Source organism: Heptranchias perlo, chromosome 9 (assembly GCF_035084215.1).
Source record: "Heptranchias perlo isolate sHepPer1 chromosome 9, sHepPer1.hap1, whole genome shotgun sequence".
In the NCBI taxonomy this organism is placed as follows: Eukaryota; Metazoa; Chordata; class Chondrichthyes; order Hexanchiformes; family Hexanchidae; genus Heptranchias; species Heptranchias perlo.
In genome coordinates, this window is record NC_090333.1 from 67,249,215 (window position 1) to 67,393,393 (window position 144,179).

A 144,179-nucleotide genomic window follows, 5' to 3' on the forward strand; every position below is an offset into this window, starting at 1 on the left:
TCTCAAGGGCAATTTGGGATGGGCAATAAATGCTGGCTTTGCCAGCGACACCCACACCACATCCCATGAACGAATAAAAAAAAAGACACAAAACTCTGGAATGTAGTAAACAATGTGGAGGATAGTAACAGACTTCAGGAGGACATAGACAGACTAATGAAATGGGCAGACACACGGCAGATGAAATTTAACGCAGAGAAGTGTGAAGTGATACATTTTGGTAGGAAGAATGAGGAGAAGCAATATAAACTAAATGGTACAATTTTGAAGAGGGTACAGGAACAAAGAGATCTGGGGTGTGTGTACACAAATCTTTGAAGGTGACAGGACAAGTTGAGAAGGCTGTTAAAAAAGTATACGGGATCCTGGGCTTTGTTAATAGAGGCAAAGAGTACAAAAGCAAGAAAGTTATGCTAAACCTTTATAAAATACTGGTTAGGCCTCAGCTGGAGTATTGTGTTCAATTCTGGGCACCACACTTTAGGAAGGATGTCAAGGCCATAGAGAGGGTCCAAAAGAGATTTACTAGAATGGTGCCAGGGATGAGAGACTTCAGTTATGTGGAGAGACTAGAGCAGCTGGGGTTGTTCTCCTTAGAACAGAGAAGAGGATAAGAGATTTGAGAGGTGTTCAAAATCATGAACAGTTTTGATAGAATAAGTGAGAACTGTTTCCAGTGGTAGAAGGGTCAGTAACCAGAGGACACAGATTTAATGTGAATGGCAAAAGAATCAAAGACAACATGAGGAAGCATTTTTTTTAAATGCAGAGAGTTGTTGTGATCTGGAATGCACTGCCTGAAAGGGTGTTAGAAACAGCTTCAATAGTCGTTTTAAAAAGAGGAATTGGATAAATACTTGAAGGGGAAAAATTTACAGGGCTATGGGATAAGAGCAGGGGAGTGGGATTGATTGCTCTTTGAAAGAGTCGGCAAAGGCACGATGGGTCCCTTCTCTGCTGTAACATACCATGATACTACTATAACAACAATTTGGTTCAACTATGAATTGTAAAGTGGAGTCAAATTCATTTTTTTGTTTTGCTGTTACTGCACTCAAAAAAATCAGTCAAGACTTGTAAGCTTAAAGCTTTTATTCTTTCCAGATATCAGCTGCATTACACAATTTAATCATCCATTTCACGGGCCAACACTTCAAAGAACATTGCTCCAGACCAAACATGGTTTTGCTGAAGTTGTACATTTAACCAAATCCAATTTAACCATAAGAAATAACACTTGTAGTTCAAAACTTGTTTTAATATTTCACTGTCTTCAGCATATTGCCATTTTCTGAACAACAATTCAAACAAACCACCCTCAAGCAGCAACTGGTTTACCTGACTTCTGATTTTGTTTCCCAAAAATGGCAGTTTTATATCACGTAAATATTTCAACAATTTTACACACCATCCTTTCTATATCTTGCCATCCAAGAAGCATTTCACTTATTGCTAGGTACAAAAGAAGTTCAAACTGCCTCTTTAGCTGTGAAAAGTACAAATTATACCACCACATTTAGCAGACAGATATTTGGTGTTCAATACTACACTGCAGTTGTATCATGAGAATTTGCTTGCTTGAGGTGGAGGTCCCAGGAATCCTCCAGCCTGCTTGGTAGCTGCACGGGAAGGAGCCAGACCCAGTAGTTTCTGAATATTCTATGAGAAGCAGAAAGAAAAGGAACAAGCCAAGAATATTGCTTGAAAGTAAGTCCAGTTAAAAAGGTCAAACAAATTTGAGCAGTGACATCAGGAACATCTTTTCATCAGAAACAGACAACATAAACTTAATATAAATGCACAGAAAAAGATTAAAACACTTGAGTAAGATTGCAGCACTGTTGACTTTAACACATTCCGTTGGATGTAGATTTTTTTTTAAATTGTTTACATTCTGTACTTAAGGGCTGTAACAAAAGTTTCTACTAACTAAAAGTCTGTAAATTAACTGGTATTAAGTTAAGAACATTAATGTATTTTGGTAAAGAAAAAAATTGCTAAATTCAGTGTGAGCTGCAACACAAGGAAAATCTTTTTCTTAATATAATCATTGAGAAAGGCTGATTTGAGCTAATGAATATCAAAAAGTGGAAAACTTTGGCATCCAAGAAAAAGTGCGAAGTAAAGATTTCTGCATCAAGGAACACCAATCACAACTCCACCCACACAAAATAGTTTCCTAAACACACAAAATACAAAGGAACTCTTGGCAGGATTTATGCGTCTTCCTTCCCTTCCAAGGTGGTGAGGAAAGAGCACTCCTGTGACCTCAAGATTTAAAAAAAGTAAAAATACAACTCAACAAACCAAGTCATTCGTACAACCAAGCACACACAAACCAATTTCACTCAATAAAATTAATATAAAGCAAACTTTAAAAAAGCCTCTTTCACTCTAGAGTGTTGTTAATTATTTTCAGTTTGAAATTGAAAATACAGAAAATTCACTAAGGTATAAAGTCCAGCACCAGCTACTCGAGTGAAACTGTTGAAGTATGAGAGATAGAGGTGAATCAGGGAGATATATCATGAAGTGACATTTAACTTCTAAACCCATTTTAAGTTTGTTTAAAACAGACATTCTAAACTCACAGACACATTTTACTAGTTAACTTGCAATATGCCCACCATTTATGCAAAACCGTGCATGTAACAGTTTGCACAGGAGTGTACCGAGCACTAGCGTGACAAAATTTAATTTGTGTTGATTTGAAATGAATGAAGTTGGACAACCTAAGCACTTCAATCCATATCACAATGTATGCTACTACTTCCTTTTCATTTAGATTTTTATAAGCAGAAGTTAATTATTGTCAGCAAGGGTTCTCAAACTTTGAGTCAGCTAAAGAAATATTGGCCTTTGCCCCATATAAAGTTGTACGTTTAGAGATTAATAGTAGGTTTGGTTTTATTTTCATGCCACATCTGTGCTGGCAGTCTGGTGCTGTGTATAAATATTCTGTTTAACATCCACATCTCTTTCCACTCCACTCCTGTATACAACAATGTATTCAATTTATTAAGTGGAGAGGTATGCTTACCTGTCGAATAGACATTGTACATAAAATGTACAAGAAAATGAAAGAACAGTCAGTGTAATCTTCTCCAAGAAGGTTGCGATGGGATAGTCCCTGGATGTACGACAAAGGGACAAATGGGAGCTTTGCTACCACTCGGCCATCAAATCTGGAAGGAGAAAATAACTGCAAATTACACAAGACAATAAATAGTGCAATATAATTCATGGTTGGAATGTGAAAGTTACCACACATGGAGTGAACAGGAAATCAGAAGATCCTATTGTACTGTGTCAGTTTAATTGTCCGTTTTTGAAAAGCACCTCATAGCAGGATATTTATTTTTACGTACATAACTCTAAAAGCAAAACAATGGAAAAGAAGCGAATAATGAGGGCCTTGTTTAATTAAGGGAGTTCAGATAACCTCTTAGACCAAGAGACCAAAGCAAGTGGTTTGTGAGCTTTTAAACCCAGAGATGAACATTGTTTCCTTATTATTCATTCTCTATCATCTACATTATTATGGTCTTAATTAAATGAAAACAAGTGAAATTACATCAAAAACAAAGTGGCTAGAGAATAAAAACACATGATTAAGAAGATACAAGGGAATTATTTTGCTGCTCGAGAGCAGAATACTAAGTGAATAAAAGATTTTATAAAAACATTAAGACATCGAAAAACAAAGAAACCTAGTATACCAGTGGTACTGAACAAAAATCTGAGAACGGAGGTGGATGAGCAAAACAAATTCCCGTATCTTCTCCACCAAAGTTTTTTTTCCAAAAAGTATTTTTAAAAAATGTTTGAAAGTTGTACTATTTGAATGGTGGTAGCATTTCAACCACTGATGTGTGGGAAAAAATTATGCTCTAGCTCTTAAACAGCGCCATTGAACACACTGCAACAATGTTCAAAGAATAGTCATTGAATATGTTATAAAATCAAACTGGGAACAGGCAATAAAATAAAATTCAAAGACTGGCAGTCATAATTAACAATTCCTCAGTCACTTGTCCTGAAGCACTTACTACTGAGAATCTGTGTAACACTGCAGCTTTTCACCACAAGTGAGTGGCCATTGCTTCCCTATGTAATGTCATTTAGAGATAATAATCCATAGGAATGCTCTGTGAGTGAAATCATTAAAAAGTCACAGAGCTTTACCTGACAAAGACAAATAATTCATCTATTGATCTCCAAAAAAATCTAGAGATAGAGATAGTGATAGTCTTAGAGAACATTACATAGTAAAGCAATGTTGCAAAGTTAACATCATACGGCTCAGAATAAAAGAGGATTAGCTTTGAACCAGCTCCCCCCTGATGGCTGTTGGTAAAGGTACTGCTTGTCGTGGAACTGAGCTGTACAGACCAGGACAATCCCATTTCTTAATCCCAGTTTATATCGAGTTAATTGATCTCAGTTGAAACTTAACGCCTCTGGGCTCAGAGAATGGAGGGGAAAAAAAAATTCGGGGTTTCTAGTGATGGCTATCCAGTGATCACTACTGGAAATTGCATGTGTCTGGTTGAGCAAGGACAGCAAGCCCAGCTGTGATGACTCCCATGATAAAATAATCAACACTAATGAAACCGTACTCCAGCAAGAATCAGCACTCTCAAGAGATGAGTGATGATACTAACCAAGTTTTTCGGTTGTGAAGTGCTTTGTGACTTCCTAAAGACATGAAAAACACTCCATAAATTTCAGATTCTTTCTTTACTTATACTATTGCCAACTGCTCTTATTCCCTGCCCATTATAAAAATCAGAATACAGGAGTGGTGGAAGGAGGATGGTGCAGAAACGGTGGGAAGGGAAGAGTGAAGGTCACTGGTGTGCAGCACATCAAATTGCCCTCTGCTGTACAGCAGAGACTAACTTTGAAAACAGCAGGGAATGGCGTTTTGAATTAAGGAAGAGATAACACTATGCCTATGAAGATGGATTCTGAATACCTTACATTAAGATAGGATAAGTATCTAGGATTGTAAAAGCTTCTATAGGAATGTAAAAAGGAAAAGACTGGTGAAAGTAAATGTGGGTCCCTTACAGACGGAGACGGAGAATTTATAATGGGAAATAAGGAAATGGCAGAGAAATTAAACAACTACTTTGGGGGTGATTTTAAACTCCAAGAATGGGTGGGCTGGGGGCGGGTGGGAGTTGAAAATAGTTGTTTTTTTGGGTGGCAACCGCAACATTTTCGGATTTTGCATTCCCAGTGGGAAGCCTATACTTTTACGCGCCGACGTTAAACCCGGAAATAAAGCCGGGTTGCGGTTGCGGCCCAAAAAACAACTATTTTCAACTCCCACCCGCCCCCAACCCACCCGTTCTTGGGGTTTAAAATCACCTCCTTTGTGTCCGTCTTCACAGAAGACGACACAAAAACCTCCCAGAAATACTAGAGAACCAAGGGTCTGGCGAGAATGAGGAACTGAAAGAAATTATTAGTAAAAAAAATAGTACTAGAGAAATTAATGGGACTGAAAGTCAATAAATCCCAAGGACCTGATGATCTACATTGCAGGGATTTGAAAGAGGTGGCTATAGAGTTAGAGGATGCTTGGTTGTCATCTTCCAAAATTCTATAGATTCTGGAACGGTTCCTGCAGATTGGAGGGTAGCAAATGTAACCCCACTATTTAAGAAAGGAGGGAGAGAGAAATCAGGGAACTACAGACCTGTTGGCCTAACATCAGTAGTGGGGAAAATGCTAGAATCTATTATAAAGGATGTGATAACAGGACACTTAGAAAATAATAATAGGATTTGGCAGAGTCAACATGGATTTATGAAAGGGAAACCATGTTTGACAAACCTATTGAGTTCTTCAAGGATGTAACTAGTAGAATAGATAAGGGGGAACCCAGTGGATGTGGTGTATTTGGATTTTCAGAAGGCTTTCGATAAGGTCCCACACAGGAGGTTGGTGAACAAAGTTAGAGCACATCAAATTGGGGGTAATATACTTGCATGGATTGAGAATTGGTTAACAGACAGAAATCAGAATAGGAATAAACAGTTCTTTTTCAGGTTGGCAGACTGTGACTATTGGGGTATCGCAGGGATCGGTGCTTGGGCCCCAGCTATTCACAATTTATATCAATGATTTGGATGAGGGGACCAAATGTAATATTTCCAAGTTTGCTGATGACACAAAACCAGGTGGGAATGTGAGTTGTGAGGAGGATGCAAAGAGGCTTCAAGGGGATATAGATAGGCTAAGTGAGTGGGCAAGACCATGGCAGATGGAATATAATGTGGAAAAATTTGAAGTTATCCACTTGGGGAGGAAAAACAGAAATGCAGAGTATTTTTTAAACGGTGAGAGATTGGAAAATGTTGATGTTCAAAGGGACCTCGGTGTCCTTGTACATGAGTCACTGAAAGCTAACAGCAGGTGCAGCAAGCAATTAGGAAGGCAAATGGTATTTGTTGGCCTTTATTACAAGAGGATGTGAGTACAGGAGTAAAGATGTCTTACTGCAATTATATAGGGCCTTGGTGAGACCGCACCTGGAGTAGCGTGTACAATTTTGGTCTCCTTACCCAAGGATAGAGGGAGTGCAATGAAGGTTCACCAGACTGATTCCTGGGATGGCGAGACTGACGTATGAGGAGAGATTGAGTAGACTAGGCCTGTATTCTCTAGAGTTTAGAAGAATGAGAGGTGATCTCATTGAAACATACAAAATTCGTACAGGGCTCGACAGGGTAGATGCAAGGAGGATGTTTCCCCTGGCTGGGGAGTCTAGAACCAGGGGGCACAGTCTCAGAATAAAGGGTAGGCCATTTAGGACTGAGATGAAGAGAAATTTCTTCACTCAGAAGGTGGTGAATCTTTGGAATTCTCTACCCGAGAGCTGTGGAGGCTCAGTCATTGAGTACATTCAAAACAGAGATTGATGGGTTTCTAGATATTAAAGGCATCAAGGGATATGGGGATAATGCAGGAAAATGGTATTGAGGTAGAAGATCAGCCATGATCTTGTTGAATGACAGAGCAGGCTCAAGGGGGCGGATGGCCTAGTCCTGCTCCTATTTCTTATGTTCTTAAACACCCAATAGATTCGATGGGAATCCAGTCTCAAACTTTCAACACTTTCTAAATATTTAATCTCAAATATATTGGAACCAAATCTTCTGTGGGCTTTAAATATATCATGGGCTCTTTCTTCTACATACATAGGCACATTGCTGCTTTGCAAGTATTTCCCACATGGCTTTCCTACTCAATTATTTTCTTGAAAATATAAGATTTTATCCTTGTGCTATATGGGCTCAAACTGTTTATGATTAGACATCACAACTACTTTAAAAATGCTTAAAAAGGAAGTTTTCAATCACATCCAACAGGATGTTAGTGGATCATTTGTATGGACAGGCATACGTAACAATAGCAGACTAGCTTATTTGCATTAACCTGCTATTATTAAAGACTATGGGGACTGACAGAATTTTTTTTTAAAATCTACCGTTTTCCACTTCTGGCTTACTAAAAACGCTGCAGTTAAAGTAGACCAGAAGTATTCAAGCCCCGTCTTTTGTGAACCACTTAAGTGTACACTGTGGAGCCTCACAACCACACAATTTGCACATATCTCTAGTTACAGATACCAATAAATCTTGATGTTCTGATTTAGGATTTATATACCAGTGAGGCAACAGCACTCAGAGCTGCCCTTTTCAAACCTCCAGACCAACAAAATTCAACCAGGATATGGCAGCAAGAAATGAAGATAAGCACCAATTGAATGGAGTTGATTGAGCTTCCCAAGGCACAAAGAGCACGTTTTGCCAACAATTCAAAAGCGTGGACACCCCTGCGGCACAGGAATGAGTTTCAATGGGCCAAATGTCCTTTTCTTCTAATGGACTCGAGATAAGATTAATGGAGTTGGTACTACAGCACCTTCGTGTCTCAACATACTTTACCACCACGAGATACCATGGTGTGCATCCTCAATTTGATCTCTGACCTAGCAGAAGATGAGAAAGAGAGAATATCTAAGGGAGAGTCACTGTGGGCCAATCTTGCACACCTCCTCATAGCTAGCTCAAGAGCCACAATGCCATGCATTTTGGAACAGGTAATCTGCTCAGTCTCCACAGAAGGATGGTTCATTGTGCAGGAGGACCTAAACACAGAGAAGAATTTTTTTTTAAAAATCTGCATGTGTCAATTTGAAACTTAAGCTGCTTTTATATTAATCGGATACCACCAGCTTCCACTGTGCAGGTCTCATGCAGCTAGCGGCAACTGAAAATTTACCTAACAGATTTGCGAAGGCCGGCAGCTGACAATACTTTTTTTTAAAACTGGGTCTTCACAACTACCAGTGGTCTTTGGTGCTCTGGTAAAAGTGCTGATCCATATTGAGTGTTCATGATCTCATAAAACATTGGCTGCAGAAGAAATCAGTGGGTGTTTTATGTGGCATGAATCCACTTGTTGCTAATGTCATATCACCAGTATTTCATGCATGAACTGTAGCCAAACAGTCTCATCTGGTCTACCTGTGCACAGAATGTTAGGATTAGGTTTGCAGCCGGTATGCATTGCATATGTTTTAAAGAGGACATGGATTTAAGATAATTGGCAAAAGAACCAGGGAGGAGATGAGGAGAAATATTTTTTTATGCAGCAAGTTGTTATGATCTAAAATGCACTGCCTGAAAGGATGGTGGAAGTCAATTCAGTAGTAACTTTCAAAAGGGACTTGAAAAGAAAAAAATTCAGGGCTATGGGGAAAGGGCAGGGGAGTGGAACTAATTGGATAGCTCTTTCAAAGAGCTGGCACAGGCACGATAAGTCAAATGGCCTCCTTCTGTGCTGTATGATTCTAAATGTGGAAAAGAAGAGCACGTAACTCACTGTACCATGTTCCCACATTCTTTGATCATGAAAAGTAAGCTAATATCAATTGGAATTAACACCACTGTGTGTTCTAGGTTTAGGTCACTAGATTCGATTGAACTCAAAAGGCGCACAACAATTACCAAACAATCCCCCTCAAAGGCTGCTTGTTCAATAGAGAGCCATGTTTGGTGGCACAGTAAGTAGTGTAGATGGGAGCATAAAATTACAAAGAGACATTGATAGATTAACGGAGTGGGCAAAACTGTGGCACATGGATTTCAATGCAGGTAAGTGTGAGGTCATCCATTTTTAAATGGTGAAAAGCTAGGAACAGTGGAGGTCCAAAGAGGTTTAGGGGTCCATGTGCACAAATCACTAAAATATAGTAGTCAGGTACAAAAAATAATCAAAAAGGCTAATGGAATGTTAGCCTTTATAACTGGAGGGCTAGAAAATAAAGGGAATTTTTGCTACAGCTATACAAAGCCCTGGTTAGACCACATCTGGAGTACTGTGTACAGTTCTGGGCATTGCACCTTAGAAAGGATATATTGGCCTTGGAAGGAGTGCAGCGCAGATTCACCAGAATGTTATCAGGGCTCCAAGGGTTAAATTATGAGGAGAGATTTCATAAACTAGTCCCTGGAATATAAAAGGTTACGGGCTGATTTGATTGAGGTTTTAGGATTTTAAAAGGAACTGATAGGGTAGATAGCGAGAAACTTTTTCCACTGGCGGGGGAGTCTAGGACAAGGAGACATAATCTTAAAATCAGAGCCAGGCCATTCAAGAGAGAAGTTAGGAAACACTTCTTCGCACAAAGGGTGGTGGAAGTGTGGAACTCCCACCCACAAAAAAAAACAGTAGATGGTATCTCAATTAATAACTTTAAATCAGAGATTGATAGATTTTTGCTAGCCAAGGGTATTAAAGGATATGGAGCCAAAGTGGGCGGATGGAGTTAGGATACAGATCAACCATGATCTCATTTAATGGTGGAACAGGCTCAAGTGTAATCCCACTATTCAAGAAAGGAGGGAGAGAAAAAAACAGGGAACTACAGGCTAATTAGCCTGACATCAGTCGTTGGGAAAATGCTGGAATCCATTATTAAGGAAGTGGTAATAGGGCACTTAGAAAATCATTATATGATTAGGCAAAGTGAACACGGTTTTAGTTTTTTTTTTAAATGTATTCGTTCATGGAATGTGGGCATTGCTGGCGAGGCCAGCATTTATTGCCCATCCCTAATTGCCCTTGAGAAGGTGGTGAGCCGCCTTCTTGAACCGCTGCAGTCCGTGTGGTGAATGTTCTCCTACAGTGGTGTTAGGAAGGGAGTTCCAGGATTTTGACCCAGCGACGATGAAGGAACGGCGATGTATTTCCAAGTCGGGATGGTGTGTGACTTGGAGGGGAACGTGCAGGTGGTGCTGTTGCCATGTGCCTGCTGCCCTTGTCCTTGTCCTTTTAGGTGGTAGAGGTCGTGGGTTTGGGAGGTGCTGTCGAAGAAGCCTTGGCGAGTTGCTGCAGTGCATCCTGTGGATGGTACACACTGCAGCCACAGTGCGCCGGTGGTGAAGGGAGTGAATGTTTAGGGTATGGATGGGGTGCCAATCAAGCGGGCTGCTTTGTCCTGGATGGTGTCGAGCTTCTTGAGTGTTGTTGGAGCTGCACTCATCCAGGCAAGTGGAGAGTATTCCACTTATGCCTTGTGGACGGTGGAAAGGCTTTGGGGAGTCAGGAGGTGAGCCACTTGCAGCAGAATACCCAGCCTCTGACCTGCTGTTGTAGCCACAGTATTTATGTGGCTGGTCCAGTTAAATTTCTGGTCAATGGTGACGCCCAGGATGTTGATGGTGGGGGATTTGGCGATGGTATTGCCGTTGAATGTCAAGGGGAGGTGGTTAGACTCTCTCTTGTTGGAGATGGTCATTGCCTGGCACTTGTCTGGCGCGAATGCTACTTGCCACTTATCAGCCCAAGCCTGGATGTTGTCCAGGTCTTGCTGCATGCGGGCACGGACTGCTTCATTATCTGAGGGGTTGCGAATGGAACTGAATACTGTGCAATCATCAGCGAACATCCCCATTTCTGACCTTAGGATGGAGGGAAGGTCACTGATGAAGCAGCTGACGAGGTTGGGCCTCGGACACTGCCCTGAGGAACTCCTGCAGCAATGTCCTAGGGCTGAGACGATTGGCCTCCAACAACCACTGCCATCTTCCTTTGTGCTAGGTATGACTCCAGCCACTGGAGAGTTTTCCCCGATTCCCATTGACTTCAATTTTACTACGGCTCCTTGGTGCCACACTCGGTCAAATGCTGCCTTGATGTCAAGGGCAGTCACTCTCACCTCACCTCTGGAATTCAGCTCTTTTGTCCATGTTTACAGGGCTTTGGAGAGAACTCACCTGGAGTACTGCGTTTTGGTCTCCTTATCTAAGGAAGAATATACTTGCCTTAGGAGGTGGTGCAACAAAGGTTCACTAGATTAATTCCTGGGTTGAGATGGTTGTCCTATGACGAGAGGTTGAGTAGAACGGGCCTATACTGTCGGGAGTTTAGATGAATTAGAGGTGATCTCATTGAAACATAAGATTCTGAGAGGGCTTGACGAGGTAGAGGCTGAGAGGTTGTTTCCCCTGGCTGGAGAGTCTAGAATTAGAGGGCATAGTCACAGGGAAAGGGGTGAGCCAATTAAGACTGAGTTGAGGAGGCATTTCTTCACTCAGAGGGTTGTGAATCTTTGGAATTCTCTTCCCCAAAGGGCTGTGGATGCTGAGTCATTGAGTATATTCAGGGCTGAGATAGATAAATTTTTGGACTCTAAGGGAATCAAAGGATATGGGGATCGGGCAGGAAAACGGAGTTGAGGTTGAAGATCAGACACGATCTGATTGAATGGCGGAGCAGGTTCAAGGGGCTGTATGGCCTACTCCTGCTCCTATTTCTATTTCTTGTGTTCTTATGTTCAAGGGGCTGAATGGCCTACTCCTGCTCCTATTTCTTGTGTTCTTATGTTCAAGGGGCTGAATGGCCTACTCCTGCTCCTATTTCTTGTGTTCTTATGTTCAAGGGGCTGAATGGCCTACTCCTGCTCCTATTTCTTGTGTTCTTATGTTCAAGGGGCTGAATGGCCTACTCCTGCTCCTATTTCTTGTGTTCTTATGTTCAAGGGGCTGAATGGCCTACTCCTGCTCCTATTTCTTGTGTTCTTATGTTCAAGGGGCTGAAAGGCCTACTCATGCTCCTATTTCTTGTGTTCTTATGTTCAAGGAGCTGAATGGCCTACTCCTAGTCTGGCATGTTCAAGGTGTCAGAGGATTTGACCGGATGTTTTGATACAATTTTCTCACCAACTAATTTCCACTTCTATAACCAGTATTTCTTGAGTCATTTCCCAATTGCAAAATACTTGCTTTGCAACAGAAATCACACAGCTGCTCCGTATATAGATCAATAAAAGTTACGGTTCAAAGACACCTGGCGCAACAGATATTTTCCATAACACTGTTGACACAAGGGTTCTGCAGCACCTGTGTGATCAAATGCAACAACCATTTCATATGGATCAGAACTTTATTCCCCAAATTTCCCCAATTCATTTATTGCAGAATTAAATCATACAAGAGGTCATATAAAATTTTATAGAGATCTATTGATAAATGCAAGTATCTAACTAGTAGTTTCATCAGCAGCTCCATGCCCCAAATATTAGTACAACCAACCCCAGGTTTGCCAGTCACCAGATCTTAAGATGTACATTTTGTGGGTTGGGGAAACAAAGAGCAGAGAATGAAAGTAACATCTGCCATATGCATTAATTAGCATAGTATAGTGGCCAGGATATTTGACTGATTGGCATAGAAGGGATTTTTGGTATTAAGCTACAATATGTTTGATACAAAGTCAAATCCAGGATTCTAAGGATTAATTCCCAAGCATATTTTTTCTTATTTCTTGAAAGAGAAAAAAGGCTGGAGCCACCAGGATACAAGGTATGCGAACATACGAAAAAAGGGCAGGAAAAGACCAGCTGGTTCATCAAGCCTGACATGGTGTAACCTACGTACACCATCAAACCCAAACCTCCCTCCTTCCATTTATACAATCTCCTGTGAGATGCAATGCAAACGACTAGCTGCAAACATGTCGCTGAGATGTGACTAAACAGCAGAGACTGAGCTGTTTCTATACATCAATTATACTGTATTTATATTACTGAACCACTTCAAGTAGCTGTTTGGAAGTCATTTGAAAAATTACCATTGCAGTGTTTGAAAGTTACATATTTGCAACTTCTATTCTGATTGCTTGACCTGGCCATGTGGCTGGGGACGGTCCATGCAGACCTGTAGTTGGGAAACTGCATCACTGGGCTTTACCAGCAGGCTGAACATTCAGGAAAAAGAAAATGGCAGCAGACGTTGGCTACTCTGAAGGTACCATGGAACCTCTTGTTACCTCCAGAGATAGCAGTACTGTCTCATACAGCTAATAGCGCGGAAGTCAGCAGCAACAACATAACAAAAAAGGCAAAAGTACCATTAATCTATTTAATTCAAGTTTTTTAATGGAGGAATGAGTTAATTGGACTAAATGGCCTCCCTTATCTGCAAACACCTTTGTAAATATCATATCTTATACTCTCATCCAATTTATAGAATTAATGCTAAAAGTATATGATTGATATCTTGCTGCACAGACTACAGAAGTCAACTTTGCAAAGAAAGTATTAATACTGATAAAAGATTAAAATGAAAATTGAGTTCTATTGTAACGTTCTGCAATACCTAGGCTGCAGTTATGGAAAATACTCAGTCACTTATTTGGGTTGCCTCCCAAGAATCCAAGTTTCAGTATTCATACACAGATTTGAAGAAAAATCCTGTACATAATTACAAATGATAAAAACTCATGAAAGCAGGATATTGAATTAGGTGTACTCACATGGAATTAAACATGCCCATCAAAGCAGTGAAGCAGAATCCAATAGCAAACATAGACTTCATTCGCACCTACACAAGGAGTATGAAAATTATTAGCAAACAAATAATTTCTAAGGAACAACTATATATTGCTCATATTTGGAGATAGGTTCCATGTTGGACAGAGAATGGAGTACAAGAGTGAATGGGAACTTTTCTAGACACACTATGCCTGAAATAGTAATATGCTTTTATACGGAGGATGCTGCATTTTAAAATATTTAAACTGCAATTTTACTACTGTCTGAAGAATAACGCCAGAAAATACAACTCCGCTGACTTTCATTTCCCTCAATGACTCATACTATATTTGTAAATATTTGTAATGTGGAAGTAACCAAGTAAAATGTACAACTATCGGAGTTCCGCTGAATGATTTTTCCCTAACGGAAACTGTAGCATTTTTGTTGAATCAGGATTCTCAAAACGTACCGTGAAAACAAGTTTTGCTTACCATCGAGAGGTCCCGATTATTATTTTTCAGTTTTTCCTCTTGTCTCTCTGAAAATAATGTTCATAAAGTCAAGTTTACCCCTTATAATGGTGCAAATGTTTTTTTTGCCCCTCCCCAAATTCAATCACTCTGTATCCTGGTTTCTAATACTCACCTTCACAAATCCACATCTGCAAGGAGGGAAGCCAAATTGGCTGTGGAGATTTCAAAAATAGTGCTATTCCACAGCAAAACACTGCACACATATACAAATATACAACTGGGCAAGATATGGTGTCAGTTTTCAATGTTTAAGACATCCATTTGAGAAGAAACTAACCATGCAACACGCAAATGTTATCAAAAACACTACTTGCTACAATGTGATAGGAGTCAAGTGATATGCTGCATGTTGAGTACAAGTTACTGAAAGAGGGCATCTACCAAAAGGGTCATTAGTGCAGCAGTAACTTACAAGCATATATTTATTACAGCCTTATCAGCAGTATGTTAAAATTGTACGCCCCAATTAGTAGGGACAGCAAAATTGGTAACATTAAAAATTTTTAAATAAATGCAACCCTTAATGGCTGATGCAATTCTGTGCTCTCTAAGTCAGTTGTTTTTCAAGATTACAGGCTAGACAGCTAATCACTGGAAAATATCCTATTATAATAACAATAATTATAAGTCAACAGTGAGCTATCTGTATTTTATATGACAGTTGTTAAATAACTACAGTTAAAATGAAATCCATCTTCTCTTTCTCAATTTCAAAGTGGAGGTGTGGAGACAAATTGAACAAGGGAACAAGTCAGGTTGTTTAATCTGCAAATTAGTCAGCTTTGACTTCAGTATTTTACTTGCTCAAAACATCAACAGCTCCTGGATAAACAGACTGTTTGCAAACACATGCTTGTAAATCATTCTAGGTTCTGTAATGATCATTTGCATCATCCACATACAACTTTGGACCTTGCAGGTCTATAAAAGACTTTCATCCAAGAGTCGCGTCACTTACCAAGAACTTGTTATTTTAACCCCTTGCAGGTAGATTCCATTTTGTTGTAAATATTATACTTGTAGTACCTTTAAATGTCTTACTTCTTCAATGTATTATTCTATTTGGAAAGGTGTATTAATTTTAGCCTATAAATACTGGTCTGACAGTATGAGGTTCATTGCCTTTGGAAAGGCAGGAGGATGTGAAGAGTAGTCACAGGGTCTCTGGTTGCCGACATTACAATAAAAGAGTAGCTGTTAATCCTGGGCACACTTTGTTCCAGCATGGCAGGTATACATGTGCAGGTTTCGGTTCATGAGAGATTTCGCCTGTATATGGAAACTGCCTTTTTGCTGGGAACACAAGGCAGAAGTGTAGGGATAAAGCCCAAACAGTTCATCTTCCCTTCCTTTTCTGCTTGGCACCCACATGAATTTAAAAAGGTCAATCCCCCATTTGACTTGAAATTGGCTCTCAAAAAAAGAGAGACTCTGGAACCAACCTAGTCAATGAATACTGCAGTTCAACCCGGTTGTGTCATCGAAGCCACCAGGTCAAACTGTGAGACTATTCTCCACGCAGCCTCAAGATCCTATACGATAACTTGTCAGCAGCTGAGTTCCACTAAAATAAGTCACATTCTTCCTCTCCCCAATTTTTTTTTTAAAAACTTAATTGGTCTAGTACAACAGAATCAATTATGAGCAGTGCACAGAGAAAAACAAAATATTCCCTAGTTTGTTGTGATGTAGGGTATGATTAACAAACCATGGGTGGCATTAACATAAGAATTGATAGAAGAGCCTGGAATAGCACATCATAAATTTAGCAGTGAAAATGCACAACATTTGGTATATTGCAAAACATGAATAAGCACTTTCAAATAAGATCACGAACAAAGCCTTTTTCTGGCCTCTGCCTATATATTTAGTCACAGGAAACTATAGCAGAAGACATTTGTCTTAAACGAGAGACTGGGAGGAAAAGGGAAAAGTACTAGGGTTGAAGCTTTTTAAAAACACAATTTTTCTTCAAACATTGTATCTGACTCCAAGCTGTGCCCCTTGTGATCAAGTAGTCCAAGTCATATTATGGGTAGCCCAGGGTAACAATCATCCTATTTAGCAGTAATACTACACACTGGATCTTAAGTAGGAATCCCAATAGGTCGCAGAAAATACCACACTCAAATACAACTTGCATTTACATAGCACCTTTAATGCAGAAAAACATCTCAGGGGGCTTTACAAAGCTAAAGGAGGAGATATTAGGATGGGTGACCAAAAGCTTGATCAAAGAGGTGGGTTTTAAGGAGGGTCTTAAAGGAGGAGAGGGAGATGCAGAAATGGAGGAGTTTCAGGAGATAATTCCAGAGCATGATGCCTAGACTGCTGAAGGTATGGCTGTCAATGGTGGGGTGAAGGTGGATGGCGGGGAAGAGAATGCACAAGAAGTTAGAGTCAGCAAAACAGCAAAGGCAGCTGAATGGATGGTCTTAATCTTAGTGACAGAGAAGTCCATGAGCTCCTCACACAGCATATTGAAGGTGAGGGGTTTAAGGATATGGTTGCTAGTGCAGAAAAGCAGCCAGGGGTTATCTTTGCTCTCTGGGATGATTCTGAAGTAGTGGGCGGTTTTGGCAGAGGAGAGTGAGGCCCGATAGTGCTTGCTGTGGTGCAGCCAGATCTGGTGATAGACAGTTAAACCAGATGTGCACCAGGTATGCTCAAATCTGCATCGCTTTGACTTGAGGGAACAAAGATGGAGGACATGCCAAGGGCACTGACTGAGATGGGAAAAAATAAAGGTTTTACTGGGGATTGGTACAGCCTAAAAGTACCAATCAAACTTATTTACAGTTAAGCAATTTACTGAAACAGAGATATTAAGCAAATACTATACAGCACAATACTTGCACAAGCAATCCAGAAACAGTCCATATTCTGCTAATTTACCCTTTTATCAAGCTTCTGACTTTCTTTCGGCAAGATAAGCAGTCAAGCAAAATACTCTTCCAATTAAGCATTACATTAAATCTACAGCACAGAAACACACTATACAAGAGCCTCCTCCCACTCTTATTAATTCCCACCTTGCCCCCATATCACTCTATTCCATTCTCTTTCATGTATGCATTAAGCCGTCCCTTAAATACATCAATGCTATCTCCTGATAGTTGCATCTTCTCAATTCTGGTAACATTGTTTATCTTGTAAATCTTGCGGCACTTTCTCCAATGCTTCATTATCTTTTTTTCCCCCCAATTATTTCTTCAATTCCCACACAATGCTTTGATAATAACTCCCTTCTACTGAATTGCAGTCAAGACTCTCAGGGACTCTGCCTACTGCAGAACTTTTGTTTTCATTTCATATTTTCCTTTGTTCTTCTTTGGAGGTATTGTCTTTAGCAGCCAGCTTCAATGAGATTGTAGACCACTCACAACTGACAAGACAGTGGAGCAATGAGTTGAAACATTAATCCCAGAAAATCAAACAATAAGCTACACTTTGAGCAACAGGTCCATACTTCAAAAGCAACTCCATTTGGGAAACTGCTATGATGCTAGTTCTGCATAATACAAAAATTAGCATTTTAAAACTCACTGCTCCGATCACCTTGGATCAAAGAAAGTCTTTATCTCAACTAATTCTTCAGAAAACAAAACTGCCCATTCTCACACACACTAAAGCCATAGCCACCATTTTGGGATGTAGTAAAGCATTAATTTTGACCGAGTCCTTTACAAAGCACAAAACTGTGACAGTGCCAAATTTCTGCATTGTTACAGGAGGAAGAAGGAAAGAATGGGGGAGGTGAAGGAGGCCAAATCTGGCAGATAAAAGCCAGACCAAAATGAGCAAGGCTCAAGTATTTGTTACTCCCCCCATTTCAAACTGCAATGCTCATGTGACGCTACAACTTGAATATCTGTCTTATAAACAGCTAAATGGTAAGTTTGTTGAGATATTAAAACCCAGCTGATGAGTGGTCTGCTCCTTCTTGGTTTCATGTGAAAGGCACTACTTGCACATATTACAGAAAAATGCTCTTGAAGCGAATAATTACACCATGATATACTCTGCTGATCATTACCTATTTTTTTCTTTTGTTGCCTCCCTGCAGATTCTGTAATGGCCTCTTTCTTTTTTTCTACTGTTGGAAAAGAGAACAGTGAGAAATCATAATTAGTCAAAGATGAATCAAATGGCCACTAAATTATTTAGCCATCCATCCCTGTTAAGATCAGACCTTCCCTCTGTCACAATGTTAGGAGTGAAGTTGTTCACTAACTATACCTCTGTGTTCAGTTCCATTCATAACTCCTCTGATAATGAAGCAGTCCATGTCAGCCTACAGCAGGATAATATCCAGGCTGGTTTGGCAAGTGGCAGGTAATATTCACATCACGTAAGTGCCAGGGCATTATAATCTCAAACAGAAAGCCTAGCTATCTCCGCATGACTTTCAACAGCACCGCCATCATCAACACCCTCACCAACATCTTGGGGGTCACCACTGACCAGAAACTGAACTAGACCCACCATATCAACAGTGTGCCTACAAGAGCAGGGCAGAGACTGAAAACTCTGACGAGTGGCTAACCTCCTCACTCCTCAAAGCCTCTCCATCACCTACAAGGCTCAAGTCATAGCCTGGATGGGTGCAGCTGCAACACCAATCAAGAATTTCAACACCATCCAGGATACAGCAGTTAGCTTGATCAGTGCCCCTGCCAGTGGATACAATATCCATCCCCTCCATCACCAGCGCACTGTGGTTGCAGTATGTATAATCTGCAGAATGCATTGCAGCGACTCACCAAGGTTACTTCAACAACACCTCCTGACCCTGTGACCATTACCAAAAACATGGACTGGAGCAGCAATGTTGTGGGAACACCGTTAACTCCAAGTTCCTCTCCAAGTCACAAGCCTTCCTGACTTAGAAATAGATCACCGCTCCTTCATCGTGGCTGGATCAACATCCTGGAATTCCCTACCTAACACCACTGTGGGAGCTTAATCAGCATAAGGACTGCATCAGTTCAAGAAGACCCACCACCACCATCTCAGAGCAACTGGGGATGAACCATGAATGCGGGCTTGCCAGCATTGTCCACATCCCAAGAATATTTTTTTAAATAACTCATTGGCTGAGGTAAGAGTAGTGATGCCTCCTCCACTTGACAATTTTACAGATTCAAGTAGCTAACGAGTGCTAGATGTTCAGCCAGAAGTAACTGGGGTAATCGGGAAATTGCGCCCAAAATGCGCTCGAAATTGCGCTGGTTAGGTTGCAGTTCAAGTTTCCGATAAAATTCATTTGCATAATCACAAACGTAAATCTTCCAATGAATCAGGGCAATTGGACAATAGAAAATAATCCTTTCTTTTTTTCCCCATTAAAAAGTATTCCTTGATGTATTAAAGAGAAGTACATAGACCTGGTGCAATTTTATTAATACCGCTGAAAATGGGTTTATCACCAAAATTAAGCATTTTTAATAAGAATGTCCACTCCTCCACTTGTGAGCAACCGGATTTAAAATCACTGAAAATTACTTTAAAAAATACGGAACAATTTATTACTTTCTTTGGTGTACACTAGGCAGTTTCTTAGAAAATTAAAACATTTTTGATATGAAAAAACTTTTAAAACATACCTACTAGTGCCTGTGCGCCTAAGAAATTGAGCGCAATTTGAAGAGCCTTCCCTAATCGGCACAATTGGCAGAATCTCACAATGTCGACCTGGGGGCGGGGCCGGTTTTGTGGGTGGGGCCTGATTGGGGCAAATTGACTCTTAAACCAGTGTAAAAGATCGCAGGAAACATGAACGCAAGTCGTTTTGGACGGAACTCACTTACTTTTAAAATTCCCAGATCTTTTGCGCTGGTTCAGCTGACTGCGCTGGAATCTGGGCGCAAAACTAGCGGAAACTCTACCCCCCCTATGAATTGCAGAACTATTCACTGCACAGAAACATAAGTTACTTTTGCCACTTGAGTTTCACACAGCAGGCCATAAGCAGTGCTGCTACCAGTAAAATGTCAGAAATATGACAAACCTGTGACAAGAGTGGAGGAAGGGGACTGGGAAGGAGTAGTCACATTTCATCTTACAGAAGATAAACACTGGTTACATAAATGCAAGTGTAGGATTTACTTGCTCATATCAGCAATTCCATAAGCATTGGGTTCAAAATCCTCAACCATGCTATCATGGGTGGTACAGAGCAGTGATTATCCACAAAGAGTTTCAGCAGAAAAAGTCCAAGAGCAAGTTGTATATGCCGTGAGGCACAGGAACAGATGAATACATAATTTAAGAAACTTAACAAAAAAAATGTTTAGAACAAAAATTTATAGGAAAATAGATCTTGCGGACAATATTTACAAATGTTTCAATCCTATCCAGATGATTTCTAGACCACCTTAATGCATTTCCCAGTTTAGTACTTACACTTCTTACTCTGTTTTTCTACTTCTGCCTTTAGTCGTTTGTATTTGTCAGTTCTGTACACCAGTACCCATGTGATACCTGAAGATACAAAATATTAAGTTTAATTTTTCCTTCTTTACATAGTCCTTCCAAGACAATTTAAAACACAAAAACGTCCAAGTATTATTAAATTGGAGGGGCAAGAATACATAACTAATTTAGTTGTCTGAGATAATATGTAAAATCATAGAACTTTGCAATACTGGAAGAGGCTATTTGGTCAAATTTGGTTCTCTGAAAGAGCTGTCTCAAGACTAAGAGAATAGCTCTTTTAGAGTTCCAACTCAGGAACAATGGGCTGATTGCCCCCCTTTCGCTATATCCTTCTAAATTCTACCTCTGTAATAGAAAACTCCTAGAATATACAACCCATGTTGTACAGCCTCTCCTTTGTGACAGAATATCCCCAGCTGCCCCACAAACTCAGAAACCTCTGAACTCCAGCACCAGTAGTCAAAAACATTTCCTGCACATGTGCTCATCTAGATACATGAAGCATCTAGGACCTCCCACATCACACAGGTATCCCACATCATTGGCTTTGGCTATCTTCCCCCTCCCATATTCAATGGAACTATTTTCTCTTAAAAGTTTAAATTTAAGCACAACAATTTAGCGATTTAACCACTCATTTAATTTCAAGCCAACTGCACTTCATAGATGAATTCCCATTACGGTTAAACTCCACACTCTATTGGTCTCTCGCTGCTCAAGATTAATCTCTAACCAATGTATACTCATATCTTACATAATAGTCCAACTGCCATTGGAAAAAAGTCAGTCAGAGAAATCCACCCCACTTGTATAATCACTTAACTCAATTTCAGCTCAAATAAGCCACATGCTTTCTTTTTTAAAAGTCATGTTTGAAATAGTAGATCCACATTGTAGCACTTCAAAAGATGGCAATTTATGTCCGTTTCTTTCGCAATTGAGGGACAAAAAGATTGATTCAGTAATACTAATTTTAAGTTTTATATCCTGGATATTCAGCTCTAATGCTATTCTTACTGAAAAATAAATAATGGCCCCTCTGTCATCTTTACAGAAACCATATCAGGGTTAACAGGGTCTTAATCTTTCACCAAAGTCTCCACACTTTCCAAAGTACACCAGTCTACAGTCATATAAACTCTGTTGTGCATCACATTTGCACAGGTATGAATAACAAAAAAAAATCACTAACATTACTCTGGAAACTGAACCAACAAGCAACTGGTTAGTCACTAGTTTGAGTGCATTTCAAAATCCACAATGGTGATACAGCTCTCGGGACCCTTGCTGATTTCCTCACCACAGTTATCAAGCCAGCAGCAACCGGTTGTCAATGTAATTCTGCACCAGGGGATTTTTTTAAAATTTATTCGTTCATGGGATGTGGGCGTCGCTGGCGAGGCCGGCATTTATTGCCCATCCCTAATTGCCCTTGAGAAGGTGGTGGTGAGCCGCCTTCGCAGTCCGTGTGGTGACGGTTCTCCCACAGTGCTGTTAGGAAGGGAGTTCCAGGATTTTGACCCAGCGACGATGAAGGAACGGCAATATATTTCCAAGTCGGGATGGTGTGTGACTTGGAGGGGAACATGCAGGTGGTGTTGTTCCCATGTGCCTGCTGCTCTTGTCCTTCTAGGTGGTAGAGGTCGCGGGTTTGGGAGGTGCTGTCAAAGAAGCCTTGGCGAGTTGCTGCAGTGCATCCTGTGGATGGTACACACTGCAGCCACTGTGCGCCGGTGGTGAAGGGAGTGAATGTTTAGGGTGGTGGACGGGGTGCCAATCAAGCGGGCTGCTTTATCTTGGATGGTGTCGAACTTCTTGAGTGTTGTTGGAGCTGCACTCATCCAAGCAAGTGGAGAGTATTCCATCACACTCCTGACTTGTGCCTTGTAGATGGTGAAAAGGCTTTGGGGAGTCAGGAGGTGAGTCACTCACCGCAGAATACCCAGCCTCTGACCTGCTCTCGTAGCCACAGTATTTATATGGCTGGTCCAGTTAAGTTTCTGGTCAATGGTGACCCCCAGGATGTTGATGGTGGGGGATTCGGCGATGGAAATGCCGTTGAATGTCAAGGGGAGGTGGTTAGACTCTCTCTTGTTGGAGATGGTCATTGCCTGGCACTTATCTGGCGCGAATGTTACTTGCCACTTATCAGCCCAAGCCTGGATGTTGTCCAGGTCTAGCTGCATGCGGGCTCGGACTGCTTCATTATTTGAGGGGTTTCGACTGGAACTGAACACTGTGCAATCATCAGCGAACATCCCCATTTCTGACCTTATGATGGAGGGAAGGTTATTGATGAAGCAGCTGAAGATGGTTCACCCTAGGACACTGCCCTGAGGAACTCCTGCAGCAATGTCCTGGGGCTGAGATGATTGGCCTCCAACAACCACTACCATCTTCCTTTGTGCTAGGTATGACTCCAGCCCCTGGAGAGTTTTCCCCCTGATTCCCATTGACTTCAATTTTACTAGGGCTCCTTGGTGCCACACTCAGTCAAATGCTGCCTTGATGTCAAGGGCAGTCACTCTCACCTCACCTCTGGAATTCAGCTCTTTTGTCCATGTTTGGACCAAGGCTGTAATGAGGTCTGGAGCCGAGTGGTCCTGGCGGAACCCAAACTGAGCATCGGTGAGCAGGTTATTGGTGAGTAAGTGCCGCTTGATAGCACTGTCGATGTCACCTTCCATCACTTTGCTGATGATTGAGAGTAGACTGATGGGGCGATAATTGGCCGGATTGGATTTGTCCTGCTTTTTGTGGACAGGACATACCTGGGCAATTTTCCACATTGTCGGGTGGATGCCAGTGTTGTAGCTGTACTGGAACAGCTTGGCTAGAGGCGCAGCTAGTTCTGGAGCACAAGTCTTCAGCACTACAGCTGGGATGTTGTCGGGGCCCATAGCCTTTGCTGTATCCAGTGCACTCAGCCATTTCTTTATATCACGTGGAGTGAATCGAATTGGCTGAAGACTGGCTTCTGTGATGGTGGGGATATCGGGAGGAGGCCGAGATGGATCATCCCCTCGGCACTTCTGGCTGAAGATGGTTGCAAACGCTTCAGCCTCGTCTTTTGCACTCACGTGCTGGACTCCGCCATCATTGAGGATAGGGATGTTTGCAGAGCCTCCTCCTCCCGTTAGTTGTTTAATTGTCCACCACCATTCACGACTGGATGTGGCAGGACTGCAGAGCTTTGATCTGATCCATTGGTTGTGGAATCGGTTAGCTCTGTCTATAGCATGCTGCTTCCGCTGTTTAGCATGCATGTAGTCCTGAGTTGTAGCTTCACCAGGTTGGCATCTCATTTTTAGGTACGCCTGGTGCTGCTCCTGGCATGCTCTTCTACATTCCTCATTGAACCAGGGTTGATCCCCTGGCTTGTTGGTAATGGTAGAGTGAGGAATATGCCGGGCCAGGAGGTTACAGATTGTGCTGGAATACAATTCTGCTGCTGCTGATGGCCCACAGTGCCTCATGGATGCCCAGTTTTGAGCTGCGAGATCTGTTCTGAATCTATCCCATTTAGCACGGTGGTAGTGCCACACAACACGTTGGATGGTGTCCTCAGTGCGAAGACGGGACTTCGTCTCCATGAGGACTATGCGGTGGTCACTCCTACCAATACTGTCATGGACAGATGCATTTGCGGCAGGTAGATTGGTGAGGACGAGGTCAAGTAAGTTTTTCCCTCGTGTTGGTTCGCTCACCACCTGCCGCAGGCCCAGTCTGGCAGCTATGTCCTTCAGGACTCGGCCAGCTCGGTCAGTAGTGGTGCTACCGAGCCACTCTTGGTGATGGACATTGAAGTCCCCCACCCAGAGTATATTTTGTGGCCTTGCTACCCTCAGTGCTTCCTCCAAGTGGTGTTCAACGTGGAGGAGGACTGATTCATCAGCTGAGGGAGGACGGTAGGTGGTAATCAGCAGGAGGTTTCCTTGCCCATGTTTGACCTGATGCCATGAGATTTCATGGGGTCCAGAGTCAATGTTAAGGACTCCCAGGGCCACTCCCTCCTGACTGTATATCACTGTACCACCACCTCTGGTGGGTCTGTCCTGCCGGTGGGACAAGACATACCCCGGGATGGTGATGGAAGGGTCTGGGACGTTGGCTAAAAGGTATGATTCTGTGAATATGGCTGTGTCAGGCTGTTGCTTGACTAGTCTGTGGGACAGCTCTCCCAATTTTGGCACAAGTCCCCAGATGTTAGTGAGGAGGACTTTGCAGGGTCGACTGGGCTTGGTTTGCCGTTGTCGTGTCCGGTGCCTAGTGGTCCGATGCCGGGTGATCCGTCCGGTTTTATTCTTGTTATGACTTTTCTTAGCGAGATTTTACAACTGAGTGGCTTGCTAGGCCATTTCAGAGGGCAATTAAGAATCAACCACATTGCTGTGGGTCTGGAGTCACATATAGGCCAGACCGGGTAAGGACGGCAGGTTTCCTTCCGGCAGTGTAAGTACCCAGAAGTTCTGCAAAGTGTAACGTTATGAGTTGGGAGAACTGTCTAACTATGATTTGTCATGGAAACAAATCTATCTCAACATTAGAGAAAAATACCTCAATCTAGAACATAGGTTTACAAACTGGGGTTCGTGGACAATAGCCTATGAAGGAATCTCCAGGAGTTTTGACATCTTCAAATTTCTGTCTGTCAGTCATCAGATTTTGTGCTTGTCAACTTATTAGTACATTCTTTTGCTGTACACAAACATTTTCTGCAATTACAGCAGTATTTTCCTTTGGTAAGTCACTATTTTCAGAGTTCCCCAGAAAAGTTTATAAACTTGTGATCTAAAAGAAACCATTGAGTTTGAGTATGTTAGAAAAAGGGTTGAAGTTTTGGCAAAACAGATATTGATACCTCATACAGGCAACAATTGAAGGTAGAAAGCTAGGCTAGATGGAAGGTCTTTAGACTGATATTTAACTACCACCAGTCATGTTTTAAACATATTTGAGAAGGTTTTTAAAAAAAATTGAAATGTGGTGGAAGCATTTCACGCTAAAATGTTGCCAACCTGTTTCCATCTCAAAACAGTTTTGGGAATAAATTATGTTTTTTCAGTCCAAAATGGATTGTGCACTTTAGCTTTTCTTTCCTGATGTTCTTTCTTGTAGTCCTTTTTTCAGAGGCACCCAACCACAAACCTCTAGCACGTCTAAGAAAGGCTAATCAGAGTAATGCTTATTTACTACTCAGTGATGGTTAGTATTGTGGAACCTTTTGATTGGTCTTCCAGTACATTTGAGCTACTTAACTTTTAGCAACCCCACACCATTTTTAGTTTATGAGTAACAACATTCTCTTATACTGATATAGTACACCTAATCTACTTCAATACTTCAGAAACAATTCACTCTAACCATTTATGTTGCTACAGATCTTTAAAGCTTGTTACTGTGTTTTTTTTAGGAATAATTCTTGTACTTTATATGGATGTTTTCTCCTCCTCCAAGTGCCAACTCAGAATGGGGTACAGCTCCATCGGTATCCTCCCTCCCTGTTCCTCTGCAATCTCCACCCAAGTGCCCAATCTTCAAGCACAAGTCTGGACAGCAAGTATTAGGCTGTTTAACTATGGGACATCACAACTCAACCTATTCCTCTCCTTTGAGATACTCTCCAAACAATACTAATCACTTAGTCACTAGTACAATTTCACTTCTCCACACAGTGCCATTTATCACCAGTCCCCTAGGACAGGCAGCTATCTGCATATAACAGTGACATTTGGCTTAGTAGGACCTCTGAATCAGAAGGTCATGGGTTCACATCCCACCCAAGGGATTTGAACACTTAATCTAGGCTGACAGTTCAGGGTCATATTGAAAGAGTGCTGCACTTTCTCACCTTTTGGATGAGACCCTCAACCGAGCTGCCATCTGTCCTCTCAGGTGGACATAAATGATCCCGTGACACTATTTCGAAGGGCAGGGGAGTTCGCCCCGATGTTCCGGCCAATATTTATCCCTCAACCAAATTCACTGAAACAGATTGTCTGGTCATTATCACATTGCTGTTTGTGGAACCTTGCTGTGCACAAATTGGCTGCCATGTTTCCTACATTACAGCGGTGATTACACTTGTACACTTGGCTGTAATGCGCTTTGGGACGTCCTGAAAGGCTCTATTTAAATGCAAGTCTTTCTTTACAAAGTGTATTAAATCCTTGGGGGGGGGGGGACGTTACCAGCTGGGTGTAACGCCATTAATACCGGGTAACATTCTTTATTTTGCCTATATTCACCCCTCTCCCAAAGGCTCCTGGGTGGGTCACAAATCCCGACAGGCTGCAGGACGCAGCAGGAGTGGGTGAGAGGCCGACAGGCCCAGCCAGTCCCTGACCCCCTGACAACGCACCACCGACAGGAAACACACTCACCTTCGGCTAACAGGGCGGTGCAGACCGAGATGAAGACGATCAGGATCGTGTCAGCGAACATGGTACTCATGATGATGGCGGCGGAGGGAGGTTTATAATTGTCCCGACAGAGTCGGGCTGGGTTCGGTCTGTCTCTGTCCCTAGCAACAGGCAAGGGGATCAGTGCGATGGCTGATGGGAGGAGAGCATTGAACACGATCCGTTTTAAATGTCTTTTTTCGTGTTCACTACTAAACCGTGAAACCCTTCAGCCATGTTATTAAAAGTATTTTTATGAGTGACGGCAGTCGCTTCATGCGAACGGGCAGCGATACAGCGCATGCGCATTGCTGGCAAACACAGTCTCGAACGGTGAAAAGAGGAAGGGAACTGGTCCCGCCCCCTTCTGCCGATTGGCTACTTGGGTAACCCCCCCCCACATTGGAACGTTCAGTTCAAGCTCTGTATGGTCAGCTGGGCTGTCAATCAGTGACAGCATGAGTTAACAATCTGTGGTCAAGGCTGCTTGACGGATTGCTCTGTTTATCTCCACTGTCTTTCTTCAGGATGTGGAGATGCCGGTGATGGACTGGGGTTGACAATTGTAAACAATTTTACAACACCAAGTTATAGTCCAGCAATTTTATTTTAAATTCACAAGCTTTCGGAGACTTCCTGAGGACATTTACCTGAGGAAGGAGGAAGTCTCCGAAAGCTTGTGAATTTAAAATAAAATTGCTGGACTATAACTTAGTCTTTCTTCAGGCCACACATCAACTGAAGAAAAAGCAGGCGACTTGTTTTTTGTTCCCCCCCCCCCCTCCACCCCATCAGTGCTTCAGTTGGATGTTTCCCCAAAATAATAGAGAATTGGGGGGAGGGGAGGGTCAAAGATTTTATATATAAAATTAAGAAACTTACATGAATAGGCAAGGCCCAGCGTGCAGGACACAAAGTTAAGAAGACTTTATGTGTAAGATTTTAAGAGAGGTGAGGAATTTTAGAGGTAATGGTTAGCAGGCACCAAGCTTGGGTTTTGAAAGTGTAGGTAATATGAGGGAGGGGACACTCAGCAAATTTGTCGGCATCTGTGGAGATAACAGATAAGTTAACATTTCTGGTGTAGTCCCTTTGTCAGATGCTCAGGTATAGTCCTTTGGACCAAAAGCTTGTCAAAGGATTGGGTTTTAAGGATGGTCTTAAAGGAGGAGAAATGGATTTAAGGTGGGAATTCTTGTGTGTGAGGCCTAGGTGCCTGAAGGCACAACTGCCAATGATGGGGTGAGGGGGGAGGGCAATGCATGAGGAGAGAGAGTTTGGGGAATTTTAGGTCTTGGGGAGATTACAGAGATAGGCAGGGGTGAGAGGGATTTAACTACAAGGATGAGGATTTTAAACTTGAAGAATTGGGGGACTGGGAGCCAATGTAGGTCAGTGAGGAGAGGGGAGATGGATGAGCAGAACTTGGTGTGGGGTAGGATACAGGAGTTTTGTATGAGAAGTTTATGGAGGGTGAAGTGTGGGAGGCTGGCCAGGAGAGCATTAGAGTAATCATATCTGGAGGTGATGAAGGCATGTTTAGGGTTTCAGCAGCAGATGGGCTGAGGTAAGTGTGGAGGCAGGCAATATTACATAGGTGGAAGTAGGTGGCCTTGCATAGTATAAAGGATGACTTTCAGGTAAGTTGGGGATCATTTCATCAGGCTTATTGAAATCTGTATCGAATCCTAGATTTAGCAATATTGGTACTATATTAAGGTATTAAGGGATATGGGCCAAAGGCAGGTATATGGAGTTAGAACACAGATCAGCCATGATCTTATCAAATGGCGGAGCAGGCACGAGGGACTGAATGGCCTACTCATGTTCCTATATTCCTATATTACACGAGGTAATAAACAGTAGGAGCCAAATCTTAGATTATCATGTATTTGTGACAAAATTTGACACTAAGCCACATAAGGAGATATTAGGGCAGGTGACCCACTTCACTTCACTGTGATGTCTATTTGCAAGCAAACAAAAATAGGTTACCCAATACTTTTTTGTGAAATTGGTGTCACTTTAACCTCAGTGGAAGTTTTCACTGAAATCAGCCCTTGTGCATAACTCTTTCCTAGTTTGGAAGGCAAAATGATATTGCCACAATATTTTGTTATCTCTAATTCACACCAAGCCTTACAATTTTTAAGTATGATGTGGAGATGCCGGTGATGGACTGGGGTTGACAATTGTAAACATTTACCTGAGGAAGGAGGAAGCCTCCGAAAGCTTGTGAATTTAAAATAAAATTGCTGGACTATAACTTGGTGTTGTAAAATTGTTTACAATTTTTAAGTAAACAGATTAGCCCAGGCTTTCCGATTGAGAGGGCATCTCTGGTATGGTGAGACTTCCACCCGCAAAGAGGATGCCCACCCTCTCCGACCTCAACTTTGGTGCATTTTGGTAGGGAGAATAAGGGCTTGGATAATAAGATTCTAAATGGGGTACAGGAGCAAAGGGGTCAAGGGGTATAGATACACAAATCACTAAAAGTAGCGACGCAGATTAATAAGGCCATAAAAAAGGCAAACCAAGCGCTGGGGTTCATTCCTAGAGGGATAGAATTGAAAAGCAGAGAAGTTATGTTAAACTTGAATAGAACCTTGGTTAGACCACACTTGGAGTATTGTGCACAGTTCTAGTCTCCATATTATAAAGAGGATATAGAGACATTGGAGAAGGTATAAAAAAGATTCACAAGGTTGATACCACAACTGAGAGGATATACTTGTCAGGAAAAGTTGAACAGGCTGGGACTCTTTTCTCTAGAAAAGAGAAGGCTGAGAGGCTGACCTGATAGAGGTTTTAAGATAATGATAGGGTTTGATAGGGTTGGAGTAGAGAAATTGTTTCTACTTGTGGGGGAGTCCAAAACTAGATGTCATAAATATAAGATAGTTACTAACAAATCTAATAGGGAATTCAGGAGAAACTTCTTTACCCAAAGAGTGGTAAGAATGTGGAACGTGTTACCACAAGGAGTAGTTGAGGGAAATAGTATAGATGCATTTAAGGGGAAGCTAGATAAACACATGAGGGAGGAAGGAATAGAAGGATATCCTGATAGGGGTAGATGAAGAAGAATTGGAGGAGGCTCATGTGGAGCATAAACGCCGGCATAGACCGGTTGGGCCGAATGGCCTGTTTCTGTGCTGTAGACACGATGTAACTTTCTGACCCTGGTCATCTGCATGCCTGGGGTGGCTTCTCAGCCTCCACCAGGGAGCCACATGGAATAGGGCCGGAAATTAACTGCAGGAGGTCTTGGAAGCCAACTGCAGAGGGAGGAAGAGACAGCCACCGAGCTGCTGAAATACTTTTTCTTTTGTTGAAAAATTTCGCCTGCCGCTGCTAGGGCCTGACCACGACAGTGTTCTGAGAGTTACTGCACAGACAACCTCTCCTGGAAAAAACCCTGAAGGCACCCTCAGCTGGCATTTGAAAGCTGCACCCCTGGGCCTAACAGGTGCGCTGGTGTCTAGCATTCAAGCAGGGCAAATGATGAAGGCCCTGTTTCCTTCATTTTGATTTCACTTGCATGCTCCCTCAGCTTTTGGAACTGCCTTCTAGAAAAGGGGAGAAGCAGATCCCCTGAGCACAAATCCGGCCCCATCCACTGGGGCCAAAATGTCTAGGTGGTGGGGTATTTGTTTAACTTGTTTATAAGGACTTTAACTTGTTATAACTTCAAAATTAATGGATTGAAATGGATTGAAATCGATTCGTCACAATATTATAACTGCTGTTCATTTATAGATAAATACAAAAAGGCAGTATATAGCCAGGAACCGAGATACCTTAAAAACTCATTTGCTCCTTTGTTTTATTCTGATGTTATACGAAGAGCAATTAATATTTACTTAACTTTATTTGGGAAAATACAAATAAACTACACAAAAAAAAAATCAATTTTATATAATTGAAGTTATAAACCATAGTTTAGGTTGCTTTAAAAAAACAAATGAAATGACTTTGCCTACTGTAGGTCCAGTTCCTACTGTTCCTGCTGACTCACAGCACAAAACTGCCTAAAATTTAGCACTAAATTGGCAATCCAACATTTAATCTTTCCTTTCAAATTCTCCTAACTGTGTACAGAGCGAGGCAAAGTGGGGTGGAAGGAAGGGGAGGGAAGGAAAGAACAAAAGGGAAGGTCGGTGAGAGGGCGGAGGGCACGAGTGATTAAATGACAAAAGGGATGATGGTGCAAGGCAAGAGAGGGTGGTAATGGGACAGATTAAGAAAAAAAGCTGGGTCTAGAGGAGCTGTAAATGGCAACAGCAGAACCATTACCAGCACCTGTTGTCTGAAAAAAATTGGAGCAGTAGTTATGATCTGAAGTTATTGAAATCAATGTTGAGTCCGGAAGGTTGTAAAATGCCTAATTGAAAGATGAGGTGCAGTTCCTCGAGCTTCCGTTGAGCTTCATTGGAACAGTGTAAGAGGCCGAGGACAGAGAGGTCAGAGTGGGAGTGGAACGGAGAATTAAAATGACAAGCGACCGGCAGGTCAGGGTCACGCTTGCGGACTGAACGGAGGTGTTCAGCAAAGTGATCACCCAGTCTGCATTTGGTGTCCCCAATGTAGAGGAGATCACATCGTGAGCAGCGAATACAGTATACTAAATTGAAAGAAGTACAAGTAAATCGCTGTTTAACCTGGAAAGTGTTTGGGGCCCTGGACGGTGGGAAGGGAGGAGGTGAAGGGGCAAGTGTTGCACCTCCTATGCTTGTAGGGGAAGGTGCCATGGGAAGGGAAGTGGGTGTGGGGGTGATGAAAGAGGTGTCGGGGAGGGAACGGTTACTTCGAAATGTTGAAAGGGGAGGGAAAGATGTGTTTGGTGGTGGCGGAAATGACGGAGGATGATCCTTTCAATATGAAGGCTGGTGGGGTGGAAGGTGAGGACAAAAGGGACCCTATCGTGATTCTGGAAAGAGAAATATATTTGCTAGCAAAGTCCATATGTTTGCTTTTGGCAAACTACTGGAACAATACTTTTGAAATTATTTAAAAACAACTTGTCAGCAAAATTAAGGAAATACAGTTTCTAGGGATCAGTGGGTTGATTGGAGAGAGTCTTTTTTTTCGCCAGTGTTTCTGAGCCAAGCACATCTGCAATCAATCTGATTTCAGGTCTCTGCTGATACTGCTTTGAGCTGATAAACAGGAGGTATGCAAAAGCAGTATTGAATAATTTTCCTTTCAATTTTCTCTCCTCGCTGCGGGTGATTAGTGTGTGCTCAGTGCCTCCCCACAGCAGTATTTCTGAGATTGAGAACTCAGTGGCGTGGAGTACGAAACTTGTGTCCCTTTTTCCTGTGGTGCCATGCAGTGATGTCATTGCACTACTGATTATGGACTTTCACATTCTATCAGCCATGACCTAATTGAATGGCAGAGCAGGCTCGAGAGGCTGAATGGCCTACTCCCGCTCCTAAGTAACAACTTCCTTAGCCACCCTGAATCACTGAACTCTCTTATAATATGGCATGGAAGACTGTGTTTTTGCCAGAGATAAGTATGTCTGCTGCTAAATGGTACTTCCAAAGAAAACTAAAGATCTGTTGTGTCTGCCTGCTATCAGGCCATCTCTTTAATAAATGTAAGCTTTTAACATATTAGCCAGAACTTTGGCTAAAAGTCATGGAGTGGTCTTCTCTACATTTGTCCAAAGAAATCATGTATTTTGCATAACCAGAGAGATTTTTGTCATCAGAAAGAATTAACAAAAATAGTCATTGATGCAGAAAAAAAAATTGATAAAATGAATCTTACTGTTTTTTGGTTGGTTCCAAAAATGGATACAAGCACTTTATAAGTAGACCTCAAGGTTGTGTTTTGAGATATGTGCTAGCCAATTGACTTGCTTTAAACAGAAGCGAAAGACAAAGTTGCCCTCTCTCCCTTCTATCTTTTTGATTACATAGTGCATAACCCCAAGGAGTTCAACTTACGCCACATTAATATGAACTGGTAGTAGATAGATATTCTACAAATATTTTAAAAATGAAATCTTTCCCCATATTTGGTCATGCAATGCTCTTCTTTTAGATTATAAGATTAAGTTGAAGAAAACCAGGCTGATTTCTTTCTTTTCCTTTTCAAATGGTTAATGTATGAAATCAAACATTTGTGAATCTTAGTAGTTCCACCTTTGTGAGATATAATTCCTGCAGGCCTAGGGACTTGTGCCACAGAGCGTTATCACACTGCCCTTTCACCTCTGCGGCACAGGAAATTCTAAAGTGGCAAAAGGCCATTTGCCAACCAACCTCAGTCAATCCAGAGTCCATATATGGCTGTTCTAACATGAATTCCCTTCCCCACTACCATTATTGATACTCTTTAAAGAACACTAAGTTCCCATGCCTTCTATGAAATAAGCTGCAGTAATCCTCAAAAATCCCTTCTCAGCAGGGAGCAGCCCAGCTTCTCTTTAAATGTGCCTTCTCTGTGTGTCTTTTCCACACATCTATCATATGGAGGAAAACGTTTTTTTCCGATCTCTAATCTTGCTCAAGGCTTGTGAATTTTGCAGTTGTTTTTTCTAATCCTGTGCTCATTGTGTAACTTACTGCAACTTGCTTATTTCAACCTTGTACGGAAATATACTAAGCCATCGCAACAATCCTTTCCTGGCCACCAGAATCTAGGCTGAATTGTCTTGGTCCCTCCTAGGCCAAACTCTATAGTTCCTCTGGCTCAGTGTTGGAATTTTGCCTCTGGTTCAAGTCCCACTCCGGACACCTGAGCACAAAATCTAGGCTGACATTTCAGTGCAGTACTGAGGGAGTGTCACACTGTCAGAGGTGCCATCTTTTGGGTGAGACGTTAAACCAAGGCCCCGTCTGCCCTCTCCGGTGGATGTAAAAGATTCCGTGGCACTATTTCGAAGAAGAGCAGGTGAGATCTCCTCAATGTCCTAGCCAAAATTTATCCAACCGACGTCGCTAAAAACAGATTATCTGGTCATTATCACATTGCTGTTAGTGGGACCTTGCTGTGTGCAAATTGGTTGCCACATTTTGTACATTACAACAGTGACTACACTTCAAAAGTACTTCATTGACTGTGGAACGCTCTGGGACGTCCTGAGGTTGTGAATCGCTCTATATAAATGCAAGTTTTTTTTTATATAGTGGAGAAATTTAATTTACTCAGTCTTCTTGAATATCATTAATACTTTTTCTCTTGTCAGCTTTCTCCCTCATCTCCTCTCCTGACTCTTTCCTGGAGTATGGTGTCAGGTGACCACTTGTGTTGTGCCTGTTTGGGCATTATTCAGATGTGAGCCTTGGCAAGGCCCGAGTTCAAAATCCATAATAGACTGATGAAGGAAAATGTATTCTCTCTGACAAGAATAAGAGCCCTATATAGAAAGACAACGCGGGCACTCAACCCAGTTCTAACATGGCACAAAATTGCCTGCAAATTAGCATTACATTTGGCAAAATCATTGGGACACCAAATGATAGGCTGAAGTGGAAAATTGTATATTGGGGTGCTTTCTGAGGTTTAGGTTATGGCACATTGTTGGAGAACAGCAGATATACCTGTGCGATATCTGATCTGCGATATGCTTGTGCTATACCTGATCTGCGATATGTTTGGGCTATACCTGATCTGCGATATGGTTGCACTGTACCTGATCTGTGAATGCCTGCGCTCATATGCCTATGTTATACCTGACCTGTCAATACAGGTGTCTAAAATAGAAAATCATTCTATTCCACAGCACTAACATCTCTTACCTGATGAACACAAAGAAAATCACCCAAATCAATGTAAATTTTAATAAAATCTTGTTGCGAAAAATGTTAGTTCACAAGGCATGATGTCCTTTTCACTATAAAAAGGACAGATAATAAGTATTTGAACTTTTCCCATATTTAAATAGTCTTTTATCAGTGCACCCTATGTGTAATTAATCCCTCCCCATATTTTCATGGAATTATTTTGGCTAAATTACATAGGACTCTGAGGTGTGGTAGTTCCACAATCCAAGGTGTGTCACCTTACATTTTAGAGTTCTCACTCAATGATTCTCCTTTTAAGCCGTGATGTGGGGATGCCCGGAGCGGAGAAACTACACCATGTTCTCCGCAGCCTTCAACATGTCATCGATGACGACGAACACCTCGCTAAGGCCATCCCCACGCCTCCACTACTCGCCTTCAAACAGCCACCCAACCTCAAACAGACCATCGTTCGCAGCAAATTACCCAGCTTTCAGGAGAACAGCGTCCACGACACCACACAACCCTGCCACGGCAACCTCTGCAAGACATGCCAGATCATCGACACGGATACCACCATCACACGAGAGGACACCACCCACCAGGTACATGGTTCATGCTCCTGTGACTCGGCCAACGTTGTCTACCTCATACGTTGCAGGAAAGGATGCCCCAGAGCATGGTACATTGGCGAGACCATGCAGACACTGCGACAACGGATGAACGGACACCGCGCAACAATCGCCAGACAGGAGGGTTCCCTCCCAGTCGGGGAACACTTTAGCAGTCAAGGAAATTCAGCCACTGATCTTCGGGTAAGCGTTCTCCAAGGCGGCCTTCGAGACACACGACAACGCAAAATCGTCGAGCAGAAGTTGATAGCCAAGTTCCGCACCCATGAGGACGGCCTCAACCGGGATCTTGGGTTCATGTCACGCTACACGTAACCCCACCAGAAAAAAGGGAAAAAAAAGTTATGTGTTTTAATATTCTCTCTCTCTCTCTCTGCCATTTGGGTCTCTTTCTTTCTGTCTGTATAATTGACACAATGTATATCCAGTGTACTGGGACGTGCTGTTCTCCGTGACTAGCCTGTTTGAACAACAACGACACCTTTTGATTGGTGTGATGCTGTCCCAGCCTAATATAAGATATGCGATTTGAGAACCTTTCACTCATTCACCTGACGAAGGGGATAATCTCCTAAAGCTTGTGATTTTAAAATAAAATTGTTGGACTATAACCTGGTGTTGTAAGATTCCTTACATTTCTCCTTTTAAGGAGGAGGCTCTGAATAGGTATACTTGGGATCTACAGAGCCCTTCATAATTTTAAAGACCACTATTAGGTCACTCCTTGGCCTTCTCTTTTCTAAAGAAAAGAGCCCCAGCCTGTACAATCTTTTCTGATGGTTATAACTTCTCAGTTCTGGTATCATTCTTATAAATCTTTTTTGCAATATCTCAGTCCCTCCACAGCTGTTTGTAATATGGAGACCAGAACTGTACACAGTACTCTAAGTGTGGTCTACCAAGGTTCTATACAAATTTAACATAACTTCCCTGCTTTTCAATTCTATCCATCTAGAAATGAACCCCAGTGCTTTGTTCGCATATTTTATAGCCTTGTTAACTTGCATTGCTACTTTTAATGATTTATGAATGTCTACGCCTAGATTTTTTAAAAGTGCAATATATCAGCTTTATTCTCAGTAATACATTACACACGTGCTTGCTGAAAAAAATCTGGTTTTCATTTTGAGTATCTCCCCACAGGGAGGTGCACCGTTCCCAGCGATACTGCAATACTGGGACGATGCATGGAGTGGACGGCACAAGCCCCTATTACGTCTCGCTGTTCCAAAGATCAATTTAATATATGGTTCCCAGATGGGGGATGTATCAGATATTAAACTGTTAAGAACAGATTTTTTAAAATTTCCAAATATACTTTATTCTATAAAATTTAAAAATTTACACAGTTCAAATAAAGGACACAAAATGCTGCAATGCAGTCCAGTGCAGATTGTATGTGCTATGATCTCATTATTACAATTATAAAACACCGTACATATTTTCTAATACATCCTGTGCAATACAAGGCGAGTTGGCTTTATACTGTGGCCTTTCCCCATAAAGCCTTTGCGTAGGTCGCACCTCACTTCAGTGTGTCCCGCAGCACGTAGTCCTGGACCTTGGAGTGTGCTGGTTGGCAAAACTCGGTCGTGGACAGCTCCTTCAGCTGGAAGACCAGCGGGTTTCGGGCAGACCAAAGGGCCTCCTTCAGCAAGTTGATGGTCTTCCAGCCACAGGTGATATCTGTCTCGGTGTGCGAACCGGGAAACAGCCCCTGTAGAGCAAAGCGTCCTGTGTTACCGAACTGTTGGGGATGAACTGGGAAAGATACCAACGCATCTCTCTCCACACCCTCTGCGCAAAAGGGGCAGCCCATCAGAAGGTGGATGACGGTCTCCTCCCTGCCGCAGCCTCGAGGGTAGCTCGTGGTGGCGCTGAGATTCCGTGCGTGTAGAAAGGACTGCACTGGGAGGGCCCTTCTCACCAACATCCAGGCTACATCCTGGTGCCTGTTGGTCAGTTCCGGGGGCGAGACGTTCTGCCAAATGGCATCAACAATCTGGTCGGGGAAATGCCCAATCGAATCGATCCTCTCCTTTCCTTGAAGGACTCTCAGGATATTTCATGTTGACCACTGTCTGACGGCTTTGTGGTCGAAGGTATTCCTCCTCAGGAACGTCTCCATCTGGGACAGGTGGTGAAGGGATGTCTTGCACCTGCACCTGCACCCCTTTGCTCCTCCACCCTATTCAGGCTCTTATTTTCCAAGGAGTATGTGGCCTCCTAATGCCTCCTACCAAAATGCACCACCCCACACTTATCTATATTGAAATTCATTTGCCAATTACACGTCCATTCTGAAAGTTTACTAACATCTTCTTGTATTTTGGCTTTGGTTTTTCTAAAGTTGTTTAATCGCCATAAAAATGATTTTCAAAGATTTTTTTACGACATATTACTTTAGATGCCATTGATTGGTTATTCCCAATAAAGTGAGCTATGGGTGGTTCTTTTCCAATGCTCAGCTATAGCTCCGCCCCTGACCCTGAGTATAAAGTTGAAATGCCTGTGCAATGCTACTGGGGATGGCGGTTTTCTCGAGTCACTGAGTTAAATGTAGGAGGGGGAGTGAGTCATCATCCAGTATTATAAATTCGGGTATTCTTCAGAAATGCTACAGGCAATCCAATCGAGTTAGCCCTTTCTCACTAGGACCAGCCAAAAAAACGGATTCGAAGAGAAGGGCTTCAGTATAATCGAGGGCTGTGCATCATGGCAGGAGACAGCGATCAGACGGTCCAGAACCACAAACCCCGCAAACCCTTTCTCATCGGGGTCGGAGGGGGCACCGCCAGTGGGAAAGTATGGCTTATGTATCCGAGTGATGTGTTTTAACATCGGTTTTTCTTTTAAAAAGCTGTCTGACTCGGATTCCTTTTCGCGTGTCAACGCGGCCGCACCGCACAGCGTGGTTACTCCGGGTTTCCAGCTGCTGCCTACACCGCTTTGTCCCGGACTCCCTGTCTGATTCGTAGCGGCATAGTGGAAAGGGAAGGAAGGAAGGAGGAAGGGGGGGGAGAGAGAGAGAGAGAGAGAGGAAAAGGGTGCACGGATGTAGATGCTCTCGACTAGTTGCGAGGATTCGTATCAGCTGGTGCAACAGAGTTGCAGTTATTTATATGGGGCATAGACACTAAAGGTGCTGTTTTTATTGTTGCGAAATGTATCCATCTAATTTGTGATCAGTGGTGGGTGCTTTAGAAATTCTCGAGTCGGAAGCGTGGAGGGGAAACTAGTCGAACCCTCTCCAGCCATTGTATCCGCATCCTTTGTCTTTACAACAGTATCAAATCACTTGATACTTTTTTTATTATTATTATCATTTCTAGTGATTTGCCCGGAGGCAGTGTCTTGAGGTGCAAGCGGGAGATGGGTCAGGTTTTAGTTTATTCTGTGTATTGTTTGGCACCGCTAAGTTATAAATTTACTGTGGGGGGGGGGCGGACTTGGAAGTGATGGGAAATCGCACTTGAACTTTTTATTGTTTCTAAGAATCTGAGACCTGTCTAATGCTTCAGACTCCTCCCCAAAACAGGTCACGTTTGTTCTTGCTGTCTGCGTGTCTCTCTCTCTCTCGATGATATATAAAAAAATATTTTGTGTGCTGTCAGCCGGCTGCTTGCTTCCCGCCATATGTTAAACTGCCATTCGGTTCGTGTGAGAATATCTCTTCCTCCCTCGCCCCCCGAGGTTAGTCACAGAACTCCTTTCCCTGAATTCCAAAGCAACAAAACACAAACTCCAGTATATTTAAATCGGATATTTTTAGAAACGCCTCCCAAGTCAAATAGCTACTCTTTTAATGGGAAGAGGAGTGTCCGGCCATTTTTTTCTGTTGGGGGAGGGAAGATATTTAATTTGCCAAGACGGCTTCACGTGTAAACTGAGCCAAATTATGCGTGTTAAACGTAATTTGAATTTTAACGGGGAGAAGGGCTTGCATATAAGAGACGATGCCCTGTAAACATTGGCATAACTGAAGGAATACGTTTACTTTTAATGCATTTGAGTGACTGGTATCCCCCTCGGTGTCTACTCACTTATGATTACATTATTTCGAGCTCTTAAATCATTAGATACCCACGTGTATGTAGGATTCCTACAATAGAAAGATATGGGGGGGGGAGGAATTTGACTTTGTTTACATTTTAGAACTTTCTGGACAGTCCATGCAAAAACTGCACTAGTACAGCCGTATATATGAAGAGAACTAGTTAGTTAGAATGTTTAATCTACCACGAGTTTGCTTTATCCTATTACCAATACGATGAAGGGAATCTCTACTGTACGGAACTGATTTTAAACGAGACATTTGGATTTCAGTTAAGTGAAAATGCCATGTTTATAATGTAGGCTGGTTTCCCCAGGTGAGGTGCAAACTTACAAGTAAAGAATTGCAAGGGCTATTGGCAGCAGCTCTCTTGATTGCTGCTGGTTTGCTTTAGCATCACTATGGTGATATGGAAAAAATATTCTGAAGCTGCATATAGCACTTCTGATTTTCAAACCCCAGCTAAAAAGACTTTTTTCCTTTTTTTAAATTGAATGCAAGGGAGGGTGGGGGAACTACATGCTGAAAATCAGAAATCAAAACAGAAAATGCTGGCCATACACAGCAGGCCAGTCAGCATCTGGGAACAGAAACGACAGGTTAACATTATATGCTGTATATTGCCAGCATTTTCAGGTTTCCTTTTTTGAATTGGCACTTTAAAAGTCATGCAATTTTGATAGTGGTGGGTGCTAAATCATGGTTTGCTCAACCCCCTATTTACTGTTAAAAATGGAATTAGTGCTTTAAATCCTGCAGTATTGCAGATTAATGATAGTACTCTTTGCTATTGCAGTGATATGTCTTTGTATCTCAGTTGCATGTATTGTGGATTTGATGCTATTAATTTCTGCTGGTTAAGTTTGAGATAAGTATCTTGGAGCCATGTGGAACAAGTAAAATAGTTTGTATATTGTACTGTGTATAGTCTAACACCAACTTTGCAGCACATCCCTGCCACTCATGCACACCAGTGCCTTGCCTAATGCTACACTGCATTGTGCTGATGAGTGCAGTCTCATTGTGCTGATGAGTGCATTCTATTGTGACGTAGTTTAGTTGAATAGCCAGTAGATGTTTGCTGCATAGGGTAATTCAGCCAGTTCAGCATCTTGTACTTTATTGATCTGTGGAATGTTCTGTCTACTGAGTGATAGTCTTGCCACTGGAGCTTTCAATTGCAAAAAAAATCACAGCTGAAGCTTGTCGAGGAAGATTGTAATAACATCCTTTCTTCCTCATTGGCTATCAGCTTGCATTGTGCCATGCATTGCATCCCTTAATTGATCATTCAATCACTTTATGCTACTATGGGGCTTTTGTATGACAGTCAGTGCAAGACGTAGTTCTGCTTTAGTACTTCAGCGTGCAAGTGTGGCAGAAACTGCCAAGTTGATGTCGCAGGGTAGATTCCACAACAACTGCATCAGCAGAAAAACAGTAGCACTTGAGCAGTTTTTAGAATGCGATTTGTGACTTTGTTTCTATATATTTTCCCCAATAGCTGAAGAACTACTTGGGAATATGAGTAGGCCATTCAACCCATAGACCCTGTTCTGCCGTTCAGTTAGATTGTGGCTGATCTATGTCTTAACTCCATTTACCCGCCTCAGTTCCGTAACCCTTAATACCCATGCCGAACAAAAAATCTCCATCTCTGTTTAGACATTTTCAATTGACTTAGCTTCAACAGCTTTTTGGGGGGGGGGGGTAGAGAAAGAGTGTTCCAGATTTCCACTACTTCCTCTACCCAACCATTTCTGCTACTTTGGCCTATGCAAGTGGGAAGAACCACTTGGCCAACTCGAGTGGCAAAAGCGCGGCAGTTTCTGCCTTCAGTGTTGAGGCCTTTTGTGTTTACTAGTGAGGTAGTGCTCTCTCTGGAGGTGCCTGTAGAAAATCACTTTGTTTGGCAGGACTCTTGATCCTCTGGAAGCAGTAACACTAGCTTGTTTACCAGTTGCAGCTATAGTTGTGTGTCTGTTAGTAGTAACGGTGGACTGAAGTAAATGTGCTATAAGCTGTCTTGATTGCTATCCCTACCAAAGCATGCGATTGAAAGAGGATATTCCAAGATTAAACCTTTTTATAACTATCTTTTTAAAAAAAAAAATCACAGTAACAGGCTGCAATCTTTCATGTTTCTGAATTGAGTTGCTAAATGAGTTTCCATCAGGCATAATCTCAGCATTTACAGGATTGTTGAAACTTGTAAATGCCAAGATGATGCCTGATGGAAAGAAAAATCAGCCACCTCCTGAGTTTAAAAAGTTTGTCTCAAGTAATTTGAGAAGGTTATTAGTGATTTCTTGGAATATATTAAACCTTTTGTGGAATGGCTTAAGCCTAAATAAATAGTACTGCAAAACTGTAACTGCAGTTCACTGAAAAACATCACAATTTTTTAATGCTGTGAACAGACCTCATGGTAAATTAAGCCATTGATGATAAATTTTTGAATGTGGGAGAAGGGAAGGGGCAGTGCAAAGGAGCATTAGTGAGCATTTTCCATGGAAATTCTGTCGATCAGCATTTATCACATCAATGGATCAGCAACATTTCAGTAACTAGGCCTGATGTTGATCCAGAGGATCTCCAATGGAACTACTTTTTTTATTTGTTCATGGGATGCGGGTGTCACTAACGAGGCTAGCATTTATTACCCATCCTGAATTGCCCTTGAGGAGGTGGTGGTGGTGAGCAGCCGCCTTGAACCGCTGCAGTCTGTGTGGTGAAGGTTCTCCCACAGTGCTGTTAGGAAGGGAGTTCCAGGATTTTGACCCAGCGCCGATGAAGGAATGGCGATATATTTCCAAGTCCGGATGATGTGTGACTTGGAGGGGAATGTGCGGGTGGTGGTGTTCCCATGTGCCTGCTGCCCTTGTCCTTTTTAGGTGGTAGAGGTCGTGGGTTTACATAAGAAATAGGAGCAGGAGCAGGAGTAGGCCAATCGGCCCCTCGAGCCTGCTCCGCCATTCAATAAGATCATGGCTGATCTGATCCTAACCTCAAATCTAAATTCATGTCCAATTTCCTGCCCGCTCCCCGTAACCCCTAATTCCCTTTACTTCTAGGAAACTGTCTATTTCTGTTTTAAATTTATTTAATGATGCAGCTTCCACAGCTTCCTGGGGCAGCAAATTCCACAGACCTACTACCCTCTGAGTGAAGAAGTTTCTCCTCATCTCAGTTTTGAAAGAGCAGCCCCTTATTCTAAGATTATGCCCCCTAGTTCTAGTTTCACCCATCCTTGGGAACATCCTTACCGCATCCACCCGATCAAGCCCCTTCACAATCTTATATGTTTCAATAAGATCGCCTCTCATTCTTCTGAACTCCAATGAGTAGAGTCCCAATCTACTCAACCTCTCCTCATACGTCCACCCCCTCATCCCCGGGATTAACCGAGTGAACCTTCTTTGTACTGCCTCGAGAGCAAGTATGTCTTTTCTTAAGTATGGACACCAAAACTGTATGCAGTATTCCAGGTGCAGTCTCACCAATACCTTGTATAACTGCAGCAATACCTCCCTGTTTTTATATTCTATCCCCCTAGCAATAAAAGCCAACATTCCGTTGGCCTTCTTGATCACCTGCATACTAACTTTTTGATTTTCTTGCACTAGGACCCCCAGATCCCTTTGTACTGCAGTACTTTCCAGTTTCTCGCCATTAAGATAATAACTTGCTCTCTGATTTTTCCTGCCACAGTGCATAACCTCACATTTTCCAATATTGTATTGCATCTGCCAAATCTCCGCCCACTCACCCAGCCTGTCTCTATCCCCTTGTAGGTTTTTTTATGTCCTCCTCACTCTACTTTCCCTCCCATCTTTGTATCATCTGCAAACTTTGATATGTTACACTCGGTCCCCTCCTCCAAATCATTAATATAGATTGTAAAGAGTTGGGGACCCAGCACCGACCCCTGCGGAACACCATTGGCTACAGGTTGCCAGTCCGAGAATGAACCATTTATCCCAACTCTCTGCTTCCTGTTAGATAACCAATCCTCCACCCATGCCAGAATATTACCCCCAATCCAGTGATTCTTTATCTTGAGCAATAATCTTTAATTGGGAGCTGCTGTCTTGTAGATGGTACACTCTGCAGTCGCAGTGTGCCGGTGGTGAAGGGAGATGAATGTTTTTAGGGTGGATGGGGTGCCAATCAAGCGGACTGCTTTGTCCTGGGTGGTGTTGGAACTGCACTCATCCAGGCAAGGCTTGCTGACATCAAGCACAGGCAACAACTTTCCCAAACCATTGGCTGAGCTACACTATGCAAACTTGCAGTCAAAGGCAGATCATTTTATCTGAACAGCCCATCCCGGACCTGACCTGCTACGGCATTGTCCTAGTTTTATTTCCTCTTTGTCTTTTACCTATCAAAGCTCTTAAATGGATGAAGCCTGCAGCATTGGTCCTCAAATTACCAGAAATAGGATCAATTTTTTTTTTCCATTGATCAGACATTTCCTAAGTGCACAAACTTTTCATCTTCCCTCTTTTTTTCCTCTTCCTTTCTCCCCCCCCCCCCCCCCCCCCCAAAACCCTTTCAAGTGATCTGGAACAAGTTATTAATTATGCTATTAGTGCACTAAGAATGCTTGCTTCTATCTAAAACCCTAGTCTAAAGATAAAATAATCTCATTGACCATTAAATTAGTTAGTTGGCTAGTGGCACAGGACCCAGAGAATGGTCCTGTGCCACTAGCCACCACAAGGAATAGTTGAGGTGAATAGCATAGATGCATTTAAGGGGAAGCTAGATAAACATGTGAGGGAGAAAGGAAAAGAAGGATATGCTGATAAGAGTTAGTTGAAGTAGGGAGGGAGGGAGGAGGCTTATGGGGAGCATAAACATTGGCATGGACCTGTTGGGCTGAATGGCCTGTTTCTGTGCTGTACATTCTATATCAAGAATACAGGAGAGGTGGTCGCACCGTGTTCTCGCCAACACCTGATTCAAATTCTCCATGCTCGAGCGAACTATAGTGACTGCGATGACTCTTTGGAACACTGAATTTGAATCTGCTGACTTCACAATATTCTAGAACAGAAATGGGTAATTTGGTCCCCAGGTCTGCAATGCTGTTTTCTTTGCATGAGCCAGCCAGTCAAATTGAAAAGCAACCAAACCAGTGGCTCTGTTGATTAACCTTTATTTTGTGTCCATGTAGGCAATTTGTGATGCCCATCTTCAGGGTGATGGTTTCAGTCCTACCACCTGCAGAACAAGGGCTGCAATGGTCCCGTGCATCAAGAACTGTTACTGCATTTCTGATAGCTTTTATTTGGTTTATTTGAACCACTGGAAGGATAGCAGCATAAATATAAAATCAGAAGATCATGCTGTAATTATGTGAAGTCCCCCCACAAGTGTTTTTTTAAATTCTTGTTTTGTACTCCTTCATCTCTAACTAGCCATGGACCTGTTTGGATTGCATTGCAGCAGCATAAGCCCTAAAATGTGCTGGATCCCAATTGCTATTTTGATGCAGTCTGTATCTTCAGGAGGTTTAGGTGGTTGTTTGTACAGTGGTGTATGATCAGGATGGATGCTTGGCAGAGTGTATAGGAGAAGTGCTACAATACTCTTCACATGGTACTTTTGAAATTACCATTGGCATGTGAAATAATGGCACTTGGCTTGTGATTTTTGTATAATATTCAGTAAATATTACACATTCCTGTTCTTGGTTCTTTTGGAAGAAACCCATTCCTTGCACTGAAGGTTGGCTGTCCATGGATGCAACAACTATATTGCAGGACCACATGTTCCAGCAGTGAAATTTGATGCTGAGGGAGTAAATAGTTGTTCACTTCGCTGAATAGGTTGACATCCTCTGATTGACCATGATTTGCTAGCCTTCCTTAATCTTTCTGCAGCAGTTGACTGCTCCACTGTCCCACTCCTCTGGGGCCAATATCTTAAACTGCCCTCACATGGTTCCGTTGCTACATCTCCAAATGCAGATAGCATGTAAGTAGCAATGTCTTCACATCTGCTTCCTGCACCCTTGCCTCTGTACTTCAACATTAGACTGGAACATGATTGTTTTTAGTACCTCAGTTTCTCTCATTACCATCTTCCCACACTCACCATGCTATTTTCAAGAGTATAAACTTAATCTTCAGGTGCTGTAATATTGGAGTTTATTTACTTTGGATTATAGGAAATCAGCATCTGTGCAACTAATGCACTGACTCCTTGCATTTATGCTGCTAAACTCAGCTCCCCTACCAGACTGCAGAATTCTGCTGTCAATAAGGCAGCCAGTTTTGGCAGTGTAAATGCAAGGAGCCAGTACATGGTTGCTGTTTCCTGCAATCTAAACTAATCTTAGTCTCCCTCTTGCTGGCTTTTTTTTCTTCCCCCCCCCCCCCCCCCCCCAAAAAAAAAGAAAAACATTTTGAACCAAACCTGTAAAACAAGAATCCTGAAATCTGGACTCTGTTGAAGCTGGAATTTAAAAATTCCAGTATCTCCAATAAGATTGTTCCTCAATTTTAAAAAAAAAAATTCCAGTATCATTCTGATGTATTCTGCAAAACCACCTCCCAATCCCAGTGCTGTAGAAACCACCCCATTTGCTGCAGGGGTCCTGCTTCTCATCACTGTCCAGTGATCTATGCTGGAGGTGGTCAGGGGGTTCAACTGTGATTCTTTTCTCACTCTGCCAAGGGCTTGATAACTCTCTGGTTCTACATGTTAATTGTATAATTATATCAAGGAGTGTTAACTGTATTCAGGTGGGTATCAATTGGGGATTTGCACATCTTTTTTTATAAGAGAGCTTATCTGGTGGTGTGTGTGCAAGTAAGGGGAATCTCTGAATAAAGGCTTGGCAACAACTAAAGACCAGGCTCTAATATTCTATCCTTTGCCACATGGCTATCTGATTTTAACATTGCACATGTACACTTGGGGATGGTGCTTGTAGAACTATAACTTGGCAAGTTTTCAATGCCTTCAGGATGGTAGGGGTATTCACTGATTCACCACTGACCTGTAACCATCTGTTAAATAAGTCACAATGTGCTTTCTAGGTACAATCTCCAGTTTGAAGGGATAACATTTATAACTATATACATTTGGCTGCCATTCATAGTTGGAACATTTTACATGCTCATCATTATGCTTTACTGAAATCCTAGTGATGAACAAACTGTTGCTTTTGCGTCTGATAACATCTGTGCTTGATTTTGTGAGAAACCCTTTCACATAATGCAACAGACATAACTTTGCAGCAGTAGTGCCCAGCTTTGTGGTATTGTTATGCCTACTGGTGATAATGGCTCCACACTGCCTCAGATATTTCCTAACTCTACAGAACGGGAGACAGTAATCCCAGTTTAATCTCATAGCTGAGCTATTGATTTTTGATTTCAATATCTTTGTACTTGTATGTTTTTAAGCTGAAGTGTGGAAAATGTTAAAGAATGTGGTTTGTTTATTTACCACCGCCGCAACATTCCATACAGTCTGCTTATTTTTCTACTTATCGTTTAAGGCAATTGTTTTGTTTTGGAGGGGGATAGGGTAGGCCTCTATGTTAGTGAAATAGCTAATAATATAGGAACTGCAGCCTCACTATTTACATGTTTCTCTTCTTTTCTGAGGTAGTCCTCAGTTTGTGCGAAAATAGTCCAGCTACTCGGTCAAAATGAGATCGACCATCACAAGCGTCAGGTGGTTATCGTGAGCCAAGATAGCTTTTACCAAGTCTTGACAGCCGAACAGAAAGGAAAAGCAATGAAGGGCCAGTTTAACTTCGATCACCCAGGTACTTGAATGAATGCAAAGGAGCCCTCAATGAAGAATTTATTTATTTGTTGCTGTATTCTTTATGGTTGTACAATTTTCCCCCACCACCTCCTAAATTCTTTGTTTATTTGCAGATGCCTTTGATAATGAATTAATATTGAATACCCTGAGGGATATCATTGAAGGCAAAACTGTTGAGATTCCTGTCTATGACTTTGTTTCCCATTCCAGGTAAATTACATTAATGGAGGTCATATTTGTCTTTAAATGTAGCTTGGCAGAATCCATTGGTGCAAATGAGGTGCACAACAGATGTGTTTAATTTATCTGGGGTGTTGAGCCAATGAATTTATAGAGCTGATGTATTCTTTGTACTTGCATTCTTCATCTTGGTTTCATAATTATCAACCTTGCCTAGTGAGCAGTTGAGCTTTGACAAACAGGATCAAAATTGAACAGAAAAAGATTGATCCCTGATGTGTGCTACATTGATTGATCTCAGCTGGGGTAACTGTAGGGGTGCTACATTTGGCTAAGAGAAGGAAAAGTCATGTAGCTTTCCTCCTTGTGATAGCTGGACTCTGCAGGTAGTGGGTGTGTAGATATCAGGTGAAGACAAGACCAGGCTTGGCTCTTTTGAGCACAGTTTCTGCCCCCCCCCCCCCCCCCCCCCCAATAGATTAGCCTGCTAATGTTGATGTTCACATGAATAGTGGCCACTTGTGAGGTACCAGAGTGGCAGGCATCCAAAGAGCTGTATCACAGCAAGAATCCCTTCCTATAAGGAGGAGAGGAAACTGGATGGGGAGGGAGAAATTTGTCTCTTGTGCAGTTTGCAATTAAATGTTGCTAGTCTGTTCCGATCCGATTTGAATGGTGCAAACTTGCATTTATATAGTGCCTTTCATGACCTCGGGATGTCCCATAGCTCTTTACACTTCAAATAGTACCTAATTGGTTGTAACTGCTATTCTAATGTAGGAAACACAGCAGACAATTTGCACTCAGCAAGCGCTCTCAAACAGCAATGAAGTAAGTGACCAGATCATCTGTTTATTAATAGTGTTGGTGAAGGGATAAATGTTGGCCAGGGGAACGTCCCTCCTCCTCTTTGAATACTGCCATGGGTTTACCTGAGATCTGACTGCTTAACGTTTCATCCGAAAGACTGTACCTCCGACAGTGCAGCAATGCCTTCTGCACTGGAGTGTCAGCTTAGATTATGGGTTCTGGTCTCTGGAGTAGGACTTGAACTCATAACTGTCTGACTCAGGTGAGTATGTTACCACTGAGGTGTGGTTCTACAAGGTAGTTCTAAATAAAGTAACAATTTCCTGCACAAGAGTTTTGATTTCCCTTTGTAACTTTTTTAATGGTAAATTTGTAAAGCAGTGCTCTGATATATGTAGCAGCTTTTCACATTATCAAAATGGGAGATAGTGACTCAGTAACTGGACAGACTATAGTGTCCCATGTAGCCACTTGGAAGCAATGAGATGTTTTATTGAAATGGATAGATCTAGAGATTTTAAGAGGAGGGGAAATATAGAAATTGAAGATTTTATAGGCTTACACATAGAGAGCATTTCATTAAATTAAGTGTAAAAAATCGCACAGATTTTTGCACTAAATAGCACAAATAACTTTGTTCCCATTTGTTGTGGACTGGCTTCCTCTGAATTCACATGATCTTGAATGCTGTATTTTTATGGACAATTACTTTGCTCCTAAGTTTTTAGTTAAGCAGTAGCACCCAGTTGTGTCCAGCTGGCACAATATAATCAGGCTGACCCAAATGATGGTTTGTTGACCAGAAGGAGGAGGAGAGGATCAGATTTGCTCCACTTAAATTCAAATGGAGCATAATGCTACATTGACAACTTTAATACCAGTTTTTAATACGTGGAAGCAATTTAAATACCATCCCAAAAATGAACTGAATCCAGGTTGTGAAATGCTCTGCAGCTTGGACAAGGCTAGAAAACTTCACTTACCAAAAATTCCATTCCCAGCAACTAGTTACTGTTCAGTTCTGAGCTGAAGAATGAACCCATTCATCAAGCATGCAAGAAACAACTGAGAACGTAACCTTTCGATTTTTTTTTTATAGGGGATTTTGCTGTTTTTTTTAAAAAAATCTTCCCCCAACTTCTCCTTTTTCCCAGCTGCATTTAGACTGCAGTAACTTATTCCAGCTCTTCCTTGTAGATTTGCTGCTTTTCTGAGATATATTAATGTATTCTGGTTACAAAGTGTGACTGGAAGATTTTTGAACTGTTAAAACAGAATCTTCCTAGAACTGAGTTCAGAACATCCTGAACTTGATTTTTAGTGTAGAATTTAGCAAAGACTTTTAACTTTAAAATTCAGTGGCAGTTTTTCAAGTAAAACATATAGGTCTGTATATTGTGTGCTGTAAATGTACCTTCTAAGCTTCAGGTAGTTGAGCTGAATCTGATTTTTTTTTTCTTTCATATATAATATAAACATTAATGCAGGGATCATTAGTGAGCCCAATTGATGAGACTGGTGCCATGCCTTTTCTGCTTGGTCGTCAGTACAGTTTCAGTTTATACTGATTACTTTCTCCCAACAAAAAGAAACTAGCACCCATGAGTATAAACATTTGGTGCAGAATGAACTACTCTGGGAGTGTTATGTGGCTGAGTTTTACAGCATAGAATGGAACTGTGTAAAATCTTCCCTGGGACACTCGTGATTTGGGGGGGGGGGGGGGGTTAGGTTTAAATGAGTATTTCATTACATAATGGAACTTTGTACTAAAAAAAAAGGCTGCAAACTTAATGAGAAGGATAGAATAGTTCTAGTTAGCACCCATATGGACTGTTCCTATTTTGTTATTTCTGTATGTTGCCTTTTCCAGAAAATCTGAGACTGTGACCGTTTATCCAGCTGATGTGGTGCTATTCGAAGGCATCTTAGCCTTTTACGTCCAGGAGATCCGGGAGATGTTTCAGATGAAGTTGTTTGTGGACACTGATGCAGACACTAGGCTGTCACGCAGAGGTACAGGGCAGGTAGCAACTATCGTTGTGATGTGGTGCTTTGTTTTTGTGCTGTCTGTGTAAATATGGCTTGTGGTTGCAGGTTTTGTCCTTGAGACTTCTCTGAGCACTTTTTTTTAATACTGTCAATAACACATCTTTAAATGCTGATTGGAAAATCTGCTTTTCATCATCTGAACTCCCAAAATATACTGTAACATTTCACCAGTTATTTGATAGATCTGATGATTCTTAAGAACAAAGAAGGTTCTTTGTATCCATGACATGAGCAAGCTACCATACTTAGGTTGTTAACATCTTGGCACCACTGACATTTAGAGCAATGTTTCCTTTTCAAAGGGGAAGGATCGCCTTTGAGTGAGGAGACATTTTTATTAGAATATTTCTTTCCTGAAGGTGGGTAATGCCTGTTTGGAAGCTCTTTCCCTTTCTTCACCCCCCACCCACCCAAGTATTTCAGAATGCTTTCCAAAAGGGTTGGATCTTCTGTCATTATTTTGCAGCTCTTTGATGGCAACTCCTGTAGGAAATGGTTTTCAGGCAAACACTTGACAGAGGTGCATTGTACTGAAAAAATAATAATTAATTCTTGGTGAGGACAATTACACCAACTGCTACCATGACTGAGAGTGACTAACTTAGTACAGTCTGGGGATCCAACCTGGGCTGATCTTAATGATCAGGGAGCCCAGCAATGTATTTTAGTTTTTATATTGAAATCACCTTTTTCTCTATCTTCAATGCAGTCAAACACCATAATGGTGCAGAATTTCCATTATTGCTAAATTAAATAACTCTGCTGTTGAGCTAAATTTATTACCCATTTTGAGCAAAATCCTGAAGATTGTTCTATTGTTTCACCCATCAAGAGCAGCACTGTGTCTCTCAGATCAATGAAAGGTGATGCCACCAGACATAAAGTGGGGCAGTGTACATGCTTCTCTCAATTAGGAGTCCTGAGTCTTGATTCAGATCTCCCCAGGAAGCATGTTTGCTGGTCTCTGCCTGGTTGTCTGGGAGGAAAATGGACCAAGCAAAGTCCATTCATGCACTGTTTAAAGTACTGCTGACTAGTATGTTGACACCTGGCAGTGTTCATGCGGTTGAACTTAAGGTGCCATTTTGACCAAGAAGCATGGCAGTGGGCAAGTTAGTATCTGTTGGTTTGCACAACTGAAATTTTGACACTTCTTGTACATGCATGTTCTTAAAACTGATAGGATTGTAAAATTTCAGTGAAATATTCAGAAATCTGTGTTCAGTGTGATCATGAGCTGTCCAGCAGTTTGACGTACTGAAAAGTTGCCATACCTATCAAAACTTCTTCATTGTTAAAAAGTCATTACTTTAACTGAGCTTGCTGAAAAGCTTGGCACTGGCTGCCATATAGTAGCTAAATGATCAATCAATGTTGGCATTTACAATGGTGAGATTTTGGAGGGTTGGCAGTTCAAAAATATACACCTGAAAAGAAAATAACATTGATAATGCTATGATTTGAGAGAAGGAAAGTCTGGGAAGAGAGAGCACAATTTTTTTCAAATTGCTCCTCCATATTGAAAATAACATACTTAAATCTGCTGTACCTACTGGCCCCAACCACAATGCATAATATGCAACAGTGTCCTGTTACTTGTTCCTGGGTGACACAGTGCATCGCCTCACACAGCAGGTGATGATCACCACCATCTCTTTTGGTGTGAAGAGGAAGTGTTAGGCCAGCATCTGTGCCTTCAGAATGTGGTGTGCCTGTCTCCTTTGCTCTGGCAACCCCCTAGCTTCCATTGCACTACCTGGAGAAAGCTATGTGCAGCTGTTGGTGATGCATCTTCTTGGCAGTACTGCCACCTGTCTGGACCCTGTACACTATGGATGGTTGCCGTGGGCCATCCTTTTTGCAAGACACCTCAGTGATGGCCCACTTGGACCCCGTGTTTAGTTTATTCACGAAGATGAGAATGTTTTCTTTACTGAATACAACAAAACTACTACAGACAAAACAACTACTGGGAGTATAATAAAGCATGAAGGACGCAAGATATGAGTGCATAGTGGATGTTGTGTATAACTGGATTCTGAGCTTTACAGTGTGGTTGCAAAGGACATGTAAGACATTCTGTTTCTTAAGCAGCCCTAGATGGTGATATCATCACATTGTAATAGACATGAGCTGTGATGATTTCAGCTTTTTTCACCTGATGCCCAGCCTGCACTCTTCAATTTTCTCTTTGTGGGGGGGGGGGGGGGGGGGTGGTTTCCATCTTTCTGACTACTTTTCGAACTATACTTGATTTGGCTTGTTTCTGTTCTAAGGAGAAGTACTTTTTTCAAATTCCATCACTGGAGTTTAAAAGTGGGGGATGGAGCAGGAAAACATTGCCTGATATCATTTTTGCAAGTTTTCTGGCACCAACACACCAAGTCATGCTATTTGCATAGATCAAGTGGCTCATTTGTATAAATACTATTTATTGGAAAGCTTAGATTGTGACTTGCACCTTGACTATCGCTAGGGGAACTGAAATACAGTGGTAACACGGCCGAGCTTTCAAAAGTATTTTTCCTGCTCCATCCCCCACCTTTTAAAAGCATGTTGTATTTTTAAGTGTAAGCATCCATAATTGAATACTTTTAGAAGGTGGGGAGGGACATGTAAGACATTCTGTTTCTTAAGCAGCCCTAGATGGTGATATCATCACATTGTAATAGACATGAGCTGTGATGATTTCAGCTTTTTTCACCTGATGCCCAGCCTGCACTCTTCAATTTTCTCTTGGGGGGGGGGGGGGGGGCTATGGTGGGTTTTTTTCTTTTGTCTCTACTCAGTGCTTCTTGGCGTGCACTCGCTGAGATTGGGTACTCCATTGTGTGCATACAGTGCCTGTGTCTTACTGTGGCACAGTGGGCTAGTGCTGCAGTACATTGTGCAACTAGTACATGCAGCCTTTTTTAAATGTATACAAATTTGATTTTTTTTGTAAATGACCATGCAGTGCAATTATCTATACTGTTGTCTGCAACTGCTTCATGCTGCCATTCACATTTTCAGAGGGTGAATATGATGATCAAGTAGGACATAGTTAAATAAAATTTAAGGAAAAATGACATTGCTGATTTTTTTTGATGAGTATTTCCAGAAATACTCACAATCTGTAATTCTGCAGTAAGAATGGCTTCTTGTTTCAGTATTAAGGGACATCAGTGAAAGACAACGTGACCTGGAACAAGTTTTAACACAGTACATAACATTTGTCAAGCCTGCTTTTGAAGAGTTCTGCCTCCCAGTAAGTATAATGGGACTGTCAATGTAACATTTCATTTTGATTCTAATGTATTTAATCAAAGTATAACTGTTTGAATTTGGCCTGCTTTGGTTTTAGGTTTTGTGGTGGGGGGGGGGAAGGAAAGAAGGTTGCTGTTTTAATTGTAAGTTTGCATGTAATGTGGAATAACGGGAATTGTGAGCCAGTTGAGATCAGCTTTGTGAATGGGGCCATTCTGCATTCCAGAGTCTAAGAACTCCATACACTGCAGAATATTGACTGCATTTATGAGGGAGTGAAATTATTTTAGGATTCCATTTCTGAGATATTCTGACTTGGTGGATAAGTAGACCAGGTGGTGTGGTGGTATTACAAACCATGTTTGATCCCTGACTTTTACTGCACTAAGCCAAGATAGTGGTTGTAGCACTACAATTGGCATCTGTGATAAAAGGGAGGGGGGGGTGGGGAAACCACTTGATCACTCCTTTCCCCCTCTGCGATGTTGCATGTGGCTATTGGGTGATAACAGGATTGAACTTGGGTGCTGGTTTTTGGGAGTAATTGATTTTCCCCCTTTTTTTGCCTTGTTGTCAATTGCTGGCCAGCATCTCACTTGTCCATGTTCACGGTTAAGTGGATTCATATCTCCTGTTCTCACAGTCCAGGGAATAAGCAGATCTTGTTTTTCTTCTACCAATATGGAGGTGCAGTACTGAGCTGTTTGTTTGAAGAGGAGGTACTGGGTTGAGCCATCTGTTCTTGGCTCAACTTTAAGGAGAGGAGGTGGAGTGCTGAGGGTGCCTCTAACTCTCTCTCTCTTTGCCTCTTCTCAATATGGAGGAATCCTGCTATTTGACCAGCTTATTGCCTTTACCACCTGGATCTTATTTAATTTCTGTTACCAAAGCTGCCCTGACAGGGCAAAGGGTGAGTGATATAATGAGCTTGCTAAGAGATGGTTGGGTTGTTGGCAGAATTAGCTTTTTAAAAATGATTTTAATGATTTCCTGTAGGAAATAATATAACCAATATACTAATAAGTAATAGAAAAAACTGGGCAATGGAGAATTTGCTGTGTTTTTTTTTGATGGCATGGCTCCCAGTCACCATAGCTTCCTAGAGTGTAGGAAATTTGAATCTGTTGACTATCGGAAGACAAACCCACCATTCTACTCAATGTTTTGTACATATCTGCTCTTATAAGTTTGGCTGCGATGGTCCTTGTGAATGAATAGCAGCATGAATTTGACTCATAATGTGGAAACATGATCCTCCAGACAGCAGAGCAGTGCTGTTCTAATCAGCCTACATTGATGACTAATATCAGTATCACCAGTGGATTGGTGCTGTAGACAATGAGTGGGCATCAGGCAAGTAGATTGGACTTTTTTTTTGGATGAGCTATTTTGATAAGGGATTTTTGGCCTAGCAAACCCTTTCCTTCCCAATGGTGGTTTGCATTGTTGTGTACTCCATTCAATTTGATCATCCACTCGAGATTAAATAAAACGTCCAAGAAAATAAGGATCTATAACTTTTTAACCCCCTAACACCTTTATGGTACTTTCACCAGCTTCCAGGACATCAGTTCAACATGATCCAATCTGAGATGCATTCATTGACTCTTCAATGGTTTGTGTACTGGAACAATCATGTTATATAGAGTATTTGACATCTGTTGCATATCGACTGCTGAGAAGGAGTCAAGAAGAAAATGTGTACTAACCCCTGTTTAATTTTGCACTTGTTTTCTGTTTTGCAGTCTTGGTCACAATTATTTAAGTATATTTATTTGAAAACTTGGCTCATATCCTGCCTTGATCCTTCGCCTCCCTTTTAAAACTGTCTTCCCAGGAATCTGAATCCTGCTTGCTATTTTTTTTTTCTGGACCCTGCTCCAAATGGATAAGAGTGCACAAAGTTACGCACAATATTGTAGACGTAGCTTCTGGCATTATCATGAATTATACAGGGTTAGAATAATCTGTTTTATCTTGTAATCTGATGCCCTTGAGCAAAGTCCAGTCCTTAAATAGCCCTGTTGATAGACTTGTATTGACTGTTCAGTTATCAGTCCAATCCTCATCCTTTCCAGAATTGATGGAAGCCCATTTATTATGTACACTTCCTGTCAAACCAATGTAAGTTGAAGTCTTAAACCATTTTCTTCACACTATTACTTGGCCACATAGTTGGTGCCATCAAGCAATTTTATAGTACTTTGGAAAGTTGCCACTATCACTCAGTATAAACATAGTACAATAGTATAAATAGGGAACCTTGCTGAACTCTGCTGTTTGCTGTTCCTGTTCCTAATTGGCTTTCCATTTATCCTGACAATCTATTTTATATTGACCATTTTCAAATCTGATAGCTAATGGCCATTAGTTTCAAAGAACTGTCTTTTTTTATAAACCCTCCCATGCAGAAATACTTTCTAAAATATTCTGTAAACTTTATCTGCATGCCTTAATCTACATGATAACCTACAGAAATCCTTTCGGATGGTAAATAAGGCATGACCTATTGCTTCGGGGGAAGAGGAGAGATACATGAAACATGCTGACGGCCTTTTATGGTCTCTGCTCTTTAAATGAATATTGTTTAGTATCCTTTTTAAAATTTTCATTTTTTTCCACTGTAGACATTGGGTTTTATTCTCTATATTCTTGAGTTAATGGGCCGGAAATTGCTTTTAAAATAAGTGAGCCTAACCGCTCACCGTTACTAGTGGTGAACTCAAAGAGCGAGTTCGTGACCGCACACGTGCAGTCGAACGCAGAAATCCAGAACTTGCTCTTCCTGGTTTGCCAGCGATGAGAGCTCTGCCGATTGACAGCTCGCTGGCTGGCTCTCCACTGAAATCAATGGAGGAGTGTGAACTTGCTGCTGGAATGTGGTAAGTACGCACTAAAACAGGATAAAAATGGTACGCTCAAATATATCCAGTCTAAACTAAGTTTTAACAGCATGGTAAATCTTAATGACTGCCAATCAACCTCTCTGGCACTGAAAATTAAATATGGAGTCTCATTCATTGCAATTTTAATGATTGGATATTTTATATATTTTTTTTAAAAACTTTTTTACTTTTTGTCTTTCAATTCAATATTTCTTGCCCTCTTTTGCTTTCTCTAACTTTTTTTACAATTTCACTTCAAGGTTTTGACTCTTCACAGCGTGTCAATAATGCTGCAATCTGGTTGAGGGGAGAGAGATCACCTCTCAGCCATAGTCCTTAGGTTCTTGGGGGTTAACATAACACGTATGAGCATGGGTCGCTGTCAGCAATTTCTGGCCCAGTATATTTCTTTGTCTAAATAGCGAGGTAAAATGTTATCTTTTAATGTAAACCTAGTTTTGGTAGCGTTTCAAAAATAAACTCAACCCATAGTTTTGCCTTTTTCCTTGGTTGTTTTTCTAGTTTTTTAAGTTCACCTGCCCTGTAGATTTTCTTTCCTGACCTTTCCTCCTTCTCTTTCTCCCCCCCCCCCCCCCCCAACCCTGCACTCAGACATTTTGGCTTCTTTCGGGGTAAAGTTCCATTTAGGGTTCAGTGTCATCTGTTGTCTCTCTGAAGCGGGTCTTGACAATAAGTGTTGGCAGACTATTCAACTGCAGGGGCATCACAGTTGTGTCCATTTCTGTTTATGCATGACATTTGCCAGTAGGGGTTGCTGGATAGGTATTAGGAATGCTGTATTTTACCCCCATTTTACTGCTACCCCAGCTGAGATCAGCCAGCCAGGCACTGACTTGAACCTTGGACCCACCTGTCTATAGCTCAGATACTTTGGATAACTTCCCTGAGCAGCTGCTCTGTGGTTCATTTAAGATGTCTGTTGGCAATAACCAGTCTCTAACTGGCTTCTTAGCCACACCTGTAGTCTGAAGTTTCTCCTTCATCTAGGCTATTTAACTTAAAAACATAGCTTTAAATTATTCCATTTTCAAAGCTGTTGTACATGATGCCTGGTAGATGTAGCAACACAGTTGGGTATGATATTGCATTTCAGCATTTTATGTCCTTGTCCAAGTTTATAATTTTCATCTTTAATTTAGTAGGCTTTTGAGCTGATAATTCCAGTAACTGGTCCTGGCTGAAGTCTCTTTAAATCCCCCCTTTTTTTTCTTGAACAGTCATAAGCAAGGATAAGATGTCTCAATTGATCGTATTCTCTAATACTTGTTTCTGTGCTGCCAACGCCCTTCCCCAATCAACTAGCATTCCAGTCATGAAAGAAAGGCTTATAGTGCCTTTCACAACCTCAGGACGTCCCAAAGCACTTTACAGCCAATTCAGTATTTTTGAAGTGGTCACTGTTGTGATGTGGGAAATGCAGCAGCCAATTTGCACACAATGTGATGACCAGATCATCTGTTAATGTTGATTTGAGGGATAAATATTGGCCAGGACACCAGGGAGAACACTCCTATTCTTTTGAAATAGTGCTTATGGAATTTTTTAAATATTTACCAGAGACTGTTTGTTTAACATTTCATCTGAAAGACTGCATCGCTGACGGTGCAGCACTCTCTCAGTACTGCACTAGGAGTGTCAGCCTAGATTATGTGCTCAAGTTCCTGGAGTGGGACTTGAGCCCACAATCTTCTGACTGAGGTGAGAGTGCTACCACTGAGCTATAGCTGACACCTTAAAAAGTGGGTTTAAACTTTACTATGTGGGGAAGGAACCCCCTGAAAAATCAAGCAGTTTCTGAAGATCCTGTAATCTAAAACACCCGGTCAGTGATCCAAAGTTAGAGCATGCAGTACTGCAGAAAATTCCACCTTACTGTCAATGGTAACATCATGCTTGGAATGTGAGTCTGTTGCATCACTGATGCATGAACAGAAATCTGGATTTCATGTAATGATTCTGCAAATTCCTTGCCATCCTCCATATGCCAGTGAACCCCAGTTTGAAAACTACTCCAGTACTGTGACCATTTTAGCACACCCCTGAGATTTTGGTTTAAATCCAAACTATTCTAAAAATAATGGTCTCCTCTCTGCCAGCTGTAAAGGTCCTAGTTGAAAAGTGATTTGACTGTCTCTCGGCAGTTCCAATATCCAAACTGATTACGTAGAATTTACAGCACAGAAACAGGCCATTTGGCCCAACCAGTCTATGCCTGTGTTTGATCCACATGAGCCTCCTCCCACTTTTTTTTTCTTTTCACCCTATCAACATATCCTTCTTTTCTCCCTTGTACTTATCTAGCTTCCCCTTAAATGCATCTATGCTAACTGTGTCTACCACTTTGTGGTAGCAAGTTCCATGTTCTCAATGGTTTTTCTCCTGAATTCCTTATTGGATTTATTAGTGACTATCTTATATTTATGGCCCTGAGTTTTAGACTAGCACTTCCCCCCCCCCCCCCCCCCCCCCCCATTCAAAACCCTTAATCTGATCTCCCCTCTTCTAGAGAAGAGCCCCAGCCTGTTCAATCTTTCCTGACAGTTGTACCCTCTCAGTTCTGATATCTTTTGTAAATCTTTTCTTGCACTTACTCCAATGCTTCTATATGCTTTCTGTAATATGGAGACCAGAACTGTGCACAATTTGTAATTCAACAGTAACCTTTTTCACAATCGTGATGCATATCTTACTGGCGTTTTACGCTGTAGGGTACTTTTACATTGACAGACGTGCAATATTTCTGCTGGTGGCTGCATGAATCCAGGAAGTATTGGAGACCCACATTTTTATTGGGTCCCATGTGCTGCTGTCAGATTAAGTGCCTCTTATACTTGTTTGGTAAACAGAGCTAGTTCATCTTGATCCATAGTCCTGCCCAATGTGGATCGTTATTTTCAAATCACTAAACTGTGTTGACTGTCTGTATTTTCACTTTAAAAAAAAAAAAAATCTGCAATTCATTTTTGCTCTGCCATGACATTCTAGCAGGGTTGCCCTTTGCTCATGCCAGCTGCAAAAAGTGAATGCGTGCCCAAGTGCTGTTCCAAGGGAGGGGAAAATGACTAACACTTTTTTAAAGAGCTAAGTGAGCTGGGGAGAGTGATGTATTGAGTTCGTGTCTCTGTTTGAATGCTGTTTTGTAGAAACTAATTAAATGTAAAACTGCCTACAGATTTTGTTTTCATAAATTTCTGGTCTTTGTAAACCTGCACTAAGTTCTGCTCAAATCCTGTATTTCCATTTTTAAAAAAAAAAACCCAAATTGCAGCTTTCACAAGACTAGAAGGTGCCTGATATCTAGAAAATGTCAAATTGGCAAAGAACAAAACTATTTACTAGCATGGTTCCTTCAGCTATTTTATGATTGAGAAACCTTTTGTGCTTTTAAAATTTATTGTACAAAATGCAAGCACAAAATATGGTCATAGATGCATTTAAGGAGATGTTAAGTACATGAAGACAGGAAAAGAAGGCTATGCTGATGGGTTAGATGAAAGAGGGTGGGAGGAGGCTCGTATGGAGCATAAACAGTGGCATAAACCTGTTAGACCAAATAGCCTGTTTCTGTGCTGTAAATTCTATCGAAAATGATGTAAAAGCTTGTTTTGAGTGCAGTGACAGTTATGATAGAAGTTATATTGTATTTAAAGATGTTTGAGACAAAGCACTACTATAAATGCAAGTATTACAACTCGAGCAATACGTGACAAGATTATTTAATGACTTTGAAATGAGCTTTAAAGGTGTTTTGTCGTGTCCATTTAAGTAAGCAGTATAATTAAGGAGTAAGCCGTCATTTAAGAATATCTATATTCTTAAGTAAATACAATACACTGGTTTCTACCATTCTATCATTTGATGAAACGTTGATTTTTATAGATCAAACTGCTTCACTAAAAAGCAACAGTCACACAAGATTCTTGTATTTGTCCAAAGCTCCATGTTAGTGCCATCTTGGGTTAATAACAAAGTGGTTCTCTCTGCCATTGGCCTTAACTAGTCTCCCTTTACTCTTGCATCATCTTTCATAGTGCATGCATGCCACATGTATAAATTTGAGGGTCCCCTCTATTTAATCTATTATGTTGTGATACCACCACCAAGTAAACATTTTTTTTCATGACAGACTAAAAAGTATGCAGACGTCATCATTCCAAGAGGAGCAGAAAACTTGGGTATGAAGCTTCTCATTGCTTTTAATGTGTATACAATCCATCTCTCTCCTTGCCACCAAGTAGCTGTTGTAGTTCACTGTTGGTTGAGACATAATTGTGCTGTTAACCTTTGTTTCCATGTATTGCCTGACATAATTCAGCATTAGCTTACCACCTGGACTAGAGGACTTTTTAAATCAAACTTGTGATGCTGTGTTTAATCATTGTAGGAGAACCATCTTGACTGACACTTACTACTATAGTCCATGACTTGAAGTATTGTATGTATTGAAACCAGGATAATAGGATGTCTCATTCCCAAATTCTTATTGTGTACTCAACTGGTACCCCAGGTGATCCCATTCATTGACTTTTAGGTTACACTAGAGGGCCACTTCATGTCCCCATAGGTTAAGGGGGCATGAAACAGCTATCATCACAGCAGCTCCACTGAGTGATCCATATCAGAAACCTGAAATGGCAGGTGGTCTTGAAGTTAAATTAACTAACATTCTTTTGGCAATTATATAGAATTGGATGGGGGAGGTAAAAAGATATATTTTAGTACCCTCCCTCCAATGTACAGAAAATCCTCTTAAATCTATGCTCTGAAGCTGGTGTGTGTGGTACATATACACTGTTATTGAGGATAACTTTACTTGTTTCAGTAGTATCTCATACCTGTATGGCATCACATCTATCTTGTCTTGGTTGAACTTAATGAGCTCTTCACAGGGCATCTACTTTGACTGGAACCGTGGGTGTTAGACAAGGCCAAATTTAACTACTATCAACTAACTTTAATTGAACATCTAATTTCAATATTGTTTATATCTTGGTTAGTGCCTGGAGTCTATATTTTACTTGAGTCCTGGATACTCCTGTGCAGTGCAGGTGGATTCTACAGCAATGATACAGCTGCATTTGTGAAAGTTGCAGCATTTCTGGCCTCTAGACCTTTTTAGCAGTGGAGTAAATCTGCAAGGCAGCAATACAAAAACTGCCTCAGTGGTGTGCACTGGTTGGTTGAATCCATAGCCCAGCTGCAGCCACAGAAATGGCAGCTGCCAGTTGCTCAAGTTGCTGCTTCCAGCACCATGGGAAACACCATTTCTTGATTTGGTTCCCTGGGCTGCTTCATTTTACCTTGCAGCAGTGCTGAGTTAAATGCAGTTGCAATTGATTTTGGCAAATGATTGACCTGATTTGACACTTCAACTAATTTGTGGTTTTAAAAAAACACAACTTATTCAATAAGGTAATTGGTGTAAAAAACTTGAGTTTAAATAATTTAAAGAATTGACATCTCATTCTCACCCTTCCCTCCCCATGTAATTGGGACCAGTGAGGTATGAGCAGGACGTTGAGACCCACCTAGACCAGGATAATGTTCAATTTGTATAGATTGAAGGCTTATGCTATGTCCCCAATTGCAGAACAACTCTTAACATTACACAATAGAGGAATGACTAAGCCATGTTAAGAGAATTAGTTTTTGAAACTTACAATTGGTAAAGCAGTTCAAAGTATAGTCATTGAAAGAGCTCAAATCACAGCAGCAGCTTAGACAATGTATGTCGGGGGGGCCCCCCAGCAAATATATCTCCTGATTTTTCAAAGGATAGTTTTGCCATCTGCATCATTGCCAAAAATGTTTTTTTTAAAAATACTGTAGGGTGATACAAATGTTCTACTCCGTCAACAAATAGAGAAATCTGATGCCCTTGTGACCCCCTGGCAAATTGGGACCCCAGTTTGAAAGCTATGAAATAGAAACTTTGCCTGAAGTCCATGTTTGAGAGGATACCCAGGCCCAATACACCTTTCTTGACTTGACTTCAACAGAAACTAAAATTGGGAGAGATGTATAATGAGTGTCCAATCCATTATCACCCATTTTGCACTATTGCCTAAAGTTTAAAACTACTCCCATAGTCATTTTGCAGCTGATGGTGATTGTGGCTACTTTCATACTGAACTACAGCTATGGGCAATTCCAGGTTATATTCACTTCCTTGTTTGAACTTATTCCCCATCCTTATTTCTGCAGCAGGGTGAGAATCTGAATTTATCAAGCCCTGCATGTAATCTTGGGCAGCTGCAGGCATGATGGTACAAACAGAGGGAGATGCACAAGAGGCTGGAGTCAGGAACAGAGTTAGAGGGTGTGGTAGCACTAGGGAAGGTTGCATTGATAAGGGCAAGTTAGGATGCAGGCAGCAGAGTTCGGGATGAGCTGAAGTTAAAATGTAGAGCATGGGAGGGTGGCCAAGAGACCATTGGAATAGCCCAATTTGGAGCTGACCTGCATGGATAAAGTTTCAGCAACAGATGGGTTAAGGTGGGGTGGAAATGGGTGATGTTGGAGGTGGAAGTAAGCATCCTTTGTGATAGAGGATATGAGGCCAGGAGCCCAGCTAAAAGTCAAATAGAACATCCAGGTTGCAAACGGTTAGGTTCCACCTGATACTAATCCAGTTTGACACTTCAATGCAGTACTGAGGGAGTGCTGCACTGTTGGAGGTGCCATCTGTTGATTGAGACGTTAAATCGAGGCCGATTTGCTGCCTTGGGTGTGTGTAAATTAGCTCATGGCATTTGAAGAGCAAGGGAGTATTCCTGGTGTCCTGGCCGAGATTTAGTCCTCAACCAACACCAAAAGAAAACCTGCCACTTTTGCTCTCATTGCAACAGTGACTACAATTTTAAAGTATTTAATTGGCTGTGAAGCATTTTGGAGACATCCTAGGGATATGAAAGGCATTATATAAATGCAAGCTGTTAGTCTTGACTGACTAACCATGAAGGAAAAAACAACCATTGAGAGCTGGTCACTACTGACTAGATCAAGTACCAGATGTGCAAATCATCATGTAAACACTAAAATTTACAGCCGCATCTTGGCTTTTTGGGTTAGTTGTCATCCAGGTCTGACTGATGTCAATGTAAGCTTACCAGCTTTTAGTTGGATGGGGGGGGGGGGGGTGGGGAAGAAGAGAATGCAGGTACAATCACAAGCAAATGGATTTTTCCCTTTTTCATGTGGAGAAAACATTTACTGCTTTACAGCACTTCCACCAATAGCAGCACTGACTTCAACAGTAGGGCTCTGATTTACTGAGGTGGTGCTGCTGTCTCTGGAGGTGGTACAACCCACCTCAACAGGCAGTTTATCACCATGCCCTCTTGCAGTAAATAAAAGCACTGCTTCTAAAGGCATCTTCTTTGTTTAGAGGTAATGTGTTTTACAAGTCAGTCGTTTTACAGACCACCTTCACCAGCCAGGAGGGAAGCTCAGGCAGCCAGGAAATAGTTACTAAATGCAACTTTCAGATAAGTACATGCACGTGAATTTGTAGATGTTCTTGTTGCTCTGCAATCCACACATAGCTGGGAGCCTTGTAATATTACAGACCCCTTCGAAGGGAGCAATCCTGCTGTAATCTGAAGCAAGCATAAACCTTAATGTGGTGACTGGGCTTTGCTGCTTCCCCCTCTTTTTGGCCCCTGGAACTGGTTAAGTTTCTTGACCAGCCAGAGAGTGCATATCCTTAGTCGTCATTTTTTAAGGGTGCTTAGTATGTGCAGTGATATTGAAGTATTAATTCACTTTGTTTAAAGAATTCTTCCTATTCTTCCTGCCAGTTGCCATAAACTTGATAGTGCAGCATATTCAAGACCTCCTCAATGGTGGGCCGAGCAAGCGCCAGAATGGTTGTTTAAATGGCTACAGTGCTTCACGCAAGAGAGACACTACGGATTCCAACAGCAGACCACACTGACCGAAGGCCGAGCAGTAGAAACTGGAGTTTAGCATTGACTTTACTATCTACTGACTGGGAAGGGGAAACCAGCCAAGGTCTTAACAGTTGTTTAAAGCAAAATTATGGCTTCACTTTTGCTGGTGACAAAGGAATTCTTTCTGAAGTATTTAACTTTGCCAAGCAAGTTTTTGTCTATTGCATTAACTTTAAAAGAAGTGACATCCTGCCTTTTGACCAGTAAGTTCTTATTAAATGTTTGTGCTCAAGCAGCTCTGTCTCTGTCAAAGAAATACAATCCAGCAATGGAAGACATTTGTGTTTAGCTTGGAAACATAAGCAATGAAGGCAAATCTTGTCCTATTGTGATAGTCCTTTTGTAGAATAGCTTTGATTTGAGAAATTGCAAACAAAGTGTTCACTGTTGCGGATATGATGCAGAAAACACAACTCTGGGTATTAATGCCTGTGCAGCAATATTTAAGAAACATACGGTTACCGTACTTTGCACCGAATGGCTTTTCATTCTAACCCATGATGTGCCAGTGGGCTGATTTTACATAAATTGTAGACTCTCTCCTGGGTAGTTTTGGAAGGGAGTGTTTGCAATTCACTGCTTTCCTAAGGGTGGTGGGAGTCATTGCCCTGGAATGCTTATGCCTGTAGATTGATCTTGCCTGAATGCAAAATGCATCTGCAGTGGCTGAGGAGGGGAGATGGAATTCTTCAGTGGGTTGGGATTGTACAGATCTCAACAGTTTGAAATGTTACACTAAAATAACACTTCTGAAAAATTGATATTGCTGTGGTTGGCTTGATTGACTAAAATGAGATTGTTTTGTGAAATGTCCAGGTCACCGCTGCTTTTATCAATCTTTCCATTCATTCTGAATAGGAAACTAAGCTAATAATAAAAAGATGGAATGGCTTATGTATTTCTAGCACTTCATCCACATCAATAAAGAGAAAAGATCACAGGATAATCGCAGATGAGGAAGATCATTCGACCCATCTTAATTCAGCTATCCAAAAAGACCCTGCAGTTCCCCCCCTTTTTTGCAATATCCAGTCTTTTTTTAAATGATTCTGGGATTTTTTTTGTCTCCACTAACTCTAGTAGTTCACTCTGTTCATTTTTTTGTGTAATGAATTTCCCCATATCTCTCATTTGCCTTTTTACTAGTTTGAACCTCCTCACTCTTGCCCTACTGTTTGATTTAATATTCCAGGTTTGCCTTTTCTCCATTCCTTTTAAATGTGATTACCTCTCCAACACCTTTTCAGGTTTCAGTAGGTTAATGTTTCGGGTGCAGATCTTCTCCTTGGAATTGGAAAATAAGTAAGCTCTTCTAATGGAACTGAACAAAGGAAGAGGAAAGATGGTTTGTTTCCCCCCCCCCCCCCCCCCTTCATTTCAGTTCCATTAAGAGCTCACTACTTCCAGTTCCTAGTTCTGATAGGTTGCACCCAAAAAACTTTCATTTACAGATGTTGATGGACTTTTCTGCATATTTCCAACATTTTCTATCAAGATTTGCAGTTTTTATTATTGTATAGTTTTTTAAGCTATCTGTTCATTTCAGCGTCCTGTCCTGTGCTCAAAATTAACTGACTGATCTTTGAACTTGGGAGTGCCTCAGGAATCAAACTGCAGTTTAATGAGTGCTGCTTCAATGCATTTTAAAACCAGATTGTGTGAAGTTCCAGGGCAAAGCAACGCTAACCTTTTTTTTGTTTGAGCTGTAGTTTCAATGCTAACAGACATATATTGGGCCTCTTTAGTGTCCAGTTTCCATATTTATTTTTGATGGAGCACAGAGTGCAGGAATTTAAGAGCTAACATATTAAATACCAGTAGTGCCAAGGCAAATAGAGTATTTTCAGGTTATTGAGTTGAAAAACAAATAGTAGCTGGATGAGAGCTGTAAATGTAACTAATGGTGGCTAAAGTAAGGCCTACACATGAAAAGTGGAGGCATTGTGAATGTCTGAATATCATCCATTATCTGTCTCCTATTTACAGGAAATATATTGATATCATGGGGTAATACCATTCATGTATTAGGTTAGGTGTGTTTCTCTAACCCCTCTGCTACTGGGAACCAATACAAACATATTTCTCAACTAAAATTGTGATTGGTTACTTTTTTTTGCCAACTTTTTTTTTTAATTGTGCATGCAGAGGCTTTTTTTGGGGGGGAGGGAAGATTTAGATGCTTACTAACACTTAAGTTTTGCATAGACTGCCTATGTCTGGTCCTAACTTTTAAAAAAAAAATACTTGAATTTGGCTTTGCTGTCTGAAAGACCAATGCCTACAAGATTATATTTTGACCAACTTCTGAAATGTTACATATCTTGCTGTGTACACTGTAAATGGGTTTTACTGGCTACCACTGAATTGGGGAGCTAAACTTGAAGTAGAAATACAATTCTTTGACCTACTGTTCTGTTTGACCACAGTGGTTCGTTCTTGCTTTGTAATGGTGCAGGGAACCTTTTTGTTGTTGGAAGACTTGATTTTCTTTTTTACTTTGTTTTCTCTACTCCTTTTTCAAGCACACCTCCTCCAATGCTATGTAATATATTGTATGTCAGTCCACTACTATAGAAAATCAGGGAACAAAGGGACTCTTGACTCGATATACCTGAATAAAATAAGAATTTTCCATTGAGTTGTGACATTTTGTAGTTTGTTTAATCTCAACAAAAATTAACTACTTCCTCCCTTTTAAGATGTGATCTATATTTTGGTCAGTTCAGTTTGCTTTGAAGAAGCACATCTATTTTGTAAAAAAAAAACTGGTGGTGGGGAGCAAAAAGAGGCATCACTCAAGTGTGTGTGTGTGTGTGTGTGTGTGTGTGTGTATATACAAGCCCTGCAATTTTTTCCATTCCTGTCTTGGAAAATAAATTTGAAAAACTTCACGCTACTAATATTTTTATGTACCCTGTCACTGCTTCCCCCTGCCCCCCTACATTCTAACTACCATAACACCATGATGGATAAATATTGTGAATACACACAGGTCATGGCCATATAAAAGTGTCCACGGGGAGAAGCCAGACTGGTTGGTAGGTAGAGTCCAATAGAATTACATCGAAGCTACAGCACAGAAACAGGCCACTTGAACCAAATGGTCCATGCTGGTGTTTATGCTCCACATGAGCCTCTCTCCCTAGAGATAGAACAAGTCCAGGGAAGTATAGACCAACTACCTTAGGTGGTAGGAAAGGAATCTTTACTCAAATTTATTATATTCTGTTTCTTAATAGAAAAATATCTAGGAATAGTCAACAGATTTCAGAAGGGCAAGTATGCTTAACCAATTTTGTTAAATTCTTTGAAGTCAGAAGACAAGGGTATTGTAGTAGATGTAATATATTGATTTTTCAAAAGGCCTTTGATAGTCTCGAGTCTACAGTGAGGTACCTAAGGTCAGATGAAGGAGGTTTGTGTGGATGTAACTTGATGTACTTCATCTAACCCGATCAGCATATCCTATTCCTTTCTCCCTCATGTGTTTATCTAGCTCCCCCTTAAATGCATCTATGCTATTCACCTCAATTACTCCTTGTGGTAGCAAGTTCCACATTCTAGCCATTCTGGTTAAAGAAGTTTCTCCTGAATTGCCTATTGGATTTATTAGTGACTACTTATGACCTAGTTCTCGTCTCCTGCAAGTGGAAACATCTTTGTCTACCCTTTCATAATCTTAACGGCCTCTGTCAGGAAACCATTGGTCTTCTAAAGAAGAGTCCCAGCTTGTTTAACACTTCCTGCTGGGTATAACCTCAGTTCTAGTATCATCCTAGTAGAACTTTTTTGCACCTACTCCAGTGCCTCCTATCCTTTCTATAATATGGAGACCAGAACTGTGCATGATACTCCAAGTGTGGTCTAACCAAGGTTCTATACAAGTTTAATATCTCTGCTTTTCAATTTTATCCCTCCAGAAATGAACCCCAGTGCTTGGTTTGCTTTTTTTTTATGGCCTTTTCACCTGTTACTACTTCTAGTGCTTTATGTATCTACCCCCAGATCCCTCTGCTCCTCTACTCTATTTACACTCTTATTTTCTAAGGTTTATGTGGCCTCCTTATTCTTTCTACCAAAATATACCACCTCACAAATCTATATTGAAATTCATTTGTCAATTACATACCTATTTTGCAAGTTTATTAATGCATTCTTGTATTTTGTCAGTCCTCAGTATTAACTATGCCCCCGATTTGTTGTCATCTGCAAAATTTGAAATTGTACTTTTGATTCCAGAGTCCAAATTGTTTATGTAAATGGTGATCAACAGTGGTCCTAGCATCAATCCTTGTGGAACACCCCTTCGTACCTTTTGCCAGTCTGAGTAACTACCTTTTTAACCCAGCTTTCTGTTTTGTAGCCTGCTTGCTATCCATTCTGCATGTGTCCCCTGACTCCACATGCTCTGACCTTAATCACAAGTCTACTATGCGGTACCTTTTCTAGCATACTCTACAAATCTGAGCTACTCATTTGCATCAAACCCATGAAATTGTTTATTACTAAGCTTTATGAAGTGTACAGTTCTACAGATATGATTTTCAGAGCTGAAGTAATTATTTGCACAAATGTTCCTTACAGCAATTGGCACATGTTCAAGTGTCATAGAAAACTTCTTTTATGTTATTGATCAAGCTTGCACAATAAGTCATGAGATCCTCATCCAGATTTTGCAAGCTTGATCAGTTTGGTCACCTCCAAGTGTGAGTAGAACTTTAACATTCAAAGGAATTTGAAACAAGCTGTTTGTCTACCAGTAAAGCAGCAATTCCTGACCAGACTATAGCAAAAGCAATCCATCTTTCAGTTTATACATTAGCAAGCACACACATGTTACATAAAGGTTTTCCTGCACTGTTGGGACCAGCCACTCAATATATGATTGTATAGCTTCAACGATTACATTGTAAAGTACACATAGCCATCATAAAGGCAAGGAAGGCCTGCATTCACCTCCGCAATCAGTACACTGCTGTCATATAATAGTTCCTTATGTGTGGAAAATCCTAAAGGCATTCTCCTATTTATTTTGGGAGTGGGCCTCAAAGAAAAATCAGATATGTTCTTTCCTTGGGTATCATTGGCTATCTAGGAGAGCTGCATTTGTTGTGTTCATTCTATATTAGTTAAGCATCAAATGTGTCAACAATGTAAGACATCGACTATCAATAGCAAATCTTCATAAAGGTCATTTTTGTGTTCTTCCTGAACTGCTGAATCAGCAGCATTACAAAAAATATTGTAACAACTGGCATAACTCTCAACCACTTTGGATTTCTGTTTCCTCTGTGAGGCATATGTCCTACTCATCATCCTCTTTCAGCAAACCTAGCTCAAAAGTGACACATCAACCACCACTGATTATGCAGACCTTCAAAGGTTTTGGCACGAGCGATCGATAGATTAGGTGAATGGGCAAAACTGTGGCAAATGGAATTCAATGTAGACAAGTGTGAGGTCATCCACTTTGGATCAAAGAAGGATAGAACAGGGTACTTTCTAAATGGTAAAGAGTTAAAAACAGTGGATGTCCAAAGGGACTTGGGGGTTCAGGTACATAGATCATTGAAGTGTCATGAACAGGTGCAGAAAATAATCAATAAGGCTAATGGAATGCTGGCCTTTATATCTAGAGGACTAGAGTACAAGGGGGCAGAAGTTATGCTGCAGCTATACAAAATCCTGGTTAGACCGCACCTGGAGTACTGTGAGCAGTTCTGGGCACTGCACCTTCGGAAGGACATATTGGCTTTGGAGGGAGTGCAGCGTAGGTTTACTAGGAGAGTTCACACAAATTGGGGTTGTATTCTCTAGAGTTTCGAAGGTTAAGGGGTGATCTGATCGAAGTTTATAAGATATTAAGGGGAACAGATAGGGTGGATAGAGAAACTATTTCTGCTGGTTGGGGATTCTAGGAGTAGGGGGCACAGTCTAAAAATTAGAGCCAGACCTATCAGGAGCGAGATTAGAAAACATTTCTACACACAAAGGGTGATAGAAGTTTGGAACTCTCTTCCGCAAACGGCAATTGATACTAGCTCAATTGCTAAATTTAAATCTGAGATAGCTTTTTGGCAACTAAAGGTATTAAGGGATATGGGCCAAAGGCAGGTATATGAAGTGAGATCACAGATCAGCCATGATCTTATCAAATGGCGGAGCAGGTACGAGGGCCTGAATGGCCTACTCCTGTTCCTATGTCATCCAAAGATTGTACCTCTTGCCCACAGCTGGATGAACATGAGCATTTGACTAGTAATATCACTATGACCCTATCATGAAGGGTTTAGATAAAGTAAATAAAGAAAAACTGTTCCCATTGGTGGAAGGATTGAGAACTAGAGGAGATAGATTTAAGATGATTGGTAAAAGAACCAAAGGTGACATGAGGAAAAACTTTTTTACGCAGCGAGTAGTTATGATCTGGAATGAGTTGCCTGAAGGGCAGTAGAAGCAGATTCAATTGTGGCTTTCAAAAAGGAATTGCATAAATACTTGAAGGGAAAAAATTTGCAGGGCTATAGGGAAAGAGCAGGGGAATGGGACTAACTGGATTGCTCTTACAAAGAGCCAGCACGGGCTCGATGGGCCGCATGGCTTCCTACTGTGCTGAAACAATTCTATGATTCTATGAACCTTTTGGAAACACTCCAAACATTGTGATTTGGAAAGTCTTAGTAGCAGTTGGAATGTGCTGAAGAGTCAGCAGCCTTTCTGTGAAATCACAGCGTCAAAGTTGTATGATGCTGCCGTTGAAGAAGTTGTCATCGTCGTTAGCTGGCGAGTACACATAGGAACAGGAGTAGGCCATTTAGCCCCTCGAGCCCCTTCTACCATTCAATGCGATCACGGTTGATCTGTGACCTAACTCCATATACCCACCTTAACCCCATATCCCTTAATATCGTTGCTTAACAAAAATCTATCAATCTCAGATTTAAAGTTATCAATTGAGCTAGCACCAACTGCCATTTGCGGAAAAGAGTACCAAACTTCTACCACCCTTTGCGTGTAGAAGTGTTTCCTAACTTCACTCCTGAAAGTCCTGGCTCTAATTTTTAGGCTATGTCCCCTGATCCTAGACTCCCCAAACAGCGGAAATAGTTTTTTTGTATCTACCCTATCAGTTCCCCTTAATATCTTGAAAACTTCGATCAAATCACCCCATAATCTTCTGAGATACCAATTCACAGCCTGCTGGATAAGCTTAAAACAACATACTGGTGAAATCAATAGCCTTTGTGCAGATACATTTTGGAATCACATACCTGCAACCAGTAGGAACATAATTGCATAGTTGTTTCGATATTGTGGTATGATGGAACTTCAGAATCATGACAAACTATTCCTAATTGTCAACCCTGCTTAACATGAGGAAAAATTATTATGCATGAGAGAATCATAAACACCTTACATCTAATTCATATGTCCAAACCTACTTCAGTCTTGAAAATAATGTCACAATTTGTAATATTTAACTCACTTCCAGCACCATACGTAAAGACAGCAATTTCAGGCATGGTGGGAGCATTAGACATCTACCAATCAGTCTACACATCGGAACAACTCGACATTTGCTCTCTATGTACAAAGCAACACATGAATTATACTCCTGCTTGATTCCCTGAGCCCTTTCAATGTATTCTCATTCAAAAAATCAAACCATGGTCATATGATTAGTAGTTTCATGTATAAACAGTTGCCTGAATTTTGGAGCAAAATTTCAATGTGATAAAGTCATCAAAGATAATCGTCATTTAGAAAGGCACGGATTTGTTATGGGAAGGTTGTGTCTGACTAATTTGATTGAATTTTTTGAGGAGGTAACAAGGAGGGTCGATGAGGGTAACACGTTTGATGTAGTCGACATGGATTTTAGCAAGGCTTTTGACAAGGTCCCACATGGCAGACTGATCAAAAAAATAAAGGCCCATGGGATCCAAGGGAAAGTGGCAAGTTGGATCCAAAATTGGCTCAGGGGCAGGAAGGTAGGGGTAGTGGTTGACGGGTGTTTTTGTGACTGGAAGGCTGTTTCCAGTGGTGTCCCACAGGGCTCAGTACTAGGTCCCTTGCATTTTGTGGTATAAATGATTTAGACTTAAATGTAGGGGGCGTGATTAAGAAGTTTGCAGATGTTACAAAAATTGGCCATGTGGTTGATAGTGAGGAGGAAAGCTGTAGACTGCAGGAAGATATCAATGGACTGGTCAAGTGGGCAGAAAAGTGGCAAATAGAATTCAATCCAGAGGAGTGTGAGGTAATGAATTTGGGGAGGACAAACAAGGCAAGGGAATATACAATAAATGGGAGGATACTGAGAGGTGTGAGGAACAGAGGGACCTTGGAGTGCATGTCCACAGATCCCTGAAGGTAGCAGGACAGGTAGATAAGGTGGTTAAGAAGGCATACTGGATACTTTCCTTTATTAGCTGGGGCATAGAATGTAAGAGCGAGGAGGTTATGCTAGAACTGTATAAAACACTAGTTAGGTCACCGCTTGAGTACTGCGTACAGTTCTGTTCATCACATTGCAGGAAAAACATGATTGCTCTAGAGAGCATACAGAGGATGTTGCCAGAACTGGAGAATTTTAGCTATGAGGAAAGATTGGATAGGCTGGGGTTGTTTTCTTTGGAACAGAGGAGGCTGAAGGGAGATTTAATTGGGGTGTATAAAATTATGAGGGGCCTAGATAGAGCAGATAGGAAGGACCTATTTCCCTTAGCAGAGAGGTCAAAAACCAGGGGGGATAGATTTAAAGTAACTGGCAGAAGGATTAGAGGGGAGCTGAAGGAGAATTTTTTTCACCTAAGGGATGGTGGGGGTCTGGAACTCATTGCCTGAAAGGGTGATAGAGGCAGAAACCCTCAACTCATTTAAAAAGTACTTGGAGATGCACTTGAAGTGCCGTAACCTACAAAGCAATGGACCATCCACAGGATGCACTGCAGCAACTCACCAAGGCTTCTTCAACAGCACCTCCCAAACCCGCGACCTCTACCACGAGAAGGACAAGGGCGGCAGGCACATGGGAACAACACAACCTGCACGTTCCCCTCCAAGTCACATACCATCCCGACTTGGAAATATATCGCCGTTCCTTCATCGTCGTTGGAACTCCCTTCCTAACAGCACTATGGGAGAACCTTCACCACACGCACTGCAGCGGTTCAAGAAGGCGGCTCACCACCATCTTCTCAAGGGCTATTAGGGATGGGCAATAAATGCTGGCCTCGCCAGCGATGCCCACATCCCATGAACGAATAAACAAAAAACCAAGTGCTGGAAAGTGGGATTGGGCTGGATAGCTCTTTTTCAGCCGGCACAGACACAATGGGCCGAATGGCCTCCTTCTGTGGTGTAAATTTCTATGATTCTATGAAAGGATCAATCTTGTGATATATTGAGCTATAATCTCCATGTCTTCCATTTTGCAATGTCTTATCCACCGCAATACCAAGTGAAGCAAATGCTAATCCCTAGTTGTAAACGTGTATGTTTTCAAAAGTCTTTTGACGTATTAGAATTACAGTCCAACAATTCATTAGGGAGTCTGGAGCAGGGCTAATAAAAGGCAAAACTACTTTACATCTGATGCAGCAAATACTGAACTCAGTAATGGAATAGTGCCAGCAATCCTTTTGTACTTCCACATTTTAGCGTGTATCATGTTTTGGAATCTTTTGAACATTTTTCCACAGTAATGTATTTTAAAGTATTGTGAATTCATGTAAGTTTAAAAAAAATGAGCTAGCTTTGATGTTGTTTCTCCATGGACCGCAGGTAATGGGCAGTCTGTTACCTGGTCTTGGTAATCAATAAATGACTAGCATCCATTGTATTGGAGTGTTGCTGGTCCTGGACATTTGGCAGAGGATCTGGCTGGCCTTCCCTATGAGAAGGCTGGAGTGCTAGATAGAATAGTCGGAAATATCTTGTTTAAGTCAAGTAAGATGACCCACTAATGTGGGCAAGTTTGGTGTGTTCTTCATTTTTTACTATTATGTGAGGATATGTTCTGTTTGAATTGAGTGAGTCAGATTCATCATCCATTTCAGATGACAAGGGGATACTGTTGTTACACCCTTTGGTTAGGTTATTGTATGAGTAGATACAGGGAAATGTAAGTCAACCCCCATTATGTGATTTAAAGCCCACTATTTAAAGGGCCAATGCAACAATGGATTTTGAAGGAGAAAGGAGTAAAAAGCAGAATGGAGGAACATAGAGGAAAGGCAGCACCCAGGTTCTCGGACGCCTCCCTTGAGATACTACCGGCTGCTGTGAGAAGCAGGAGGGAGTTGTTACACCCAGGTGACAGGAATAAGAAACCTGCTTCTGCCACCAAGAAGGCATGGATGGAGGTGACCGAACAGGTCGACAGCAGGAGCACGGTGCCCAGGTATTCGGTGCAGCGCAGGAAGCAATTTAATGACCTAACCAAGTCAGGAAAAGTGAGTACAGTTACTGATTCACCCACATCCTGTGGTGCACATCACCCCACCCTCCCTTACCCTGTTTTGCCAAGCCTACTCCATCACATCACTCCTCACACCCACTTAAGTCTCATTATCAACTTACCTTCACTTTCTGTGCACTTCCTCACCTCCCCATTTGTGAATCCACCACTCCCACTCCCCCCAATCCTGGTGCAATGTGATGAATCTGTCTGATACTCACCCTCTGATGCATCACTTTCATGGGCAGCCTCCCCCAAAGCAATGTATCGATCGGGTGAACACGCCACCCTCACTCACTCACACGTCTATTCTTTCTCCCCTTGCAGGCGAAGAGAGTGCAAAATGCAAGGAAGAGGAGTAGGACTGGAAGGGGGCCACCACAAATAGTGGCCCTGACAGAGGCGGAGGAGGAGATGTTGGAACTAAGCCAGATACAGGAATGCCTGGCCATCAGAGATGCCAAGACTGGCACCCCGCAAACATCTGGTAACAGAACTTTAAGATTCCTCACACACAAAATGAATTGATGTTATCAATGATTGACTTCTTGCACACCTCAGGATGCTCATTGCAACATCACCTCTTAATATTGCTCTATGTTCTCTTCCAGGGTCTTCAAGGATTGCTGAACAGGCTGATAACATGGACAAGGGTGATCCCTCAGAGGAGCTCCATGCCTCTGAGGGCGCAGCGTCACATCTTAGTGAGCCGTGCACCGGCGCAGATACTCACACCTCGGTGGGTACCATTAGAGTACTATTAGTTGGTTGTCACTGGTGTGTCACCACACACAAGTGAGCACGAGCAGACACTGGTGGTAGGGACAGCGGCAGAGAGTCCGTGTCGGTGGGCGCACTCCTTTCCAAGCTCTGCTCAGCTGGACACTGATGCTGAACCTCAGGGGCCATCCTTGAAAAGGAAAACGATCGAGGTACAGTCGCACCTTTGTGACGCACTGGAAGACTTGCCACGCCCAGTCTCCACATTAGCGGAGAGGATGGAGGAGTCCACCTCCAGCATTAGTGGACTGGTGGTGCAGGTAAGTGGGGGAATGTCTGCGATTGAGAGAATGGCAGCCTTAATGGCGCTTCAAGCACGGTTCTCAAATGAGTCCATTCAGGTCGTCACAATGGCTGTGCGGACTTAGGGTGGACAACATTCTGCCGCCTTAAACAGGCAGGCAGATACATTAGCAGTGACCTTACAAGGCATCATACATGTCCTCCAAGCTGTAGTCCAGCAGAGATGTGGCCCTGGTCCAGGAGAGGGATGATGGCAAAAGGAGACATGGAAGTGGGGACTCTACTCAAAGCGCTCCCACGTCTCACCCGTTGCCGCCCAATGCTGCCTCCTCTCCAGGTGGCCGAGTCGGCCCCTGCACAGGTGCAGGTGGAGCAGTCTTTGGCGGGGCCCTCACGGCCTCTAAAACCCAGAGATTATAGGCCAACAGCATCTCAGCAGTCAGGGCAGGGACTGAGCAACATGCCACTACTTCTGCTGAAGCCACAGGGGATGCACCTCGTAGAAGTAGTAGGAAGAGGAAGGCAAAGGATTTGTGATCACCAAGGGGATGCACAAGGGTGTCACATGATGCAATGTCATGTTTTTCATTTATAATTTTCTTTTCTTACCTGCACATTAAATGTTATAATTGTCACCACCACTGCCACCTCTTGACCATTCTTGAATCCCTATCGTGAAAGCGCCCTTTCATGTCCCTCATCATGAATGGCGAAACTTGTGCCACCCACTGGGCGCATTTACAATAGGTGTATGTGTGGTTGTAGGATTGTTTTGTGCTAACGGAGAGGGGGGTGGGAGGGGGTTGCTAGTATTGGTGTTGGTGGTGCTTGTTCCAGGTGGTCTGAGTACTTGACTATCTTCACTTTGCAGATCTCCTTATGAGAATCTATCAAATATGAGTGACTCCCTGGCATCCAGGGAATCACTCATATTTGATAGATTCTCATAAGCAGATCTGCCAGGTGACATGTTGCTCAGCTAATGAGTTGCCCATTGTCGTCGTCCTCCTCCTCCTCCTCCTCCTCATCCTTGTCTTCTTCAATGTTGATGGCAGGTGCGGATGCTTCATGAGCGCATGGGACGTCATCCAACTGTAACCCTCTCTGCTGAGTGATGTTGTGCAGGACGCAAAACATGATTATTATTCCACACACCCTCGCCGATGAGTACTGAAGGGCTCCCCCAGATCGATCCAGGCACCTGAAGTGCACCTTGAGCAATCCTATGGCTTGTTCACTGACACACCTGGTGGTAATGTGACTGTCGTTGTACTGCTGCTGTGCCTTACTGGTGGGGTTTCTCAGAGGTGTCATGAGCCACGTCTGCAGTGGGTTTCTCTTGTCTCCAAGGAGTCAGCCTTTAAGTCTGTTTTGTGCATGGAAGAGGGCCAGGATATTTCATTCGCACAAAATGAAGGAATCATGGCAGCTGCCAGGGAATCTGGCACACACCTGCAGAAACCTCTTCCAGTGGTCGCAAACCAGCTGTGCATTGATGGAGTGATAGCCCTTTTGGTTGATGAACAGTCCTGGCTCATGTGCAGGTCCTCGGATTGTTATGTGTGTGCAATCAATTGCGCTCTGTATCCGTGGGAAGTCAGCCAGAGAGTGGAAATCCACTGTCCTCTCAGTCTGGCTGATGTCGTTGATGGGGAAGTTGACATTGTGGGATGCCCTGGCAAACAATCCATCCGTCACCTGTCGTATACACTTATGTGCAGACAACTGAGAGATTCTGGTGATGTCATTGGTGGTGCCCTGGAAGGATCCTGAGGTGAAGAAATTGAGGGCAGTGGTGACTTTAACTGGGACGGGCAATGCGTGGTCACCAGGCCCAGCCGGGAGCAGCTCTGCATGAAGGAGCGTGCAGATGTCTGTGAACACCTGGCGACTCAACCTGAGCCTGCGTAGGGATTGCTCCTCAGAGAGGTCCAGGAAGGTCCAGCCTTTGCCTGTAAACCCTCTCACGTAGGTAGTGCCTCCTGCGACGTCGGCCCCTCCGTTGGCCCCCTCTCTGCTCCTCTGCAGGTCCTTGTGGTGCACTTCTGGTTTGTGGACCTGCAGCTCCCAGAACTGCACGCGGTGCCTGCCACGGATGGTGATGTGCCTCCTCCTCAGATGTACTGTGGAATAAATCCATTGTGCCCCCACCCCCCATCCTGATGGCATCAGTTTGAGGGAGTCCAAAATGTAGGTAAATATGTCTGAACACAAGAATTCTGAGTGTGAACAAAGAAATCTCAGTCTAAACACAATGAACTCCCAGTCATAGGTTTGACTGAGAGAACTGATTGCCCTGCTGCAAAAACAGACCTTTTCTTCATGTGTCAATCACTGGTTTAAAGGTCCAAATGGGTGCCAGCTGCAACTCGCCTCCATTTCCATGACGTCTTTCTGAGGCCATGGGAGACATGTTCAGGAAAAATTTAAATCGTTTATCTGGCTGAATACACAAAAATTTTAATCACCTTAACTGCTTCAGTGGCGTTAATTGGACCTTTAAATATCGGCCTGCCGGCTTTAAGTGCCGGTGGGACTTCCAGGTTTCAGAAGCCCACACGCACCCTGGTGCGTCTGGGTCAAACCCAGAAGTCGGCGGGTTGGAGCTGGGATTTGGTCCCACTCCTAAAACCAACAATTTTCACTGTGCACCCGGCCCCAACCCACCCGTTCTTCGGGGTTGAAATTTACCCCAATGTAACACCTGGTGAACACGTCCGTCTTGTTAAATTTCTACAGCTTCGTCTGTTCACGTGAATGCTATAGGCAGGATTGTCTAAGATACTGCTGCCGTTTTTGGTGCTGTAATTGAGTCTACATCATGTAACTGGGTTGGAAGTGAACATTCCTTTGACTGACAGAGCACTAACCTGCACCTCAGAACATGCACCAGGCATAGCTATTTTAGTTGGAACAGCAGAAAACCATACAATCTGCCTGTAACCAGAACGACCTTCATATGGGAAATACACTGTAACTGCACTGATCTCAGTGAACTCTACAAGTGTCTACGTTGATGCGTTCCTTCTGTTTGGGAAACAACTATTTCAACTTCTATATCTTTTTTCCAGAACAGACTGGACTTCTCAGTCAAAATACATTGGCAAGAGTGGCTATCCATTCTGCAAAGTAACAGTTTATGAGATAAAACTTTAGGAGCACTGAACAAAGCCTGGCATATATCACATAGAACACTGCAAATCAATCCTCACACATTTTAAGACAAAAAAAAAGATAAATCTTCATACCCATGGACAGTAGCGCACACACACACTAATAGATATACAATACCATATGCAATTGTTCACACACAGAAAAAACATGCATTAGCTTATGCAAAGTGTGAAATGATATGAGGCATGGTTCTCGGTGATTAGAAACTCTCATGAATGAAAGTAGGAGTGGGGCTGGGAGGTTTTTATATTCTTGTCAATGTGACAATCCAGGAACAGGGCATAAAACCCCCGAGCAGAGAGTAACAGGAGTGGGTCAAAGATCAGGAGGTATTTTCAGAGCCTAACCTGGGTGTGGATCTGGGTCAGGAGGGGGCCAAGTTGGTAATTGAACCAGGAGTTTTTTTTAAGCCAGGACCAGTACAGGGTAGAATCCAGAACCTAAATAATATGTTGACATAAGGTTTCCTCATTATGAATGTTAGCAGAAAAATATTATTCAAAAATTTTGACAACAACAACTTGCATTTTACAGGAGCGTTATCAGCCAAAATTTGATGCCAAGCCACTTAAAGAGATATTAGGACTGTTGAACAAAAGCTTGGTCAAAGAATAGGTTTTAAGGAGCGACTTAAAGGAGGCGAGAGAGGTGGAGAGGTTTAGGGGGGGAATTCTAGAGCTTAGGACCTAGGCAGCTGAAGGCTCGGCCGCCAGTGGTGGAGTAATGGAAATCAGGGATGCACAAGAGGCCATAATTGGAGGAGCACAGAGTTCTTGGAGGGTTATAGGGCTGGAGGAGGTTACAGAGATAGGGAGAGGCGAGGCCATGGAGGGATTTGAACACAAGGATGAGAATCTTAAAATTGAGGCGTTGCCGGACCGGGAGCCAATGTAGGTCAGCGAGCGCAGGGGGTGATAGATGAATGGGACTTGGTGCGAATCAGGATAAGGGCAGCAGAGGTTTGGACATAAGAAGTAAGGGCAATGTGAACAGGGAGAGTGCAGCAGGTACAAGACATTTAATGTGATAGATAGATAGATAGTGGACATTGCATTAACACGGTTTGACAGATTGGTGATGTTACTCCACTAAACTGCATTTCTCTGTGTACACCAGTTTTGCAGTATCATCCCAAGTGCTATGTCCCATTTAATGTGATCAGGTAACCAGAAGCCTGCTAAATGTATGTGAAGATATGTTGCTATAATGGCTTTAATCTAATCTGTCATATTGATCAAATCTTACTCCTCTTTCCAAAAATACTTTTATGTATAAGTTTGATGTTTATGTAAGGTTTTCTAACACTGTGCGTAAATTGAGGTGCACAGAATCTAGGAAAATGTTTCATTCAGAGTAATAAGGGGAAGGAGCTGGAACTTCCAATCATGTAAGACCTTAGCATGTCTGTCAGAAACATCCCAAAGTGCTTCATCTGCAATTAATTGCTTTAAAGAGTCACTGTTATGTCAGTGAATCTGGAAGCTATTTTGCATGTAGCAGTGACACCCATAAACAGCATTGAAATGATTGACCAATTTTTGGTGGTGTTGGCCAGGACACTGTGAAATAGTGTTACAGGGATCTTTAACATCCACCTGAACCCCACCCCCACAATTTCATTCTAATGCAGTGATAAGGGTTAACTAAGAGAGTATTCATACACTCAGGGAGTTTTGGCAATGACGTGAATGCGTTTCAATGAACCACAACTGGATTCCCCACAGAAGAAAAAAGTCCAAAATGCAGAAGTGGAGGATTTTTAAGCCAAAGAAAAGATTTTTTTTTTAAATTGATCCCTGTGATGGGAAAACAATGGAAGGTTGCATCAGAACTCAACCTTCTCTAATTTAGAGACCCTTTCAATTTCTCTTATTCTATCATGCAATGTTTTGTAAACAATTTTACAACACCAAGTTATAGTCCAGCAATTTTATTTTAAATTCACAAGCTTTCGGAGGCTACCTCCTTCCTCAGGTGAACCATGTGGAAATCGTTCCACATCGTTCACCTGAGGAAGGAGGTAGCCTCCGAAAGCTTGTGAATTTAAAATAAAATTGCTGGACTATAACTTGGTGTTGTAAAATCGTTTACAATTGTCAACCCCAGTCCATCACCGGCATCTCCACATCATGCAATGTTTTGGCAGAGCTTTGGCTAGTTGTACTCCCGCATGGACAAGCTACTTTTAGACCTGTTGGCTTTAAGCACACATGTGTGTCGACACATGACTACTGACATTTAACATCACCAGTTCATTGTGTTTTAAATCAAAATTACCACTGTGCATTGCTTTACAATACAAATTATCCTATTTAATATGTTTGAAATATAGTGAAAAGGAGTGTCCAGACACCTCTTGATAGATCAGTCAGTAAACACACTCTATAGTGTGGTAACGATCTTTTTTTATTCATTCATGGGATGCGGACATCGCTGGCAAAGCCAGCATTTATTGCCCATCCATAATTGCCCTTGAGAAGGTGGTGGTGAGACGCCTTCTTGAACCGCTGGATTCGGTGTGGTGAAGGTTCTCCCAGAGACATCTGTACACACCAGAGACATCACAGGTTCAGTTTCATGCTAAGTTTGCTGAACCGAGCCAGGGCAGTGGTGAAGGCACTACAATTGGCCTCATCTTCCTTTGGCAAGGGAATGCAAGGGCAAAGCAAAATCAGCCCGTTCTGGCTCCTGATTGCTCTATTGGCAACTCTCCCTTTCCCGCTGTAAGTGTCTATGTAGAGACCTCAGGTAAAGATTGCGGTCTATAGCGTGATGAGCCTCCACTGTCCAATAGCCTGCCAACACCTGCCATCCAGGCTTAGACAAGTAGAATTGCCTCTTGAGGCCACCACTACTGGGATGCATAGAAACTTACCCTAGAGTAAATTTCTGCCTTCGGGAGAGGAAGGAAATTTGGAGTAAAATAAGGCAATTCCTCTGTCAATACTGTAAAGGGGCAAAAGTGAACCCTGTAGTGTAAAGATTAGGGGTCAGATTTTCCTGTTCCAGTGCCTGCACATATTGGACTGTTTAGGCACAGCATACAGAAGATAATCGGGTGGGTTGTAGGGCTGGAGGAGGTTACAGAGATAGGAAAGGGCGAGGCCATGGAGGGATTTACATAAGGTCACTGCTTTCAACTATTCACAAAAAGGCATATGCCTCAGTAGAAAATGCCCTACTCTTGATGCAATCTGGAGGCCACACTGTTGACCTACTATTCCATGTGTCTGACTGAATGAATTCATAACCTGCGAACCGCTCAGCCAGTAGGGGGAAAGAAGCAGTATTTAACAATAGGGTGGGTGCGTGGTAGTGCTGCTCAAGATTTCAGCTTTTCACAAAAGTGTAGTGAGTACCCTGATCCACAGCACTAATTAAAAATGTGCAGTAATAAATAATTACTACCCCTGTCTCCCGAGAAGTCTTTAAATGTGGGGGTGGTCAATTTTTTAAAAGTTATTAAAAACCCTAGTCTAGACGTTACTATTGGAATAACTGCGCTATTTGTGGGTTGGGCATGAGTCATTTTGGAAAAGTGGAGCAGTGCACACTTAACCCATCATTAGCGAATGCTGATAAGTTACTGTCAGGAGGAAGTGGCTTGTTGGTGCCGCAGTGTTGAAGACACATTGTAGCCTGGAGCTTATCTGGGTACAGGCGCTGTGACAGGACCGAAAACTGCCTTTTTGCTGCCTTAGCTATTTTCATATTCTCTTGTTCTTTTAATATCTGTTGATAACCTCATTGAGATTATCCACTGGTCTCTTGCTTTTCCAATCAATAGTTCGTAAGCCAATCAACCTATCAACTTCTGATGAAAGGTCTTCGACCTGAAACGTTAACTCTGTTTCTCTCTCCAAAGATGCTGCCTGAGCTGCTGAATGTTTCCAGCATTCTCTCTTTTTATTCCAACCTATAAACTTCCTCTTTGTGATTGCAATATCTGTTGTTCACCCCCTCACCCCGCCACCTCACTTAGCCCTGCACCCTCCCTTTTTTGTTGTCTTCTGCATTATTTAGGGGTTTTCTCGTCTTTCAGTTTGCAATTCTGACAACGGGTCGATCCCCAAAACATTAACTTGTCTTTTCTCATTACAGGCACTGATGGACCGGCTGTGTATTTCCAGCATTTTCTGATTTTAGTTCAGATTTTCAGAATTTGCAGCTTTGCCTTTTTTACGAATGTTGGCATCATTAATGTGTTAATAGAACTCACACCATTTTTTTAGGGCCCAGTGCAGTGCCGCCCCAATGCTCATTTCAAACTGGCATTGCACCAGAAGTTGCAGACTGCACTGGATGTACTGGCATTGCGTTAGAAGTTGCAGACTGCACTGGATGTACTGGCATTGCATCAGAAGTTGCAGACTGCACTGGATGTACTGGCATTGCGTCAGAAGTTGCAGACTGCACTGGATGTACTGGCATTGCGTCAGAAGTTGCAGACTGCACTGGATGTACTGGCATTGCACCAGAAGTTGCAGACTGCACTGGATGTACTGGCATTGCGTCAGAAGTTGCAGACTGCACTGGATGTACTGGCATTGGGCCAGAAGTTGCAGACTGCACTGGATGTACTGGCATTGCGTCAGAAGTTGCAGACTGCACTGGATGTACTGGCATTGCGTCAGAAGTTGCAGACTGCACTGGATGTACTGGCGATGCGTCAGAAGTTGCAGACTGCACTGGATGTACTGGCATTGCGTCAGAAGTTGCAGACTGCACTGGATGTACTGGCATTGCACCAGAAGTTGCAGACTGCACTGGATGTACTGGCGTTGCGTCAGAAGTTGCAGACTGCACTGGATGTACTGGCGTTGCGTCAGAAGTTGCAGACTGCACTGGATGTACTGGCGATGCGTCAGAAGTTGCAGACTGCACTGGATGTACTGGCATTGCATCAGAAGTTGCAGACTGCACTGGATGTACTGGCATTGCACCAGAAGTTGCAGACTGCACTGGATGTACTGGCGTTGCGTCAGAAGTTGCAGACTGCACTGGATGTACTGGCGTTGCGTCAGAAGTTGCAGACTGCACTGGATGTACTGGCGTTGGGCCAGAAGTTGCAGACTGCACTGGATGTACTGGCATTGGGCCAGAAGTTGCAGACTGCACTGGATGTACTGGCATTGGGCCAGAAGTTGCAGACTGCACTGGATGTACTGGCGTTGCGTCAGAAGTTGCAGACTGCACTGGATGTACTGGCATTGGGCCAGAAGTTGCAGACTGCACTGGATGTACTGGCATTGGGCCAGAAGTTGCAGACTGCACTGGATGTACTGGCATTGGGCCAGAAGTTGCAGACTGCACTGGATGTACTGGCGTTGCGTCAGAAGTTGCAGACTGCACTGGATGTACTGGCGTTGCGTCAGAAGTTGCAGACTGCACTGGATGTACTGGCATTGGGCCAGAAGTTGCAGACTGCACTGGATGTACTGGCAGATAATCTGCTGTAAGACTGAGCTAGAACTTTGTATATTTTCACTGCAATGGCTATTGGATTCAGCGTTTCACTTGAACTGTAATTGGCTGATGAGAATTAGCAGGAAAGGTCGGCATGTATGGCGCTGTATGGTGGCACAAGAGGCGTAGAGTCAGGTGCTGCCAATCTGTAACCCATGGGATCTACCATCCCAGGCAAAGTTACCTAGGAATGATGGAGTGTAGTGCCTTAGGAAGTTGCAGCTAAACGGGGAGGTTGTGCCATCTCCAAAAGGATAACCTCCATATATGATCAAATATCCACACTGGCATCACCAGTGGATTCAACATATCCCTCAACTTTTATATATTGAGGTCTTTCCAGGCAAGCTCTGGTGCTGCATACAGTGTCAGCCAGTTTTCTGTCCACAGATGTATCAAAGAGGTCACAGATGCATTATTCAGCAGGGCCAACTGCTTCATTACCTTCAGTACTGACTGATGGGACAACACATTTCCACAGATCTGCTGGTTTCCCAAGAGTCCAGGTCGGGGTGGGGGGGGAGTTGTGAAGGGAACGGGAGTCATTAATTGTGTGAATGTTGCCATCCGTGTCCCTGTGTACAATGGTATTCCCTTGGAGACCATGGATACCCTCTGCTGACAAGGTTCATGAGACTTGCGGCAACCATGATGACGGAAGCAGAGTGTGAGTACAACAAGACTATTGCTACAACCTGAATGATTATCAAACATGCCCTTAGGATCTTGAAGCAGGGCTTCAGACCTCTCAACAAATCAGGAGCATCTTGCAGTATCCCCAGCCCCCTATCCTGCCCTCCTTGTGAGGTTTGAATCCCTAGGTTGTGCAGCAGAGGTACTAAGCTGGATCTCTGGCCAACGGATGCCTGGCATAAGAATCAATTGTTCCACTTGTTACCAGCCTGTACTTCCACCTTAACCTCACTTGCTAAATTCCCTGGGATGTGTATAGCTGTGCTGGTGCTTGACTAAAGTCGTGACTAGGACAGAGTCTTAATAGTGTTGACTTACCTTAACAGATTTCTTCAGATCTGCCATCTTCTTCCTGAGCATGTGGGTTTGAGAGACTGCTTTGACCCACTCTTCACTTTCCTCCCATGCCTACTGCACCAGGAGCTCTTGAGGGTGACTGCTACTATATGTTCTCTCCCTCCTTTGTTGTATTCATTCAAGCTGGGCTTCCAGTACCAGTTTATTAATGCAGTATTTTCTTTGTCTTAAGTGCTCCATTGTGCAGGAATAATCAGCTGGACCCGTCTCCCATCCACTTTTCAGGGTTTAAACTGCTGCAGGTGTGACTACTGATCCTTGTGCTCCATTGGATGCTTAGTTGTGCGTTCGGTATGTGCACACTATATATCAGGCAAGTAAAACATTGAAGTTGTGGGTTCATGGATACACTCAATCATACTAGAAAAGATTAAATAACACTCAGTGTTTAATACTGCCCAACCAGTAATTTCCAGCTTCTTCAGTCTGTTTTGATGTAGGACTGTAGTGTTCTAGAGTCCCTTTGGCCAGTCAGATTGCAGAATCGGCGACCAATGTCCCTTTCACCTAATTAGGACATGCCGAGAAGTGCTCGCCCACAATTTATCAACGTAAATGTTTTGTTTTATTGAAAACTCCATTTTTACAAAGAGTGTCTTTTAACCTTGTCACAGAACTGGTGGATTAACCCTTGCCTGCTAAACGGAAAACTTTTTTTTAAGCTGCGTATCTCTACCCATTGTGAAAATCATAACATCTCAACTAAGGTGCAGTTTGTAAAATTGAACAATGTAATATATTATGACTTAGCAGTTCTTATTTTGCTTTGATTCGGTTTTCTTCTTTCCTCATCTTCCTCTCTCCATGCTTTTCCCTTGACAAGACAGTAATAAAGTTGACTGCCTACTATCTCAATAACTCTCTTGACTCTAGTGCTAGGACCTGCTCATGAGAGAATGGGCAGGGAGATTTACCCTTAGCTCTCTATGTATTTTAAGATCCTGAACTTAACTTAATGCTTCTTTCAATGACCTGGCTGAGAGCAGCAGTCTGCTTAGTTCCTCACACAGCAAATTGCAACTCTTGGCCAGATTGTTGGGAGAAAGGTGACAAGGGGAGGTCAGAAAGTTCTGTGCAATTTGCAGTAGGCATGTTACCCAGCTGTTCTTATATACATCCGGAGACGATCTGAATGGTGGCATAGGCAGAAGCACGAGAGCAACTCACATGTCCTCTCTCTTTCTTGGGGAATAGAGATCAGTAGCAGGTCACCATTTAGTACTGGGAAGTTAGTGAGCCATTGCCAGTTGCTAAGGCAACAATATGATACAGCCTTCCAGCTCAGTCTGTATTGTTGTGTTTCGTTTAACAGCAATAAAATTAGAAGCAGTGCAAGTTCATTGAGAAACAAAATCCTTTGGAACGGCAAAACACAATCAACTCTCTGAAACCAAGTGTGAAGTTTATTCACATCTATCGAACACTTGATTGAATTTCATGCAGATGAGCTAGCACTGTTGTGCAGCTTTCCTCCACTCAGACGGACCTGTATGAGAGCATTATAGTGATAAGTTCTCACAAGCTTTACTAAAATAAATAAGTGCAAAATATGGTTAAATCTAAATAGGTTTGTCTTTAACACAGAATATGTAACCTCATCGGACATCAGCACACAATAGTGTGGTGGTTATGGTATTGGACTAGTAACCTATAGTACAACTCCCCCCCCCTTACCCAGTCTGGCCTACGAGTGACTCTAGTACATTCTATGTGACTGACTCTTACCAAACCATTCACCCCCTTTTAAGGGCAACCAAGGATGGAAATAAATGCAGCCTTGTGAACATCACCGATATTCTGAGAACAAGAAAAAAATTAAGTATATCTGATCAATATCTAGATTTCCATTGCACCAAACTACCTCCATTCTCTATTATATGGAATTCCTGATCCAGTTATAGCCCTTAAAATATGCACTAATTATTCCCCACCTTTACCACAAAACTTTCTGTTTTAAGGCGAACCTGACTCCCGCCTTTTCAGGTTTCCATTTTTTTTTCTACTTTATGAGCCATTGATTATAATGCATGTCATGCTAGAAAACCACAAAACATTTCAAGCTGTAACAAGTGTGAAATGTCTGACCAATCCATTGTGAAATTACACAATCATATAACCACACCTATTACGAAATCAAACCCACTTTGTGTAAAATGCAGGATTTAGTTTTGTGTCTGTGGTGATTTGCACCAAAGGGTGTGAGGCTATAATGCAAGATTTCCAATTCAGCTATATTTTTTCAATTAAAAAAACATTGCGATTTATAGAAATCCTGACGCCAGCACAAAATCTTTGAGCAAGTTAGTTACATATTAACATTCATTTGATTCTACAGTATATGTGGAAGCCTGCCTTTCTACTATATGAAACAGCGTGACCTGGTTAGCTCTGTGCTCAAGGTGTGGATGGATTCCAATATCCAGACAAATTTGGCTCCCAAGCCACGTTGACTGGGTTCGTGCACTAGGGTGAAAGGCATTATCGAAAGTGTTGCTGAATGATCCGGGAGGGTGTGGGGAGGGGGGGGAGTAAGAAAGAACGGGGGTGGGTGAGAAGTGTCAAAATCAGGTTTCTTCCCCTCTTGTGTATGCGCTGTAAATATTATGCCTCTGATATGGTTATACTCAGTGATAGGTGGAATGATTATAGCAAAATCTCCAGCTGAAAATGTCACCAATGGGTCAATTTTACTATGTTTTCAGTTGATTTATTTTACTTCATTGTTTTCCTCACTCCAATGCGCCCCCCCCCCCACACTATATAATATGTTTTGAGTTTCTTCATGGACAGTTAGCAAGTTTATGTTACACAGAGCAGCTTCAGATAAGAACATGAGAAGAGTCAAGGACATTTGCCTTGGCTCCTAGTGATGTGGAATTCACCCTGTTTACTTTGCAGCGTGGATTCCAGCAGCAACACAGGCTCGAATGTGACTTTGGTTTCTGATTGCCTAACCATCCAGCTTTTCCTCGTGACTGGGGAAAGCATAACACATGCCAAAATGAGGCACTGCTGACTTGTACAGCATATAAGAACATAAGAAATAGGAGCAAGAGTAGGACGTAATGCCCCTCGAGCCTGCTCCGCCATTCAATAAGATCATGGCTGATCTTTGACCTCAACTTAGAGCCAGACCTGTCAGGAGCGAGATTAGAAAACATTTCTACACACAAAGGGTGGTAGAAGTTTGGAACTCTCTTCCGCAAATGGCAATTGATACTAGCTCAATTGCTAAATTTAAATCTGAGATAGATAGCTTTTTGGCAATCAAAGATATTAAGGGATATGGGCCAAAGGCGGGTATATGGAGTTAGATCTCAGATCAGCTATGATCTTATCAAATGGCGGAGCAGGCATGAGGGGCTGAATGGCCTACTCCTGTTCCTATGTTCCTACCTGTCCTGCACTCCAAGATCCCTCACTTCATCTACACCTCCCAGTATCCTCCCATTTATTGTGTATTCCCTTGCCTTGTTTGCTCTCCCCAAATGCATTACCTCACACTTCTCCAGATTGAACTCCATTTGCCACTTTTCTGCCCATCTGACCAGTCCATTGATATCTTCCTGCAGTCTACAGCTTTCCTCCTCACTATCAACCACACAGCCTATCTTTGTGTAATCCGCAAATTTCTTAATCATGCCCCCTACGTTTAAGTCCAAATCGTTAATGTATACCACAAAAAGCAAAGGACCTAGTACCGAGCCCTGCGGCACCCCACTGGAAACAGCCTTCCAGTCCCAAAACACCCGTCGACCATTACCCTTTGCTTCCTGTCACTGAGCCAATTTTGGATCCAATTTGCCACATTCCCTTGGATCCCATGGGCCTTTACTTTTTTGACCAATCTGCCATGTAGGACCTTGTCAAAAGCCTTGCTAAAATCCATGTAGACTACATCAATTGCGCTATCTTCATTGATCCTCCTTGTCACCTCCTCGAAAAATTCAATCAAGTTAGTCAGACATGACCTCCCCTTAACAAATCCGTGCTGACTGTCCTTGATTAGTCCATGCCTTTCTAAGTGACAGTTTATCCTGTCCCTCAGAATTGATTCCAATAATTTGCCCACCTCCGAGGTTAGGCTGACTGGCCTGTAATTACTCCGTCTAGCCTTTGCTCCCTTTTTAAACAATGGTACAATGTTAGCAGTCCTCCAATCCTCCGGCACTACGCCTGTATCCAGTGAAGTTTGGAAAATGATTGTTAAAGCCTCTGCTATTTCCTCCCTGGTTTCTTTTAACAGCCTAGGATACATTTCATCCAGCCCTGGTGATTTATCCACTTTCAAAGATGCTAATCCCCTTAATACTTCCTCTCTCACTATGTTTATCCCATCCAATATTTCACAATCCTCCTCCTTAACTTCAATCCCTGCATCATCCCTCTCCTTTGTGAAGACAGATGCAACGTATTCATTAAGAACCATACCCACATCTTCTGCCTCCACACATAGTTTACCTTTTTGGTCTCTAATAGGCCCTATTCTTTCCTTAGTTATCCTCTTGCTCTTAATGTATTTATAAAACATCTTTGGGTTTTCTTTGATTTTACCTGCTAATATTTTTTCATGCCCTCTCTTTGCGTTCCTAATTTCCTTTTTGACTTCACCCCTGCACTTTGTATACTCCTCTAAGCTTTCCGTAGTATTGAGTTCCCGGTGTCTATCATAGGCTTTCTTTTTCTGCCTTATCTTACCCTGAATGCTTCTTAATTCCTTCTCAGAATCATATATGTTTCAATTAGATCACTTCTCATTCTTCTAAACTCCAGAGAGTATAGGCCCATTCTACTCAATCTCTCCTCATAGGACAACCCTCTCATCCCAGGAATCAATCTAGTGAACCTTTGTTGCACCGCCTCTAAGGCAAGTATATCCTTCCTTAGGTAAGGAGTCCAAAACTGTACACAGTACTCCAGGCGTGGTCTCACCAAAGCTCTGTACAATTGCAGCAAGACTTCCTTACTCTTGTACTCCAACCCCATGCAATAAAAGCCAACGTACCATTTGCCTTCCTAATTGCTTGCTGTGCCTGCATATTAACTTTATGTGTTTCATGTTCAAGGACATCCAAATCCCTCTAAACGCCAACATTTAATAGTTTCTCAACATTTAAAAAATATTCTGTTTTTCTATTCTTCCTACCAAAGTGAATAACCTTACATTTCCCCACATTATATTCCATCTGCCACCTTCTTGCCCACTCACTTATCCCTTTGCAGACTCTTTGTGTCCTCCTCACAGCTTACTTTCCCACCTAGCTTTGTATCATCAGCAAACTTGGATATATTACACTCGGTCCCTTCATCTAAGTCATTAATATAGATTGTAAATAGCTGAGACCCAAGCACTGATCCTTGCAGCACCACATTAGTTACAGCCTGCCAACCTGAAAATGACCCATTTATCCCTACTCTCTGTTTTCTATCCGTTAACCAATCCTCTATCCATGCTAATATATTACCCCCAACCCCATGAGCCCTTATCTTGCATAACAACCTTTTTTGTGGGCACCTTATCGAATGCCTTTTGAAAATCCAAATATAATACATCCACTGGTTCCCATTTATCTACCCTGCTAGTTACATCCTCAAAAAACTCGAATAAATTTGTCAAACATGATTTTCCTTTCATAAAACCATGTTGACTCTGCCTAATCATATTATGATTTTCTAAGTGCCCCGTTACCATGTCCTTAATAATGGATTCCAGCATTTTCCTGTCTACTGATGTCAGGCTAACTGGCCTGTAGTTCCCTGTTTTCTCTCTCCCTCCTTTCGTGAATAGCGGGGTTACACTTGCTACCTTCCACCGCCAGAAAATATGGTGGCTGGCAGTGGCCAGCTATGTTGGTGCCTGGCTTTGCTGTGGCTTGGGGAAAACCCACTTGATGTGGCTCTTCATGCTGTTGAAGTTGGGGTGCTGCTGGTGGCAGTTACTGTAAAGCAGGGCACAGTACAAGATACACAATTATTTGGCTTCAGACTTCAATGCAGTTAGTAGTTTTGAGTTTTCTTCAACTTTTTCTTTGTTCTTCCAAGGGCCTGATTCATACTGCCATACAGTTCCAAGAATGCTATCGATTTTCTGTTAGCTTGACTAAATGGTCTTGGTGTGCAAGCTTATGACTAGTAAGTGTTGTTTGGCATTCAACCAGCACGAGCATCATAGGCAAGCTACGTGCTCACCCAATGTCCACATGACAATGTGCACCTTCTACTTGGAGTTACTGGATAGTGAATAGGAGCAGGAATCTTGGCTGATTTATTTTTTGACAACGAGTGTTTAGTGTAGAATGGTTAATTTTGCTGATACTGTCATGAACTAGGGCAATGATTAGATACGCCAGCAGATGGCAGTGGCAGGCCTGTTTGTAACTCTAGTCTAGAATTACATAGAATTTACAGCACAGAAACAGGTCATTCGGCCCAACTGTTCCATACCGGTTTATGCTCCACATGAGCCTCCTCTCACCCTACTTCATCAAACCATATCCACATATCCTTCTATTCCTTTGTCCCTCATGTTTTACCTAGCTTCTCCTTAAAAGCATCTATGCTATTTGCCTCAACTACTCCATGTGACAGTAAGTTCCACAGTCTAACCACTCTTGAGGAACACATGAACATAGCTTATTACAATTACAAAATCTGTGCACTGAAGGAAAATAGATATTCTTGTCTAATCAATCTCTTCTTCATCCATCGACTCTCTTACTTCTCCAGTGAGTTTGCCCAGAACATGTCCTTGTTCACTGGACCAGGTCGATGGACCCCAATAGTCTTTTCCAGTTCTGCACATTCCTAAGGTCCATTGCAAATAATGAGGACCTGGGTTTTGTTACAGGTGCAGCTTGTAGCAAAGGTTGTGTAACATCTCTGAAAAGATGTCAGTGCTGGTAGATTTTTGCCACTTTATATAAAGCATGTGTACCAAAGAAAAGTAATTTGTGAGTCAAAATTTGGAAAGAGATTAGTTGGCTGCCACTTTGATTGGAGTTGGCTATTACCTTCATGCTATTCCTGAGGGTGGTGCTTTACAACATGAAATTTCTGCGTTCAATCTCCAGGGAATTTCCCTTTCACACCACCCCCCCTCCCACCACCACCACCAACTGCTCCATTGAGTGAGGGGTGAGGGCTGGTGAAAAATGGAGGTTTACTGCATTAATGCCCCCTTCGGCTTGACCTGGGAATCTGCAAGTTTATTAAATACATTCTAAGGGTAAGGGAGGGATATTTTTCTCACAAATAAGTGAAGGAATGGCGACTTAAAATCAGCACAATCGTCCACGTCTTTATTCAGGTGGGTGGTCAAGTTACCTTTATGATGTTGGGTAGAATTTCTTTAATAAGTACGTCCACCTCAACACTTGTTTACTCTGCCTGTCACTCACTCCTGCTGGTTGCAAGTTTTCTTCTGCTGTAAGCACTGGACCAATAGAATTAATCCCACGAGTCATGAACATGTGTAGGTATGTGTCCTCTGGTTTGCATCAAGTACCAGTGGTGTTGTTAATCCCAAACTGAAGGAGGAATTTCCATCTTAATTAAATGTCAAAACCTCAAATACAATACTGCAGAATGTGTACTATAATCAGTGCCCCTGTGGCAGGAAGGAGGGAGTTTCAGTCAGTATCTGTTAAACCAATGGAAAGTGTGCTCAGTCTTCATTATGGATGTACTGGCTATGTGAGGTAGCACCATAGCACAATGCAGGTGGTGCAGAATTACATAACATTGCAGTCAACCTAAGATTCTTCAGAACAAATGAAGAAAAACAGAAATGCTTGTCTGCAATAGGTAAATGTAGCTCAATACTTAATCTCCCTGCAATGAAAAATGTCACATTACAGTATAATTTAAATGACTAGCCTGGATTTTGCCAGTTATGGCCAACAATGTGCCTGAATGACTGATTTGTTGCCTAAAAGTATTCATTTAGTTGTTATTGTCGCTATGACTCAGAATTTTTTGGCTCTAGTTTAATTTAAAAAATGACTGTTTTCGCACAAAATCCAAAACAAGGGACCATAAATATAAGATAGTCACTAATAAATCCAATAAGGAATTCAGGAGAAACTTCTTTACCCAGAGAGTAATTAGACTGTGGAACTCGCTGCCACAAGGAGTAGTTGAGGCGACTAGCATAGATGCCTTTAAGGGGAAGCTAAATAAACAGATGAGGGAGAAAGGAATAGAAGGATATGCTGATAGGGTGAGATGAAGAGGCATGGGAGGAAGCTCAAGTGGAGCATAAGCACTGGCATAGACCAAACAAGCTGGTTTGATGGTGCTAATGAAGGCTATGCGGACTCATCACTAGTACAACTGCTGTGTTTTATGCTTGGTGCTCATGAAGTACACTGTATCATTAGGATGGGGACTTTGAATTCACAGTGAAGGAGCAAGCCCTTCTACCTGCCAGCAGCCAGGTTTTAGTATACCGTTGTTACCCAGCCTCCCAGCCTGAGGATCTTGTTGATGTAGCAAAACTGCTCCACCTTCTGATGACATTTCCTCCAGGACTGAGAGGCCGCTCGCTGATTGGGGGGTGGGGGAATCCAGAGTTCCTTCGCGGAGCTGAAAGTGCACCATTAAAAGAGGTGGGGGGGTGGGGGAGGCAATTCGGGGGAGGGGTTGGTGGGGGGTGGTCACAGAGGCGTTCGTTCTTTTCCTGGTTCCACAAAAATCAGTGCCGCAACAGTTTTTTCCCAGTTTTTGGAGTATTCGGCAGAGGTACGGTTGGACACCAAAATTGCACCGGGGTCCGGCATCCTGCGTACGGTGTAGGACCCCCGATTGAAGTATTTTAATGAGGCTCCCGCCTTCTTTCAAGTAGGACCACCGGCTATTTCAAGGCCCACTTGAAAATCAAGCTGGGCTGGCCTCAGGTGGCAAGTGAGCAGTAGGAATTTGTTTTAGAAATTGTCTGCCTACCAGCCTTTTCACGCTGAAAAACATTGTGGATGCAGCTAAAAATCATCTCTAGGGACCCCACAAATTGAACAAAATGTTTTCTGAAATTTTTTTTATCTGCCATTTTTTCTCAGTAACATTTCTAATGTCTAAAATCAGGGCTTAAACAAAATTATTATTATTATTTTAATTACATATTTCACATTAACATGATTACATTTCTCAACTGATTTGTCGGTCACATCTTTTAATGCCTTTATTATCCCTTCGACCAAGGGCAACCTGCTTCTTTGCAAAATATAGGAGCAAATTTCTGTGATTTTTCACTCAGCAAAGCATTATACATTAATGATTTATTCCTATCCTATGAAATGCAAGTGGAATTCTATACAACACAGCCCAAGTTTGGCATCATCTAATCACTGCTTCTTCATTTACCTTGTCTTTTCTTTTCATCCTTTATGACGTCCTTACACTTTGGCTCTTGGCCCTTTGCCTAGGTTTTCTCAATTTAAAAATATATGTTATAACTTTTATCACTCTGTGGCTTGGGAAGACTGGGGAGTAAATAGAGGGATTCATACTTTCAAATATGAACAGAAAGACCTCACCCTAGAGTTGCAGTCCCTGTCATTAGTGGTTGCTTCAGAGAAAATAATGATTCTTTGCTTGATTTAACTACTTTGGCTGGATCATGCAGTATTGATTTAGCAGCTTGAGGCAAAGTGGCCAAATGCTGAGACAGCCAAGAGCATGGGTAAGGAATAAATTAAACTGTCAATGGGTCTTCAGCCTAGAGGGAAATTGAGCTATACTTTGCACAACCACAGTAGTTCCTACTTAGAGGAATAAAGTCTATTTTTTATTGATGTCTGTGAGAACTCACTGCTGGACGCCTTATGTCACTGTGTCTGCATCCGAAACTAATGATACTCATACAGCATGTCTAGAATTATTGTAAGACTGGTAGATCTCTTGTAGTGTTGCTCAGGGTGAGTTCTCTTCTCAACTGTCCTTCCGATCTCTCTATTTCTCTGTCCCATGATCTCTCTCCATCCGCCCAAACTCCCTATCTCTCTCTATCTAACTATCTATGAATTCCCAGAATCTCTCTGTCCCCAAACTGTCTGTTTAATTTCTAATCTCTCTTCATCACCAATCTTTCTTTCTGTCCCCAATACATCTCTCTCTCTTTGTTCCTAATCTCTTTCTCTCTCTCTGGCCCCTGAATATCTCTTTTTTTCACTCTCTCTCTCTGGCCCCTGAATATCTCTTTCTTTCTCTCTCTCTCTGTCCCTCACATCAGAAGGTAGAGCAGGCCTACAGTGGCCCAGATAAGCGCCAGCAGTGGAAATTGCACACTGGGCTAGGACTGAGGAACTAAAAATTTTAGTGCTGTTCTGGATGGAGCCAGGAGCAAGAACTGCCAGGAGTAGGCTGGGAGACAGGGCTGGGACCCAGGACTGACTAGAAGTAGAGTGGGGCCTGTGGAAAAAAAAGAAAGTTTAACAAAATCAACAAAGGCTAGCCATTTATAAAAAATACATTTAAAGAGTTTTTAAAAATTACAAAAGCTCAGACAGCAGATGGAATTCTACAAAAGCCGTGGTAGAGCTCCACAACACAAGTGGTGGTGTGATAGCCAAACGTTACACGTAAATAATAAACTAAAATGGAAAGACCTATTAGAGCACCACCTACTGGCATCATAGAGAGACTTCACTGGTAAATGTGGGCACGTCTCTCTGTCTCTGTCTCATATATGTTAGCAATTTGAATCTGTCTCAGAATTAACAATTACCTATTCTAACTGTAAGCAAATCACAGGTGGATAATTAGTTGGCTTCAAGATTAAGCTTCTTTTTAAAAAAATTGAACTAACATTAACATGAAGTATTTCTCTCTATTTTCCCCTTTCTCTCCTCTCTCTCTCTCTCTTTCTCTCACATCCCCTTTCTTTGGTCCCGTGTTTCTCTCTCGTATTCTTTTTCCCCTCCCAGCTTAAAGCACTTTCTGAAGTTTGTAGAAAACAAAAAAAAAGCCACAATAGATGTGCAATCAGAACAGTCATTTTTACTCTCATTCTCTCACACAGATAGACACACGTAGACAGATACACATAGATAGACACACACATAGATAGATACACATATAGACAGATGCACAGACAGACACATATAGACACCTTCTCAAGGGCAATTAGGGACGGGCAATAAATGCTGGCCTTGCCAACGACGCCCACATCTCATGAACAAATAAAAAGCAATTAGGACAGGTGACCAAAAGCTTGGTCAAAGAGGTAGGTTTTAAGGAGCATCTTAAAGGAGGAAAGAGATGTAGAGAGGTGGAGAGGTTTAGGGACAGAATTCCAGTGCTTAGAGCCTAGGCAACTGAAGGCATGGCTGCCAATGGAGGAGATTAAAATCGGGGATTCGCAAAGGGCAAGAATTGGAGAAACGCAGAGATCTCGGTGGGTTGTAGGGCTGGAGGAGGCTACAGACATTGGGAGGGGTGAGGCCATGGAGGGATTTGAAAACAAGGATGAGAATTTTAAAATCGAGGCATTCCTGGACCGGGAGCCAGTGTAGGTCAGCAAGCACAGTTAGGATACGGGCAGCAGAGTTTTGGATGAGCTGAAGTTTACGGTGGGTGGAAGTCGGGAGGCTGGCCTGGAGAGCATTGGAATAATAAAGTCAAGAAGTAACAAAGGCATGGATGAGAGTTTCAGCAGCAGATGAGCTGAGGCAGGGGCGGAGATGGGCGATGTTACGGAGGTGGAAGCTCCGTATGCATAGACAGACACACATAAACAGAAACAGTGTATAACACACACATAGACAGACACACACATAGACAGATGTACATCGAGCCCCTTTTTTAAAAAAAAAACTGAATATAAATCTTACCTCAATACACTTTTGAAATTTGTCCTCTTTGCTTTTCAACATTATTTGAAGAAAGCTAATAAATAGAAAGAACTACATAAGAAAAATATTATATCAGTATAGCTGACTGAAAGGAACTGATGCATCCTGGGAAATTAGGCACACTGCACATAGAATCATAGAATCATAGAAGTTACAACATGGAAACAGGCCCTTCGGCCCAACATGTCCATGTCGCCCAGTTTATACCACTAAGCTAGTCCCAATTGCCTGCACTTGGCCCATATCCCTCGATACCCATCTTCCCCATGTAACTGTCCAAATGCTTTTTAAAAGACAAAATTGTACCCGCCTCTACTACTGCCTCTGGCAGCTCGTTCCAGACACTCACCACCCTTTGAGTGAAAAAATTGCCCCTCTGGATCCTTTTGTATCTCTCCCCTCTCACCTTAAATCTGTGCCCCCTCGTTATAGACTCCCCTACCTTTGGGAAAAGATTTTGACTATCTACCTTATCTATGCCCCTCATTATTTTATAGACTTCTATAAGATCACCCCTTAACCTCCTACTCTCCAGGGAATAAAGTCCCAGTCTGTCTAACCTCTCCCTGTAAGTCAAACCATCAAGTCCCGGTAGCATCCTAGTAAATCTTTTCTGCACTCTTTCTAGTTTAATAATATCCTTTCTATAATAGGGTGACCAGAACTGTACACAGTACTCCAAGTGTGGCCTCACCAATGCCCTGTACAACTTCAACAAGACATCCCAACTCCTGCATTCAATGTTCTGACCAATGAAACCAAGCATGCTGAATGCCTTCTTCACCACCCTATCCACCTGTGACTCCACTTTCAAGGAGCTATGAATCTGTACTCCTAGATCTCTTTGTTCTATAACTCTCCCCAACGCCCTACCATTAACGGAGTAGGTCCTGGCCCGATTCGATCTACCAAAATGCATCACCTCACATTTATCTAAATTAAACTCCATCTGCCATTCATCGGCCCACTGGCCCAATTTATCAAGATCCCGTTGCAATCCTAGATAACCTTCTTCACTGTCCACAATGCCACCAATCTTGGTGTCATCTGCAAACTTACTAACCATGCCTCCTAAATTCTCATCCAAATCATTAATATAAATAACAAATAACAGCGGACCCAGCACCGATCCCTGAGGCACACCGCTGGACACAGGCATCCAGTTTGAAAAACAACCCTCGACAACCACCCTCTGTCTTCTGTCGTCAAGCCAATTTTGTATCCAATTGGCTACCTCACCTTGGATCCCATGAGATTTAACCTTATGTAACAACCTACCATGCGGTACCTTGTCAAATGCTTTGCTGATGTCCATGTAGACCACGTCTACTGCACAGCCCTCATCTATCTTCTTGGTTACCCCTTCAAAAAACTCAATCAAATTCGTGAGACATGATTTTCCTCTCACAAAACCATGCTGACTGTTCCTAATTAGTCCCTGCCTCTCCAAATGCCTGTAGATTCTGTCCCTCAGAATACCCTCTAACAACTTACCCACTACAGATGTCAGGCTCACTGGTCTGTAGTTCCCAGGCTTTTCCCTGCCGCCCTTCTTAAACAAAGGCACAACATTTGCTACCCTCCAATCTTCAGGCACCTCACCTGTAGCGGTGGATGATTCAAATATCTCTGCTAGGGGACCCGCAATTTCCTCCCTAACCTCCCATAACGTCCTGGGATACATTTCATCAGGTCCCGGAGATTTATCTACCTTGATGCGCGTTAAGACTTCCAGCACCTCCCTCTCTGTAATATGTACACTCCTCAAGACATCACTATTTATTTCCCCAAGTTCCCTAACATCCATGCCTTTCTCAACCGTAAATACCGATGTGAAATATTCATTCAGGATCTCACCCATCTCTTGTGGTTCCGCACATAGATGACCTTGTTGATCCTTAAGAGGCCCTACTCTCTCCCTAGTTACCCTTTTGCCCTTTATGTATTTGTAGAAGCTCTTTGGATTCACCTTTGCCTGATCTGCCAAAGCAATCTCATATCCCCTTTTTGCCCTCCTGATTTCTCTCTTAACTCTACTCCGGCAATCTCTATACTCTTCAAGGGATCCACTTGATCCCAACTGCCTATGCATGTCATATGCCTCCTTCTTATTTTTGACTAGTGCCTCAATCTCCCGAGTCATCCAAGGTTCCCTACTTCTACCAGCCTTGTATAAAATGAAATTCAGCTGAGAGTCACAGCAATAAGCAAAAATCAAGTTCAAGCCCAGGCTTTTGGGAGGAGCTGAGGCCTTCGAGTAACAACTTCAGAATCTGTCCTTTTTTGCATAACATAGAAGCCAGAGAGTTGGACCCATCATCGGTGAGGTTAATATAATGGATGATAAGGACTACTGGGATAGGGAGTATTGCCATTGACGTGAGGCAGATACAGACAGCCAATCCTCACAACAGGTGACTCAGAAATGTTTCGTCACCCTAGGAAAATGGATTGAACACTTTTATAACTGAGTCAATTGAATACAGGCTAGTTCTGCAATTTGCTTCTATTAAGGGTTCTGTAATTCCTGGATTTTTAAAAAATTAAGTAGTACTAATTCTCTAAGGGAGTGAAATTGGTCTATGAAATTAGCAGTGTGAAACGGGCTCTCATTGAATTGCCAGCCCTTCTATGGAAAAGAAAAAATAACATAAATGATTTGGAGTCAGGAATCGAAAGTACTACAGTATATAAAAATTTGCGGACGACACCAAATTGGGGGGGTATAATTAATACTGAGGAGCACTGCGACAAAATACAAGACGATGTTAACAAACTTGCAGAATGGGCGTGTAATTGGCAAATGAATTTCAATATAGATAAGTGTGAGGCGGTGCATTATGGTAGGAGGACTAAGAAGGCCACATACTGTTTGGAAAATAAGAGACCAAATGGGTTAGAGGCGCATAGGGATCTAGGTACAGAGTCATTAAAAGTAGCAAGGCGGGTTAATAAAGCCATAAAAAATGCAAACAAAGCACCAGGGTTAATTTCAAGAGGAATAGAATTCAAAAGCAGAGAAGTTATGTTAAACTTGTATAGAACCTTGGTAGGATACACTTAGAGTACTGCACACAGTTCTGGTCCCCATGTTACAAAAAGGATATAGAGGCACTGGAGATGATAACAGGATGATAACAGAACTGAGAGGGTACCACTATCAGGAAAGACTGAACAGGCTGGGGCTCTTTTCTCTAGAAAAGAGAAGACTGAGAAGGAACCTGATAGAGGTCTTTAAAATTATTAAGGGCTTCTATAGGGTAGACGTAGAGAAGATATTTCCACTTGTGGGGGAGTCCAAAACTAGGGGCTATAAATATAAGATCATCACCAATAAATCCAATAAGGAATTCAGGAGAAACCTCTATACTCAGAGAATGGTGAGAATGTGGTAGTTGAGGTGAATAGCATAGATGCATTTAAGGGGAAGCTAGATAAACACATGAGGGTGAAAGGAATAGAATGATATGCTGTTGGGTGAGATGAAGTAAGATGGGAGGAGGCTCGTGTGGAGCATAAACACCAGCATAGACCAGTTGGGCCGAATGGCCTGTTTCTGTGCTGTACATCCATGTAAAATCGGGCATGGTGTAATCCTCCTCTGGGGTGGGTGACCTTCCCGTGCCTGATTTCAGACAAGGTAAGATGGTGGGGGAGGAAGGGAGTAGGCACAGTCTGAAATACAGTTTTTCCACTTGACAGGATCAATGCTGATGTAACAATAAGAAGAAGATTATCATGGGATCTGACAAATTTGGAACTTTCTGAGCTGGTATCATTATTGCTTAATCATTCCTGTAATGAGAGATGACTGGTTTAATGAGGGACCCTGGTGCTTTATCCTTTAAGAAGGAGTCATTCAATGAAATGATTGCTATCAGATTAATAGTCAAGCAACGTTACATGTTAATGTAGCAGAAAATAAATTCTAATGTGGGTTTAAGTATCAAATAAAGAGACCGTAATCAAAATAAACATTCATTTGATGAAGAATTTCGGCCCCTATTTTAACCTGGGACGAGCGGCAACTGTGGGGCTGGTGGGGCGAACGGGAAGCCCAGGCAATTTTACCTCCCTGGCCTAATTAACATACTCCAGGCCTGACTCCCGCTGAACTCGGCGATAATGCCAGAGCAGGAGGGGGCGGGGCGGGAGGGGCAGGAGGAAGGGGGGCAGCAGGAGGGAGTAGGGCAGGAGGGGCAGGAGTAAGAAGGGCAGCAGGAGGGAGTGGGGCAGGAGGGGCAGGAGTAAGAAGGGCAGCAGGAGGGAGAGGAGCAGGAGTAAGAAGGGCAGCAGGAGGGAGTGGGGCAGGAGGGGCAGAAGTAGGAAGGGCAGCAGGAGGGAGTGGGGCAGGAGGGGCAGGAGTAGGAAGGGCAGCAGGAGGGAGTGGGGCAGGAGGGGCAGGAGTAGGAAGGGCAGCAGGAGGGGGTGCAGCAGGAAGGGCAGGAGTAGGAAGGGCAGCAGGAGGGGGTGCAGCAGGAAGGGCAGGAGGGGGCGGAGCAGGAGGGAGTGGGGCAGGAGGGGCAGGAGTAGGAAGGGCAGCAGGAGGGGGTGCAGCAGGAAGGGCAGGAGGGGGCGGAGCAGGGGGGCAGCAGGAGGGGCAGGAGGGGGCGCGACAGGAGGGAGCACGACAGGAGGGAGCACGACAGGAGGGGTAAGGTGGCACCTCAGGTGGGGCAGGAGGGGGCACATCGGGTGGGGCAGGAGGGTCTGCGTCAGGTGGGGCAGGAGGAGGGGCAGCAGGAGGGAGTGAGGCATGTGGGGGCACGGCAGGTAGGAGTGGGACAGGAGGGGGCACGGTCAGGGATTAAAATAAAGTCGCAGTCTGAATGAAGTGCATGAGACTGCAACTTTTGCAATTTTAATGAGACCCTCGCTTGCCTGGGGTGAGGGCGTTGCACACTGGCCAAAAAGTGCTAGTAAAAATGGTGCATGGCGCGAAGAGGACGTGGATCCAGTGAGTAGGAGGTTTCTCCGATTTTAACTCCCTGCATGCCCTACTCTCATTGGGGGCGGGGGGTTAAAATCAGGCCTACGAGTGTTGCTATATTTTATAAAGATTAATACACAGTATTCTGAATCATTATCAGATATTAGAGTTGAGATATTTTCAATAAATAACAAGTCAGTTTTACTTTTATGTTAAGACTGAACATATTATAAAGCTTTTATTGTGACTCTGGCTATGGCTTAAGTACTATGGGTTGGATGTCAAGTTAATTAGGGAACAATACTGTTCAGTACTCAAGTTTAAAAAATGCTCCTCTCATCCTTCACGCAGTAATTGTAAAAATGATTCATAGAATATTTGCAGTGGCGTTTATCCAAATGGAATCAGAGCGATGCAAAAAACAATACTTAATTCAAGGCTAATGGTAATTTAAAGAGAATTGTAATTGTGCTTTTTGATTTCACTGCTGAAATGTCACCACAGTAATCCTCGAACAGCTAACAGCCCAGCTGAAATAGCACACCAATTTGTTATCCGAAAACAAACTCAGTGAAGGAATGAATAGGAACATTCATTTGGCTGGAAATTGCTCTGAGCGGCGAACACATGTCCCCCGCCGCTGGTAAGTAACTAATTCACCCACAAACTTTTCGCGGGCTTCTGCTCGTCAACTAACTTTAATTGAGCGCTGCAAGAAGTACAGCGATCGTTCCCGGGCTTCTCTGGGCTGTGAGAGGAGGAAAGGATCTCTCTGTCTCCTCCACTAATCAGCTTGAAGCAAACCATCCTGTGAGAACCAGGAAGTGAAGCTTGTTCACGAACCGGCAGACTGAGAACCAGGAAGTGAAGCTTGTTCACAAACCGGTAGACTGAGAATCAGGAAGTGAAGCTTGTTCACGAACCGGCAGACTGAGAACCAGGAAGTGAATCTTGTTCACGAACCGCACAGATTGAGAACCAGGAAGTGAAGCTTGTTCACGAACCGGCAGACTGAGAACCAGGAAGTGAACCTTGTTCACGAACCGGCAGACTGAGAACCAGGAAGTGAAGCTTGTTCATGAACCGCGCAGACTGAGAACCAGGAAGTGAATCTTGTTCACGAACCGCGCAGACTGAGAACCAGGAAGTGAATCTTGTTCATGAACCGCGCAGACTGAGAACCAGGAAGTGAATCTTGTTCACGAACCGGGCAGACTGAGAACCAGGAAGTGAAGCTTGTTCACGAACCGGGCAGACTGAGAACCAGGAAGTGAAGCTTGTTCACGAACCGGCAGACTGAGAACCAGGAAGTGAATCTTGTTCACGAACCGGGCAGACTGAGAACCAGGAAGTGAAGCTTGTTCACGAACCGGGCAGACTGAGAACCAGGAAGTGAAGCTTGTTCACGAACCGGCAGACTGAGAACCAGGAAGTGAATCTTGTTCACGAACCGCGCAGACTGAGAACCAGGAAGTGAAGCTTGTTCACGAACCGCGCAGACTGAGAACCAGGAAGTGAATCTTGTTCATGAACCGCGCAGACTGAGAACCAGGAAGTGAATCTTGTTCACGAACCGCGCAGACTGAGAACCAGGAAGTGAATCTTGTTCACGAACCGCGCAGACTGAGAACCAGGAAGTGAATCTTGTTCATGAACCGCGCAGACTGAGAACCAGGAAGTGAATCTTGTTCACGAACCGGGCAGACTGAGAACCAGGAAGTGAAGCTTGTTCACAAATCGGGCAGACTGAGAACCAGGAAGTGAAGCTTGTTCACGAACCGGGCAGACTGAGAACCAGGAAGTGAATCTTGTTCACGAACCGGGCAGACTGAGAACCAGGAAGTGAAGCTTGTTCACGAACCGGCAGACTGAGAACCAGGAAGTGAATCTTGTTCACGAACCGCGCAGACTGAGAACCAGGAAGTGAAGCTTGTTCACGAACCGCGCAGACTGAGAACCAGGAAGTGAATCTCGTTCATGAACCGCGCAGACTGAGAACCAGGAAGTGAATCTTGTTCACGAACCGCGCAGACTGAGAACCAGGAAGTGAATCTTGTTCACGAACCGCGCAGACTGAGAACCAGGAAGTGAATCTTGTTCACGAACCGCGCAGACTAAGAACCAGGAAGTGAAGCTTGTTCATGAACCGCGCAGATTGAGAACCAGGAAGTGAATCTTGTTCACGAACCACACAGACTGAGAACCAGGAAGTGAATCTTGTTCACGAACCGCACAGACTGAGAACCAGGAAGTGCCAGTTAAGATTAGTAAATGTACTATAACATCAGATAGGGAAAGTGAAATAAAGAGGAGGTAAGATTAAAAGACTGAGATAAAAGAGACAGAAAGAAGTAAAAAAATTAAAAACTATTATAATTGGGAGAAATGAGACTCTACATTTGAAAATTCTGACACCCGTTTCTTTTTAAACAACTCCTCACAGCTAAAAAGCTCCTTCCAGCTGAATACTGGCTTCATTAATTATGTGCGAGATTAACATGCTGGCAGAACAGGCTCCTTGCACCAGTTCAGAGCAGCCCTAACTTTTTCTGTGTATTTTAGTGGGTACTTCCCACGTTCCAGCAGCAAGTTCACGCTCCTCCATTGATTTCAATGGCGATCCAGCCAGCAAGCCGTCAATCCACGGAGCTCTCACATCGTCGGCAAGCCAAGAAGAGCAAATTCCGGATTTCCATTATTTTACGAGCAATCTTCGGCCCTCTGATTATGTCAGGCTTGAGAGGAAGAGAACGGCCTGTGAGTGAGTGAATGAGTCCAATTGCCCTCCCAATGAATACAGTTGTCCTCTATTTTCGCCTTGAGTCTCTCCAGTTCTCCCCTCCCTTTTGAAGAATTGTGCATTGCAAGCACCATTGAGTTCACCTCCATACATCCTCAAGTTGGATAGATGAGAGAACTGCATGCAGCCAACTTCTTTGTGACTGACACTCATGGAACTCCACACAGGTAAAAGATGCTAGTATGGTCAAAGCCTCTTAACAGGAACATACATGCTGAAATCAAATTGTCCCTTTTAACTGATATTCTACATTAACCAAACCCCATTATATGCCCAGATCTCGACTGGTGGTGGTGTATCTGTAATGATCACAAACTGGTCATTAACCCTAATGTTTTTATTAGATGTTAAGTGGGTATGAAACCGAGTTCACATCAAAAGTATGTGGAAAGCCACAATAAGCACACACCTTCGCATTCATTATTGCTTAATTTACCCCACAGCTGTGACACCATGAGATTCTGGTTAGGAATTAAATCTTTCCATGGCCTCGCCCCTCCCTATATCTCTGTAACCTCCTCCAGCCCTACAACCCTCCGAGAATCTGCATTCCTCCGACTCTTGTGCTGCCCCCATTTCCTTCGCCCCACCATTAGTGACCGTACTTTCAGCCATCTAGGCCTTAAGCTCTTGAATTCCCTCCCTAAACCTCCCCGCCTCGCTCTCCTCCTTTAAGACCCTCCTTAAAACGTACATCTTCGACCAAGCTTTTAGTCACCTTTCCTAATGTCTCCTTTTTTGGCTCAGTGTCAATTTTTACCTGATTCTGCTCCTGTGAGGTGCCTTGAGACATTTTCCTACGTTAAAGGCACTATATAAATGTCAGTTGTTGTAGTCAAAGTGCTTTTTTTAATTCATTCGTGGGATGTGGGCGTTGCTGGCAAGGCCAGCATTTATTGCCCATTCCTATTGCCCTTGAGAAGGTGGTGGTGAGCTGCTTTCTTGAACCACTGCAGTCCGTGTGGTGAAGTTTCTCCCACAGTGCTGTTAGGTAGGGAGTTCCAGGATTTTGACCCAGCAACGATGAAGGAACGGCGATATATTTCCAAGTCAGGATGGTGTGTGATTTGGAGGGGAACGTGCAGGTGGTGTTGTTCCCATGCGCCTGCTGCCCTTGTCCTTCTAGGTGGTAGAGGTCACGGGTTTGGGAGGTGCTGTCGAAGAAGCCTTGGCGAGTTGCTGCAGTGCATCCTGTGGATGGTACACACTGCAGCCGCGGTGCGCCGGTGGTGAAGGGAGTGAATGTTTAAGGTGGTAGATGGGGTGCCAATCAAGTGGCCTGCTTTGTCCTGGATGGTGTTGAGCTTCTTGAGTGTTATTGGAGCTGCACTCATCCAGGCAAGTGGAGAGTATTCCATCACACTCCTGACTTGTGCCTTGTAGATGGTGGAAAGGCTTTGGGGAGTCAGGAGGTGAGTCACTCACCGCAGAATACCCAGCCTCTGACCTGCTCTTGTAGCCACAGTATTTATGTAGTCAAGCGTTTGACCACTTGAACTTCTGCCCCTTCATTTACACCGTGATTTTAAATATCTAGGTTATATTTGAATTTGCTGGATTTCTAGTATTTGTTTGCTCATTGCTTTGATCTAGAAGAAGAATTTTTTATGCTTTTATTTTTGATTACACACTAATTCTTTATGGTAGAATAAAAGTCTAGAAAATCCAAGGAGGCTGTATTTGGCCTCAGTACCCCCGGGAGAAAAAAATCAGCCAGCTTTTCTACTCCCGATTGCCATCCAGTGATCCATGCCAGAAATGTGTGTGTCAGGTAAGAACGGGATAAGACCTGGCTGTGATGCTGCCCCTCCCCTATGACTGAATAACCTGCTGGCAATTAGCATCATGCACATGAAGGATGACAATTTGAGTGAGATATTGGAGGGCTGCCAGCCTCACAGAACCATATCCCAGAATGAGTCAATGCCTTCAGGACAAGAAAGGGGAGAAAAGCAGGGAAATAAAAAGGTAATTGATGTGGTACATGGAGTGCTATTTTTCATCATGTTCTCATTAGAGTAAGTTCTTACTACTTTGGCAATGTTTATGCAATAGACGAATCCTAATGAAAGCCCTAATCTTCTCATCACTGTATGTGCATAGCCTAGGCTCAAGACCCTGTTATAAATGAAAAGAAGGTAGTAGGTATGAAAAAAGACAGCGTCACAACATTGAATCTATTAGAAGAAGAGCACTCATGGTGGAATATACAGAATGTGTGACAATTGCCAAATATATTGGGGCAGAAATTTCTTGGAAAAGAACGGTGAACTCAACAGCGCTCACCGTTAGTGGCGAAATCGAGGAGCAAGTTCCGGCGTTCTCACATGCGCAGTGAAACGCGGAAATCCAGAACTTGCTCCTACTGGTTCGTCGGCGATACGATAGCTTCGAATTAAAAGATATATCGTTGGCTGGAATCAGTGAAATCATTGGAAAAGCGCCAACTTGCTCATCTGCCCAGCTGGAAAGTAACTAATATTGCCACAAAACAGGTACGTTTAAAAATATCAGGTCTAAACCCAGTTTTAACTGCGCGGTAAGTCCTAATGACTGCCAAATCTCTAAAAATTAACTTTAAAAAATGTGGAGTCTCATTACTCCTTATTTTAATAGATTTTGGTCATTACATTTTTTTTTAATTAAAAAAATTTAATTTTTAAAAAACTTTTCCCTTCTGTCTCTTTTATTTAATTTGATTATTTCTTATTTCTTGTATCTTTCACTTTCTAGATTAAACATTCCAGCCTGCAGAAACAGTTTCGCAGCCTGTCAAAAATGCTGCAATCTGATTGGTCGAGGGGAGAGATCGCTCCCCCTCGCTTCTCCCAGGGGTCCTGGCTTCGCTTGAACTGACGCTGGGCTCTTCTCCGCTTCCCATTCAAGGAATTGCACCCAGTAAAAGACCGCGGTAAGTTAGTGGGTTAGTATAAATGTTTGGAGCAGCGAGCATTATTTGTTCACCACTTGGAGCAATTTCTGCCCCAGTGTATGCTCAAGTCTACAGCTAATGAAGACAAGGCTGCCTTGTCGAGAAAGGCCAGCAATGTTTGATGTTCAAAGGATGGTAATCCCATTAGACTGACCTAAAGAATACCCCTCACTGGAGGAAGTTGGAATCTTGTCCCTGAGGGGAAGTTACTGTAGAGATGCCTTGCACTATATAGGGAATACAGGATTGTATCAACTGCTTCAAAATCCTGTTAGCAAGGATTCGAAATAGCTTTATGGATAGTTCAGAATCCAAAATCATACATTTTTAATAACTTGCCATGGAGCTCCAAGTACAGCAACATGAATTATTGGCACTCAAAAGATTAGAATAATATAAACCCATTTTATTAAACTGTTGTGGTACATTCAGTAACAGGGATGCATTGCACTGTAACGCTTCCTTTCTATCCTGATCTATTCATTTTAAAGTGCATTTACATTTATAGAGGCACTGAGTTGTGAAGCTAGACATTTAAGCTAGTCTGTGACGTTATTAAAATGTACAATGTTTGGCGGAACACTGACTGAGGCAGCATTGGAAATTGATTGAAGTATACGAATGCCCCTGCAACTGAATTAAGTAATGCAAGTTCGAGATGTCCACTTAAAATAATATTCAGTCATGTGTGTCTCCGCACTCGTGGTTAAACAATGTTTTTAATCACTCTTTTCCCGAAAGCAGTGAAACAGGAAATCACGGTTACATGTGATTCTTCACAGGCAACTGAGTGGAACCTTCTCCAATTCTTCATGTGTAAACATAGACAGTGAGTGCTTATAGGCTATTTGTTCTGGGAGCTATCCCAATTCTGTCAGTTACATTTTGGGAAATTTTTGACCATTTCTTCACTGAAATGATTTACAAAGGGTCGCATTCAAATGTTGGGTTTTTAAAGCAAAGCATATTCATGCAAGATTTTTTTTTTAAAAAAAGCACAAATGAAAGGTGCTCAAAATGCTATGGAGCTGAGCACTGAAGTTGTTTCCTCAAAGACCGAAAACAATAAGGAATTTGTTAGCCTGTCTTGGTAACTTAATTCAATCCGTGAATTTGTCTCTTTGTAATAATGAATATGCTATGCTTCCTCACATCAGTGAGTCATCAGGTGGACACAACAACAACTTGCATTTATATAGCGTCTTTAATGTAGTAAAACGTCCCGAGGCGCTTCACAGGAGAGTTTTCAAACAAAATTTGACACCAAGCAACATAAGTAGATATTAGGACAGGTGACCAAAAGCTTGATCAAAGAGGTAGGTATTCAGGAGCATCTTAAAGGAGGAGAGAGAGGGAGAGAGGCGGAGAGGTGGAGAGGTTTAGGGAAGGTATTCAAGAGTTTAAGGCCTAGGCAGCCGAAGGCAGGGCCGCCAATGATGGAGTGACTAAAATCACGAGGCCAAAATTGGAGGAGTGCAGGGATCTCGGAGGGTTGTAGGGCTGAAGGAGGTTACAGAGGTAGGGAGGGGCAAGGGGAGAGATTTTGAAAACAAGGATGAGAATTTTAAAATTGAAGTCTTACCAGACCAGGAGCCAATGTAGATCAGCGAGCACAGGGGTGATGGGTGAAGGGGACTTGGTATGAATTAGAATATGAGCAGCAGAGTTTTGGATGGGCTGAAGTTTACGGAGGGTTGAAGGTGGGAGGCCTGTCAGGAGAACAACTCTGAAATAACTTCAAGTAGCCAGTTAAGATCAGCATTGTGAAAAAGTTGGCACAGGCATGATGGGCCGAATGGTCATCTTCTGTGCTGAATGATTCTATGAATTAATAAATACCCTCACACCCATTGTCCACGTCACCAGCCGCTTGACAGGGGTTGTCTGGCATAGGTCCTCCCCTCTAGTTGTGAACACAGGAAGATAAAATAGGGGGAGAAACACACACTGAAGCCCCGATTTTAACCTGGAGCGCAATTCAGGCGGGTGGGAGTAGAGGCAGGCGCCAACTCCCACACCCCCCCACCCCCCTCCCCGACCTTGGCAGCATAAAGGCCCTGGTAATTTTAATTCCCAAACCTCATCTGCACAACGCCGGTCAGCTGCCTGACGGGTGGGTGTGGAAATTCGGGTGGCGGTAGGCGCCAAAAGGAGGCTTGCTGGCAAGAAGATAAGTTGCGGCGAGGGGGTTTTGGTAGGGTCTGGCAGTGGGGAGGGGTGGGATCCCAGGGCAGGAGAGGCCTAAAGTTTCCTTGTGGGGCCCAGAGGAGCAGGAAAGTAAAAGAAACTTACCTTAAACGGGCTCTTCTGGGCTCGTCAGATCCACCTCCCGCTGTCTTCACCTGGTGAAAGAGCATCACCGGCTTCCCCGCTCAGGCCACATTTTAAATTGCTCTCGGGCCCAATGACGTTATTCGACCCCAACCTGCATATTTAAAGAAGGACCCCGCCGGTCACAGGCGGGGGTCCTTGCCGCCTGCTCAGAAGAGCTGGTTAAAATTGAAGAAGGCAGGATTCATATGGGATGTCAGAGAGTAAATATTTCTGGCCCCACAAAACTCATTTAAAAAAACTTTTTTTTAATCTTTTTTTTGAGCGGCCTATCCCAGCGGTCCTTCTAAGGGTGGTAAGTGTGCGTTGCCATTTTCAATGCGTTACCGCGCTGTTCCCGCCCAATGAAAAGGATGAAAATCAGCCCCCCAGGTGTTTTGCAGACAGCTTTAATTGTAACTACTGTATTACAATGGTATCACACCGAAGCCTGACCCTATGTCCATCTGATGTCCCTAAATGATCACCTTATAGCAGGGGTCACTGGATAGCAATAAGAAGTGGGCACCCAAGCTAATTTCTACCCTGGTACCAACCCATGGATGCCACAAACAATTGTACAGTTCTGTCATGTGTAAGTTAGTTGGTAGCACTCGCATCTCTGAGTCAGAAGGTTGTGGGTTCAAGTCCCATTCCAGAGACTTGAGCACAAAATCTAGGCTGACACTCCAGTACTGTTGGAGGTGGAGCTTTTTGGATGAGATGTTAAACCAAGGCCACATCTGCCCTCTCAGGTGGACATAAAAGATCCCATGGCACTATTTCGAAGAAGAGCAGGGGAGTTCAGGCCAATATTTATCCCTCAACCAACAACACTAAAACATCTGATCATTATCACGCTGCTGTTTGTGGGAGCTTGCTGTGCGTAACTGACTGCCACATTTCCTACATTACAACAGTGACTACACTTCAAAAGTTTAATTGGCTGTAAAGCACTTTGGGGAGTCCTGAGGTCGTGAAAGGCGCTTTGTTCTTTTTTTCTGTAAATAATTTGGCATTGGGAAACAGTGGGCACAAGTGCCCTGTACAAAAGGATGGACGGCCAGGGGTAGACTGCCACTGGGGGATCTGCCACTGGGACATCTGCCACTGGGGGATCTGCCACTGGGACATCTGCCACTGGGGGATCTGCCACTGGGACATCTGCCACTGGGACATCTGCCACTGGGGGATCTGCCACTGGGGGATCTGCCACTGGGACATCTGCCACTGGGACATCTGCCACTGGGACATCTGCCACTGGGGGATCTGCCACTGGGGGATCTGCCACTGGGGGATCTGCCACTGGGGGATCTGACACTGGGACATCTGCCACTGGGGGATCTGCCACTGGGGGATCTGCCACTGGGGGATCTGCCACTGGGGGATCTGCCACTGGGGGATCTGCCACTGGAACATCTGCCACTGGGGGATCTGCTTGCCCCAAGTCAACATGGGGTTGGATACATGAATGTATTCCACCACTGTGACCCCTTATTGCCTATTTTGTAAATCATCAGCCCTGCTAACCAGCCAGGGTGCTGCTTCCTAACCTCAGATGACATTCTCGGCAGAGTGTGTATGTTCTTGGCCTGACGGGGCTCTGTTTCCATGGCAGCTTTCCTTTGGTTCTGGGGGGCAGCTTATTTTTTTAAATACCTACAATGTTTTTTTTGTCACACCTCCACATTGAGAATGCCTCATCTCAACTTACTCCCACATACCAGAACTGGGTGGGGTGATGCTGCTCAATTCCCTTGAGTGCGTGAGATATTCTCTAAAAGGTCCTCCTTTCACAGATGTATCTACTTATATAGTCCCACCCACTTATTTCGAACCGGTTTATGTTGATATTTCAAATTTTCAAATCTCTCCTCGCCCCTCCCTATCTCTGTAAACTCCCCAGTACCTGCAACCCACTGAGAACTCTGCGTTCCTCCAACTCTGGCCTCTTGTCCATGCCCCCTTCCTTCACACCACCACTGACGGCTGTGTCTTCAGCTGTCTAGGCCCTAAGCTCTGGGATTCCTTCACTAAACCTTTCCGCCTCTGCCTCACTCTTCTTTAAGATGCTGCTTAAAACCTACCTCTTTGACCAAGGTTTTGGTCACCTATCCCAATGTCTCCTTTGACTCAATGTCAATTTTTGTCTGATTACGCTCCGATGTAGCAACTTGGGACATTTTACTATGTTAAAGGTGCTATACAAATGCAAGTTCTTGTTGTTCTTGACGTCCTGCTTATTTTGACAGTGAAGTCCCAGTCCCTTCTCTGCACATTAATACCAAATACTTACTGGTTATGTTGACATCAACATAAACTATGGCACATCGAGTTACATAGAATTTACAGCACTGAAACAGGCAATTCAGCCCAATTGGTCTATGCTAATGTTTATGCTCCACACGAGCCTCCTCCCACCCTACATCATAGAACCCTATCAGCATATCCTTCTATTCCTATCTCCTTCATGTATTTGTCTAGCTTCCCCTTAAGTGCATCTGTGCTATTCACCTCAACAACTCATTGTGGTAGCGGGATCCACATTCTAACCACTCTCTGGGTAAAGAAGTTTCTCCTGAATTCCCTACTAGATTTATTAGTTTAACATAATTTCTCTGCTTTTCAATTCTATTCCTCCAGAAATGAACCCCAGTGCTTTGTTTGCATTTTTTAATGGGCTTGTTAACCTGCGTTGCTGCTTTTAACGATTTGTGAAACTGTACCCCTAGATCCTTTGCTCCTCTACCTCATGCTTAATTCAACAAATTGTTAAAGTCCCATAAGTATTAAAGGCCTTCTTTTTTCTTACCAATTATGTCGACAAGCCCGCATCTTCATGTTGCGATGAGAGTAAATCTGCCAAAACAGGGACGAGGAGAATCATGAGAAGCTTCATTGGGCGCTCGTTATCGTCACTTTGTCTTTTGGGATTGTAGTCTTTTCACCTTCGGGCATCCTTTGTCATCTCCCAAGAGCCATGGGATTCAAGGGAAAGTGGCTAGTTGGATCTAAAATTGGCTCAGTGGCAGGAAGCAAAGGGTAATGGTTGACGGGTGTTTTTGCGACTGGAAGGCTGTTTTTAGTGGGGTCCCGCAAGGCTCAGTATTAGGTCCCTTGTTTTTTGTGGTATATATTAATGATTTGGACTTGAATGTAGGGGGCTTAATTAAGAAGTTTGCAGACGATACAAAAATTGCCCGTGTGGTTGATAGTGAGGAGGAAAGCTGTAAACTGCAGGAAGATATCAATGGACTGGTCAGATGGGCAGAAAAGTGGCAAATGGAATTCACTCCAGAGAAGTGTGAGGTAATGTATTTGGGGAGGCAAACAAGGCAAGGAAATAGACAATAAATGGGAGGATACTGAGAGGTGTAGAGGAAGTGAGGGACCTTGGAGTGCAAGTCCACAGATCCCTGAAGGTAGCAGGACAGGTAGACAAGATGGTTAAAAACACATACGGGATACTTTATTAGCCGAGGCACAGAGTATAAGAGCAGGGAGGTTATGCTAGAACTGTATAAAACATTGGTTAGGCCACAGCTTGAGTACTGAGTACAGTTCTGGTCACCACATTACAGGAAGGATGTGATTGCACTAGAGAGGGTACAGAGGCGATTTACGAGGATGTTGCCAGGACTGGAGAATTTTAGCTATGAGAAAAGATTGGATAGGCTGGGGTTGATTTCTTTGGAACAGAGGAGGCTGAGGGGAGATTTAATTGAGGTGTACAAAATTATGATGGGACTAGATAGAGTGGATAGGGAGGACATGTTTCCCTTAGCAGAGGGGTCAGTGACCAGGGGGCATAGATTTAAAGTATTTGGTAGAAGGATTAGAGGGCAGCTGAGGAGAATTTTTTTCAACAGAGGGTGGTGGGGGTCTGGAACTCACTGCCTGAAAGGGTGGTAGAGGTAGAAACCCTCAACTCATTTAAAAAGTACTTGGAGGTGCACTTGAAGTGCCGTAACCTACGGGGCTATGGACCAAGTGCTGGAAAGTGGGATTAAGCTGGTTAGCTCTTTTTCAGCCGGCATGGACACGATGGGCCGATTGGCCTCCTTCTGTGCCGTAACTTTCTATGATTCTGTGGAGCTCCGGCGAGCAGTAGTTTGAGCAAAGTGAAAACATTTTGTGTAAATTTTATTTCGACAGTTGGTTTGAGAAGCCACAAAAAGCTGACAAATCGGTCGAGGAGAATCCAGGATAGAGTGCGAGAGAGTGAAAATGAGATGCCAATCATGAATCCCAAGTAGTAAGAGCTGCGTCTGCGGCGAGAAAGCAAAGCCCACAAGTGACTGACTATCCCAACCTTGAAGGTCTGGAGAAGTAAATTAAAGTAACGCTGAATGGGCGGGACATAAATGGAAATCTGCCGACCTATCTCGCTTAGGTCGACAAATTACTTGTGTCAATAAAATTAAAATAGTCCCCAACACGTTGACATAAGTGAGTAGGTCTGTAGTATTATAAGAACAACTGTCATTGGTCACCAATGTGGGGAACTCTTTTTAATCGGAGTTAAATCCAAAGTCTTGCCTGACAGTATTTGCACCCAGGGTGTATCTGCTAGGCCATCATTTTGTCCATCTTGGCCAGGTTAGCTGGTAAACAAAAAGAATAAAGCTGTGCAAGGAGGGATGCCTTCTGACACCGCACGTGCACCATCATAGTGGACGATTGCTCGCTTTGGCCCTGTGTTCATGCTGGGGCTGGGATCAGAATGTTGGCCCCGATATGTATTTCTTTCGGTTAGTTTGTTACAGAACGGTTAGCTCTGCAAAATTAGTACAGGTTAGAAACAAATGTAATGTCTAAATATAAAGTGTAAACACTTGTTGTTAGTCTCAAAACCCCAGTACGTGTAATTCCTTTCGACACCATTAAAAACACCGGGGGTGGGGGGGGGAGGTTCTCTAGCTCGTCTACCGTAACTTCGACGGAAGAGCTGTGGAAACTCTGCGGACATTCACCCCCGTGGACCCTGAAATTCCACACGTTGAATTGCACTGCTGTCATGCCAATGAAAATAGATTTGTGCCCACCTGGTGGTCTAGAGAGATAGTTACACAAGAGTTTCCTGGGCCAGTCATTTGCATGACATTGGAGTGGTCCTTGGTGCTAAATGGGTGGAAACTGCAGTGCAGCTTTTAAGAACACCATTCAGCAGCAGACTGGGAAACAATCAGGTAAGGACTTGGCTCTCTCATTTCACTCTCAGATACCTTCATTGCATGTCTCATCAATCACTTTTTATCGTTCTTTTCAAGAATTATGTTGATGCCAGGATCAGCTGGACAGAGAAGATAGCTGGACTTTGACATTGGTGGAGCCAGAATTACATAGCGTAGAATGCCACAATGACCAACAGTCAGAGGGCTTCTCGGTAACTGCCGCAAGGGGCATCACAGCACATCTCATCACATGTCAGCCGTGGCTCAGTGGTAGCACTCTCATCTCTGAGTCAGAAGGTTGTGGGTCTACGTCCCACTCCCACACAAAACCTAGGCTAACACTTCTTCAGTGCAGTACTGAGGGAGTGCTGCACTGTTGGAGGTGCCGTCTTTCAGATGAGACGTTAAACCGAGGCCCTGTCTGCCCTCTCAGGTGGACGTAAAAGATCCCATGGCACTATTCGAAGTAGAGCAGGGGAGTTCTCCCCGGTGTCCTGGCCAATATTTATCCCTCAACCATCACTAGAAAACAGATTATCTGGTCATTATCTCATTGCTGTTTGTGGGACCTTGCTGTGTGCAAATTGGCTGCTGGGTTTGCCTACATAACAACAGTGACTACACTTTCAAGGTACTTCATTGATTGTAAAGCACTTTGGGACATCCTGAGGTCGTGAAAGGCACGTGAAATGCAAGTCTTTCTTTGTTCTGCGTAACACAGTCTGCCCCACTTGTCAATAAAAGGGCGTTCACTCGACCCGCTACCCATCCTGGAACATGACAACACACCATGATTTGAGTGAGATTTTACATTAATCATGTTGAACACAATCTTTGTTAAAAAGTCTTGATGAGCATAGCGAACAAGTATTTCGAATTACCCAGAGGGCTGCAGCTTAATGTGAACAAATATGAAACAAATGAAGCATGAACAATGAGCAATCCAAATACAGAGATGAAAAGTAAAATGAAGACTCTGTCATGATAAATACTGGATCCAGCTCTTAATAACCTCAAGGAGGTAAAACTGAATTTAGTTTCTGAAGTGATGAGAGGGACAATTACAGTAATCCTTAAACCTTTTGCATTGAATGACATAGAATGTACAGCACCGAAACAGGGCATTCGGCCCAACAAGTCCATGCTGGTGTGTTTATACTCCACGCGAGTCTCCTCCCTCCCTACTTTATCTAACCCCATCAACATATCCTTCTATTCCTTTCTCCCTAATGTACTTGCCTAGCTAGTCGCTTCAACTACTCCAAGTTCCACATTCTAACCACTCTCTGGGTAATGAAGTTTCTCCTGAATCCCCTATTGGATTTATTAGTGACTATCTTATATTTATGGCCCCTAGAACTGGTCTCCCCCACAAGTGGAAACATCTCTACGCCCACCTGATAAAACGCTTTCATAATATTAAAGACCCTCAGTCTTTTTTCTAGAGAAAAGAGCCCTTGCCTGTTCAATCTTTCCTGATAGGTATAACCTCTCAGTTCTGGTATCATCCTAATAAATCTTTTCTCCAATGCCTCTATATCCTTTTTGTAATATGGAGACCAGAACTGTTCACAGCAGTCCAAGTGTGGTCTAACCAAGGTTCTATACAAGTTTAACATAATTTCCATGCTTTTCAATTCTATCCCTCTAGAAATAAATCCCAGTGCTTTGTTTGCCTTTTTTTATGGCCTTATTAATCTGCATCGCTACTTTGTGATTTGTGTATCTGTACCCCCAGATCCCTCTGCTCCTCTACCCCATTTAGGCTCTTACTTTCCAAGGAATTTGTGGCCTCCGTACTCTTCCTACCAAAATGTACCACCTCACACTTATCTGCATTGAAATTCATTTGCCAATTACATGCCCATTCTGCAAGTTTATTAATGTCTTCCTGTATTTTGTCGCAGTCCTCCTCGATATTAACTATACCCCCCCCCCAATTTGGAATCGTCCTCAAATTTTGAAATTGTGCTTCTGATTCCCGAGTCCAAATCGTTTATGTAAATGGTGAACAACAGTGGTCCCAGCACCGATCCTTGTGGAACACCACTTCCCACCTTTTGCCGTCTGATTAACTACCTTTAACCTCTACTCTCTGTTTTCTATCCATTGTAATCAGTTTGCTATCCATTCTGCTACTTGTCCCCTGTCTCCACATGCTCTGACCTCAGTCATGAGTCTACTATGCAGCTGTCACACATCTGCACTGAACCAAAAAAATGTGACAATGTTATAATCTTAAAGTCTATTCAAAGGACGCTCTGCAATATGTATTCTACGATTGTGCACTTGGCTAGAATTAAATTGTAAAACTTAGCTTTAGAAAATTTATAGAAAATTATTTGTATAGATGCTCTACGATAGGAAAATGGATTGGTATTTTAGTAGCTAAATAGAATATTAGAAAATAGAATAGAAAACTCCAAGTCACAGCAAACGTCAAGATATTCAAGAGGTGGTTTTCCGCTAGGTTATGCCATTGGTGAACGGGACGGGGGGTTGGGGAACCCATAAGTTGGCACTTGCCAGATGCACAACAGTTTCTGATTGGGTGGAACCTGGGGGCAGGAAGTTCTCTCCAATAACAGGTGGGAGCTTCAGTACAATATTATAATTATATTTAAATGCGCACTGAATATCCCATTTTTGATGCTGCTATCGCGCTTATGCTTTAATTGCACCCATATAAAACGGGCACCCAGGGTTTCTATGTTCTGTCACGAATGCACTGGAGATTTAAAGCTGTCCTGTCATTTCTTGTTTTTAAATTTTTTTCAGCCTGAAGTATAAGTATATAGCCGTACTTTTGCTTTCTTTTTGGCCTCATTTAGTGGCTAGAATTTTGTCAGTAAGGTTAATGTTTCAGGTCGATGACCTCCCATCGGAACTGTTCTTGACCTGAAACTCTCTTTCTATCTTCGTAGATGCTGCCTGACCTGCCGAGTGTTTCCAGCATTTTCTGTTTTTATTTCGGATTTTCAGCATCTCCAGTATTTTGCTTTTTATTGCTTGTGGAACCTGGAATAGCACACCTGCTCCCCCTCGCCCTGCAAAAATATGTTGTGAATGTACCTTTTTTGATGCCCCTTCCACTGTACCACCTGGTAATAGTGGTTGGAATGTACACAGTGCACCTTCCACCCAGCTCTCTGTCAAAATTGCAACCAGGACCCCAATATATTAAAAGGGCCTACCCCCTGAAACAGGCAGATGCCCCAGCAGCATAGCGTCAGGCCCTTTTAACTATACGACAGTCAATGGAGCACCAGCGTAAGCCATTTTCAGGGCCACTACCTCCCCGTTGACGCTGGGTGACCCAAGTTAAAGTCTACCCCCAGGTACATAAATTACCTGGATTTGGGATAGAGGAGAGTAATCCAAGTTTGCAGGTGGCACTAAGCATAGTGAATTGTGAAGAAGAAAGCAAAAAAATTGCAAAAAGAACAATGGCCGATGCAGTTTAATGTAATCAAGTGTGAGAGAGTATAATTTGGAGGTAAGAATGGCAGATGGGAATGCAGTCTAAATGGCAAAACACCAGAAAAGACCGCCATCTACGTGCTGATTTAATAAAGGGGTGGAGACTTACCTGAATGTGTTATTTGATTGAAGTTATTGCAGCCATTTATCCTGCGCATGGCTACTTCTTTAACTTTCCCTTGTGCTAAAAGTTTTTTTAGACACAACGAGGAATAAGTACTAAAACTCTAGGACTATAGGAGGAATGTTGCTAAAAATGGCTGCTTCGTCTCCGCTTAACTATTCTGACATTATTCTTTCACGGTTGGTTGACCTCAGTGCTGTCTCCCTTCCCAAGTACAGAGGATCCAATTGCCACATGTTTGCATTGTTTGGTTGATTAAGTTAATTTCTTTCATTATCCTACTAATTGTGTTACAGACGTCTCATTAATTCCCAAGGTGAGTGAGTGGCCAAGGTCAGAAACAGAACCAATTTCACAAGTAAATCATAGCTCAAGTTGGCACTGGAGGTAAAGGTTGAATTTGATCCCTTTTCCCCCAGTTTTCTCCCCCCTTCCTCTCCTGAAAGCATTGACCCCTACTGGGGTTCACTTCTGCAAGGCGTGCCACATGCAGGGTAATTGGCTGTAATAACTGCAATCATTACAGGTCAAAGTAAGTCTCCGTCCCTCTATTGATTCAGGAATGTAGAAGGCAGTAAAATAACAATGTAAAAGAACATGTTGGAACATAGGATCGGGAGTAAGCCATTTGGCTCAGTGAGACCTCTTCACCATTTTGTGAACATTGGCAGCACTGTCTTATTAATCCCAATTACCTATCCCTTCTCCACATTCTTTATTTCCCAACTTTTTAAATGCCTCAATTAATTTTGCATCTATGGCCTTCTGGGGCAATGCAGTCCACATTTTCAGCCCCTTATGTGAATTTTTCTTCTGGGGTTTACTTTTAACTGTCTTGCTTCAAATTCCAAGATTATGTCCCCTTTTTAACGTGTTAGCACATGTGGCAGGCTATTCCTTTGCGGAACCAAATTCAATCTGTCCACATAGGAGGGCTGCGGGTTCGCGGCGGGGGAGCGATTTGGCGCGTGGGTAACGCGCCCGGTGAAATCAGTCTGCCCCGTGCGCGATCGCAGCCTAATTGGATCCACTTACCTGGTCTTCTGGGTCCCCCACTGCTGAGCTGCACGTCGGGCAGGCTGCGCATGCGCAGCAAGGTCTGTCAGCTGGAGGAGCTCTATTTAAAGGGGCAGTCCTCCACTGACTGATGCTGCAAGAAATAGGAAAAATTACAGTATGGAGCAGCCCAGGGGGAAGGCTGCTCCCAGGTTTAATGATGCCTCACTCCAGGTATCATTGGATGGGGTGAGGAGGAGGAGGAGGGGGAGGACAGAGATCATCCCCCCCGGCAGGCGGGAGGAAGGGCCTGCCTCTGCCACCAAGAAGGCCTGGCTCGAGGTGGCAGAGGAGGTCATCTGCACCACCAACATATCACGCACCTGCATACAGTGCAGGAGGCGCTGCAATGACCTAAGTAGGTCAGCCAAAGTGAGTACACTTACTCATTCCCCTACACTCCGTCTGCCACATCACCACCCCCACCCCACATCTCCTTCTGCACTGCCAACACTACTCTATCACATCACCCCTCACACCCACTCAAACCTCATCCTCGTCTTACCTGCACTTACTCACCTTGCCAGTACTCATCCCACCACTACCACTCAACCCAATCCTCATACAATCTCACGGATCTATCTCATACTCACCCTCTCATGCATCTCTTTCACGGTCAGCCTCACTCAACCTGCCACTACCTGTGCTGCAGCCATAGGGCATGCATCACATATGTGCAGTAGGAAGCGTAAGGCAAACGTGTCGTGAGCATGAAGGGGATGCACAAGGGTGTTTTAGGGTTTGTCTTGGATTTTACTTATATTTAATTTCTGACCAACTCACATCACATATTATATTGTCACCACTACTGCCACGTCTTTGCGAATCTTGTCTGGTTTGTGCAATAATGACCCACAACTGATGCCACCCATTGTGTCACTGCAGAGTGGGTGTAGGTGTATTTGCAGGGCTCTTTTGTGCAGACGACTGAGAGACGTCGGCGATGTCCCCGGTAGCTCCCTGGAAGGATGCGGAGGAGAAGTTGTTGAGGGCAGTGGTGACTTTGACAGCGACAGGTAAGAAGATGGTGCTCAGGCCAGCCGGGAGCAGCTCGGCATGAAGGAGGCTGCAGATGTCCACGACTACTTGTCGAGTGACTCTGAGCCTCCGTGTGCACTGCTGCTCAGAGAGGTCCAGGAAGCTGAGCCTCGGTCTGTGGAACCTGTGGCGAGGGTAGTGCCCTCTGCGACGCATCTCTCTCTGCGGTTGCCCTCCCTCCTGCTGTGCAGGTGGATGTGTCACAGCACTCTGTTGTGGAGCTCCACGTGTCAGAGGTGGACGGTGTGGCCGGCGAGGCTGGTGATGCTGTTCGCCCTCCGAGGAGGTCATGACTGCAGCTACGGTGGCCCCCATCCGGAAGATGTACATTTGAGGGAGTCTGCAAGGTAGGTACATGTGTCTGGACCCCGGGGTATGTGTGCAAGTTGGTGAATTTTATTGTTAGGAGGAGGGTGGTGGAGGCCAAACTTTGTCCAAAGTGACAGAGTGGCCTCCTGCAATGAGGTTTTGTGGTTTTAAATCAAGGTGGACTATGTTATTTCTGTGCAAGAAAGCAACACCCTCTAATATCTGCCTCATTAGTCGTTTGACGTCTTTTTCTTTGAAGGCCTCGTCCCTCTCAGCTACACATTGGTTGAAAATCTCACCACCAGCAGCATATTCCAAAACTAAGATCATTTCTGATGCGGTCTCCCCCCCACCCACCTGTCAAATGGACCTTTGCAGCTGCCACAGGCTGATAGCTGCAACACGTCCATTTCAACTGGGAGTGTTTCCCCCAGTATGGGAAACAGTCCCAGTAGTTTCTAAAATCCCACCCCTCCTGACATATTCCCTTAATCAGGTCTGTTAACGACCTGAAATAGCAATGTAAATAGTCTTTTAAGTGGCACCCCACCGGCTTTAATTGCCTGCGGGAGTCCCACATGCGGGGGTTGCGCGCGCACGTCAGCGCGTCTGTGGGGAACCCGGAAGTGGGCGGGTTGGAGCCAGGCTCCCGACCCGCTCCAGGATTCCCCGATTTTCGGAGCCCCCCCGCCAGGAACGCACTCGAAAGCGGGTGCTAATATCGGGCCCCTAATGTCCATTTCAACACATTTACAAATGGATAGAGGTCCAGGGTGAGTACTGTGGTTGACTTTCCCTCCTTAGCTCAGGGTGTTGCTAATTTAATGCCCTACTGCTGCCGTGGCTAGGATCACCAACACAGCACTAACTGAGAATCGAAACAGAGATCTCCTGATCTGCATGTGTCAACTAGGAGCTATTTTTATTAACTCAGCCATTGGGGAGCTAGATGTTGATTCCTTAAAGATTTCTCATGGTGGGTGCTGTGCAACATACCTTTCATTGACTTGAAGTGTTGTTTTGGACTATCGAATATATAATAATCAGGCCATTTGTAAATGGTCTGTGTCCCTTGGGCTAGATAGTGGAAAAATCAGCGAGCACTGTTGCTTCTAACTGCGATGCAGTGACTCCTGCTGGAAAGTGTGGATGGCAGGTGAAGGCACGAACAGGCTCAGCAGTGATAATTTTTAGGTGCTATATATATATATATATACACACACTTCACGTTGAAACAACTCAAAGTGCTTGATGCTATTAATTACCCTTTTTTCACTGCAGTGACTGTTGTTATGTGATATATTCCATTACTAATGGCCTGCTGATAACCAAAGGCCAGGCTCCCACATGAAGAATAGCCACTTGGGTGAACCACTGGAGGGAAGTTGGTACCCACGGGAACTCAGCATCAGTCACAGCCTTAAGGAAGTGAGATGGCGGGGGGGGGGGGGGGGGGAGGGGGGAGGGGGGGAAGGGAGAGAAAAAGAAACCCTCGCTTTGAATGTTTCCTCAGGGCTCATGTGCACTATTGTGTCAACTGCAAAAGATCATCAAGGAGGAAATTGACTTGCTGACTGTATCTGAGGTGCTGTGCCCATTTCCTCCATGAGGTAAAAAAATTAAGACTTGTTATAAGCTTTCCAGGTTAGAATGGTACAACTGACAGGGGAGTAGAATTTCCGCAGAGTTTGAACGATCGTCCACCAAAGTTACAGCAGGAGATCAGGAGAAGCCCCATGAAAATTCTACCTGGGACCTTGGTTGAAATTTTGTGCTGCAGACGATGTGTAAATCAAGCGTGCAAGCTCACCTCCACCATGCCACCACTCATTTCTACTATCTGATCTCATTCACTAATGCTGCTAATTGTCCTGGCATACAATCCACCCGCTTTCGCATCATGCCTTCAGCTGTCTAGGCCCTAAGCTCTGGAATTCCCTCACTAAACCTCTCTGCCTCACTCTCCTCCTTTAAGTTGCTGCTTAAAACCTATCTCTTTGACCAATCTTTTAGTCACCTGACCTAATATTTCCTTATGTGGCTCGGTGTCAAATTTTGTCTGATAACACTCCTTTGAAACACCTTGGGACATTTTACTACGTTAAAGGCTGCTAACCTAAAAGGGAACCCAAAAGTCTTTTATAAACATATAAATAGTAGAAGTGTAGTCCAAAGATGGATGGGACCGATTAGGGACAAAAAAGATGAACTTGTGGAGGCAGGGGGCATGGCTGAGGTTGTAAATGAATACTTCACATCAGTCTTCACTAGAGAAGAGGATGCTGCCATTGTAGCAGTAAAGGAGGAGGTAGTAGCGATATTGTTTAGGACAAAAATAGATAAAGAGGAGGTTCTTAAAACATTGGCAGTACTCAAAGTAGAAAAGTTACCCGGTCCAGATGGGATGCATCCTAGGTTACTGAGGGAAGTAAGGGTGGAAATTGCAGAGGCTCTGGCCACAGTCTTCCAATCCTCCTTAGATATGGGGATGGTGCCAGAGGACTGGAGGATTGCAAATGTTACACCCCTGTTCAAAAAAGGGGAGAGGGATAAACTCAGCAATTACTGGCCAGTCAGCCTAACATCGGTGGTGAGGAAACTTTTAGAGACAATAATCCGGGACAAAATGAATTGGTACTTGGAAAAGTATGGGCTAATAAATGAAAGTCAGCACAGATTTGTTAAAGGAAAATCATGTTTGACTAACTTGATTGAGTTCTTTGATGAAGTAACAGAGAAGATTGATGAGGGTAGTACGGTTGATGTTGTGCATATGAACTTCCAAAAGGCATTTGATAAAGTATCACATAATAGACTTGTTAGTAAAATTAAAGCCCAGGGGATTAAAGGGATAGTGGCATCATGGATACAAAATTGGCTAAGGTACAGAAAGCAAAGAGTAGTGGTGAATGGCTGTTTTTACAAACTGAAGGGAAGTATAGAGTGGTGTTGCCCAGGGATTAGTTTTAGGACCACTTTTTTTTAATATATATTAATGACCTGGACTTGGGTATAGAGGGTATAATTTCAAAGTTTGCAGATGACATGAAACTTGGAAATGTAGTTAACAGTGTGGAGGATAGTAACAGACTTCAGGAGAACATAGGCAGGCTGGTGAAATGGGTAGACACATGGCAGATGAAATTTAACACTGAGAAGTGTGAAGTGATACATTTTGGTAGGAAGATTGAGGAGAAGCAATATAAACTAAATGGTACAATTTTAAAGGGGGTGCAGAACAGAGAGACCTGGGGTTATATGTACACAAATCTTTGAAGATGGCAGGACAAGTTGAGAAGGCTGCTAAAAAAAGCATTTGGGATCCTGGGCTTTGTTAATAGAGGCATAGAGTACAAAAGCAAGGAGGTTATGCTAAACCTTTATAAAACACTAGTTCGGCCTCAGCTGGAGTATTGTATTCAATTCTGGGCTCCACACTTTAGAAAGAATGTCAAGGCCTTAGTGAGAGTGCATAAGAGATTTACTAGAATGGTACCAGGGATGAGGGACTTCAGTTATGTGGAGAGATTGGAGAAGCTGGGATTGTTCTCCTTAGAACAGAGAAGGTTAAGGGGGATTTGATAGAAGTGTTCAAAAATCATGAACGGTTCTGAAATACACCACCTGAAAGGGTGATGGAAGCAGATTCAATAGTAACTTTCAAAAGGGAATTAGATAAATACTTGAAGGGAAAAAATTTACAAGGCTATGGGGAAGGAGCAGGGGAATGGGACTAATTGGATAGCTCTTTCGAAGAGCCGGCATAGGCACAATGGGCCAAATGGCCTCCTCCTGTGTGCTGTACCTACCATGATATTATGATACTATAAATACAAGTTGTTGTTATTGTCCCTGCCCAGTCTATGCCTCACTGGGCAGTTGCTCAAGGTCCTTTGGTTCTAATTCCAGGGGCTCTTTACTTTTCTGCTGCAACTAAAGTTTCATAAGTCCAGATATGCAAGATGGCTTTTTCCTGATCTCTTAAAGAGCCCACAGCTGGGCATTGCTGTTCCTGCATGGGAGGTGGCTGGTGCAAGGGATGTTTCAGTGGGAATCTGGAGGCTATTTATGTGCATTCTTGACCTCCATGATGTCACTTGAGATTTTAGGTGACCTGATGCAGAGATGCTGTTCTCTCAACCCAAACCAGGAAGGTCCCTGCATAGTCTGTGCTGGGCTAGCTGATCCCAGCTAGGCCAGAGCTAGTGACACAACATTTGGCCTTGGCAGAACTTGGGTGAAAAATCAGCCAGTGTTCCTGCTTGTGATTGCTACCCATTGACCCAATGTGGGAAGAGTGTGTATGAATAGACTTTTGTGTGAGGCCAAGGTTGGTCTTAACTGTGTTGCCCCCAACACTGAGTAGCCTGCCAACACTCACTATCCAGGCTCACGCATGAAGAATGGCCACTTAGGCAAGGCACCAAAAAGCTGCCAAGCCCATAGAAGCACATCTCACATGAAATGCTGCCTTTGGAAAAGAAAAACATTGAGGAAAAGCAACAGCTGCATTTGGAAGTCCATTTGGAGTTGTTAGCTGCTCGAAGTTTGGATGATTGTGCCATTTGGGCATTTACTATGATGGTGTTACAAGTTTGGGTCTGTCATTGATACTTTCTTGGATTCAGAGGCTTCAGTCATTCCTGTAAGCAATTTGACACTCTCACTTTTATGGGAGTTGACTCACAATTCCTGATATCTACTTGTACATTAGCATAACCCAGGGGTGTAACAATAGCACCCCTTGTGACCTGAACCAGATACTTGCGTCTTTCTCATGTACTTCTTCAATCTCTTCGAAGGTGGAACAAACACTTGGTGAGGCCTGATATGAATCGATAAGCTACTTTATTTCACAGTAAGCTAAACATACAGAATGACAATTATAATTGGACTCATTTAATTCAAACAGTACAACTTATTTTGCATAATGATACAAAATAAAGAGTGCGCCATGCTTCCTGACATCATTGGGTTATCTTACTTGACATCAACACAATATTTTTTGACTATATTCCTGCACTCCAAACTTCTTGCAGCCATTTGATATCTGATTTACCCACAGTATTTTGCTTTAAAACTCTCTGCTTGTCTGCCTGTCCCTGGGTGTTTTGTCTCTCATTATTCACTGCCAGAAATGGAAGGCCTACCAGACTTCATGCGAGTACCCAGGACAAGCAATTTGCAAACATGATGAGTGTGAGGTGTTTATCGATTACCAAGACAAGATAATGGATTGCTTAGTATTAATAGCCTAAAAAACATCAAAGCTGGCTTATTAGCATCTTAACTATCTATTGTCTCAGACCTCTTTTTTTAACTTGAATGAATGCTATAAAACGCATTTAAAGTAATTGTTTATCAATTCCTTTCTGTGGAAAAATGGTCAGAAAATCCTGAAATGTGACACATGTTAAGAGGTCACTTTTAATGCACTTCAGATTTAAGTTTATTATTTATTCCATCAAATTTCTGAAAATCTCAATAGATGTGTCGAACTCTTGGACACCCTATTGCATTGCATCAGAAAAATGTTCACATTTTTATTTGGTGTAAAAATCGTGGATCATGTCGATCTGCATTTCACAGTTTCATTTGCAGAGTTGGCACATGCACAACTACCCACAAAACATGCTGGGACTAGACATTCCCCCGGGAAGCATAACCCCCAATTTTAACCTAACTTGCCTGGCGGGAACGAGACGGGACCGGGTGGGTTGCCCGTTTCACAGCCGTCCGATTTTCCTCTCCGTTGAAGTTCTTGCCGGTTAAAATCGGGTCTTCGGTTTCTATGGCAGCTATTGTTTTAGACAATAGGAATCTTTTTTTTACCCCTCCAGTCCATACCTGCCTGGAGAATCGTTCCTCGTTCATGTCATGTGAAGAATATCTACCCACCTGTCCCCTCTTAATCTGCTGCCTACTTATCACCAATCAGCAACCTCGTCCATTGAGATTCCTAATCTCCTCACTGCAAGGCTCAGAAACCCTGCCACCCTAAAAATCTTTTGTAGTCTTGGCCAGAATGTGTGGAAATCTCAGCGAGGCAAGTAGGATCCAATTGTGAGGATTGGAGGAATCTCATTAGTATAGTCAAGGGAGAGTGTTGCTACAGCAACTAGTTTGCACATATTTGAAAAACATAGATTTGATATTCAGAATTTTTTGATTAATTTTATTTAAGATAAATGGAAAGCCACAGGTGTGGATTCACATTGGAAGTTCTCCCTCTAAACTTACTCCTTTGAAATGCTATGGCATTGAATTACATCTGTAATATAGGTTGAATTTCAACGTTCAAGTCTCTGGGAAATATATGAACTCTGTGAAGTGGTGAAACCAAATTTCCAATACAAATGTAACAATACTTCACCATATGTGTTCAATTGACCTTAAGCTCTGGAATTCCCTTCCTAAACCCTCCGCCTCTCTACCTTTTTCTCCTCCTTTAAGATGCTCCTTAAAACCTACTCTTTGACCAAGCTTTTGGTCATCTGTCCTAATAGCTCTTTCTTTGGCTTGGTGTCAATTTTTGTCTGATTACGCTCCTATGAAGCGTGTTGGGACTTTTTTCCACGTTAAACGTGTTATATAAATGCAAGTTGTTGTTTAGGAATGAAAGAATCACACTCATCCCAAAAGCTCCTGGCGCCTTATTTGGTTAACCAAATACAAATGAAAGCCTCTCTGGTGTTTAAAAAAAATACTTATATCTCCTAATCCAATAATGGATATGCTGCTGTGCTACATCAGCTGGGACTTGCGCCTGTCAAGTCGTAATTGCAATCTAACCTGTTTTCAAAGCAGCGGTTTTCCTCTAAAACATACGAAATAAACAAATGTGCCAGTTTCTGACCTTTTCCCCCCCTGTAATTTTATCCCTTTTCTTGCCTAACAGGGACATAACCGACATTAACCATTAACAATGCCTCAGTAACAATTTTTCTGTTCTAATTTTGTAAACCTAAGTAACACTGTTCAGTCACGACTGCAGAGAAAGTAGTAATTTCCTCTTATTATGAAGGAGGCGGAGAAAACATCTGCTCCCCCGACTGCGCTGTTCTGTAATGGCAAAACACCATGGCGACTGTGGGGTGGCCATGTAGGAACTTGACCCTGGTCAATAACCCTGTCCCCAGCCGTGATATTCCTCTCCAGTTTTTTTGTTCCATCCTTCCCATTTGGGGATTCAGCACCTTCTACCTAACACCATTCTGCTCCTAGTGACTCCGAGTGGGACCCCAGGCAAGATGCAGCAGAACTCAATCCTGCGCCCATCTGTGCTGGGTGACATTGAACACTCTGTGTCACTGCGTTGACCCTAATCATTTTAATAATAATTTTTGACAGATTTTTTTTTCCCACCTTCTTGTTTATGCTTTTTAGAGGTCACATACAAGAACTGAATTATACAGAAAATTCTAAGCAGTAAGGTGCAGCAGCCAGGATCGATAGTGAAACATCAACCTACAGGCTTCTTGGCAGGGATTAGTGAACCATCAGTAGGCGAAGCCCCTGGGGGAAATATCAGCGATGCAGCGTCTCTAACTACAAACTTGCAGAAAAATCTAGTGCGCACCCTCTGTCCTCTTGCTTTAAGAGGAAACATCCAGGCTCTTAATCAACATTTGCAGAACTCATAATTTCATCCACCTTCATGACATGACCCTGCAATGCACTGTCCACACTATTATACATATTAGTCATTAAAACCACAGACATGGGCAACATTGCCCAGCTGAAAATGGCTAAAGAATAAAGAAGAAATGATCCTTATACATGCTGATATTTAAAATAAAGTGCATGTTGAGAATGATATTTCAAATTTAATTTTCATCGTTGTTTGACTAGCCTAACATGGAATGCAACTGAAGGTTGGGGATATGTCAAAAGTATCAAATGTTATAGAAAATGAAATAGAGCTGAAAGGTTCTAATTATTTTTGCAAATGTCTTAGATTATTGGAGGGGAAGGCTTTTCAGCTTCACAGACATCCAGAGCTGACAAGGTTGATTCTGAAAATCAGTGACATTGAAATGTCAGACCATTAAGATGGAGCATTATGCTGTGATACATGGCATTTTTCAAATGAGGGAGAGCACAACCTCACTAGCAGAGCAGACAGGGCATTTATTGTTGAACATGTTACAGACACCATCTGCATATTGAATCAGTGAGAAAGATTGCAAGTAAATGAAATTCAGTATGGTAATAACAAAGCCATATGGCAGCATGTGAAGAATATTATGAGGCTGATGTTTTGTGAGGTATGAATTATAACCCTGGGATGTTGTAATCCTCATATTGTGTGTGTGTGTGTGTGTGTGTGTGAGGAGGGTATTGGTTGTGCATGACAATTACATAGAACTTACAGCATTTGGCCCAACTGTAGTACGCCGGTATTTATGCCCCACACGAACCTACTTCATCTCACCCGATCAGCATATCCTTCTATCCCTTTCTCCCTCATGTACTTATCTAGCTTCCCCTTAAATGCATCTGTGCTATTTGCTTCAACTAATCTGTGTGGTCGCAAGTTCCACATTCTCACCGTTCTCTGAGTAAAGAAGTTTGCACAGTGTTCAGTTCCATTCGCAACCCCTCAAATAATGAAGCAGTCCGTGCCCACATGCAGCAAGACCTGGACAACATCCAGGCTTGGGCTGATAAGTGGCGAGTAACATTCGTGCCAGACAAGTGCTAGGCAATGAGCATCTCCAACAAGAATGAGTCTAACCACCTCCCCTTGACATTCAACGGCATTACCATCACCAATTCCCCCACCATCAACATCCTAGGGGTCAACATTGACCAGAAACTTAACTGGACCAGCCACACAAATACTGTGGCTACAAGAGCAGGTCAGAGGCTGGGTATTTTGCAGTGAGTGACTCACCTCCTGACTCCCCAAAGCCTTTCCACCATCTACAAGGCACAAGTCAGGAGTTTGACGGAATACTCTCCACTTGTCTGGATGAGTGCAGCTCCAACAACACTCAAGAAGCTCGACACCATCCAGGACAAAGCAGCCCGCTTGATTGGTACCCCATCCACCACCCTAAACATTCACTCCCTTCACCACCAGCGCACCATGGCTGCAGTGTGTACCATCTACAGGATGCACTGCAGCAACTCGCCAAGGCTTCTTCGACAGCACCTCCCAAACCCGCGACCTCTACCACCGAGAAGGAGAAGGGCAGAAGGCACATGGGAACAACACCACCTGCACGTTCCCCTCCAAGTCACACACTTGGAAATCCCGACTTGGAAATATATCGCCGTTCCTTCATCGTCGCTGGGTCAAAATCCTGGAACTCCCTACCTAACAGCACTGTGGGCGGCTCACCACCACCTTCTCAAGGGCAATTAGGGATGGGCAATAAATGCTGGCCTTGCCAGTGACGCCCACATCCCATGAACGAATATAAAAAAAAGTTGTGGCCCAATTAGCTATCTTGATGCTGTTAACTGCCAAAATTTAACGGCAGTTAATTTGCCTTTTGACACTATGGCTATGGGTCAATTCTTGTCTATTTTGAGATTTCATTAGCGGGACTAAACATTAGGCTGCAATGGGGCATCCCTGTCTGCCATTGCTGCAGCCTCATGTGTAGTGACTGGTATATGTGTATCATCTGCCCTTATAGTCTGTGCATGGGGAAGCACCCCCAGCTCCATGGATCTTTTAGGTTGCTTTTGCAGTGCCGCTTGGGTCTCTAGAGAGAGGAAGCTTCCTGTTCACCGTTCCTTCATCGTCGCTGGGTCAAAATCCTGGAACTCCCTTCCTAACAGCACAGTGGGAGAACCTTCACCACACGGACTGCAGCAGTTCAAGAAGGCGGCTCACCACCACCTTCTCAAGGGCAATTAGGGATGGGCAATAAATGCTGGCCTTGCCAGCGACACCCACATCCCATGAGTGAATAAAAAAAAAGCTCATTGAGCCACGCTCTGACATTTGCTGTTATAATGTGCAGCCAGTCTCCCGGTGAATCGGCTGCACTGTGTGGCCCAAAAGAAAGACTTTGCATATGTATTGCGCCTTTCATGACCTCAGGATGTCCCAAAGGGCTTTACAGCCAATTAAGTATTTTTGAAGTGTAGTCACTATTGAAACACAGCAGCCAATTTGCACACAGCAAGGTCCCACAAACAGCAATGTGATAATGACCAGATAATCTGTTTTAGTGACGTTGATTGAGGGATAAATATTGGCCAGGACACCCGGGAGTACTTCCCTGCTCTTCTTCGAAATAGTACCATGGGATCTTTTACGTCCAGCTGAGAGGGCAGACGGGGCCTCGGTTTAATGTCTCATCCAAAAGATGGCACCTCCGATGGTGTTGCACTCCCTCAGTACTGCACTGGAGTGTCAGCCGAGATTATTGCTCAAGTATCTGGAGTGGGACTTGAACCGACAACCTTCTGACTCAGAGGTGACAGTGCTACCAACAGTCCCAAAGCTGACACCTTAACGTTGGAATACATGTGCACATTGCCTGTGTTATTTTCACCAGCGTGTGTGCACGGAGTAGTGCCATCATGAGGTTGTGTCATGACGTCACTACAGAGATAGCGGAGATGTTCGTGTCACTCAGCATTGTGACATCACCACGAACATGCTAATATTGTCACCAAGCCTGGAAGATCCAGTATTAAAGAGATTATTTAAGTTTAACAGATTGGAGAGGACCAGGGAACATGAGTTTAAACCATGGAAGAGTAGGAATAGACTGAATGTTAGGCGGTTCTTCTTTTCCCAGAGAGTAGTGAGCCTCTGGAATACATTGCCAGCTGGTGTGATGGGTGCTGATTCTCTGTTTGCCTTCAAGAGGGAGCTGGACAGATTCCTGACTGGAGCAGAGATCGCATCATACAGAAGGTAAGTGTCTTTATAGATAACACTTGGTCCATGTGATCTCCTGGACTGGTTTCAATCGCCTGAGGGGGTCGGAGAGGAATTTTCCAGAGTATTTTTTCCCTTATTGGCCCTGGATTTTTCTCTGTTTTTTTGCCTCTCCCAGGAGATTACATGGCTGCAGGGTGGGTGGGGGAAGTGTCTCATCATGATGCTCCAGCCATCATGAGGTGTGGGGCAGGTTTGATGGACCAGCTGGTCCTTTTCTGCCCGTCAATTTCATATGTTCGTAAAGAAACCCATATCTTCCTCACAGCTGGTCTAAGAAAGTCCGGTAAATTTACTTTGATATGCAGGAGACCTCCGCTATAGGAGCTGTCTGCAGCCACACCATCGGCCAGGTGGAAACTAGATATAAAAAAAATGGAAGAGTAAATCAGAGAAGAATGCGAACAGCACTGCTTCCTAGGAACCCACTTATTGATGGATCTTGTAATGGATGTAAGCTGAGCAGCATCCTGCTACATGTACAATCCTGAAATGGTGGGTCTCCACAGCAGGGGGAAAATAGCACTGAACCTGAAATATCTCCTGCTGGGTATAAGGTTTAAAAAAAAGCTCATTTTGCTCAACATGATTGGTGAGGGTGGCAGGACGAGAAGTACTTTCCCATTCTTCATGCTTATAACGTGCACTTGTGTTTTGGGCTCACTTTCCAATGTGAAATAGTACATATTAGAAGTGGTAAATTCTGGTAGTTTGAAGCATTCCTCTACTTCCTACACACATACAGACACAGACGCACGCACGCACACACATACACACACACACACACAGACACACACATCTTTGCTTTAAGGAATATCAGTTTCCCAAAAAAAAGGACACGAAGGTTGTACATTTGTCAGGCTCTCAGTCTGTATGTACCATAAACACAACATGGGTCACTTTCTCTTGCCAATAGCCTTCTGCACTCACTGAGAAGTACAATTAGTGAGCAAGCCCCTCTGGGTTAAAGTGTTTGAATACAGATCCTGAATGCTAAAATCCTGCATGAAAGCTATTCATTCCAGCAGCAGCAGGCAGCGGCTACAGTAGCTGCGGTAGATGCCCGCTCCATATTAGAGCCCTCCGCAGGGAGCTGTTTGCTCTGTAAGCACACTCAGCAGTGCTATCAATGAGATAGGCAATGCTTCAGGACTCACCTGAACACAAGGGAAGAAGACCTTTCCGGCCTCGCTGCACATTTGGACCGATCCTCCGTGGCATCTTAAAACACAAGAATAAAAATTACTGAACCCATTTGTGCCTAAATCCTGTTAGGTTAAAGAGGTTGAACGTTATATTTTGGTGTTCAGTGGTGGTTTCCTTGCGAATGCTGATATTAAAGAATAATACAGTTTACAGGGAAACAATCTGCATTAAATACAAAAAGGAAGAGCAAAATAAGTAAGGGTAAAATTTCCACATGTATGCTATAGCTTCGGCAGAAGGTCAGGACAATCGCTGTGGAAATTCAACCCTCATACTCTTTAAAGCTGGTGCAAACACAATAGGGGTAGATCTTGACTTTGTGCGAGAGTGTAAAACGGGTGATAGCAAGTAGGCAATCCATTTTACATCCCTCCCCATTTTTATTTCCATTGACTTCCTGGTTTGGGCGCACATTGGAAGCGCACCGTCAGTTAGGTGCCCGATAAAGGGCCATAATGAATTTCTAGCCTAACATTCTCTAATATGTAACCGGTGTCACATGCATTACGATTATGCTGAGACTGGCTAACTTAATGTTATTCCGTGAGCAATTCCACAATATCGAATTTCTCAGAACTTCCAGATTAAATTGAACTTGCACAGTAGGGTAGTCACGTTGATTACCCTCCCTGATATCTCAGCGAACTTATCCAGTTAGTATACTGAGCCAGAGTCTGAGTTCAGCCAGTGTAGTGGTGGAGTGCTAAAATTGGCCTCAGTGCACCTGAGTTAAGAAGAAGAAAGTTGGTTAAATTACCATTCAGTGACCTATGCTGGAAGTGGATGTGATGAGGACAGGATCAGGCTCAGCTCTAATATTCTCACCTGTTCTTCCCTCCCCCCCTCCACCCAGGCAGTAGAATTGCCTTTTGACATTCAAGGTGCACATGAGAAGTACCAGAGGTTGCCTGGCACCAGTGGAATCATACGCAGCAAGGAGCCAGTATCTTCAGCAGAGGAGAGTCAGGGTAACAATTTGGAGAGGCCTGAGAATCCTTTTGGGAATGCGCAGTTCATCCATGACATCATGCTGATCTGCAGGGTGAGGGTTCTTGGTTCAGGTTACTGTTTTCAGGCTCAACGAGGTTAAGAAGTGCAACATTCTGTGAGTTGCGTGTTTTAAGAATAGAGACAACCACATGAGTCGACATTGAGACACTTGACTTGAAGATCCTTTGCTTCTGATGTAGCAGCAGGATTGGAGCAGTGTGGGAGGATTGATTAGGTGGGGAGCCTTTTTACACATTAGAACACAGCTTGTCAGACTGAGCACTGACAGTGGACTATTTGATGAGGCTGGTTTCGTATCACCCGTTGTCAATTTCGTATCACGGCTCCAAAAGTAGTGCAGTTTGTGGCTTGGATTCTATTCAATTTCACGTTCACTCCAACCTCTGCTACAGATCACGGCCATGATGTAAGACCGTATTGTATCTGTGGCAGTTTTTAATGAAACCGGGATTTTAGAATCTGTTCTTAGCAATAAACCAATAGAAAAACAACCTTAGTTTATTTCTGCATAAGGTGACTGAACTAGATTGCATGAGGGGTGATTTTACGATTCTAAAGAGACTAGATAATGTAGATCATAACAAGCTATTTCACCTTCTCCAGAACAGTAGAACCAGAGGACATGGCCTGCGCTTGAAGGGGGGTAAATTCATAACTAATCTGCAGAACTAATATTCCAGTGAGCGAGTGGTCAATCTATAGACCAGACTCCCTAGGGAGATGATGGAAGCAGTTAGTATTGATTCATATAAATGCAAATTGGATAGATTTCTTTCAGAAAATAACATTTTGGGATACAGTTTATGAGTAATTTGAGACATGACATGTGGTAAGTGTAGCATTCTTGGGAGAAAAAGGGTGACTTTGGGCATAGGAACATAGGAACAGGCGTAGGCCATTCAGCCCCTCGTGCCTGCTCCGCCATTTGATAAGATCATGGCTGATCTGTGATCTAACTCCATATACCTGCCTTTGGCCCATATCCTTTAATACCTTTAGTTGGCAAAAAGCTATCTATCTCAGATTTAAAATTAGCAATTGACCGAGCATCAATTGCCATTTGCGGAAGAGAGTTCCAAACTTCTACCACCCCTTGTGTGTAGAAGTGTTTTCTAATCTCGCTCCTGAAAGGTCTGGCTCTAATTTTTAGACTGTGCCCCCTACTCCTAGAATCCCCAACCAGCGGAAATAGTTTCTCTCTATCTACCCCATCTGTTCCCCTTAATATCTTATAAACTTCGATCAGATCACCCCTTAACCTTCTAAACTCCAGAGAATACAACCCCAATTTGTGTAATCTCTCCTCGTAACTTAACCCTTGAAGTCCGGGTATCATTCCAGTAAACCTACGCTGCACTCCCTCCAAGGCCAATATGTCCTTCCGAAGGTGCGGGGCCCAGAACTGCTCACAGTACTTCACCTGTCTAACCAGGGTTTTGTATAGCTGCAGCATAACTTCTGCTCCCTTGTACTCTAGTCCTCTGGATATAAAGGCCAGCTTTCCATTAGCCTTATTGATTATTTTCTGCACCTGTTCATGAAACTTCAATGATCTATGTACCTGAACCTCTACATAGATCATGGGCCTATGATTCCTAAAGCTCTCACCACTGGGGTTTTCCTCGTGTCATTTCTGGGCCCGTTGTAGACTAATTGATAGAGATTGATTGCTATAATTAGTCAACAACTCCATCATGCGACTACCAGGATGGTAGAAGGCGAACTAGATGGGCCTTGTTCTTTTTCTGTCTAGCAATTCCTATGTTCCTATTTATAAACTATAACCTATTCTTAGGACCTCAAGGGAGGAAAAAGAAAGAGATGTTTCATCATGTGAACAATGAGTATATTTCTCATGACCATCAGGTTAGTAAATGACCCCTGCCAGCACGGAAGTTCCCATTCATAGCTATAGCATTCATGTGGTCATTTTATGTGAATTCAATTCCTACTGAATTCAGAAATACCATTAACTCCAATTCAAAACAACACTTACTATTGTGCCAAAAACCTAGTTTCTGTTTTTTTATTAAAAAGGAGCTACCTTTGTGATTGCTACAAGTCTTGAAATAAAGGACATTATTTTAGGGGATAAAGAAAAGTAGATATAGCTCAAACTCAACATCATGGGCCTGGATGTGTTTGTTTGCCTTCATGGCTGGTGCAAAATGTGATTTCCAACCGACTGAATATTTCAATAAAGAATCTTCCAATCAATGTTAGGAAATAGCCCAGGCAGAAAGCCTGAGTAATCTCTGCTACACTAAGGCCTTGGGCTCAATTTTCCTGGGAAATTGCAGGTGCGTTGTTGGGGGGGGGGCTCCAAAAATTGGGGAAATCCCGTTCAGGTTCGGAACCCGGCTCCAAACCCCTGATGTCCGAGTTCCCCACGGACGCACCTGTGTACGCACGGGCGTCCCGAATCCGGAAATCCCGCTGGCAATTAAAGCCAGCGGGATGATAGTTAAAGAACCACATGTACCTCATTGAGATACTTAAGGCACTTGTGACAGATTAAGTAGTTAGAATGTTTTTTTTAAACTTACCAGGGCGGCTTTCCCACGGCTTCTGATTCACGTCTGGTGAAACCAGGCATGAAGGGCCGTATCAGGGAAAAAGAAACAAAATAAATTAAATAAAAAACCATTGTACGAAGTTAAAACACAAAATCAACCTACCTTTCCACCCTGCTCCGATGTCCGATGTCTCCCTCTCCGATCTCCCCCTCTTCACCCGCCCCCCGGATGTCCCCCCGATCTCCTCCTCTTCACCCCCTTGATGTCCCCCCGATCTTCCCTTCTTCACTTCCCTCGATGTCACCCTGATCTGCCCCTCTTCATCCCCCGATTTCCTCTGATCTGCCCTTCTTCACCTCCCCGATGTCCCCCCGATATCCCCTTCTTCACCTCCCCGATTTTCCCCTCTACCCTCCGATCTTCCCCTCTCCCCACTCCGATCTTCCCCTCTCACCCCCCCCCCCCCCCCGATCTTCCGTTCCAGCGGATGATGTCTTGCTCTCTCTCTTTCTCTCTCCCCCCCTTGCGTTGCAGCTCCTGACGACAGGCAGCCTGTCAATCAGTCTGGCTGCCAGGTGCGAAACCCGGAGAGCGATTGCATCGGAAACTGTAAGGTTTGTTAATTCGGGTTTGCCACGCGAATCTTCACCACCCGCCCCCCTCCCACCCCCGACTGCTGCCAACCCGCCACCGTTTCAAAGTTGAGCCCCTTGTGTCTGCTGAATGGGAGATGGGCCCTAGGGCTGTTAAAGGTAATCATAAGAGGGTACCCTGATCATGAAGTAAGTGGAAAAATGGATTTCAAGTTTAAGAAAAACAGACTTTTGACATCATTTAGATTTAGACATTTCTGGACAGCCAACTTATAAATGGATTGTTCAGCCTGATATGGGATAGGTATCCACCCTTGTCCCAAAAGGAAACTTCCTCCTTAAAGCAAGTTTGGTTCCAGTGATGAATCGTCCGTTTTAAAGAGGATCCTAATATTGAGACTTTCTATTTAAGAAAAGATCCTAATGATGGAATTTCCCCTTTAAAGCAGGCCTGCCAATTGTCACGGAGAAGTGAACATTTTCCTCTCCCTTTTGAAGGATGTCACTCCTAAAGAAAAATATATGCATAGTTCCATACCTTGAAATGAGCGTACAGTCTGTGTTAGTGTTGCTGATCATAAATGTCACTCCTAATATTTCCTTAGTGTTGACTAGTGTTGGAGTGAGGACAGGTAGATGCATTAGTGGAGAGTGAGCCAATGCAGGCCAGTGAGGATGGGTGATGAGCAAGCAGGAGCTGGTTTGGGCAGGATGAATGGGGATTCTGATAGTGAAACTCTTTTAAAATCATACGTCTTGAAGGTCCAGATGGTGGCTCTGTGAAGGACTGTTTATCGGGATCAGGTGGAGAAAGAGGGAAAAGGCAAGCAGCAGATTTTCAAACTGTCACTTTCTATTTCTTGTGTTCAGCTCTTTCTCACTGCCTGTTCCTCCTGAACTCCGTTCCTTTATCCCCTCATTCTGTCACTTATCTCCAGCTGTGTTTCCTTCCATCGCTGTCGGCCTCCTTCTCCACAACTGTTTTTCTGCTGCAGGCTGAACCAGACCATTTGCAACCTTGATGTCCTATTTGCCCCTGAGATGAGCTTCCAAATCCACTCCATCGCCAAGACCGCCTATTTCCACCTCCGTAACATCGCCCGCCTCCCCCTCTGCCTCAGCCTATCTGCTGCTGAAACCCTCATCCATGCCTTTGTTACCTCTAGACACGACTATTCCAATGCTCTTCTGGCTGGCCTCCCATCTTCCACCCTCCATAAACTTGAGCTCATCCAAAATTCTGCTGCCCATATCCTAAATTGCACCAAGTCTCGTTTTCCCATCACCCCTGTGCTTGTTAACCTACGTTGGCTCCCAGTCCGGGAACACCTCGATTTTAAAATTCACATCCTTGTTTTCAAATCCCTCCACAGCCTCGCCCCTCCCTATCTCTGTAACCTCCTCCAGCCCGACAACCCTCCGAGATCTCTGCACCCCTCTGATTCTTGCCTCTTGCGCATCCCTGATTTTAATCGCTCCACCATTGGCGGCCGTGCCTTCTCTCCCTAAACCTCTCCGCCTCTCAATCTCTCTCTCCTCCTTTAAGACGCTCCTTTAAACCTACCTCTTTGACCAAGCTTTTGGTAACATCCTAAAATCTCCTTATGTGGCTCGGTGTCAAATTTTGTTTAATAATCGCTCCAGTGAAGCACCTTGGGACGTTTTACTAGGTTGAAGGCGTTATCTAAATGCAAGTTGGACGTTGTTGTTGTTGTTGTTGTTGTTGCATTTCCAGCTCGGTCGCTTGGCTCTTGTCCTCACCTTCTCCCTGACAGAACAAAGCTGTTATAATAAAAAAAAAGCCGCCCTGATGACTTAGTGGGCCAATGCACCATCTGGTGTGGCAGTAGGCCATACAGACAAGAAAATCTCAGATTTAATCTCCAGTCTGTGGGGAGTTAGCTGATCTCAACCAGGGCAACACTGGGAGTGCTGCAATTGGCTAAAGCCTTACACAGCAACAATTCAACCTTTCTTCATGTGCACTTTATCCCTCTGCTAATTCAACCTGTTACCTTTTTTGGCTCGTTTCCTGAAACTAAGCATTGTGCTGACAATTTCACTATTTGCTATTGCCCTTCGAATTCTTTCCTGACCAGTATGCTGTACCACTTTTCTATTTAGCGCATCCCTGTTTTGGTTCCTTGCTCATATACTAATTATTTTATATTTATCTGCATTGATTTGCAACTAGATGAAAGAAAGAACTTGCATTTATATAGCGCCTTTCACAACCTCCCAAAGTGCTTTACAGTCAATTAAGTACTTTTGAAGTGTAGTCACTGTTCTAATGTGGGGAAACGCGACAGCCAATTTGCACACAGCAAGGTCCCACAAACAACAATGAAATAGTGACCAGATAATCTGTTTTTTAGTGATGTAGGTTGAGGGATAAATATTAACCAGGAGAACTCCCCTGATCTTCTTCGAAATAATGCCATGGGATCTTTTACGTCCGCCTGAGAGGGCAGACAGGACCTCGGTTTAATGTCTCATCTGAAAGACGGCACAGCATTGACGGTGCAGCACTCCCTCAGTACTGCACTGAAGTGTCAGCCTGAATTATGTGCTCAAGTCGCTGGACTGGGACTTGAACCCAAGGCCTTCTGACTAAGAAGTGAGAGTGCTCTCATTGATCAAGGCAGACAACTGTAATCTTTCTGAATCTAGTTGCAGTGGGGGTAATTTTGCAACTGTTGTGCATGCATTTTGTCTGATAACGCTCCTGTGAAGCGCCTTGGACGTTTCACTATGTTAAGGACGCTATATAAATGCAAGTTGTTGCTGTTGTTGCATGAAACCAGGGTGATGTGGGACGTGGAATCCTTGGTGCAGGTCTTGTGCTTACTCTATGTAAGGTAGGATCATGCAACCTACCTTTTATGACCATTCTGCGCTAGGATTGCTGAAGAATGCACCTGATAGAGCAGGAGAGCTTCACCAAGCCCTCAAAAATTATTTAAACTGAACTGGCTTGCAGTTTCCTGAGCTTTGTCTGCAAATGCGCAAGCAACAACAACAACAACTTACCTTTGCCACCAATTCCACCCCTCCTCCCTGGTCCTTGTTTCAGGCTGAACCAGACCATTCACAGTTTCAATATTCTATTTGGCCCCAAGCTGAGCTTCCAAACCTATACCCTCTCTATTACTCTATTACCACTTACTTCCACCCCCGTAACATCACCCGCCTCTGCCTCTACCTCATCTCCTGCTGAAACATTCATCCATGTTCATCTCCTGGCCAGCCTCCCATCCTCCACGTGCCGTAAACTTCAGCTCAACCAAAACTCCACCCCACTTCTTCGTTCAGTTTATGTTCCTATAATAGCTGGCGACCCTGCAACGTTAGTTGACATGAATATCAATGTCTTAGGTCTTAGGGTGGATGCAATTTATTTGAGGGTGGAAGAGCTGAGACAGATGTTGGACATGACTGTAAATACGGGGGAGCAGGGAATGTTCAGCTGAAGCACTGTTCAATTCTGCTGAAGAGCTCTGGCTGCAGAGGTGTTGGAGCCCTCCCGCTTCCTCGCCATCCTCCATGTCATCAGTCTCATCACCCTCATCATGCTGAAGGTCCCATCTGATGGCAGCTCCATGTGTTGTCCCCTTTGCAAAGTAAAGTTATGCAGCGTACAACTACCCACTGTCACACAGGGCTCTCTTTTTGGGCTCTATTGCAAGAAGCCACCAGACAAGTCCAGGCATTGGAATCATTGCTTGAGGACTCCACTGGTCTGCTCGCTCTCTAGTTGAGCCATGGATCTGATTGCAGTGTAGTTGGGCTGCTGAACTACACTGCATCAGATGGGACCTTCAGCATGTCCAACATCTGTCTCAGCTCTTCCTCCCTCAAATAAATTGCATCCACCCTAAGGCCTAAGACATTGATATTCATGTCAACTAACGAAGAAGTGGGGCAGAGTTTTGGTTGAGCTGAAGTTTATGGCACGTGATGTGTGTCTGGGTGATGTACCTGTCATGGTTGAATAGCTGCCAGTGTGTGTGGCTTGTGAGTTGTGGGTGAGTGGCTTGCAATAGTGGTAATGTGTAAGGGTAAGAGGAAACATCTGATTGGAAAATTTGAGTGCTGACGGAAAGAGTTTGTTGGTACGTGGGTGATGGGGGGGGTGTAGTGAGTGGACCAGTGGATGCGGCTAGTGGTGCAGTTGGTAGGAGATGCCACTTGACAGTTGACCTCACTCACCTTGACCACTCGTGTCAAAGCATTGAACTTCTTCCTGCACTGCATCCATGTTCATGGTGCTGTGCGACTGGCATTGACTTTGTCCCCCGCTGCCTCCCACTGCCTTTTGGGCATATGCTTGGAGGGCATCTTGCACCCCCTCCCTCCCTCCCCAACGGATATAGGATGTCCCTCCTTCTGTCCATTTTTTGACAGGTACATCACCCAGACACACATCCCGCTTTCTTGCAGGAGACGGTGGCGCACATCAGGAGGCAGCAAGTGGCAGTGCCATTTAGCCCCTCGAGCCTGTTCTGCCATTCAATGAGATCGTGACGGACCTGTGACCTAACTCCATATATCCGCCTTAGCCCCATATCCCTTAATACCCTTGTTTCACATAAATCTATAAATCTCAGATTTAGAATTCACAATTGAGCTAGCATCAGTTGCCGTTTGCAGAACAGCGTTTCGAACTTCTACCACCCTTTGCGTGTAGCAGTGTTTCCTGCTCGTCCTGGCTCTAAATGTTAGTCTAGGTCCCTGCATCCTAGTATTCAAGTATAGGAGACCTCCAAAAACAGTTACAAATGTATCAGCAGCCAGAAGCAATAATCCAGCAACTAACCTGTAAATCCTGCATGGTTCCTTTAAATAGCGCTGGTGGGGGGTCATCCAGGTGCTTTAAGACATGTTCAGGTGGTCGTGGTTAAGACTGTGTGTTGAGTTAAGCGTTAAGATCCAAAATTGGTGTATATCACTTTAAATCAGCATCGCACACTGATTGTATCCATTTTCTCCTTACTTTACATGCTGCCGGCTTTCAGTATTTGCACATGCACTAATACCGATACCAAGGTGGCGTCTTGGCACAACGGGAGTCCGCGTAGTAACGAAACAACGGGTGCTTCACGGCCCAATTTCTCACTCCCTGAGTTTAATTTGTTATAAAAAGTGACACTTTGACAGGATCAAAGCAGTGGATAAGAGTAAAGAATTGTGCTCAAAAGAAGAAGGATGGAAAGATAAAAATGCATATCATCCTATTTTTAAGAAGTGAATCTTACTATCTTATTAAGTTCGGAACATAGGAACAGGAGTAGGCCATTCAGCCTTTGGAGTCTGTTCCACCATTCAATTACATTATGGCTGATTCCATTTTCCTGCCTTTGATCCATATCCCATAATACCCTTACCTAACAAAAATCTATTGACCTTATCTTGAAAGTTTCAATTGACCCAGCATTCACAGCCTTTTGGGGGGGGGGGGGGGGGGGAAGTGCCAGATTTCCACTATCCTTTGTGTGAAAAAGTGTTTCCTGATTTCACTCTGGAATGGCCTAGCTCTAATTTTAAGATTTCGCCTCTCCCATTTCGAGTTCTCCTCTGTAACAGATTGCACCACAGCAGAGAATGGGCAGAAACCTTCTCACAGCCTGTGCCAGTGCAGCTTTGTAACCGGTCATTGGCAGCGGCATGCCTTTGACTGACTTTGCCAGTAGTTTCCCCTCCTTAGAAGGAAGCACATAATAAGCTCAGTGGGCTATGGGCAGCACTTTTTATGACTGAGCTCACATCTGCAGGAAGCTCTACGCAAAAGCTTAATAAAGGCCGATGTTAGTGATGCTGGCTCCTGACACGCAGGCCTTGCACAGCCACTTGTACCCAAGAGTCGTCTTGCCGGAATTCCTTTTAAGCTATTGGCCAGGAAGAGTAATTTTTAACTGGGTATTCCTGGCAGACGGCCTTGGTGAATCACGGCTGTGTGAGACTTGTGCTCTGGGCGCCCGCCAGGAGTCTTGTGCAATATTAAGACAACTAAAAGTCTGCTCCGAAACTGCCTCCAACCATCAGTTTTAAAGCATGTTAACAAGGGCCAATGAGAGACATTAGCAAGGCTGCAGTTATTTTCTTTGAGGGATTATGTTCTAATTTGGTAGCACTTTTAACAATGTTTGCAGTAAGTGCTAGTGTTTTAGCTGGCAGAGGGGGAGCAGTTTCAGAGCTGTGA

General features: G+C 43.1%; 3 protein-coding genes and 1 pseudogene across 3 annotated transcripts; 2 read left to right on the forward strand and 2 right to left on the reverse strand.

Annotated features, from left to right (window-relative positions):
* Nucleotides 1-1,074: 1,074 nt before the first annotated feature.
* Nucleotides 1,075-27,549, reverse strand: tmco1 (transmembrane and coiled-coil domains 1). Its single transcript, XM_067990685.1, has 7 exons — nt 27,192-27,549; nt 20,776-20,853; nt 18,407-18,466; nt 14,329-14,375; nt 13,837-13,904; nt 3,041-3,185; nt 1,075-1,659 (listed from the first exon to the last, which is right to left on the reverse strand). Exons 1-7 carry the CDS (start codon nt 27,259-27,261, stop codon nt 1,561-1,563), a joined length of 567 nt encoding a protein of 188 aa, XP_067846786.1. The 5' UTR covers nt 27,262-27,549; the 3' UTR covers nt 1,075-1,560.
* LOC137325508 (uncharacterized) lies at nt 27,082-36,194 on the forward strand. The gene is made up of 2 exons (XM_067990684.1): nt 27,082-27,253; nt 35,271-36,194. The coding sequence occupies exon 2, from the start codon at nt 35,284-35,286 to the stop codon at nt 35,896-35,898; it is 615 nt and encodes a 204-aa protein (XP_067846785.1). The 5' UTR covers nt 27,082-27,253; nt 35,271-35,283; the 3' UTR covers nt 35,899-36,194.
* A 531-nt stretch (nt 36,195-36,725) lies between these two features.
* Nucleotides 36,726-36,899, reverse strand: LOC137326047 (U2 spliceosomal RNA; annotated as a pseudogene).
* A 1,175-nt stretch (nt 36,900-38,074) lies between these two features.
* Nucleotides 38,075-67,212, forward strand: uck2a (uridine-cytidine kinase 2a). The gene is made up of 7 exons (XM_067990683.1): nt 38,075-38,388; nt 47,267-47,426; nt 47,542-47,638; nt 50,292-50,434; nt 53,620-53,717; nt 60,749-60,797; nt 64,422-67,212. The coding sequence occupies exons 1-7, from the start codon at nt 38,299-38,301 to the stop codon at nt 64,556-64,558; spliced, it is 774 nt and encodes a 257-aa protein (XP_067846784.1). The 5' UTR covers nt 38,075-38,298; the 3' UTR covers nt 64,559-67,212.
* The last annotated feature ends 76,967 nt before the right edge of the window (nt 67,213-144,179 follow it).

Bases quoted from the DNA above. Each gene is read 5' to 3' on its own strand.
- tmco1 (XM_067990685.1), bottom strand. From the start codon at position 27,261: ATGAGTACCATGTTCGCTGACACGATCCTGATCGTCTTCATCTCGGTC. The intron at 20,854-27,191 runs GTGAGTGTGTTT...TTGTATCTTCAG, and splicing joins CACCGCCCTGTTAGCCGAAG to GTATCACATGGGTACTGGTG. The intron at 13,905-14,328 runs GTAAGCAAAACT...CTCCTTGTGTAG, and splicing joins ATAATCGGGACCTCTCGATG to GTGCGAATGAAGTCTATGTT.
- uck2a (XM_067990683.1), top strand. From the start codon at position 38,299: ATGGCAGGAGACAGCGATCAGACGGTCCAGAACCACAAACCCCGCAAA. The intron at 38,389-47,266 runs GTATGGCTTATG...TTTCTGAGGTAG, and splicing joins GGGGCACCGCCAGTGGGAAA to TCCTCAGTTTGTGCGAAAAT. The intron at 50,435-53,619 runs GTACAGGGCAGG...TTCTTGTTTCAG, and splicing joins CACTAGGCTGTCACGCAGAG to TATTAAGGGACATCAGTGAA.
- LOC137325508 (XM_067990684.1), top strand. From the start codon at position 35,284: ATGCCCGGAGCGGAGAAACTACACCATGTTCTCCGCAGCCTTCAACAT.